At 40.8% G+C, this 141,458-nt stretch overlaps 13 protein-coding genes across 19 annotated transcripts in view; 6 read left to right on the plus strand and 7 right to left on the minus strand.

Moving 5' to 3' along the window:
• LOC140573562 (heat shock 70 kDa protein-like) overlaps positions 1-1,559 on the plus strand; it is a 2,727-nt gene extending 1,168 nt beyond the window's left edge. Inside the window, exon 2 of the mRNA XM_072693003.1 lies at positions 1-1,559. This exon is cut by the window's left edge and continues 472 nt beyond it. Coding sequence (XP_072549104.1) covers positions 1-1,486 — 1,486 coding nt within the window. The 3' untranslated portion in view covers positions 1,487-1,559.
• A 2,336-nt stretch (positions 1,560-3,895) lies between these two features.
• On the plus strand, positions 3,896-6,608 carry LOC140573620 (heat shock 70 kDa protein-like). The gene is made up of 2 exons (XM_072693061.1): positions 3,896-3,969; positions 4,558-6,608. Exon 2 carries the CDS (start codon positions 4,584-4,586, stop codon positions 6,513-6,515), a length of 1,932 nt encoding a protein of 643 aa, XP_072549162.1. The 5' UTR covers positions 3,896-3,969; positions 4,558-4,583; the 3' UTR covers positions 6,516-6,608.
• A 2,006-nt stretch (positions 6,609-8,614) lies between these two features.
• LOC140573617 (heat shock 70 kDa protein-like) lies at positions 8,615-11,421 on the plus strand. Its single transcript, XM_072693059.1, has 2 exons — positions 8,615-8,688; positions 9,269-11,421. Exon 2 carries the CDS (start codon positions 9,295-9,297, stop codon positions 11,224-11,226), a length of 1,932 nt encoding a protein of 643 aa, XP_072549160.1. The 5' UTR covers positions 8,615-8,688; positions 9,269-9,294; the 3' UTR covers positions 11,227-11,421.
• A 2,035-nt stretch (positions 11,422-13,456) lies between these two features.
• LOC140573639 (heat shock 70 kDa protein-like) lies at positions 13,457-16,275 on the plus strand. Its single transcript, XM_072693097.1, has 2 exons — positions 13,457-13,547; positions 14,153-16,275. The coding sequence occupies exon 2, from the start codon at positions 14,179-14,181 to the stop codon at positions 16,108-16,110; it is 1,932 nt and encodes a 643-aa protein (XP_072549198.1). The 5' UTR covers positions 13,457-13,547; positions 14,153-14,178; the 3' UTR covers positions 16,111-16,275.
• A 3,829-nt stretch (positions 16,276-20,104) lies between these two features.
• LOC140573586 (uncharacterized) lies at positions 20,105-21,262 on the minus strand. Its single transcript, XM_072693025.1, has 2 exons — positions 21,197-21,262; positions 20,105-20,983 (listed from the first exon to the last, which is right to left on the minus strand). The coding sequence occupies exons 1-2, from the start codon at positions 21,260-21,262 to the stop codon at positions 20,105-20,107; spliced, it is 945 nt and encodes a 314-aa protein (XP_072549126.1).
• A 12,590-nt stretch (positions 21,263-33,852) lies between these two features.
• Positions 33,853-52,266, plus strand: atp2a1 (ATPase sarcoplasmic/endoplasmic reticulum Ca2+ transporting 1). Of its 2 annotated transcripts, none has more exons than XM_072692914.1 (23): positions 33,853-33,970; positions 34,741-34,758; positions 35,514-35,596; positions 38,729-38,833; positions 40,115-40,253; positions 42,321-42,401; positions 43,071-43,156; positions 43,314-43,611; positions 44,099-44,265; positions 44,401-44,489; positions 44,586-44,688; positions 45,272-45,403; positions 46,258-46,383; positions 46,497-46,715; positions 46,922-47,033; positions 47,130-47,353; positions 47,571-47,791; positions 47,926-48,128; positions 48,483-48,568; positions 48,805-48,938; positions 49,216-49,333; positions 50,178-50,299; positions 52,233-52,266. In XM_072692914.1, the coding sequence occupies exons 1-23, from the start codon at positions 33,853-33,855 to the stop codon at positions 52,264-52,266; spliced, it is 3,018 nt and encodes a 1,005-aa protein (XP_072549015.1). The 2 variants fall into 2 exon arrangements, with proteins under 2 accessions (XP_072549015.1, XP_072549014.1); XM_072692913.1 differs by having other exon boundaries at positions 50,178-50,295; positions 52,229-52,266.
• Positions 52,267-57,131: 4,865 nt separating this feature from the next.
• On the minus strand, positions 57,132-69,746 carry rabep2 (rabaptin, RAB GTPase binding effector protein 2). 2 transcript variants are annotated; one of them, XM_072694238.1, is made up of 13 exons: positions 69,291-69,746; positions 67,606-67,776; positions 67,355-67,443; positions 64,636-65,007; positions 64,146-64,241; positions 62,824-62,922; positions 62,176-62,289; positions 62,013-62,091; positions 60,999-61,010; positions 60,507-60,562; positions 59,587-59,685; positions 59,373-59,489; positions 57,132-59,092 (listed from the first exon to the last, which is right to left on the minus strand). In XM_072694238.1, exons 1-13 carry the CDS (start codon positions 69,340-69,342, stop codon positions 58,988-58,990), a joined length of 1,461 nt encoding a protein of 486 aa, XP_072550339.1. In that variant the 5' UTR covers positions 69,343-69,746; the 3' UTR covers positions 57,132-58,987. The 2 variants fall into 2 exon arrangements, with proteins under 2 accessions (XP_072550339.1, XP_072550340.1); XM_072694239.1 differs by lacking the exon at positions 69,291-69,746 and having other exon boundaries at positions 64,636-65,002; positions 67,606-67,695.
• Positions 69,747-71,163: 1,417 nt separating this feature from the next.
• LOC140573545 (uncharacterized) lies at positions 71,164-78,479 on the minus strand. Its single transcript, XM_072692972.1, has 12 exons — positions 78,202-78,479; positions 77,465-77,576; positions 75,932-76,025; positions 75,772-75,826; positions 75,534-75,674; positions 74,743-74,903; positions 74,511-74,609; positions 74,259-74,404; positions 72,789-72,960; positions 72,147-72,259; positions 71,968-72,049; positions 71,164-71,885 (listed from the first exon to the last, which is right to left on the minus strand). Exons 1-12 carry the CDS (start codon positions 78,317-78,319, stop codon positions 71,829-71,831), a joined length of 1,350 nt encoding a protein of 449 aa, XP_072549073.1. The 5' UTR covers positions 78,320-78,479; the 3' UTR covers positions 71,164-71,828.
• A 1,417-nt stretch (positions 78,480-79,896) lies between these two features.
• On the minus strand, positions 79,897-85,000 carry ypel3 (yippee-like 3). Of its 2 annotated transcripts, none has more exons than XM_072693843.1 (5): positions 84,631-85,000; positions 83,202-83,320; positions 83,045-83,088; positions 82,835-82,943; positions 79,897-80,932 (listed from the first exon to the last, which is right to left on the minus strand). In XM_072693843.1, the coding sequence occupies exons 2-5, from the start codon at positions 83,316-83,318 to the stop codon at positions 80,843-80,845; spliced, it is 360 nt and encodes a 119-aa protein (XP_072549944.1). In that variant the 5' UTR covers positions 83,319-83,320; positions 84,631-85,000; the 3' UTR covers positions 79,897-80,842. The 2 variants fall into 2 exon arrangements, with proteins under 2 accessions (XP_072549944.1, XP_072549945.1); XM_072693844.1 differs by having other exon boundaries at positions 84,621-85,000.
• A 5,124-nt stretch (positions 85,001-90,124) lies between these two features.
• gdpd3a (glycerophosphodiester phosphodiesterase domain containing 3a) lies at positions 90,125-100,577 on the minus strand. The gene is made up of 11 exons (XM_072693842.1): positions 100,486-100,577; positions 100,144-100,393; positions 97,719-97,761; positions 97,319-97,454; positions 95,954-95,999; positions 95,744-95,862; positions 94,355-94,444; positions 94,089-94,222; positions 93,197-93,256; positions 91,650-91,701; positions 90,125-91,510 (listed from the first exon to the last, which is right to left on the minus strand). The coding sequence occupies exons 2-11, from the start codon at positions 100,280-100,282 to the stop codon at positions 91,382-91,384; spliced, it is 948 nt and encodes a 315-aa protein (XP_072549943.1). The 5' UTR covers positions 100,283-100,393; positions 100,486-100,577; the 3' UTR covers positions 90,125-91,381.
• A 5,622-nt stretch (positions 100,578-106,199) lies between these two features.
• On the minus strand, positions 106,200-119,348 carry mapk3 (mitogen-activated protein kinase 3). 3 transcript variants are annotated; one of them, XR_011980673.1, is made up of 10 exons: positions 118,909-119,347; positions 116,430-116,612; positions 115,441-115,630; positions 114,605-114,721; positions 114,199-114,313; positions 113,564-113,695; positions 111,555-111,664; positions 110,275-110,404; positions 109,222-109,305; positions 106,200-107,056 (listed from the first exon to the last, which is right to left on the minus strand). XR_011980673.1 is itself a non-coding variant. In XM_072692981.1 (9 exons), the coding sequence occupies exons 1-8, from the start codon at positions 119,130-119,132 to the stop codon at positions 110,285-110,287; spliced, it is 1,191 nt and encodes a 396-aa protein (XP_072549082.1). In that variant the 5' UTR covers positions 119,133-119,348; the 3' UTR covers positions 106,200-107,056; positions 110,275-110,284. The 3 variants fall into 3 exon arrangements, 2 of the variants coding, with proteins under 2 accessions (XP_072549082.1, XP_072549081.1); XM_072692981.1 differs by lacking the exon at positions 109,222-109,305 and having other exon boundaries at positions 118,909-119,348; XM_072692980.1 differs by having other exon boundaries at positions 106,200-109,305.
• Positions 119,349-133,553: 14,205 nt separating this feature from the next.
• On the plus strand, positions 133,554-138,388 carry nudt9 (nudix (nucleoside diphosphate linked moiety X)-type motif 9). Of its 2 annotated transcripts, none has more exons than XM_072693150.1 (8): positions 133,554-133,682; positions 134,101-134,334; positions 135,406-135,495; positions 135,589-135,675; positions 136,621-136,732; positions 136,874-137,020; positions 137,104-137,188; positions 137,673-138,388. In XM_072693150.1, the coding sequence occupies exons 1-8, from the start codon at positions 133,591-133,593 to the stop codon at positions 137,816-137,818; spliced, it is 993 nt and encodes a 330-aa protein (XP_072549251.1). In that variant the 5' UTR covers positions 133,554-133,590; the 3' UTR covers positions 137,819-138,388. The 2 variants fall into 2 exon arrangements, with proteins under 2 accessions (XP_072549251.1, XP_072549252.1); XM_072693151.1 differs by having other exon boundaries at positions 133,612-133,682; positions 134,106-134,334.
• Positions 138,137-141,458, minus strand: part of cln3 (CLN3 lysosomal/endosomal transmembrane protein, battenin) — an 11,832-nt gene continuing 8,510 nt past the window's right edge. The window contains exon 14 of the mRNA XM_072693148.1: positions 138,137-141,458. This exon is cut by the window's right edge and continues 893 nt beyond it. The gene's annotated coding sequence lies outside the window, so the exon portion shown is untranslated.

Consider the following 141,458-nt stretch of genomic DNA (forward strand, 5'->3'; position numbering starts at 1 on the left):
TGCTTACTTCAACGACTCTCAGAGGCAGGCCACCAAAGATGCCGGAGTGATTGCTGGACTCAACGTCCTGAGAATCATCAATGAGCCCACAGCTGCAGCGATCGCTTACGGCCTGGACAAGGGCAAGAAGGGAGAGCGCAACGTCCTGATCTTTGATCTGGGAGGTGGCACCTTCGATGTGTCCATCCTGACCATTGAAGACGGGATCTTTGAGGTGAAAGCCACAGCAGGAGACACTCACCTGGGTGGGGAGGACTTTGACAACCGCATGGTCAATCACTTTGTGGAGGAATTCAAGAGGAAGCACAAGAAGGACATCAGCCAGAACAAGCGGGCTCTGAGGAGGCTTCGCACCGCCTGTGAGAGAGCCAAGAGAACCCTGTCCTCCAGCTCTCAGGCCAGCATTGAGATCGACTCCCTGTATGAGGGTGTAGACTTTTACACCTCCATCACCAGAGCAAGATTTGAGGAGATGTGCTCAGACCTGTTCAGGGGAACCCTGGAGCCAGTGGAGAAAGCCCTGAGAGATGCCAAGATGGACAAATCCCAGGTCCATGAAATTGTCCTGGTTGGCGGGTCTACAAGAATCCCCAAGATCCAGAAACTTCTGCAGGATTTCTTCAACGGCCGAGACCTGAACAAAAGCATCAACCCAGACGAGGCAGTAGCTTACGGTGCCGCGGTCCAGGCTGCCATCCTGATGGGGGACACCTCTGGAAATGTCCAAGACCTGCTGCTGCTGGATGTGGCCCCACTGTCCCTGGGCATCGAGACTGCAGGAGGAGTGATGACCGCTCTCATCAAACGCAACACCACCATCCCCACCAAGCAGACCCAGATCTTCAGCACGTACGCAGACAACCAGCCTGGTGTTCTCATCCAAGTGTTTGAAGGTGAGAGAGCCATGACAAAAGACAACAACCTGCTGGGGAAGTTTGACCTGACGGGCATCCCGCCTGCACCGCGTGGAGTCCCTCAGATCGAGGTGACCTTTGACATCGACGCCAACGGCATTCTGAACGTGTCCGCGGCGGACAAAAGCACCGGCAAACAGAACAAGATCACCATCACCAACGACAAGGGCAGACTGAGCAAGGAGGAGATCGAGAGGATGGTGCAGGAAGCAGACAAGTACAAAGCAGAGGACGACCTCCAGAGAGAGAAGATCGCTGCCAAGAACTCCCTGGAGTCGTACGCCTTCAACATGAAGAACAGTGTGGAAGACGAGAACATGAAAGGCAAGATCAGTGAAGAGGACAAGAAGAAGGTGATTGAGAAGTGCAACCAGGCCGTTTCCTGGCTGGAGAACAACCAGCTGGCTGATAAGGAGGAGTTTGAGCATCAGCTGAAGGAGCTGGAGAAAGTGTGCAACCCCATCATCTCTAAGCTGTACCAGGGAGGGATGCCTGCTGGAGGATGTGGAGCTCAGGCACGGTCCAGCTCGGGGTCCAGTGCTCAGGGGCCAACTATTGAAGAGGTGGATTAGTAAAGTGAACTCATCCTGTGAGCTCAGTCTTCTTTGTGTCGCCTCAGGAACTGTATTTGTGCCAAAACCTGATAAAATTGACCTTTTTTATGTTAATAAGAGTTAGAACATTCCACAGCATGGGGAACTTTTAGTAGTGTATATATGAGACATTTACATAACTTAAGCTCAGCACACTGTTTAATGACTGTTTAAAATGTGTAAATCTTGTGAATATAGTTTATGTTTGTAAGTGTTTATGATGAATAAATATTTAATGAACAAAAGCAGCAGGTGTTTCTCTTCTTTTAAATCTGCATGAACTAATGATAGATATTCTAATGGAAGAATCTCCAAGATAGTAGATCTACAGTAGTTTCATTTACCCTGAAAAATCCAGAATACAGAGAATAAACCATAAAGGAATGAAGATAAAGATATGATGGAAAAATATGAGACAAGTGAGAAGAACAAACTGAAAGCATTGGCCAGCAGGGGTCAGTGTTTATCAACTGCAGAACTGAGGGATCTGAAAAGGAGGTGTATTAAAGGGAACAGTAATGATGTATAACAGTGTCTCAAGCTATAGAGTACCTGTCCAATACTACTCAGATATGATGTATTACTTTATACAACATAGTTCAACAGTATTGATCATGTGCACCGTAGAGAGGCTTAGATATCTTTCCTTTAATGAATCAACTGATAATAATTATTGATAATGTATTAATAATCTACATGTAACATGTATACTCTACAATAGACTACATATCCCAAAGTAAGCAGACCCCACTTCTAATTGGTGAATACAGGTGTTTTAAGGTGCACTCACCACTGAACACATACGGTTTGTATAGTTTAAAATCTGTGCCCTACACCATTAAGCCCTTCATCTGATGAGCTGTCCTTGATTTACACAATCTCAAAACTTAAGTGTCTCTATCCTACCAGAAAACATTGCCCTGTCATTGCCCGAAAGCAGTACTTAAACTAAAGTGAGCACCTAAGTTTGTTATATGTGATTGAAAAGGTGCCAGAATCAATCCACCCTAGCTCTCATGCTAACACATAGGCCAGTATTTCTCAACCCTGGGCCTGAAGTCACACAGCCCTGAACTTTTTAGTGCTTTCCCTGCTCCCAACTCCCCTGATCCAACTGATCACCACACACACATCCATCCAATAAATGATTTATTATTATAGATAGATAGATAGATAGATAGACAGATAGACAGATAGACAGATGGATGGATGGATGGATGGATGGATAGATAGATAGATAGATAGATAGATAGATAGATAGATAGATAGACAGACAGACAGACAGACAGACAGACAGATAGACAGATAGATAAATAGATAGATAGATAGATAGATAGATAGATAGACAGACAGACAGACAGACAGACAGACAGATAGACAGACAGACAGATAGACAGATAGATAAATAGATAGATAGATAGATAGATAGATAGATAGATAGACAGACAGACAGACAGACAGATAGATAGGTAGGTAGGTAGATAGATAGACAGACAGACAGATAGACAGATAGAAAGACAGACAGACAGACAGACAGACAGATAGACAGACAGATAGATAGATAGATAGATAGATAGATAGATAGATAGATAGATAGATAGATAGACAGACAGACAGACAGACAGACAGATAGGTAGGTAGATAGATAGACAGACAGACAGACAGATAGACAGATAGAAAGACAGACAGACAGACAGACAGACAGACATATAGATAGATAGATAGATAGATAGATAGATAGATAGATAGATAGATAGATAGATAGATAGATAGATAAAATAATTAGTATAGAAATACATAATATAAACAAAAGCATCCTAAATGATCATGGCTTTATAAGTCTGGGGGATACACGTGCTATTTAAACTGTAAATATTTTTAAAACTATGAATCTATTAAAATAACGATAGTTTTAACTGTGTTTATTAGAAGATTAAATGAATTAAGTACAAATTAACACAATTCAGAGAGTGAAATAAACCGAGGTTCTTCTGATCACGTGTTGGTTGCTGTATGATTATGGATTAGGATTATGTATTGATTAATGGAGTAGAAAGTTCAGGCTCCTCTTTCCTGCATCCAGTAAAAGCCAAGAATCACATTTCCACTCTTTAATAAAAGCTTTGGGTGAAAGAAAAACACGAGGTCTGTGATCAGTTTCCAGAAACTTACAACCACAACAAAAGCGGAGTCGCGGGAAATCTCCAGAACCTTCTCTCATTGGCTCTTCAGTTGGCGGTGGGCGGGACTTCACCGACACGCAGGCCTCTGATTGGGCGAATCCTCCAGAGCGTTCGAGAAGCGTCGAGACAGCCCGAGCAGTGACTGGCTGCGACCGCCGCTGCATATAAACACTGAAGGAGCGGCCGGACCCAGAAGAGCTGCAGCAGAGAAGTCATGAGCGAAAGCCAAAGCTGTGCTTAGAAAACCTCCCCATCAGCTACTCCAGCCTCTCATCCAGGGTAAGTACACACTTCACACTGATTTCACTGTCATGTACAGAGTTTAGCTTGTAACGGTAGTTAGTGTCTTATCGATATGATCAGTATTAGATATGATTTCTGCTTTTAGATCGTTTTGGGGAATCAGATCAATGAGAATAGAAATATTTCATATATATGAGCTACATTAACATATATGAACTGTTATTATAGCCAGCATATTTCAGACATATTGAAATCTGTGGCATATAGATTAAGATATAAGGTTTTTTGTCAGATGATGACAATATGTATTATAAAATATAATATATGTATATATTTAAAATAATTAATATTTTCTATTTATAAGCACATGTATGAGTCATATATTATATGTATATGTGTAAATAATATATGTACATATACTTTAAAGTGTATACCCAGTCTTCTGTGATATAGATGCAGAAATGAGAGTTCGGTATGGGCTCAGTGTGTGTTTAGTGTTTTGTGTAAAACACTGTGTCCTGTGTTTGTTAGGACTTTCTCTGGGGTTGGAGTATAATTAGAATTCATTAAAGTGTTTATTAGTGAAGTGTCTGAAAGAGTTCCCTACATCACTGTGTTTTACAGACATACTCAGACAGCATACACTCAAGATGTCATCTGCTAAAGGAGTGGCTATCGGCATTGACCTGGGCACGACCTACTCCTGTGTAGGAGTGTTCCAGCATGGAAAGGTGGAGATCATTGCTAACGACCAGGGAAACAGGACCACCCCCAGCTATGTGGCCTTCACAGACACAGAGAGGCTCATTGGAGATGCTGCAAAAAACCAAGTGGCCATGAACCCCAACAATACCGTGTTCGATGCCAAGAGGCTGATCGGCCGCAAGTTTGACGATCCCGTGGTTCAGTCCGACATGAAGCACTGGCCCTTCCAGGTGGTCAGTGACGGAGGCAAGCCAAAGGTCCAGGTTGAGTACAAAGGAGAACAGAAGTCCTTTTACCCTGAAGAGATCTCCTCCATGGTTCTGGTAAAGATGAAGGAAATTGCAGAAGCCTACCTGGGCCAGAAGGTGACAAATGCTGTTATTACTGTACCTGCTTACTTCAACGACTCTCAGAGGCAGGCCACCAAAGATGCCGGAGTGATTGCTGGACTCAACGTCCTGAGAATCATCAATGAGCCCACAGCTGCAGTGATCGCTTACGGCCTGGACAAGGGCAAGAAGGAAGAGCGCAACGTCCTGATCTTTGATCTGGGAGGTGGGACCTTCGATGTGTCCATCCTGACCATTGAAGACGGGATCTTTGAGGTGAAAGCCACAGCAGGAGACACTCACCTGGGTGGGGAGGACTTTGACAACCGCATGGTCAATCACTTTGTGGAGGAATTCAAGAGGAAGCACAAGAAGGACATCAGCCAGAACAAGCGGGCTCTGAGGAGGCTTCGCACCGCCTGTGAGAGAGCCAAGAGAACCCTGTCCTCCAGCTCTCAGGCCAGCATTGAGATCGACTCCCTGTATGAGGGTGTAGACTTTTACACCTCCATCACCAGAGCAAGATTTGAGGAGATGTGCTCAGACCTGTTCAGGGGAACCCTGGAGCCAGTGGAGAAAGCCCTGAGAGATGCCAAGATGGACAAATCCCAGGTCCATGAAATTGTCCTGGTTGGCGGGTCTACAAGAATCCCCAAGATCCAGAAACTTCTGCAGGATTTCTTCAACGGCCGAGACCTGAACAAAAGCATCAACCCAGACGAGGCAGTAGCTTACGGTGCCGCGGTCCAGGCTGCCATCCTGATGGGGGACACCTCTGGAAATGTCCAAGACCTGCTGCTGCTGGATGTGGCCCCACTGTCCCTGGGCATCGAGACTGCAGGAGGAGTGATGACTGCTCTCATCAAACGCAACACCACCATCCCCACCAAGCAGACCCAGATCTTCAGCACGTACGCAGACAACCAGCCTGGTGTTCTCATCCAAGTGTTTGAAGGTGAGAGAGCCATGACAAAAGACAACAACCTGCTGGGGAAGTTTGACCTGACGGGCATCCCGCCTGCACCGCGCGGAGTCCCTCAGATCGAGGTGACCTTTGACATAGACGCCAACGGCATTCTGAACGTGTCCGCGGCGGACAAAAGCACCGGCAAACAGAACAAGATCACCATCACCAACGACAAGGGCAGACTGAGCAAGGAGGAGATCGAGAGGATGGTGCAGGAAGCAGACAAGTACAAAGCAGAGGACGACCTCCAGAGAGAGAAGATCGCTGCCAAGAACTCCCTGGAGTCGTACGCCTTCAACATGAAGAACAGTGTGGAAGATGAGAACATGAAAGGCAAGATCAGTGAAGAGGACAAGAAGAAGGTGATTGAGAAGTGCAACCAGGCCGTTTCCTGGCTGGAGAACAACCAGCTGGCTGATAAGGAGGAGTTTGAGCATCAGCTGAAGGAGCTGGAGAAAGTGTGCAACCCCATCATCACTAAGCTGTACCAGGGAGGGATGCCTGCTGGAGGATGTGGAGCTCAGGCACGGTCCAGCTCGGGGTCCAGTGCTCAGGGGCCAACTATTGAAGAGGTGGATTAGTAAAGTGAACTCATCCTGTGAGCTCAGTCTTCTTTGTGTCGCCTCAGGAACTGTATTTGTGCCAAAACCTGATAAAATTGACCTTTTTTATGTTAATAAGAGGTAGAACATTCCACAGCATGGGGAACTTTTAGTAGTGTATATATGAGACATTTACATAACTTAAGCTCAGCACACTGTTTAATGACTGTTTAAAATGTGTAAATCTTGTGAATATAGTTTATGTTTGTAAGTGTTTATGATGAATAAATATTTAATGAACAAAAGCAGCAGGTGTTTCTCTTCTTTTAAATCTGCATGAACTAATGATAGATATTCTAATGGGAGAATCTCCAAGATAGTAGATCTACAGTAGTTTCATTTACCCTGAAAAATCCAGAATACAGAGAATAAACCATAAAGGAATGAAGATAAAGATATGATGGAAAAATATGAGACAAGTGAGAAGGACAAACTGAAAGCATTGGCCAGCAGGGGTCAGTGTTTATCAACTGCAGAACTGAGGGATCTGAAAAGGAGGTGTATTAAAGGGAACAGTAATGATGTATAACAGTGTCTCAAGCTATAGAGTACCTGTCCAATACTACTCAGATATGATGTATTACTTTATACAACATAGTTCAACAATATTCATCATGTGCACCGTAGAGAGGCTTAGATATCTTTCCTTTAATGAATCAACTGATAATAATTATTGATAATGTATTAATAATCTACATGTAACATGTATAATCTACAATAGACTACATATCCCAAAGTAAGCAGACCCCACTTCTAATTGGTGAATACAGGTGTTTTAAGGTGCACTCACCACTGAACACATACGGTTTGTATAGTTTAAAATCTGTGCCCTACACCATTAAGCCCATCTGATGAGCTGTCCTTGATTTACACAATCTCAAAACTTAAGTGTCTCTATCCTACCAGAAAACATTGCCCTGTCATCACATAGTAAGGAGACCTTTGAGAAAGCAGAACTTAAACTAAAGTGAGCACCTAAGTTTGTCATATGTGATTGAAAAGGTGCCAGAATCAATCCACCCTAGCTCTCATGCTAACACATAGGCCAGTATTTCTCAACCCTGGGCCTGAAGTCACACAGCCCTGAACTTTTTAGTGCTTTCCCTGCTCCCAACTCCCCTGATCCAACTGATCACCACACACACATCCATCCAATAAATGATTTATTATTATAGATAGATAGATAGATAGATAGACAGACAGACAGACAGACAGACAGATAGATAGATAGAGATAGATAGATAGATAGATAGACAGACAGACAGATAGATAGATAGATAGATAGATAGACAGATAGATATAGATAGATAGATAGATAGATAGATAGACAGACTGACAGACAGACAGACAGATAGATAGATAGATAGATAGATAGATAGATAGATAGACAGACAGACAGACAGACAGACAGATAGATAGATAGATAGATAGATAGATAGATAGATAGATAGATAGATAGATAGATAAAATAATTAATATAGAAATACATAATATAAACAAAAGCATCCTAAATGATCATGGCTTTATAAGTCTGGGGGATACACGTGCTATTTAAACTGTATATATTTTTAAAACTATGAATCTATTAAAATAATGATAGTTTTAACTGTGTTTATTAGAAGATTAAATGAATTAAGTACAAATTAACACAATTCAGAGAGTGAAATAAACCGAGGTTCTTCTGATCACGTGTTGGTTGCTGTATGATTATGGATTAGGATTATGTAAAGATTAATGGAGTAGAAAGTTCAGGCTCCTCTTTCCTGCATCCAGTAAAAGCCAAGAATCACATTTCCACTCTTTAATAAAAGCTTTGGGTGAAAGAAAAACACGAGGTCTGTGATCAGTTTCCAGAAACTTACAACCACAACAAAAGCGGAGTCGCGGGAAATCTCCAGAACCTTCTCTCATTGGCTCGTCAGTTGGCGGTGGGCGGGACTTCATCGACACGCAGGCCTCTGATTGGGCGAATCCTCCAGAGCGTTCGAGAAGCGTCGAGACAGCCCGAGCAGTGACTGGCTGCGACCGCCGCTGCATATAAACACTGAAGGAGCGGCCGGACCCAGAAGAGCTGCAGCAGAGAAGTCATGAGCGAAAGCCAAAGCTGTGCTTAGAAAACCTCCCCATCAGCTACTCCAGCCTCTCATCCAGGGTAAGTACACACTTCACACTGATTTCACTGTCATGTACAGAGTTTAGCTTGTAACGGTAGTTAGTGTCTTATCGATATGATCAGTATTAGATATGATTTCTGCTTTTAGATCGTTTTGGGGAATCAGATCAATGAGAATAGAAATATTTCATATATATGAGCTACATTAACATATATGAACTGTTATTATAGCCAGCATATTTCAGACATCTGTGGCATATAGATTAAGATATAAGGTTTTTTGTCAGATGATGACAATATGTATTATAAAATATAATATATGTATATATTTAAAATAATTAATATTTTCTATTTATAAGCACATGTATGAGTCATATATTATATGTATATGTGTAAATAATATATGTACATATACTTTAAAGTGTATACCCAGTCTTCTGTGATATAGATGCAGAAATGAGAGTTCGGTATGGGCTCAGTGTGTGTTTAGTGTTTTGTGTAAAACACTGTATCCTGTGTTTGTTAGGACTTTCTCTGGGGTTGGAGTATAATTAGAATTCATTAAAGTGTTTATTAGTGAAGTGTCTGAAAGAGTTCCCTACATCACTGTGTTTTACAGACATACTCAGACAGCATACACTCAAGATGTCATCTGCTAAAGGAGTGGCTATCGGCATTGACCTGGGCACGACCTACTCCTGTGTAGGAGTGTTCCAGCATGGAAAGGTGGAGATCATTGCTAACGACCAGGGAAACAGGACCACCCCCAGCTATGTGGCCTTCACAGACACAGAGAGGCTCATTGGAGATGCTGCAAAAAACCAAGTGGCCATGAACCCCAACAACACCGTGTTCGATGCCAAGAGGCTGATCGGCCGCAAGTTTGACGATCCCGTGGTTCAGTCCGACATGAAGCACTGGCCCTTCCAGGTGGTCAGTGACGGAGGCAAGCCAAAGGTCCAGGTTGAGTACAAAGGAGAACAGAAGTCCTTTTACCCTGAAGAGATCTCCTCCATGGTTCTGGTGAAGATGAAGGAAATTGCAGAAGCCTACCTGGGCCAGAAGGTGACAAATGCTGTTATTACTGTACCTGCTTACTTCAACGACTCTCAGAGGCAGGCCACCAAAGATGCCGGAGTGATTGCTGGACTCAACGTCCTGAGAATCATCAATGAGCCCACAGCTGCAGCGATCGCTTACGGCCTGGACAAGGGCAAGAAGGAAGAGCGCAACGTCCTGATCTTTGATCTGGGAGGTGGGACCTTCGATGTGTCCATCCTGACCATTGAAGACGGGATCTTTGAGGTGAAAGCCACAGCAGGAGACACTCACCTGGGTGGGGAGGACTTTGACAACTGCATGGTCAATCACTTTGTGGAGGAATTCAAGAGGAAGCACAAGAAGGACATCAGCCAGAACAAGCGGGCTCTGAGGAGGCTTCGCACCGCCTGTGAGAGAGCCAAGAGAACCCTGTCCTCCAGCTCTCAGGCCAGCATTGAGATCGACTCCCTGTATGAGGGTGTAGACTTTTACACCTCCATCACCAGAGCAAGATTTGAGGAGATGTGCTCAGACCTGTTCAGGGGAACCCTGGAGCCAGTGGAGAAAGCCCTGAGAGATGCCAAGATGGACAAATCCCAGGTCCATGAAATTGTCCTGGTTGGCGGGTCTACAAGAATCCCCAAGATCCAGAAACTTCTGCAGGATTTCTTCAACGGCCGAGACCTGAACAAAAGCATCAACCCAGACGAGGCAGTAGCTTACGGTGCCGCGGTCCAGGCTGCCATCCTGATGGGGGACACCTCTGGAAATGTCCAAGACCTGCTGCTGCTGGATGTGGCCCCACTGTCCCTGGGCATCGAGACTGCAGGAGGAGTGATGACTGCTCTCATCAAACGCAACACCACCATCCCCACCAAGCAGACCCAGATCTTCAGCACGTACGCAGACAACCAGCCTGGTGTTCTCATCCAAGTGTTTGAAGGTGAGAGAGCCATGACAAAAGACAACAACCTGCTGGGGAAGTTTGACCTGACGGGCATCCCGCCTGCACCGCGCGGAGTCCCTCAGATCGAGGTGACCTTTGACATCGACGCCAACGGCATTCTGAACGTGTCCGCGGCGGACAAAAGCACCGGCAAACAGAACAAGATCACCATCACCAACGACAAGGGCAGACTGAGCAAGGAGGAGATCGAGAGGATGGTGCAGGAAGCAGACAAGTACAAAGCAGAGGACGACCTCCAGAGAGAGAAGATCGCTGCCAAGAACTCCCTGGAGTCGTACGCCTTCAACATGAAGAACAGTGTGGAAGATGAGAACATGAAAGGCAAGATCAGTGAAGAGGACAAGAAGAAGGTGATTGAGAAGTGCAACCAGGCCGTTTCCTGGCTGGAGAACAACCAGCTGGCTGATAAGGAGGAGTTTGAGCATCAGCTGAAGGAGCTGGAGAAAGTGTGCAACCCCATCATCACTAAGCTGTACCAGGGAGGGATGCCTGCTGGAGGATGTGGAGCTCAGGCACGGTCCAGCTCGGGGTCCAGTGCTCAGGGGCCAACTATTGAAGAGGTGGATTAGTAAAGTGAACTCATCCTGTGAGCTCAGTCTTCTTTGTGTCGCCTCAGGAACTGTATTTGTGCCAAAACCTGATAAAATTGACCTTTTTTATGTTAATAAGAGTTAGAACATTCCACAGCATGGGGAACTTTTAGTAGTGTATATATGAGACATTTACATAACTTAAGCTCAGCACACTGTTTAATGACTGTTTAAAATGTGTAAATCTTGTGAATATAGTTTATGTTTGTAAGTGTTTATGATGAATAAATATTTAATGAACAAAAGCAGCAGGTGTTTCTCTTCTTTTAAATCTGCATGAACTAATGATAGATATTCTAATGGGAGAATCTCCAAGATAGTAGATCTACAGTAGTTTCATTTACCCTGAAAAATCCAGAATACAGAGAATAAACCATAAAGGAATGAAGATAAAGATATGATGGAAAAATATGAGACAAGTGAGAAGGACAAACTGAAAGCATTGGCCAGCAGGGGTCAGTGTTTATCAACTGCAGAACTGAGGGATCTGAAAAGGAGGTGTATTAAAGGGAACAGTAATGATGTATAACAGTGTCTCAAGCTATAGAGTACCTGTCCAATACTACTCAGATATGATGTATTACTTTATACAACATAGTTCAACAATATTGATCATGTGCACCGTAGAGAGGCTTAGATATCTTTGTAGTCAAGTTTCCTTTAATGAATCAACTGCTAATAATTATTGATAATGTATTAATAATCTACATGTAACATGTATAATCTACAATAGACTACATATCCCAAAGTAAGCAGACCCCACTTCTAATTGGTGAATACAGGTGTTTTAAGGTGCACTCACCACTGAACACATACGGTTTGTATAGTTTAAAATCTGTGCCCTACACCATTAAGCCCTTCATCTGATGAGCTGTCCTTGATTTACACAATCTCAAAACTTAAGTGTCTCTATCCTACCAGAAAACATTGCCCTGTCATCACATAGTAAGGAGACCTTTGAGAAAGCAGTACTTAAACTAACGTAAGCACCTAAGTTTGTTATATGTGATTGAAAAGGTGCCAGAATCAATCCACCCTAGCTCTCATGCTAACACATAGGCCAGTATTTCTCAACCCTGGGCCTGAAGTCACACAGCCCTGAACTTTTTAGTGCTTTCCCTGCTCCCAACTCCCCTGATCCAACTGATCACCACACACACATCCATCCAATAAATGATTTATTATTATAGATAGATAGATAGATAGATAGACAGACAGACAGACACGCAGATAGATAGATAGATAGATAGATAGATAGATAGATAGACAGACAGACAGACAGACAGACAGATAGATAGACAGATAGATAAATAGATAGATAGATAGATAGATAGATAGATAGATAGATAGATAGATAGATAGACAGACAGACAGACAGATAGATAGGTAGGTAGATAGATAGATAGACAGACAGACAGATAGACAGACAGAAAGACAGACAGACAGACAGACAGACAGACAGACAGATAGACAGACAGATAGATAGATAGATAGATAGATAGATAGACAGACAGACAGAAAGACAGACAGACAGACAGATAGATAGATAGATAGATAGATAGATAGATAGATAGATAGATAGATAGATAGATAAAATAATTAATATAGAAATACATAATATAAACAAAAGCATCCTAAATGATCATGGCTTTATAAGTCTGGGGGATACACGTGCTATTTAAACTGTTTAATATATATTAATATATTAAAATATTTTTAAAACTATGAATCTATTAAAATAATGATAGTTTTAACTGTGTTTATTAGAAGATTAAATGAATTAAGTTCAAATTAACACAATTCAGAGAGTGAAATAAACCGAGGTTCTTCTGATCACGTGTTGGTTGCTGTATGATTATGGATTAGGATTATGTAAAGATTAATGGAGTAGAAAGTTCAGGCTCCTCTTTCCTGCATCCAGTAAAAGCCAAGAATCACATTTCCACTCTTTAATAAAAGCTTTGGGTGAAAGAAAAACACGAGGTCCGTGATCAGTTTCCAGAAACTTACAACCACAACAAAAGCGGAGTCGCGGGAAATCTCCAGAACCTTCTCTCATTGGCTCGTCAGTTGGCGGTGGGCGGGACCTCACCGACACGCAGGCCTCTGATTGGGCGAATCCTCCAGAGCGTTCGAGAAGCGTCGAGACAGCCCGAGCAGTGACTGGCTGCGACCGCCGCTGCATATAAACACTGAAGGAGCGGCCGGACCCAGAAGAGCTGCAGCAGAGAAGTCATGAGCGAAAGCCAAAGCTGTGCTTAGAAAACCTCCCCATCAGCTACTTCAGCCTCTCATCCAGGGTAAGTACACACTTCACACTGATTTCACTGTCATGTACAGAGTTTAGCTTGTAACGGTAGTTAGTGTCTTATCGATATGATCAGTATTAGATATGATTTCTGCTTTTAGATCGTTTTGGGGAATCAGATCAATGAGAATAGAAATATTTCATATATATGAGCTACATTAACATATATGAACTGTTATTATAGCCAGCATATTTCAGACATATTGAAATCTGTGGCATATAGATTAAGATATAAGGTTTTTGTCAGATGATGACAATATGTATTATAAAATATAATATATGTATATATTTAAAATAATTAATATTTTCTATTTATAAGGACATGTATGAGTCATATATTATGCATAAGTCCAATATATTATATGTATATGTGTAAATAATATATGTACATATACTTTAAAGTGTATACCCAGTCTTCTGTGATATAGATGCAGACATGAGAGTTCTGTATGGGCTCAGTGTGTTTAGTGTTTTGTGTAAAACACTGTATCATGTGTTTGTTAGGACTTTCTTTGGGGTTGGAGTATAATTAGAATTCATTAAAGTGTTTATTAGTGAAGTGTCTGAAAGAGTTCCCTACATCACTGTGTTTTACAGACATACTCAGACAGCATACACTCAAGATGTCATCTGCTAAAGGAGTGGCTATCGGCATTGACCTGGGCACGACCTACTCCTGTGTAGGAGTGTTCCAGCATGGAAAGGTGGAGATCATTGCTAACGACCAGGGAAACAGGACCACCCCCAGCTATGTGGCCTTCACAGACACAGAGAGGCTCATTGGAGATGCTGCAAAAAACCAAGTGGCCATGAACCCCAACAACACCGTGTTCGATGCCAAGAGGCTGATCGGCCGCAAGTTTGACGATCCCGTGGTTCAGTCCGACATGAAGCACTGGCCCTTCCAGGTGGTCAGTGACGGAGGCAAGCCAAAGGTCCAGGTTGAGTACAAAGGAGAGCAGAAGTCCTTTTACCCTGAAGAGATCTCCTCCATGGTTCTGGTGAAGATGAAGGAAATTGCAGAAGCCTACCTGGGCCAGAAGGTGACAAATGCTGTTATTACTGTACCTGCTTACTTCAACGACTCTCAGAGGCAGGCCACCAAAGATGCCGGAGTGATTGCTGGACTCAACGTCCTGAGAATCATCAATGAGCCCACAGCTGCAGCGATCGCTTACGGCCTGGACAAGGGCAAGAAGGGAGAGCGCAACGTCCTGATCTTTGATCTGGGAGGTGGCACCTTCGATGTGTCCATCCTGACCATTGAAGACGGGATCTTTGAGGTGAAAGCCACAGCAGGAGACACTCACCTGGGTGGGGAGGACTTTGACAACCGCCTGGTCAATCACTTTGTGGAGGAATTCAAGAGGAAGCACAAGAAGGACATCAGCCAGAACAAGCGGGCGCTGAGGAGGCTTCGCACCGCCTGTGAGAGAGCCAAGAGGACCCTGTCCTCCAGCTCTCAGGCCAGCATTGAGATCGACTCCCTGTATGAGGGTGTAGACTTTTACACCTCCATCACCAGAGCAAGATTTGAGGAGATGTGCTCAGACCTGTTCAGGGGAACCCTGGAGCCAGTGGAGAAAGCCCTGAGAGATGCCAAGATGGACAAATCCCAGGTCCATGAAATTGTCCTGGTTGGCGGGTCTACAAGAATCCCCAAGATCCAGAAACTTCTGCAGGATTTCTTCAACGGCCGAGACCTGAACAAAAGCATCAACCCAGACGAGGCAGTAGCTTACGGTGCCGCGGTCCAGGCTGCCATCCTGATGGGGGACACCTCTGGAAATGTCCAAGACCTGCTGCTGCTGAATGTGGCCCCACTGTCCCTGGGCATCGAGACTGCAGGAGGAGTGATGACCGCTCTCATCAAACGCAACACCACCATCCCCACCAAGCAGACCCAGATCTTCAGCACGTACGCAGACAACCAGCCTGGTGTTCTCATCCAAGTGTTTGAAGGTGAGAGAGCCATGACAAAAGACAACAACCTGCTGGGGAAGTTTGACCTGACGGGCATCCCGCCTGCACCGCGCGGAGTCCCTCAGATCGAGGTGACCTTTGACATCGACGCCAACGGCATTCTGAACGTGTCCGCGGCGGACAAAAGCACCGGCAAACAGAACAAGATCACCATCACCAACGACAAGGGCAGACTGAGCAAGGAGGAGATCGAGAGGATGGTGCAGGAAGCAGACAAGTACAAAGCAGAGGACGACCTCCAGAGAGAGAAGATCGCTGCCAAGAACTCCCTGGAGTCGTACGCCTTCAACATGAAGAACAGTGTGGAAGATGAGAACATGAAAGGCAAGATCAGTGAAGAGGACAAGAAGAAGGTGATTGAGAAGTGCAACCAGGCCGTTTCCTGGCTGGAGATCAACCAGCTGGCTGATAAGGAGGAGTTTGAGCATCAGCTGAAGGAGCTGGAGAAAGTGTGCAACCCCATCATCGCTAAGCTGTACCAGGGAGGGATGCCTGCTGGAGGATGTGGAGCTCAGGCACGGTCCAGCTCGGGGTCCAGTGCTCAGGGGCCAACTATTGAAGAGGTGGATTAGTAAAGTGAACTCATCCTGTGAGCTCAGTCTTCTTTGTGTCGCCTCAGGAACTGTATTTGTGCCAAAACCTGATAAAATGGACCTTTTTTATGTTAATAAGAGGTAGAACATTCCACAGCATGGGGAACTTTTAGTAGTGTATATATGTGACGTTTACATAACTTAAGCTCAGCACACTGTTTAATGACTGTTTAAAATGTGTAAATCTTGTGAATATAGTTTATGTTTGTAAGTATTTTTGATGAATAAATATTTAATGAACAAAAGCAGCAGGTGTTTCTCTTCTTTTAAATCTGCATTGACTAATGATAGATATTCTAATGGGAGAATCTCCAAGATAGTAGATCTACAGTAGTTTCATTTACCCTGAAAAATCCAGAATACAGAGAATAAACCATAAAGGAATGAAGATAAAGATATGATGGAAAAATATGAGACAAGTGAGAAGGACAAACTGAAAGCATTGGCCAGCAGGGGTCAGTGTTTATCAACTTTGCAGAACAGTGCAGACCTGTTCAATATTACTCAAATATGATGTATTACTTTACACAACATAGTTCAACAATATTGATCATGTGCACCATAGAGAGGCTTAGATGCCTCTGTAGTCAAGTTTCCTTTATTAACCCATTGATTATAATTATTAATCATTTATTAGTAATCTTAGCCTTATTTTTCTGTTTTACTAATGCCTGTTGTTTTGTCACTAAAAACTATTCAGTAAGTACTTGCCAAGTAACTGCCATGAAACTAAGATATAGACATTGACAAATCGCAGTATGAGCCTAAGTACCAGCCTTTACACTAGAAGCAGTGTTGTATAGAGAACTGACCAAAAGGGTCCTGTAACTTTAACTAATGTATGCACTATATGTCCCAATGTTTGTGGACACCCCTTTTAATGAATGCTTTCGGCTGCTTAAAGCTGCACCCATGTAAATGTGGATGCACATTCACAGCATGCTTTTCTAGTCCCTGTAGAGAAGTATTGCTTATAGAATAGAACTTCTCTGGAGCAGCGAAGCATTGAGTCTTCTCTGGAATGATGGCACTCCATCCAAAGCTTTTTAAAAGATGAGGTGGGGTGATGATCACTCTGGTTGCTAAATGCTATCAAATCCTCACAGCAATGCTCCAAAATCTAGAAGAAAGACTTCACAGGACTGTAGAGACAGGTATTCCAGCAAAAGCAGCATAATATCCTTTTAATACCCTTGATATTGGAAGAAGTCAATGAATGAGCAGGTGTCCTAATACTTTTGTCCATTTACAAAAAGGCTATCCTTGTATGTTATGAAACCATTTAACACAAAAACTGTGAAAAATATACACGACAGTACTCACGACAGTACGCTACGTTGCCGTAATTTTTAGGCCTCCCCTGTCAAAATTATATCACCACTATCAAAAATGCTTAACCGTGTACTGAATCTCCCCACCACCTGTTTTGAGCGTGTGCTTCAGTATGCCAGCGTGCCAGCGCTTGTATATTAACAACCGCAGTGGTATGGGTCGCTGACTAACTGCCAAGGTCCTTTTGCTCAGCCCTGGCATTTGTGTTTCACTGGCACATCCCCAGTGTGCCCTGAAAGAGAGAGACATGATATCATCCTGCCCAGATTTAGATAAGCATAGTGAGAGCGCACTGATACTAATTAGTTGGCTTCTTTGTGGAGAATGCATACACACAGGAGGGACATTTATTAATAGCTATATTATGCAAATTATCTGAAGTACCAAAGACATGCTGGTCCCAAATGTCGTATTACGCTGTCAAGACTATGGCACTAAAGTGCAACATCTTATTTTGTGTGTTCATGAGCACTTCAAGCACCGAAGGTGAGAGTGTAGTGATGGATCAAGTGTCGGATTATGAGGAGGAAGTCATTTTAAAGCATGATCCACCAGCTGTAAGTTGATTTGGCTCTACAGTTGCCTGGAAACAATATAGTCAGGGTGAAGTCAGGGCCTAGAAACTCTATATGGACAAAAGTATTGGGACACATCATTCATTGTTTCTTCAGAAATCAAGGGTATTAAAAAGAGGTTTTTGCTGCTTTTATGGGAGCATCTGTCTCTACTGTCCAGGGAAGGTATTCTACTAGATTTTGGAGCATTGCATTTAGTGACCAGAGCGCTAGTGAGGTCAGGATGTTGGATGATCACCACCCGACCTCATCCCCAACTCCCCAACACATCCCAAAAGTATTGGGTGGAGCACCATCACCATCATTGCAGAGAACACAGTTCTTCCACTGCTCCACAGCTCAAAGCTGGGGGGCTTTATACCCCTCTAGCCCATGTCTGGCATTAGGCATGGAGCCAATAGGTTCATATTTATCGTCTCCAATGAATCCTATTCTATCGGCAGTACTTCTCTACAGGGACAAGACAAGAATTTTCACGTCTGTCTAGCAGAATGCAAACAACTCCTCACAGCAATGTGTCAACATCTAGTAGAAAGTGTCCACTGGACAGGAGAAACAGTTACTCCAATAAACTATTTTTAATACCCTTGATTTTGGAAAAATATATAAATGAACAGGTGTCCCAATACTTTTGTCCATATGGTGCATTGCAGACCCCTGTCTGGACCTCTTGCCATCTGCATACAGAGCCAGCAGGTCCGACGATGATGTTGTAACTTAGCAAGAGCTCCTGAGGTTCAAACTATCTGGGCCATCGGTGCCAGATCCTATTTGCTGGTGGATCATGGATGTCCTGAGCTACAGGTGGCAGCAGGTGTGGTTAGGAAAACACGTGCCAGACACCCAGATGCTCAGTACTATAATATATATAATAACCCATCTGTGAAGATCCCGAAGTTTGTGGTGAGTGATGAGTCTGCCTACAGAGGGGAAATTGAGCAGCTGGTGTCCTGGTGCAGCAGCAACCACCTGTTGCTGAACGTATTAACGACTGTTGTGGAAGTGGGAAGGGAATACAGTCTCCATAGCTACAAGAGCACAGCAGAAGATGTTCTTCCTGATGCAGTTAAAGAAATTCATCTCATCACCTATAACCACTTGGTTGGGTTTGTCCACCTTCACTAGAACGAGCCAAGCACCAGCAGATAATCAGGATAGGACAGGATGGAGGATCATCGGTCTACTTTGCCAAAGTTTCGTATATAACAGTACGGTCAGGAAGTGTGCTGGTAAGATTATAGCTGACCCCTCTCACCCTGGACATCACCTCTTCCAACCTGCCTATTGCCAGACATGGGCTAGAGGGGTATAAAGCCCCCCAGCTTTGAGCTGTGGAGCAGTGGAAGAACTGTGTTCCTTGGAAAGATGGATGGTGCTCTATCCAATTCTTTTGAGATTAGTTTGGGAGTTGGGGTTAAGGTGGGGTGGTGATCCTGACCAACATCCTGACCTCACTAATGCTCTTTTCATGGAATACAGTCAAATTCTATGAGCAATGCTTCAAAATCTAGTAGAAAGCCTTCTTGCCTGGACAGTAGAGAAAGTACCTCCAACAAAAGCAGGAACACTCTTTTTAATACAATTGATTTCAGAAGAAAATAAATAAGCAGATGTCCCAAAACTTTTGCCTGTATAGTGTATATGACACAGGTATTCTGTTGAACACACAGTCTGTTTAATCTCCACAGAAAAGCACTGACAATAGCATAGGATGGTCTGGAGAAGCTGCACATGAACCTAAGGTGACCAAGGTTGATGCCAAGCATCAACACTGGTTGTAAGGCCCCTACAACCGGGCTGAGGAGCAGTGGTACTGCACTCTCTGAGTAGGATTTTGATAAATCATCCATATCTTCACTTAAAACTGGTTTGTTTGTATTTTTAGCTGCAAAAGGGGTTTTCCTGGTCTTTAACCCAGAACATCACTAATAAAACTGTAAAACTAGATGCTTAATTATTAATGTTGTTGCATTTATGACGTGTACTGATGGTTAATGCAGAGAAAAACACGAGAGAAAAGGAATTTAAATGCAAGGAATTTATTGAAGTGAACTATTTACAGTGTATTACAGCGTCTGCTCCTCACTAGCCATGTCCTCCGCCTCCCAAACCAAGTGACAAGGCTGCCATTTTCGCCACCAAGGCCTCCATCTCTCCATCAGCCTCCCTGGCCTCTCTCTGTCTCTGCAGGCTCTCTCTCTTAATCTGTCTCTCAGCCTGGATCTGTAGTCTCCAGACTTTCTCCACCCTCTCTTTGCTTTCTTTCTGGAGCTGGACATTGAGCCTGCAGTCCTCAGTGCGCTCCACCCTATCCAGTTTCTTCTCTCCATCTTTGATTTCCACCAGGCTGTGCTGTTCTTCCTTGTCTGCTTAAGTCTTTCTAGTGTCTTTATCTCCTTCTCAAGCTCTTGAACCTTTCTGGCCATTTCCTCTTTCTCATGCCTCATTATTTTCATGGCCTTTCTGTTCTTCTTTCTCTTCTTCTCCAGCTGCTGGAGCTCCTCCATCAGCTCAGCTCGCTCCTTCTCTGCTTCCATTCTTATCTGCTCCTTCCCTCTCTCAGACTCTTTCAGCATTTCCTCCAGCAGGTCACGTCTGTACCTCTCTACCTCCATCCTTATCTTCTCCTTTTCTTTCTCAAACTCTTTCTGAGTCTCCTGCAGGAGCTGGAGTTTTACTTCCTCCACCACCTTCTCCATCTGTTGCTTCTCTCTCTGAAGCTCCATCGCCAGCTTGGCAGTTTCCTGCAGAAGGTGGGTCTGGAAGGAACGTCTTTCAGCCTGGTGAAGCTGCACCAAGGTTTCTCTCTCCTTCATCCATTCGTTTCTTTCCTTCATCCACTCTTCCTGCATTCTTCCTCTCGTTTCTCTCTCTCTCCTCAGTTCCTCCTCTAGCTCCTTCAGCCACAACCTCTTGGACAGCCTCTTCCTACCCACTGAGAGTTCCTGCATAGAAGAAACCGTACAGAATAATCACCAATGACTAGGTCATATAGATTCACTTTCACTTGGCTGTTGTCATATATGTACAGCAGATTTAGCACTTTTAGAAAAATAATACATAAAAATAACGATAGACTAATAACTCAGATCTCTGATGTTAATTTATTTTACTAGCTAGCTTCCATCTTTCACTGTCTGTCAAACATCATGACTTACAGGAAGAGCGTCCACCCTCCAAGGCAGTGGCAGCTGGAGACCATTAAGCTCCTCAGATGGCTTCATCTCTTAGCCAGAACCTAAATTCAAATAAAAATACATCCTTCCTAATCAAGAAACTTCTTAAACAAGATCTTTTCTAACAGTAACAAGATCAAATGGTCTTTAAATTAGTGCTCTCTTGAATCCTACAGCTTATTTACAGGTGATTTACTCACCTGAACGTCCTTTTGCTGGATTTGTAAGCTCTCTGTCAGACGATAGAAAAGCGCGTGTGTTTCGTTGCTGTTCAAACCAAACAACTGTACCCCAAACTTCCACGTGCAGCTTCTTTTTCACCTCAAAATGACATCATCACACGATGTCATAATCACACTGCCATACACCAGAGGTGCTACTGCCATGGCAAAGATTCACTTAAAAGTAAACGGCATTAGTTTGAAGTTAAAACTTAAATTAATACAGTCGTTGATTTTTGACCACAACATTGACCCCAACACCCTACTTCTGACCTAATGATGAATAAAGCCTTTCCCAAAGCCATAAAACTGCTATTTTTTGTAAATATATATATTTTTTGCCATAACATTAATCCATAATACCATGGTGATATGGATTGTTTATCTGGTACCAAAGACAACAGTCGAGGGGTGGATAAGATAAGATAAGATAAGAAACAATAAGATAAGAAAAGATCAAATAAGATAAGAGAGTCTTTATTGTTATTATACACAAGTTTAACAAAATTTCATTAGCAATCTTCCAGGCAGCAGGACATATATATTAGGCAGTAAGTGAATGGTCAGTTCTTAAAGGTGATGATCTGTTGAAAGCAGGAAAAATGGGCCAGCATCACAATCTGAACCATGTTAATATGGCCCAAATTGTAATGGCTTGATGACTGGGTCAGAACATCTTGTGGGTATGCAGTGGTCAGTACCTTTCCAAATGCTCCAAGGAAGGACAACCAGTGAACCAGAGACAAGGTCATGGGTGCCCAAGGCTCACTGATGTGTTCCTGGAGGCCCCACCTCACATCTTACAGGATTTGATGGTCAGCAGGCCAGCTTCTCTAGCCTTTAGTCCTTAAGTTAACCTACATGCATGGATGTGTTGCATCCAGTGGTGTGAGAAGCATCTCATGTTTAGAGGAAAGAATGGATTCAATTAAATGCCAGCAAATCTTTCTCATATTGTCTGAAAGAAATGGCTGAAGATGAAAAAGGATGGTTTCTACAGCAGCATAATGATCTACAGTAAACTAATCCATATGGACAGAAGTATTTGGACATGCTCATTCATCATTTCTTCCAAAATCAAGGCTATTAAAAAATAGTTTATTCTGCGTTTCTTGGAGTGACTGTCATTACAGAGGGAAGACTTTCTATTAGATTTTGGAGCATTGCTGTGAGGATTTGATTGCCGTTAAGAGCGTTAGCAAGGTCAATATGTTGGATGATCACAGCCCCACTTCATCCCAAACCCATCCCAAAAGTATTGGATGGTGCACCATCACCATCATTCCAGAGAACACAGTTCCACTGCTCCACAGCTCAGTGCTGAGGGCATTATACAATTCTGACTCACAAGCTGTGTATGTGTGTGTGTGCATTTGCACATCTGTGTCAGCAAAAGTGGCAAGTAGCTCATTACATTCATTAAAAGGGGTATCCACAAACATTTGAATATTTGTGTGAAGAAATGCTGAATAAGCAGGTGTCCCAATACTTTTGTCCATACAGTGTTTTTGGGCAGATGTTGAAATCAGAAGGCTATGGCTGTGTGTCTGCGTGTGTGTGTGTAAACATGTGATCTCTCCATGTGTGAAATACAACCTCACTGTTGTCTCATCATTCTCTCACCTCAAACCATCTCTCTGTGTCTAAAGTGGTTTTATAGTAGGCCCTCTGGCATGGCGGGGGGTTGCTCCCTCTGCTTGGCAGTGTCAGGAATGGCAGCCCTGAAATGCAACCCTGAAAACAGTGCCCATGAAAACAAAACATGAGCTAAGGTACAGAACAGCAATAAACATGTCCAGCCCTCTCCTCCACTTCCAGAAAATCTGAGAAGTGGCATAAATTGTATCCATACACTTCTTTATAGCATGGACACATCACCACTCTTAACACTTAAAACAAATGGTCATCCCCCTGTCAGTCCACGTCTGAACACACACATACATATACTCACGCAAGCACATACTTACACAGCAAAAGGTCACTACTGGACTGTTATGGCCTCTAATTATTATTAGAAAAATAGTTAGGATGTCCATATGTGTCCTGTAATGCTATACACACACATGCACACACACACACAATGTTCCTTCCAGGCTCTGGATGTCCCCTGTCATTTGAACATGGTGCGTCACAGGTACACGGTTAGCCTTACTGAGTGATGAATGTATTTGATTCAGTTGTGTACAACATGTCCACGTGCATGCTTTGCATTCCCCAGGAGATTCACTAGATGTCCAAATGTTTGTGGACACCCCTTCAAATCAATGCATTCAGCTCCTTTAAATTGCACCCATTGCTGACACAGCTTGTCTAGTCCTTGTAGAGAAGTATTGCCAGTAAAATTGTACTCTGTTGTGAAGCACATAAACATGAACCTTTTGGCACTGTGCCTAATGCCAGGCAAGACTAGACTAGAGGGGCATAAAGCCCCCCAGCATTGAGCTGTGGAGCAGTGCAACAGTGTTCTCTAGAATAATGGTGCTCTATCCAATACTTTTGGGATGAAGTAGGGTGGTGATCATCCAACATGCTGTCCTCGTTAACGCTCTTATTGCTAAATTTATCAAATCCCCACTGCAATGCTCCTCCAAAATTTAGTAGAAAGCCTTCCTCCCTGGAAAGTAGAGACAGTTACTCCAACCAAAGCAGCATAAATTCTTTTTTAATACCTTATTTTTGAAAGAAACAATAAATGAGGTGTCCCAAATGTTTGTCCATTTAGTGTATTTCTGAGTAGATTAGATATCCCCGATGAGACTATGTAAAGTCCCTAACAAGCATGCAAAACCTAAAAACTGCCCCCATTAGATAAACAGCACTCCCATAGCTTCCATCTAAATAGCTTCCATCTTTGAGCAATAAATGAAAATCAAGCTTCACTCGCACTTCAGATCTGGAAACATCCCCAGGTGTGAGAAGACAACTCCAGGATATGGAGCTGATAAAGAAGCTTTATAGTTGACAAAAAGGACATCTGATTAACTTAAAAAAAAAAAGGAGCTGTTGGACTTTGGTCACAAACCAAAAGTCCAGACCTCAACATTATTGAATGTGTTTGGAATGCTGAGAAGGCTGAACTTTGAAGGTAAAGATTCTGCAGAAACACTGACAATGAGTCTCCTGAACAGTACTAAACTCATTAAACACTCAAACATCTGATATACATCTGATATACATCTGATATACATAGACATCTACTGAAAACTCTGGAACTTAATGGCTGTTTTGACTGGAAAAGTGCTGCACTGTAGTTCACTGTGTAATGGTGCACAGATCTGAGTTAACTTAGTTAACTTCAGGCTTCTGCTGAATACAACAAAAGTGACTAATCATCCTCATGCAGAGGAGTAGAGGTCTTGTTATGCTTAGACTTGTGTCCTTAAGCTCAAACTGTCTCAAACTGAGGAGTAGGTTCCAACTATTGTATCTACTGTATCTTGTCTGACCTGCTTTTAAGCTTTATAAAGCTCTGGAAAAAATAAGTGTTCTGAAAAAATCCCCACTCAATTAGACCAGATTAGAAGGCTGACCAGTTTAAGATACATGTTTTTGAGTGTGATGGTTTAGCTGCAAAGAAGTCCAGCTAGAAAACACCTTGACCATCCTCAACCAGAATCTCGGGCCATCATAGACCATTTTAGGCCATCTACCCACATAAGACTAGCTATCAACATATGAGGTTTTAAAATTAAATAAAAGCTGTCTATATATAACCATCCAGAGAAAGGTTTCCACCCATGCCAAGAACCTTTAACCAGGCAAAGAATCATTTAAGCATCCAAATGTTTTTTGAGCTGCCGTGGTTCTATATACTGTAGAACGTTTACTTAAAAAGGCCCTTGACAAACGTATTATTTCACAGTAATTACTGGGTAACTCATAATAAACATTACAGTGTAATTCATAGTAGTTACCAAATAATTCATACTGGTCACTCAAAAATTCATTGTAGCAAATGAATGATTCATAGTAGTAGCTTAATAGTTAATGTTTGTAATTCATAGTGATTACTAAATAATTCATAGTAGTTACTGTGTAATTCATAACGGTTACTACATCAATTATTATAGTTAGAGAGTAATTAATAGTGGTTAGTGAATCATTAATATTGCTCACTGGAATGACAGTAATTAAATACTTTGTAGTGGATACTGTATAATTTAAAGTTATTAGTCAATCAATCATAATAGTTACAAAGTAATATATAGTAGTTCCAGTGTAATTCACAGCGGTTACTAAATAAATCATAATAGTAACAGATTAATTCACAGTGTTTACAAAATAATTCATAGTACTTACTGTGTCATTTAAAGCAGTTACTGCATTAATTATAATGGGTACAGAGTAAGTCATAGTGGTTAGTGAATAATTAATATTGTTCACTGGAATGATTCAGAGTAACTTAGTCATTTAAAGTAGATACTACATAATTCAAAGTAATTACTCTAAAAAACATAATAGTTACAGAGTAATTCCTAGTGGTTACTAATGATTCATTGTATTTACTGCATAATTCATAGTAGTTATTAAATAATTGTGATAGTTTCAGAGCAATGCACGGTTCTTAGTGAATCATTCACATTAGTCACACAAATGAGTCACAGTAATTGAATCATTTATAGCAGATACAGTGTAACACATAGTGGTTTCTATGCTTATTAATAAACAATTCTTACATAATCCTTTGTAGATGTTGCTTAATAATTCATAGTGGTTACAGAATAATTCAAACAGTTTCTAAATACATCATAGAAGTTACTCCCTGTTATTTATTAATATTAATAACTAATTAATGAGCATAGTTGAAGTGTTTAAACCTTACGTCTCCTAACTCAGATACTTTAAACTCTGACCTAAATTTATTAGAATGCACACACTTTTAGGCAGTGCTCTGTATAGCTAGTCCTGTCTTGCAACAGTCAGTTTGAAAAAGCGTATTTGTGGGCAGGGCTTGAATTGGAGAATTTGCATAAACCCAACAAGTCAAAAAAAAAAAAAAAAAGAAGGAGAAAGATGTCATTACCCTGTCATTGAAATTAATAGTGCAACCACTCAGCTGGTTACTGCAGCACTGGTGACACAACTGAGCACCTTCCTGACACTGAGTGTACAACATCGGAGGTGAATATGAGGTTTTGACGGTGATGGGATGTTAATTATCGCAGTGGGAGAGGTCAGTGGAGGTCGATTGCTGAACCCTCTCTGCTTGGGTCAAAACATGTAGGGTTGCTGGGCAACAGAGTTTCTGGGCCTTGTAAGGCTCGGGACTGTAGCAAAGCAAGGGGCCGAAAACCAGCAGGCCTAAAAATAACACACAAAGGGTGAGAGAGAGAGGGGGGGGGGAGAGAGAGGGAGAGAGAGGGAGAGAGAGAGAGAGAGGAGGATAGAGAGAGAGAGAGAGAGAGAGAGACGGGTGTTGGGGGCTCTTTCTTTGGGATATCCTCTACCCGCTCCTCTTTCAAGAATACCCAAGGACATCCCTCACTATAATTAGGTAGTGTTAGCAACTGTCCTGTCCCAAATGCTCTTACTGTAAGAGCTCCTAACAGTTTTTCTCTCACTCCTCCAACACCTGATCAGTTCACTCACACAACCCTTTAAACCCCCACATTCCACAGGACTGTCTAGTCTTCCTGTCTTTTGACATCAATGGAATTATCAGACTGATACCATTAGTCTTATCAGACTCATCCGTGTCTACTCCGTCCAGTTAAATTACAGTACTGCTAAGTGTTTGTGTAGAGTATATTGTAAGGTGGCCTTGCAATGTTCCTGCAATAACAAATGCACAGCAGATGCACAGTGCACAGTAGCAAGGTTTTAGAGCTCAAAGGTCAAAGTGTTCAAGGTCATGAAGGCAAACATTCATCAAAATTGTTGTTATGAACGATTCACGGGCTCTCATTTAAGAGACATACTGCTTTCATCAGAATATAATTGCTCCTGGATGCCTTTCTGGATGTCATCAGACAGCTCAACATGCTTGGAGGAGAACGCAAATGCTTGCTTTGGCTTGTATCACACTGTGTGAGTGATGAGGGTAGAGAGTGGGCCATCTTACCTATGCAAGAGAGTGAGGCCTATCTTGCCCTTTTGGACTCCAGCTAGGGATTGAACTCAAGATCTGAGCACACAGGCTCCCAGGCACAGCATTTGAGCCCAAAAACCCAACTTAACTGTAAAGGGTGGAGGTGGAAATGTCATGGTTTAGGGCTGCTTTATCTGCAGTAGGGCCTGGCGAGCTCTCCAACATAGGGTCCAGTAGGAATTTGTTATTGTATCAGAGGGCGCTTGAGGAAAATGTGAGACCATCTGTCTAAAAACTAAAGCTAAAACATCACACAGCTGAAAGATTTCTGCATGGAGGAGTGGGAAAACCTTTCTCCCAGTTAATGTGTGAGACTGGTAGATCATTGTAGGTAACATCTACCTTATGTTATTTCAGCCAAAGGGGGGAAATACAAGCTATTAGGGGTGTGTCCTATTGTGTCCTAACCTTTATACAAATGACTTGTCAACATTGTTTAATGTCCAGAAAAACACAAACAAATTATTGGGATTTCTACCTTTGTGACATGACTGCATGTCCAAATGTTTGTGGACACCCCTTCTAACAAATGGGTTCAGGTAGTTGAAGTTGCTGACACAGATATGCAAATGCACACACACAGCTTGTCTAGTCCCTATAGAGTTGCCAATTGCCAATAAAATAAGACTCTCTGGAGCAGATATACATGAACCTATTGGTACCATGTCTAATACCAGGTGTGGGCTACAGGGGGTATGTATGTGTTTCTCTGGAATGATGGTTGTGCTCCATCTAATACTTTTGGGATGAGTTGGGGATGAGGTGGGGTGGTGATCATCCAACATCCTGACCTCTCTAATGCTGTTGTCACTGAACGCAATCAAATCCTCACAGCAGTGCTCCAGCCTTCCCTGGACTGTAGAGAAAGTTACTCTGATTTCAGAATAAACAATGGAAGAGCGGAATACTTTAGAGGACCATGAGAATAAAGCGCTACCGGTATTTTTATATCCCTCATGCATCCTGGACGGACGTTAGAAAAGCTCCAGTACAATGGCCTTATTCCACAGGCAGATCTTCTGTGAGAGGTAATAGTAGTAGTCCATACTCATATATGCGAACACATGCACGCATGGGAGTGGATTAAGGATTGTACTAGGAATACTATAATTAAAAGTAATGTGTGCATTCCAGGCTCTCTATATGTGGATGTGTGTGTGTGTGTAGGTGTTGTTCACTACTCGTGAGGTTAGAAGGTCCCGCACTGGAGCCTCCAACTCAAAGAACCAAGAATAGGGACAAGGTTGAGACAGTGTTGAAAGTTTAACACCATTCTTGTCCAACAACTGCACAGGCACACACACGCACGCACACACACACACACACACACACACACACACACACACACACACACACACACATACAGACCCTCTCACTCATGTAAATGCATACTCTGAACAGTCTCCTCCCAATGTGACTCACAAGGTCTTTAACCTGAGAGCAGAAACATGGAAGCCCAATTTGGAACATGTTCTTCAGAAAGAGACCCAGCAGCTCCCGTCTCCCTGAAAATCACACCATTGTTGTCATCTCAGAATCAGAGAAGGTCAATGGAGTCACATCTGACTTGGTTAACTTTACACTTTTCTTTAGTTCTCAACTGGCTTCAACTTCAACTGGCCACTCTGGTCTCCACACTAAGGATGAGAAACTGGTGTCAGAGCAGAGGCACCTGGCGCTGTCTATGGGGCAAGGGTCAGCTTGAGTGCAAACGGTCAAACATGAAAGGTGAAAGGTGAAACATCATAAGGAGACAAGAATGAAAAACATTAAATAGCTTAGGCATTGCGGCAAAAAACAAACAAACAAACAAACAAACAAGTAGGTTTTTACTGTAGAAAAGAGGATTGGGAAACATGATGGTTGGTTAGAGGGAAAACCTGATAGAGCCGAGCCATTGACCACAAATTTGATTCCTGATAATTAAACACATAAATAAAAACACATTTGTATGTATTTATAATAAAAGGCACAAGCCAAAGCAACAAACTGAAATAAAGCAACATCAGCACTGAAATTACACTGAATTATGAAAATGGTTTTGAATGTGCTTTAAGTTTTAAGGAGGATCTGTCAATGCTGCAGCTGAAACTTAAACATTTATGTTTCAGATTTCAGATGTTTTCAGATGTCCAAAACAAAACAGTGATTATTTAATAATATAGCAATAAAATCTGCACTGCTTTTCTGCTTTCTTTAGTTCAACATTAAGCTGAATTTATGAGTTATACATAAAAACAAGCAGTGAAATAAATCTAAAAGTAGAAAATCTAAAACATACATGGATACATTTCAGTCATTTAAATTAAATGAACTACTCAATTAATGAAAGTAAAGAAAAGCAATGCAGGCTATACGTTTATCTAAGATCTAAGTAATAATTTACCTAATTTTTTTACTGCTTTAGTTTTAAATGAAAATCTTTGCTTTATATTGTTCTTAGCTGAAAATTTACATTTCACATTTTAACATTTCAGTGTTCCCAGACTGATTGTTTTTATGTAATACTGCAGGTTAATGTGATCATATTCAAATAGTGAAATAAAATAAAAACCACTGGCTCAGCTCCGATGTTTGTGGATTACTGTAATTCCAGCAAGTCTCTTGAGCACCCCTGAGCTTAAAAAAAAGTAAAAAAAAAAAGTAAATCACTCTGTTGTTAAATTTAACCAGTTTTCTCACATTTATGTTTCTCAACAAATGCACCTAACTGAGTAAAACGAAGTCATTTGTGTTGTTTCAATGAAAAACACCATATTAAAATGTTAAAAGTGTTTGCTGCGCCACTGCAGCCTTGCTGAGAACTCAAGGTCTTTCCTGGCAACAGGCAGTTTGCAACACGCTTTGTTTGTTTTACTCACCTTGTTTTTTTAATCTCTTTTAATCTCCCTGCCTTCAAATGACTTTAGAGTGTCTGCATCTTTTATACTCCTTGATTAAAGGCCAAGGCCAAATAATAAATTATTATAATAATTATTATACATAATACTAATATTTGAACTTCGAAAGCATTAAAAAGGCACTATGGTAAATTAATCTTGACTGACCATCACAGCTTTCATGTCTTGGCAGGCTCTCCACTAGTGTTTCACATTGCTGTTGGGTGACTTTATGCCATTCACAGGTTTCTCAAATCAGGTAACTCAACTTTGTTTGATGAAATGCCTGGAATAAAATGTAAGATGCAAATTCAAGAAAACAAATTAAGTGGTCTCTTAATTTAAGAGCTATATGTACAAGCAAGTTACCATGTACTCTGGTTTACTCTGATCTATGTAAATTAGACTGAAGAGCTGCTGATCTAGGCAGTAAGTGTTTATTTCCTCAGTAAAACACTGATATTAGAATAAACACTAATAACATTCATACAGAAAGTCATGATATTACATCACTGTGTTCATTAAAACATCTCCAAAGCTCTCCTTATGAAGTGCTCATGGAGAGGGGTGTGAGCTGCTTGGATCTTTCTCAGGGAAAGAAGCTGTTCCTCAGTCTATTAGTGCGGGATCTTACTGTCCTCAACGGTTTGCCCAAAGGGAAAGAGTTTAAACATGGAGTGATGGTCGAGTGGGGTCTTTGATAATGCTACTAGGCTTCATCACCAGTCAGATAGCCTTAATAGTGTCCAGCCTGTTCCAACAATGCACTGTGCTGCTTTTCCTGTACATTCCTGTGAGAGCTTTGCCTGCAGAGTCTTCCTGAGGAAGACAGAAAAGTCTTGTGGGACTTTTTTGACCAGGTGTGAGGTGTTGGAAGTCCACATCAGCTGTTTCAACACAACACTCTTGACAAGGAACTCCAACACCTCACACCTGGTCAAAAAAGCCCAACAAGGAGTTCTCTTGTTTTGTTTTTAGTGTAAATGAAGTTGTATAAGGAGCAAACCTGGTTTCCATGCATTGCTGCATCCCTATTTGAAAATCCACATATGTCAAAAATGCACACTTCATGTGTGTAGGGTGTGTGTGTGTGTGTGCGCACAGAGTAGGTTGTCTGTGTGGTGAAAACATGTTTAATACCACAACACGTGTGTAGTGTGGGATTGAGATATGTGGCTTGCAGTGTCACACCATAGTGTGTGTGTGTGTGTGTGTGTGTGTGTGTGTGTTGACAATGGCATGTATGGAGTGTGTAGGTGGGTACGTTAACACTGGTCATTGTGTGTACGTATGTGTGACGGGGGGCTGTAAGCCGATCTGGGGGGATAAATGAATTAAATGTCATTGAGGTACATGCTGACAGACCAAGCCATGCTAAGGTCAGAGGTCAAAGTACAGAACAGCTGCTGAAGCAGCGTCAAAAGCAGGGAGAAGAGAAGAGGGGGGAAGAAAGAAAAAGAAAAGAAATGAAGAAAGATAGATAGAAAGAAGGAATAGCAGAAAGCAAAATTAAAAAAGAAAACAGAAATAGTGGATAAAGAAAGGGAGTAAGGATAAAAGAAAGAAAGTAAATAGAAAGAAAAGAAAGAAACATTTAAGAAAAAGCAAAAGAAAGAAAGAAAAAGGAAGGAAAGAGGAAAGTCTGAATGAAAGAAATAGAGAAAGAAAGTCTATAAAATAAAGAAAGAGAAAAAAGAAAGAAAGTGGAAGTGAAATTAAAAAATTGAATAAACAAACTACCACAAAGAAACTGAAAAAAAGAAAGAATGAAATAAAGAAAGAACAAAAAAACAACGAAAATAAAAGAACAGAACAAAATAACAGAAGAAAGCTAAATGATAATAGGATAAAGAAAAAAGAAAGGAAGGAAGAAGGAAAAAAAAACACCTCACACCTGGAGACAGTGAGAGACTTTGAGAAAGACTGAGAGAGAGAGAGAGAGAGAGAGAGAGAGAGAGAGAGAGAGAGAGAGAGAGAAATAAAGGCATTACACTTAAGTATAGTGTCAGAATGAAGATGCAGTGGAAAGAGTTCCTCCCTCTCTCTCTCTCTCTCTCTCTGCCCTTTAAGACACATGGCCTATACACAGCGCTAAATGGCACCTTCTCCTTTGATGCCCTCTGGCACGTGTGTGTGTGTGAGTGTGAGAGTGTGTGAGTGTGTTTTGTTTTAAAGAGAGCTGTGAAAATCCTCTTGGGACACTCATGGTGTCTTCTGTCCACTCACAGGAAAATAAGGGCCCACTTTGCATTAGTCTGTAATGATAGAGACTCAGCCAGCCTTTACTCAGTTACTCCATTCAAACACAATTGTGGCCTGAAAGGCCTTCAGGATGAGATGGGCCTGCAGGAGGAAGCCTGAATTTTAGGTTCCCCTCTTTTAGGTTATTCTTTTTCTCACAGTGCATGACACAAGGGTTTGAGTCTCCAACTTTGACCCTGGAAGCCAATAGGAAGCTGCTTCAGCATGGTGCAGATGTAGCAGACAGGGAGTAAGAAGAACTTTAATGGTGTTCACACCTCTTCCTCTCCTCGGCCCACATTCTACAGACTAATATTACAGACCTGCTGTTGTGTAGACTCATGGCTTCTCTCTCTCTCTTTGACACACACACTTTTTTTCCATGTCTGTCATTTGGAGGGTCAATCCCCTGAACAGAATGTCCTTACTTATTGTGATACCCATTGCTATCTCTATGTCTCTCTCTCTCTCTCTCTAGCTATAATCTCTATTATTACATCCTAGTGTCCTCCTATCGAGCCCTGGTGATCCTTCCCTGCCCCTGTAGGACCAATAAGACACTTGACCCATCACTCATAATCCCCTCCACCGCTCACTCTCAACACCACAACCTGTCACTCCCTGCCATCCATCCTACACTGACCACGCATGTTCCAAAAACAGACACCATTTTCGGTTCAAGGCTGACCCCCTTCCCCCCCAAACCCACATGCTCTCACACACTCACAATGCCACTCACACTGACAGTTGTTGCCCAACTACCCCGTCCAACCACCCGCTCTTCACCCCAGGCCCGGCCCATTCACTCCTTATACGTCCCACCTCAGCCAATAGGGGTTCTTGCAGGGGGTGTGCCTGCAGGCGTGGGGGCTTCGGTGGGTCTTTATAAAATTGTATGGAGATGAGCAACAGTTAGCACTTTCTGTCAGTCCAGGGAGGAGAAGGGCAGGAGAGAGAGAGAGCAGAGAGAGAGGGGGGAGAGAGGAAGATCGTTGGGGCCAGTGGTTTTGTCCCAAATCCCACACTTTCAGAAAGTGTTGGTGGGTAATCTTTTTTGGTTTTGGGTTTTTTTCATTTACGGAGTCAGTGCTAAGGCCTGGGTCTGGGATTTTCCGAGTTCCTGAGCTGAAACCTGGCTTTCCCGTTCTTTACCACTCATCCTGTGCTGTTGTACGTGTTTTTTCTGAAGTCTCCCCTTGAGCAGAGAGGATGGAGAACGCCCACATTCAGGAGCCGGACGCATGCCTGGCCCACTTCAGCGTGAACGAGGACACGGGCCTCTCACCTGAGCAGTTCAAGAAGAACCTGGCCAAGTATGGCTATAACGGTGAGGAAAGGATGACCTGATGGATGAATGGATGGATGAGTAGATTAATGGGTACATCTTAAATAAGGAGAGAGAGGCTGTGCTGCTAGATGGAGCCAATGAGTCTGGTTTGAGGCAGTGAACTCTCAGGCTGGTAGGATTAGCAAAGTCCTTATAGGAAAAAAGCCTGAAAATGGGAACTGAGGAAAAACAGCAACACTACAGTGCTGGACAGAGGTAGAGCTGATCTTATTTCAGCCAGAGGTGGCAAATTCAGGTCCAGAAAGTAAAAATCTGCCCAGGACTTTGTTGCAACTGCGTGAGCTGTTCGGATTTTTACTTTCTGGTCCAGAATTTTCTAGCTCTAATTCCAGCTAAATAATTAGCCAGGATTCATATTATATTGCATTATTATATTTATGCAAATTATTCCAAGCTCACTATTCGTCACTACTTTTGTACATGTATCTACACTAATCTAAATCTAGAGGTTTGATAGCTGTTCCTTTGTGGGGGAAATTGTGGGAAAGATAGAGGGAGATATGTAGAGAAGAAGGGACCTAAACTAAGGCCTTGTCAGATGCAAGGTCACACTGAAGGGCAAACAGTCACTATTGCACCGATCAGTGCTGATGCTTGCATTGCACTATCCGAGGCTATGACATTTACCAAGTTCAGGCAACAGAAAGTACTCCAGACAATGATTTTGCTGAAAATAATGTAAAGATAATAATCTTCAGTTTCTGTTTCTTTTTTGATCCCGCCTCCTTGACTGCCCTGACCAATCACAGAGCTGCCTGCTGAAGAAGGTGAGTTTCCTTTTGTCTCTGTAAGTTTCTATTGGATACTGGAGTTAGGCTAATATCCGATAATATTCATATACTACTAACACTGTATTGACAAAAGTATTGGGACACCTGCTCATTCACTCTGTCTCCCAAAATCAAAGGTATTATAAAATAGTTTATCCTGCTTTTGTTGGAGTCACTCTCTCTATTGTCCAGGGAAGGCTTTCTACTAGATTTTAGAGCATTTGATTGTATCCTCCACCTTAAATTCCCAACTCATTCCAAAAGAATTGGATGGAGCACCACCATTATTCCCGAGAACACAGCATAAGGCATGGTGCCAATAGGTTAATGGTTATGTGCTCCAAAGAGTCCTATTATTTTGGCAATACTTTTCTACGGGTACTAGACAAGCTGTAGGTGTGCATTTGCACATCTGTGTCAACAATTGGTGCAACCTAAAGTCACTGAATGCATTCATTAGAAGGGGTGTCCACAAACATTTGGACATGTAGTGAATGTCAATAAACTATATAAAATGTAGAAATTGGGACATCAGTCTTTTTCCCATGCAGGCATTTTTTAAAGCAGTTATCTTCCCGTACTGATATTATCCCAATAACATTGTGCATCCCAGAAGATGATGGAAGAAGATCCTCCTATTTTTTACTCAACTCAGTAATAGTGTTACTGCCTAACTTAATGGATCTCAGTGTTCTCATCCTGTACTGATCACCTCATAAGAGCACAAACCATTCTTTTTATCTCTCTTTCAGGTAAAACAATCTGGGAGCTGGTGGTGGAGCAGTTTGAAGACCTGTTGGTCAGGATCCTGCTGCTGGCAGCCTGCATCTCTTTTGTAAGTGAATCTGAATCTCACATTGTCAATGCATTCAAACCTTCTATGAATTTTCTTCAATTTGTGAGAACTTGCTTGCATTCAGCAACAAGAGCGCTAGCGTGAGGTCAGGATGTTGGATGATCCCCATCCCAGCTCCTCCTCAACTCCACAGCTCATCCTAAAAGTGTTGGATGGAGCTCCATCCATCATACCAGAGAATACAGTTCTTCCACTGCTCCACAGCTCAATGCTGGGGGGCTGTAGACCCCTCTAGCCCACGCCTGGCTTTGGCAGCATGGTGCCAAAAGGTTCATGATTATCTGCTTCAGAGAGTCCTATTCTATTGGCAGTAGTTCTCTACAGGGACTAGACAAGCTAAGTGTGTGTGTACTTGCATCTGTATCAGCAATGGGTGCAAATTAAAGTAGCTGAATGGATTCAATATAGTGTCCACAAATATTTGGACATGTAGATTAAATGGGCAGTAAAGAGGTCATGTGGTTTCAGGTGATGTGCCAAATGTGGGAGTGAGGTGTTCGCGAAAAGAAACAAGGCTTCATTCCGAGACACAGTTGGGGGTCACTAATGCTGGTGTGAAGGACAGGGGACAAATTCTCACGTTCCCAACCACTCCTGTCAATCATAGAGTGACCCCTTCACCTTTTAGCCCTGGGCATTGCACTGTGGGTGAACTGTAAATTCATTTGTCAGCAGAAGGTAGTCAACAGCAGGGCTTTAAAAGAAGTCATGCTTTAAATGTATCAGAAGCAAACTTTCCTAATGAGTATAATACACTATATGGACAAAAGTATTGGGACACCAGCTTATTCATTGTGTCTTCCAAAATTAAGCGCATCAAAAAAAAACAAAAACAAAAAAACATTTGTTAGAGTAACTGCTGTCTACTGTCCAGGGGAAGCTTACTACTAGATTTTGGCACATTGCTGTGAGGATTGGATTGCATTCGGCGACAAAAACGTTAGTGAGGTCAGGATGCTAGATGATCACCACCCCACCTCGATTGACGTTGTACAGATGTTGCATTCTGGTTGGAAGTCATGCATCCGTCAAAATCAACATTGGGTTGACGCCAAGCCCCGATGTTAGACAGACGTTAAATTCTGGTTATTCAACCATGACTTAAAACCAACCCCATTTCAACATCGGCCAATGTCAGAATTTCAATGAGCAATTAGGTCCCCCAACATCACAGCCTACTTTCAACCAGATAACAGCGTCTATCGAGGTTGGTGGCCAGCTGGGCACAAACAATTTGACAGTTTCAGAAGCTATTAGTGCTGGTAAGGCTTTGTCACATGTACGGCACACTCGATTAGTCCAGGGCATCTAATTTAACGCTGTGAATTTCTTTCATCCCATGGTCTCCTGAGTCTACTGTACTGAGATTTATTTTGGGGCAGTTGTACAGTACATCATCTCATGCAGCAGTTATTTCTATCACAGCCTCTCCTTTAATGATCATTTGAGGCTCCTCTCAATGGCATAAATCTATTCAAAGCAAACTCAGTTCAGTACAGAACTACTTTACCCACAAGTCCCACATGAGGTGTTGATACACACATGCAGGACTGTTCGCCCACTTATAATTTTGTTTTGGAGTGGGACAGCAGAGGAAGAGAACATGCAGTATTAATTCTGCTGCTCTGCCGTATTACTTCGTTATAGCCTTAGAAAGCTAGGCCTGGGGGTGGAGGGAGAAAGCGAGAGAAAGAGAGAAAAATCCATTTACACTTTTAGCCAAAGAAAATAGTGCTTTCTGTAAAATAGTCTCAAGCAAGGCTAAGACACAGAGACATTTACGAAAGGTCAGAGATGGATGGGACAAGAGATTGCCTGCTAGTGAAGGAGAGAAAGAGGTATAGGAAAAAGAGAGAGAAGAGAGAAAGGAGGGAACAGTGAAAGAGAGCGAACGTTATTTTAAGATAATCTCAAGCAGGCCTGAGAGCCATTTACAGAAGGTCAGAGATGGATGAAATGAAAGATTGCTTGGTCGTGAAAGAGAGAGAGTGAGAGAGAGAGGGAGATGGTGTTAAGGTGTGATAAGTGAGCGATGTGTGTGAGAGCATGTCAGAACTAAGAAAGAGCACAGAATGAGCGGCCTGAACCCAGTCAGCTGTTCTCATAACATCCCTCCATCAAAAAGAGAGAGAGAGAGAGAGAGAGAGAGAGAGAGATCTGCTCACTTAAAAGAGATTTTTTCTCTTTACCTTAATTTTCTTATTTTGGTTCTAATCTGCTACTCATACTGTATTTCTTGCTACATTTTATTTTATTTAAATAATAATAATAACAATAATAATAATATTAATAATAATAATAATTTTTAATTTTATTATTATACATTTTTAAATGATTGCTTAATACATTTCTGCTGTTTTAAATGCTTGGCATAGCTTATTGAATTCATTGGATTGAGAGAGAGACATAAAGACAAACAGCGAGAGAGAGAGAGAGAGCTCTGAAAAAAGGGAAATATTTACAATGTAGGAAGTGTATGTATGTATTGTGCAGATTATATATTTAATATTCCACTATTATGTAAACAAATGTTTCTACTACTTACTTATTACTACTGTAATGTTTTTTTTTTTTTATTTAAACTTTTTTTCTCCCCAAATTTAGTTAAATACCCAACCCACATGTTAGTACTCTCCCGTATCACATGTAATGCTTCCAAACAACACTCTTGGGGAAAAGCGCTGGATATCCAGCTCTGATTCATCGGCTCTGATGCTGGCCAGCATCACACTGAAGTGATGTGGAAAAAGAAAGAGAGACACCTACCCACCCGGGGAGAAAGCAAGGCCAACTATGCTCTCTCAGGCTCCAGCTGCTGATGGCAAGCTGCATGACCCTGGATTTTAACAAGCAATCCTTGGGTCATAGCGGGTAGTCCACTGGAGCCTCTGCTGTTTTGTTGTTGTTGTTTTTTTTTATCTGAATGCAAAAAATGAAAACACTTTAAAAAAAATACTTAGAGAAAACATTAGAGATTAGAGAAAAGTCATAATTCCTTCCTAAAGAACTGAAATGAATCTAATGGAATCTAACCAAATTAATGTGAGATTTACAGATTTACACTCTTGCTTTACACCGTTGCTTTAATGAGGTCATCTTTCTGCCCCTCAGGTCCTGGCCTTGTTTGAGGAGGGAGAGGAGACGGTCACTGCCTTCGTTGAGCCATTTGTCATCCTGCTCATTCTCATCGCCAATGCTGTGGTCGGAGTTTGGCAGGTGAGAACACACAGACCCATGTGAAACACTGAAAAGTAGCCAATTAACTGGACAGTGTTTCTGCTTATCGTCGCCGTCACACACAAAAAAATCAGTTTTTAATATTTCTGACATAATGTGAATCTGGCGGTTGTTCTTTACATTGTGTCAAAATGTCAGGGAGCTTTAGAAATGATCCAAAATGACTTGGAATAAAATATTTATACATTGACTTCCACTGAAAGTTAAGAAGGTTGATTCCTTCTCCTGTAAAGTTGACATTTTAAGATTGTTCCATGACAGTAATTAGATGTTGTTGGTCAGTGAGGTTATTGATATGTTGATTCTGGCAGTTGGCCTCATTCACCAATATTCTGAATTGGCCTCATTCTCCAATCTCTTCCTAAGCATTTACTTTAATTTTTTAAGAAAAGTCCAAACAAAACATTTAGGTCAGATTCATGATGTGTTTTTACATCACAGAATTGTTCTAAGCTCTGCTCCTATAAGGATCTCATTATCCTCATAAATTGAAATCCTTTGTGAAAACTGTAGGTAGAAGAAGGGCTGGTAAATAAGTCCCTTTGAGTAGCTAGCTCAAGTATCATAGGATGTCAGACAGACAGACACAGACAGACAGTCTAGGCACAGCAACTACAGATGATACCATCAACTATAGATAAACATATATCTCCGCTTTTACAAATAATCACTGTAGATGACACATAAAATATGTAAAAATATGCATTTGAACCTAACCAGAGATGAAAAGCAGTGCAGTAACAAAGAATAACAAATGAATAATGAGCTAGAGGTAGGTATCAGCAGATAAAGGTATCCGCAGGTAAAAGGCAATACTGAATATATTGGTATTAAAGTGTCTAGGAGTGCAGTTGCACAGTAAAGGGTTAAAGAGTACAACTGAAAAGGTTACATCTTTGATGGCATCTTGCCATCTTTGACTTTCGCACATGTATAATACTGTACATGGGCAGGGAGATGCTCGGAAAGGGGCTCTCTCTTTGGTGCGCAGCAGAACAGAGCAGTTGGCATTACATCAGGGGTCAAAGGCTAATCCCAGCAGATCTTTGAGCCCCCGGACGGCCTGCAGCAGTGCTTTGCGGAGTGGCCGTATCGTCACGTTGCTGAGGGCTGGTCAGGTTTCAGTAGGGTCCACATTGATACAACAATGCTCACTAGGAAACTATGCGTACCAGTGGAAGGAGAAGGCCTCTGGGCCGCAAAAAGACAGGAGGAGAAAATAGGAACTGATTGGGGCCTGGCATTTCCTTCCTTCTACAGGAGCGCAATGCAGAGAGCGCCATTGAGGCACTGAAGGAGTACGAGCCAGAGATGGGCAAAGTGTACCGCGCCGACCGGAAGAGTGTGCAGAGGATCAAGGCCAGAGAAATCGTTCCTGGAGACATTGTAGAAGTGTCAGGTATATGCATAATCAGCACTCACTTCAGCTAAATAAGTAAAGCCAGTTTGACTGAGAATGACTGACCCAGGCTCCGCCCACATAGGTTCTTTCATGGTTTCATCAAATTATCCAGATTAGCCAGATTGGACCTGTAGAGTGCTACAACTGCTGCACTGCAAACAATGATGTATTAGCCAATGAAATCTAGTCAAAAAATCTCTAATTTTTACATTGTTGTAGGAATATTATAGGATCATTTCACTTAATGCAAAAATATTTGTACTTGTTTAAAACTGTATTTTATCCCATGAAATCTGTGGCAGGTCATTTTTATAGCTTTAAGCATTATTTCTTGGCAAAAGCTAAATTATCTGTTATTTCTTGAACTACATAAAATATCAACCAATATAATAAGACACCCTTAGTACATAAATATACGTATCTTTATTAATCTTATATTGCTACAGTAATCTCAAAATTAAAAATATTAGGTATTTAAACTACATTTAAGACATAATTGCTTGCACTGTAATGTTGTACTGGCACTGCTAACATAAGTTTACTACAAAACAAAAAAAAAAAATCACATATAACTGAATATCAGATTTTTGTATATTGACTATAAAATAACATAAAATGTATGTTAAATGTAGGCATTTTAACAGGGCTGCAGCTTCCCATTAGGTTGGGAAAGGGGTTTTGTCCAATAACGTTGGTCCAACCTACTAAGAACTAAGCACTAAGGCTACCAAAGAATGTGGCTATTGTGGACAGAGCATAGATAGACCAGTTTTTGATAACCTGACTCATCATTTGATTGATTACTGCTTGATTAATTTTGTACAATGTGTATTTATTACAACAAATACCCAATACATCACTCTCACTGCCACTCAAAAACCTCTCCAGTTGAGTCTGACAGTTTTTCTTTACATTGTGCCTGAATTTCATGGACCAATAGAATCATCAATGCCATTAAAAGTTGAGAAGGTTATTTCTTTCTCCTGTAAAGTTATGACTTTTTGGAGACATAAGGTTTTTGCGTGACAGTGACAATATCTAAATGTGACTGGAGGAACTAATTATAAGCCTTCATAATTTATAGATATAATTAGCCACCTTCACAGTGATGCATCACGATTCCCCCATCACATCAAACCTGAATGCCAAGCATCAACACCTGCTACCAATATGTCTGAAGTATTGCAAGACACAAGAGTAGAACAAAGCATGTTGGCCAACTGTCATACTGCCACAGGGAGGGGGGGGGGGGGAGAATAGTGTGTGTGTGTGTGTATGTGCGTGTGTGTGGTGGGGGGGGGCTACATTTGAAACGTATGTCCTTGAGAAAGAGTGCGAATGAGGATCCTTTTATGGCAATCCCGGTGTGTGTATGTGTGTGTGAGTATGTGTGTGTGTGAGAGAGAGAGTGAGAGAGAGAGAGAGAGAGAGAGAGAGAGAGGGAGAGAGAGAGAGAATAAAAAGAACAGGGATCAGAGAAGGTTGAGAGAACTCATCAAGAGTGCAGGCAAAGGAGTGCTGGTGTATAAATACAGCCCAGCACCTGTCTTCCACTTGCCCCCTGTCTCAACCCCCCCACCCCTCTCTCTCTCCCTCTATCTCTCTCTCTCCCTCTCTCTTTATCCCTCTCTCCTTCTCTTTCATTCCCCACCTGTTCCCTCCTCATCACTCCTTCTCCGCTCCAGTCAGCTTGTTTACGGCGTGTAGAGGGTCGCTGTGTCCTTTCTCTCTGAACCAGATCATCACTTTAAACTGCCTCGAGTTCAGATGTGTGTTAAGCAGGACAACGATGCTTCTTTATCTAACTACTGATGAGTCTATGCAGGCAAAATTCAGATTAATTAATAATTTATTAATCAACGAATCAATAAATAAATGTATTCATTGAAATGAATTGAAAGCCAGTAACATGGACTCTTGGTGGACAAAAAAACATTCAACTGTAACACTGATGTGAAACCTATTCATTTGTTAACACAGATTTTTTTTGTGTTGCTGGTGTGTGTATATGTGTGTGTGTGTGTGTGTGTGTGTGTGTGTGTGTTCACATTCTTATTCCTACAGTTGGTGATAAAGTGCCCGCTGATATCAGAATCACTTCCATCAAGTCCACAACTCTGAGGGTTGATCAGTCCATCCTTACTGGTAAATAAATAAATGAATAATATGAATATGAAAATCTGTGCAATCTCTTCCTGATGGTTTTACTTTTATATTAGCTGTGACGGGAGCGACCTGTAGGTCCGGTGATGACATTTTTAGGATTGTTGGAGACTTCTTTAAGTATCTTAAGAGCTCTGCTAAGGCCTCAGAGAGCTCTCTGGATCTGGCCATGGTGATCCTACCACTTCAACAACCGAAAGCAGACCAGACTAAATGTCTGAGGTTCATAAAAAAAAAGACAGGCTCCTCCAGAATCCTCTCGAACCATGTACTGATCATCTGCAGCTGATGTTCTGCACCTGTTTCTAATTTTAGACATTTTAAGTAGTAATAAATGAGGGGGGTGTTCTAACCTTTATTCCATTAGAAAATGTAACTTCTATTAATTTTATTTTACACATGATTTTTAAAGCCATTTCTTTAGTTGTATGTGTTTAGTGGTATTACCCCCATTTCTCAATATGGTTAAAATATAGATGTCCAATTGTTTATATATGTTAAAAAAAGACTATGGTTTTCATGGGGTGTCTTCATTTTTTCACATGACTGTATATTATATTTTACTATATTCAGATTTTTAATAACATGTAGTATAACAAAAAATAATCAGAATCATAAATCTCTCGTTCTCTTTCTCTCTCTGTCTTTTAGGAGAGTCTGTGAGTGTGATTAAGCACACAGAGTCTGTTCCCGACCCCAGAGCCGTCAACCAGGACAAAAAGAACATGCTGTTCTCTGTGAGTCTTAATTTCACTACTCCTCTGTCCCTCCATCACAATTTCTAACTACACTTCATTCACTCATTAAAACAGTATGCCATTTTGGTCTTTCTAAACTACATCCACTCTTTTCAGCCATGTTTTGTCTTACCTTCCTCTCTCCACTCCCCACCAGGGCACCAACATTGCTGCAGGAAAAGCCATCGGTGTGGCCGTGGCCACCGGCGTCTCCACTGAGATCGGCAAAATCCGTGACCAGATGGCAGCCACAGAGCAGGAGAAGACTCCCCTGCAGCAGAAGCTCGATGAGTTTGGTGAACAGCTCTCCAAGGTCATCTCGCTCATCTGCGTGGCCGTGTGGCTCATCAACATCGGCCACTTCAATGACCCCGTGCACGGTGGCTCCTGGATCCGTGGTGCAGTGTACTACTTCAAGATCGCTGTGGCTCTGGCTGTGGCTGCCATCCCTGAGGGTGAGAGAAGAAAAGATGTAGAGATAGGTCTACGTAGAGATAGGCCTTGAAGGCCCAACCTTAGCATCTAGCATCACAAACCTAGCATCACAAACCCATCCATGGCAGTAAACACACATACTACTGAATTGGGACAGTGGGAACATGCACAGAAAGCGGTGGGCAGCCACCTCACCTGTTCACCTGTTGAGCAATTAGGGGTTAGGTGGTTAGGCCTTGCTCACGCTGAAGGAGAAGAAAGCACTGTTTCTTCACTCCCCCTGCTTCCAGTTCTTGCTGGTCTAGGGGACTGATTTGACAGTCAGATCCCAAGCCTGCCTCTCTAACCTTTAGGCCATGACTGCCCCAGGAAATTAATATTTGCATTTAGGTGGTGGGAGGGTATTCTTATGGCATACTGGATACTGATGTGGATTCTTATGTGTGTGCTGTATATATGCGTGTATTACATGAATACACTAACACGGCTCTGGCTGTGTGTTGGTAGGTCTTCCCGCTGTGATCACCACCTGCCTGGCTCTTGGCACACGGCGCATGGCCAAGAAGAATGCCATTGTCCGCTCCTTGCCATCCGTGGAGACCCTGGGCTGCACCTCGGTCATCTGCTCCGACAAAACCGGCACACTCACCACCAACCAGATGTGTGTCACCAAGGTGGGTCAAAGACAGTAGTGTATAGTCATCTGCAAACACACACAAACACACACATACAGAAAAAACAGACTTTGTAGACTTGCTGGAGGCTAATCCTGTACAACAGCATCAAAATCTGTTTCCTCGTCTTTCCAGATGTTCATCATTGATAAAGTAGAAGGCGACTCTGTATCTCTTGACCAGTATGAAATCTCCGGCTCTAAGTACACTCCTGAGGGTGAAGTGTGAGTATACACCAAACAAACAAGCTATCATCAATGGAAAGATGGGGGAAAAAAAGAATCACACATACACACACTCACTTTTCACCTTGCCTGCAGAACAAAGGGTGGCCTTCCAGTCAAATGTGGTCATCATGATGGACTGATCGAGCTCGCCACTATCTGTGCCCTGTGCAATGACTCCTCTCTGGACTACAATGAAGTAAGTCTTGTCCTCTTAAACTCCTTAAACTGCAGCTTTATTAATTATAAGGTCAGTTAATGATGTTATTTCCTGCCATGTCTTATATATGTCTTCATCAGAGGTTTATTGATGCTGTGCATTTAAGGACAGCAAAGTTACTTATTCACAAAAAATGAGAAAAATACAGTTTTCTACTATTTAAGGATCTGATATTTAGTAAATTCCAGTCACATTATGGGAGTGATATATAGGATTTGCAGAAGGGAACTGCTGGCCTGCATACAAGTACCTGAGAGTTCATTAGTGGTTGATAATTCCATATCTGTAATATAGTGCCTCAGTCATGCAGTCTCCATGTTTGCTGTTTTTTACCTTTTTAGCGTAATTTGAGAAATCATCCAAAATTACTTGGAATAAAATATTTTTCTATTGAAAGTTAAAAAGGTTTTTTCCATCTCCGTGAAAAAGTTGCCATTTTGGAGATACAAGGTTTTTGCATGACAGCGATGTAGCTCTTGTTAGCTTAAAGTTAGCTGTTTTTACATTGCCTCCGCTAATAGTTATTAGACCACTATTGTAAGTCATTCTTTCTGTGATACAGTCTAAAGGAATTTATGAGAAGGTGGGTGAAGCCACCGAGACTGCACTGTGCTGCCTGGTTGAGAAGATGAATGTGTTCAACACTGAGGTCCGAGGCCTGTCCAAGGTGGAGAGAGCCAATGCCTGCTGCTCTGTAAGTATACCTTCTGTACTTATGATACTGTACTGTACTTATAATACAAATAATACTGCTTTACCTCTACAGTCAGGATGGGCAATATGACAACAGGTCAAAATGAGTATGATGATAATTTATGTTACCATTCACTTTTTCTGGGTGCATGATGGGTAACATCAGTAGATATTTAGACCCATGACAGAGAGCCTGTAAACAATAAGAAGAACAAGCAATGAACAGTAACTGCAGCTCAGTATTCAAACATTGACCATTTGTACACTATATGTGCAAATGTTTGTGGACACCCCTTCTAATAAATGCATTCAGCTACTTTTAAGTTGCACCCATTGCACAGATGTGCAAATGCACAAACACACAGCTTGTCGAGTCCCTGTAGACATGTATTACCAATAGAATAGGACTCTGTGGAGCAGATAAATAAGAATCTTTTAGCACCATGTCTAGTGCTAGGTGTGGACTAGGGGAGTATAGTTTCACAGCACTGAGCCAACCAATACTTTTGTGACGAGTTGGGGATGAGGTGGGCTGGTGATCCTTCAACACCCTGACCTCACTAACACTCTTGTTGCTGAATGTAATCAAATCCTCATAGCGATGCTCAAGCATCTATTAGAATGCCTTCTTCACTGGACAGTAGAGACAGTTACTCCAATAAAAGCAGGATAAACTCTTGTTTCATACCCTTAATTGAAAGAAACAATGAATGAGCAGGTGTCCCAATACTTTTGTCCATTAAATTGTCTTCAAATATCTATTGTTGTATCAGGGCTCCTGTAACAGGGTCTGAACATCCAAAAGAGTCTGTAATGTTATCAAGAGATCCGTCATGGTGCCTTCCCTGCCCCTAGGTTATCAAGCAGCTGATGAAGAAAGAATTCACCCTGGAGTTCTCCCGTGACAGGAAGTCCATGTCTGTGTATTGCTCCCCTGGAAAGCCCTCCAAGGCCGCCATGGGCAACAAGATGTTCGTCAAGGTCAGTACTTCTTTTGGAGAACGTCTGAACCAGTTCGAACGTTCTTGAAAAAGAACCTAACTCTCAGTGGTGGCCTGACACCTTGTCTCTAATCAAATCCTGTCTTCTTGCAGGGTGCTCCTGAGGGTGTGATTGACAGGTGTGCTTATGTGCGTGTGGGCACCACTCGCGTACCCCTGACTGGCCCAGTTAAGGATAAGATCATGGCTGTAATTAAAGAGTGGGGAACTGGACGCGACACCCTGCGCTGCCTGGCTCTGGCCACACGGGATGCCCCGCTAAGGAAGGAGGAGATGAACCTGGAGGATTCCACTAAGTTTGCTGAGTATGAGGTATGAGATAGAGCTGTGTGGTCTATACTATCCATAGATGATGTATAAACTGAATTTCTATGGCCAGCTACATGAACCTTTCAAACAGGGACCTCCAAAATAATCAGTTCCCCGACCCCAAACCTGTGACTTCCCTGTGTGGTACTTAGATTCTATTGAGCTCCAAGCTTCACTAACCTCACATCATGCTTCTCTGTCCTCCCCAGACTGACCTCACCTTTGTGGGCTGTGTCGGCATGCTGGATCCCCCTCGCAAGGAAGTCATGGGCTCCATCCAGCTGTGCAAGGCTGCTGGCATCCGGGTTATTATGATCACTGGTTAGAAACCTTCTCCTCTCTTCCTATCATGACATTAAATAGCTAGTTCTCCCAGTATTGATCCTCTCAACATCTCCTCTTCTCCATTTGTCCCAGGTGATAACAAGGGCACTGCTGTGGCTATCTGCCGTCGTATTGGCATCTTTGGTGAGGATGAGGACGTGACTGGCCGTGCCTTCACAGGACGTGAGTTTGATGACCTGCCTTTGACTCAGCAGAGAGACGCTGTGCGCAAGGCCTGCTGCTACGCCCGTGTCGAGCCATCCCACAAGAGCAAGATTGTGGAGTTCCTGCAGGGCTTTGATGAGATCACTGCTATGGTGAGAAGACCACAGGCATTTTACCACAAAATAGCATACAGGAGCAAGGCACCCAATATAGATTACCTATAGCTGTTTAATATATTAAAACACTCACAGGTGAAACTCTCAAGGTGGTCGAGAATAGGTTTTGGACTGAGGTTAAGGTTAGGTTTGGGTTTAGGGCCAGGGTTAGGAAAGTTTAAGGTGAATCTTCATGCTCCCTTCCATCCAACAGACTGGAGATGGTGTGAATGATGCTCCAGCTCTGAAGAAGGCAGAGATTGGCATTGCCATGGGCTCTGGCACTGCTGTTGCCAAGTCAGCCTCTGAGATGGTCCTGGCCGACGACAACTTCTCCTCCATCGTGGCTGCTGTTGAGGAAGGCAGGGCCATCTACAACAATATGAAGCAGTTCATCCGCTACCTCATCTCCTCCAACGTTGGAGAGGTCGTCTGGTGAGCAACTATAGCATCTTTCTCTCTGATTTGCTATTAGTTTAGTCTGTGTCTCTCTCAAGCCAAATGCGTTTTTTTCTGTTATCTGTCATTCTTCACAATTTCACATACTTTCCTTTCTCTTTCCCTCCCAGTATCTTCCTGACTGCTGCTCTCGGCCTGCCTGAGGCTCTGATCCCAGTCCAGTTGTTGTGGGTCAACCTTGTCACTGACGGTCTCCCTGCCACGGCTCTTGGCTTCAACCCCCCTGACCTGGACATCATGGGCAAGGCTCCCCGCTCCCCCAAGGAGCCACTCATCTCTGGCTGGCTCTTCTTCAGATACCTGGCCATTGGAGGTATGTTCAAAAATCATCAAGACAAAAGACTGTTAGTGACATCAGGATGTTGGACGATCACCATCCCAACTTCCCAACTCTTCCCAAAAGTATTAGATGAAAATCCATCATTCCAGAGTTCTTTCACTGCTCCACAGCTCAATGCTGGGGGGCTATATACCCCTCTAGCCCACACCTGGCATTAGGCATTGTGTCCAATAGGTTCATGTTTATCTGCTCCAGAGAGTCCCATTCTATTGGAAAAGATCCATGCCAGAACGTCAATGTCTCTAGAGCCAAAACGTCTATATATTCTCCCCTTTTCAATTACAAACGAAAACATTTACATACCTTACATTTATTTCTCTCCCTCAGGATATGTTGGAGCTGCTACTGTGGCTGCCGCTGCTTGGTGGTTCATCTACTCTGATGATGGCCCTATGGTCACCTTCTACCAGCTGGTGAGAGCCCAGGACCTTCTCTTGCACACAAACTGTATATAACCACAATAGCTTGATAACAGTTTGGCTCATCAAAGAAACCTGCTATTCATGATAGTTTTGCACTCTTAGGCACATGGTTTAAAGTTATAAAGAGCTCAGATTTATCAGGGAGGAAAAGCAACAATACTCACATGATCAAGATTGAATGCTTTAAAGATGAGGGAATGCTCACTGAATGTCCTTCTGTCTTTCAGTCCCACTTCATGCAGTGCAGTGCTGAAAACGAGGCCTTCGATGGTATTATGTGCGAGGTATTTGAGTCTGCTCCCCCCATGACCATGGCCCTGTCTGTGCTGGTCACCATCGAGATGTGCAATGCCCTCAACAGGTCAGACTGCAGCATCCTGCAGCTGCTGCTGGATATTTGTTTTAAAAACATGCATAATTAAATTATTCAGCTGGTACCGATTATTATCATCACCATTACATACATGTCATACATACCTTCATTCTCTAACTACTTAACACTACTTTCAGAGTAGCTGCTATATCAGTCTATAGGTCTATAGGTATAGTTTAAGTGTTAAGATTAATAACTGAATAAATAATGATGAGTCTTATTGGTTTAATGGACTGTATGTGTATGTGTGTTTGTGTGTGTGCAGCTTGTCAGAGAATCAGTCCCTGCTGCGAATGCCACCCTGGAGCAATCCCTGGCTTGTGGCAGCCATGTCTCTGTCCATGTCTCTGCACTTCATGATCATCTATGTTGATCCTCTGCCTGTAAGTGCCATCCTTACAACTCGCCATTCTTAAGTACACATTTAGCTATTATGCTTTTTAATAAAATAATAAGAATCAGATTATTTGCTGAAAAATAATATCTTAAAGTAATATTAATATGACAGTTCATAAGATTAAAAAAGATGAATCCAGAGTGAACATCCATGATGGAAAGCTGTAGAACATCAAGAATGAAGTAAATAGAGTTAAGAAACTACTGTTCAGAATGTGATTATTTCTTTCAAAACGGATGATCAAATCTTCAGTCAAATAACTTGACATGCATTTCAAAAACAAATGATTACATTATATTATCATTATATATTGTATTTTATCATTATACAGTTTTATAAAACTTACAATACAAATGCTGTTCAGTTTCTACAGTATTACATTGTCGCTGTATCTCCAAATTTGCAATTTATTTCACTTTTTGACATAATATCAAACTTGCATAATCTTTCAGTTCATTGTCTACAATCTTTCATTATGAAAGGATCAATACAAATGTACCAAAATAACTTGTAATAAAATATTTTTAAGATTTTTTTTTCCTTCTCCTGTAAAGTTGCTGTTTTGGAGATACAAGGTTCTTGCATGACAGCAACGTATAACATATGTATTAAGTGTGTTCAGTACCAAACGTTTGAACAGTACTGTATATCAGTTTGTTTCCTTAATCAACCAAACCTTGTTCTCCATTACTGATCATCTGTACATCTGTGTCCCATCTGTCTGTCTGTCTATCTATCTATCTATCTATCTATCTATCTATCTATCTATCTATCTACCTTCTGTCTGTCTGTCTGTCTGTCTATCTATCTATCTACCTACCTACCTACAGATGATTTTCAAGTTGACTCACCTGACACTGGAGCAGTGGCTCGTGGTGCTGAAGCTTTCTTTCCCTGTCATCCTCATCGACGAGCTGCTCAAGTTTGTTGCTCGCAACTACCTGGAACGTAAGTACACACAAAAAACACACATCCAAAGTTCTCACAAAATTCTCATTTCAATAATAAACCACTTCCAGAATTAATTGAACATGATGTTAAGTTCTGATGTTATACTAAACTCTGTAGCGTTAACCACTGGATATCTTTAAACAGCTTTTTAACTGTTAATACTTCAAGAATACTTTCTCTAATTCAGACTTCATCTTCTTTTGAATGAGCCTTCTCCTTCTTCTTTCCTGAACCCTACACAGTCCACCCTTTCACATGAACTACCTCTCTCCTCTTCCTTATCCCCTCCTCTTATCTGATATCTCCTAATTTCCCTTCCTCGCTTCATCCCTCTTGATTTTATTCCAGCTTAATCCTGTTCCCTTCACAATTCCTGTAACAAAGCAAGGTATCCCCAGTCGTCACTGTCTGTGTTTGTTATTAAGAAATATGGCAGTTTGTGAGTGACAAAACGCTGCTATTTCAACATGTATGGTTATGTGCTTTGTCTTTTTTGTGGACGCTCTATTCACTGTATGTGAATAGAATGCTGAATGATTGATGAATTATTTCATGTATGCTATTGTTGCATTTATGTAGTTGTAGGAATACTAGGCGGTATTTCAAAACCTGATCTCTACATCCCAGATCTTCAAAGCTGGCCGTTAAATCCCATTTTCAGTCCAGGATTTCATTCTCGCTGAAAATGAAAACAACAGCTAATGTCAATTGGCCACCTGGTGCCACATCCACCAAGAATCAAGACTGGAAACTGGATTTCAGATCCAGAGCTGAATGATGTGTCCGTAGCACGTGATCGATTACCATGGACAATATTTTCAATATTTGGCTGAACTGAGATGAACACCATTTGATTTGAAACATTATAGAAACCAGTGAGCAGATGCAGAAGCTGTTAACTAATGACTTCTATTATAACTGGTACACGTCAATGGATTTTCAATCCTTTTACAGAGTATTTAAAAAATAAAGGTGTTTCAAATGTTTCTTTGAGCGAGGCCATAGAAGAACCACTTCTCTAAAAAATCATATTTGTAATGTAAGATGCGTGAGTGTGAAGGTTAAGGTCAACTTAAAGGTCCATGGATCTCTTATATCTATTTTACAAGTATGTTTTTTATGAAGCCAAAGGTGGTTCTTCTATGTACCATTTTAAAAACCATACTTTTACTCTTTTACTAGGAATTGAAATTATATAAATTCAAATTATTATTATTTATTATTATTAATAATAATTATTATTATTATTAAATTACACAAATTATAATAAATTAGATACATTATATAAATATCTGGTACTCAGCCTTTAAAGCAACACTATGGAAATTGACATTTCTTGCTCCTGGGCTCCCCCTACAGTCGGAAAATGTAATTTGCACTTTGAGCCACCACTAAAGGACGTGTATTTGTGGACGACCAAAGAGATACAGAAACGTCACTGAACATGAAAGAAGCATGTGGACTGAGTTGGTGGAGTAATATCACAGGGTTTTACACTAATATGACTCGGGTTATGCAGCGCTATGCTGCTCTATTCTCCTTATTATAGTCAGTGGAGTATCACAGTGATTTTGAAGCTGTTATTTTAAGGCAAAAATGCTACACAATGCTGCACTGCATATCGTTGCTTTAAGCTATTAAGCTATGTATCAGATAGAGATTGGTTTGATCATTTTAGGTCAATAATTTTAGATGTTGGTTCCAGCTAGAGCTTGCATGGAGAATTCTTAAGCAAAAATCAGTTTTAGCTGTTATGAATGATTTATGAAATGCATAAGATGTTAACTGCATTGTACTCAACCTGTACATGTACAGTAACTGCTGTATACTGAGCTTTTACTAAACATGGCTGACTAAACTGAAGATGGCAGCTTACCAAGTTTAGCCTCCTTCCTAAGCCCCCTTCTGACTTCTGTCTTCTCTCCCACAGAGAGAGATGAAAACCTGGTGTCTAAGAAATGGGACTGAGAAGAAAACATCAGCTGAAAAAAAGGAATCTGTGAAAAAGGGGCTTGAAAGACCAACCACCTGAATGAAGTTAGACAACCAGCCCGTTAATCAACAGTGAACATCAAGCCCACTCAAACAACAAAGTGCAACATAAATTAACTTAAAAATATTTAAAAGAATGAAATAAGTGCTGTGAATGTGTTGCAAAGTTAATATATAAAGAGAGAGATAACACTGTAAACAGTTATCTAATATTGTAATGGTTCTATTCTTAAAAAAAAACAATAAAGATGTATTAAAAATGGGAGAGGACTCCATTCTGTGTGTATTAAAAGTGGACATCAACTATTAGGTGGGTGCAGAAACACAGTGGGTGCAGAACATCCTCAGTGTTGAATTTACACTCAAAAAGTTTAAAATCAATGAAATCAATAAAAGAAATCTCTTTTGGTTGCAGATCGGATTATATTGTATACAAAAGAAACATGAATAACATAATATTTTATATATATTTAAATTGTATACTTTTTAAATGGTAATGTGTAGATGACCACTAACGAAGCTCATTCAGTTCAACCATTCCGGTAGAGCTACTCTATACGTAGGCAAGAAAAGTATTGGGACACCTGTCCATTCATCATTTCATCAAGGGCATTAAAAGAGTTTATCCTGCCTTTGTTGGAGTAACTGTCTACTAGGCTTTACAAGGCTTTATTACTAGATTTTAGAGCATTGCTGTGAGGATTTGATTGAAGTAAGCCACAAGAGACTTAAAGAGGATAGGATGTTGGATGGTCACCACCTTCTATTACCAACAACTCCACAACTCATTTCCAAAATACCCCTTTACACCCCTCTAGCCCACATCTGGCATTAGGCATGGCGCCAATAAGTTCATGTTTATCTGCTCTAGAGACTCCTGTTCCATTGACAATATTTCTCTACAGGGACTAAACAAGCTGTGTGTAAGTGTTTGTGTCTGCATTTGCATATCTGCGTCAGAAATGGGTGCTACTTAAAGTAGCTGAATGGGTGTCCACAAACATTTGGACATATTGTGTACATTTCCAATATGTGAGGCTTTGGGAAAGGCTTTATTCAGATCATTAGGTCAGAAGTAGGGTGTTGGGGTCAGTGTTGTGGTCAAAACAACGACTAAATTAATTTAAACAAGTTTTAACTTCAAACTAATGCAGTTTACTTTTAAGTGAGTCGTTGCCATGGAAGCACCTCTGGTGTATGGCAGTGTGATTATGACATCGTGTGATGATGTCATTTTGAGGTGAAAAAGAAGCTGCACGTGGAAGTTTGGGGTACAGTTGTTTGGTTTGAACAGCAACGAAACACAGCGTGCTTTTCTATCGTCTGACAGAGAGCTTACAAATCCAGCAAAAGGACGTTCAGGTGAGTAAATCACCTGTAAATAAGCTGTAGGATTGAAGAGAGCACTAATTTAAAGAACATTTGATCTTGTTACTGTTAGAAAAGATCTTGTTTAAGAAGTTTCTTGTTTAGGAAGGATGTATTTTTATTTGAATTTAGGTTCTGGCTAAGAGATGAAGCCATCTGAGGAGCTTAATGGTCTCCAGCTGCCACTGCCTTGGACAAGGAGGGTGGACGCTCTTCCTGTAAGTCATGATGTTTGACAGACAGTGAAAGATGGAAGCTAGCTAGTATATTAAATTAACATCAGAGATCTGAGTTATTAGTCTATCGTTATTTTTATGTATTACTTTTCCAAAAGTGCTAAATCTGCTGTACATATATGACAACAGCCAAGTGAAAGTGAATCTATATGACCTAGTCATTGGTGATTATTCTGTACGGTTTCTTCTATGCAGGAACTCTCAGTGGGTAGGAAGAGGCTGTCCAAGAGGTTGTGGCTGAAGGAGCTAGAGGAGGAACTGAGGAGAGAGAGAGAAACGAGAGGAAGAATGCAGGAAGAGTGGATGAAGGAAAGAAACGAATGGATGAAGGAGAGAGAAACCTTGGTGCAGCTTCACCAGGCTGAAAGACGTTCCTTCCAGACCCACCTTCTGCAGGAAACTGCCAAGCTGGCGATGGAGCTTCAGAGAGAGAAGCAACAGATGGAGAAGGTGGTGGAGGAAGTAAAACTCCAGCTGCTGCAGGAGACTCAGAAAGAGTTTGAGAAAGAGAAGGAGAAGATAAGGATGGAGGTAGAGAGGTACAGACGTGACCTGCTGGAGGAAATGCTGAAAGAGTCTGAGAGAGAGAAGGAGCAGATAAGAATGGATGCAGAGAAGGAGCGAGCTGAGCTGATGGAGGAGCTCCAGCAGCTGGAGAAGAAGAGAAAGAAGAACAGAAAGGCCATGAAAATAATGAGGCATGAGAAAGAGGAAATGGCCAGAAAGGTTCAAGAGCTTGAGAAGGAGATAAAGAGACTAGAAAGACTCAAGCAGACAGAGGAAGAACAGCACAGCCTGGTGGAAATCAAAGATGGAGAGAAGAAGCTGGATAGGGTGGAGAGCACTGAGGACTGCAGGCTTGATGTCCAGCTCCAGAAAGAAAGCAAAGAGAGGGTGGAGAAAGTCTGGGCTTGGATAAAAAAGAGGAGACTGCAGATCCAGGCTGAGAGACAGATTAAGAAAGAGAGCCTGCAGAGACAGAGAGAGGCCAGGGAGGCTGATGGAGAGATGGAGGCCTTGGTGGCGAAAATGACAGCCTTGTCACTTGGTTTGGGAGGCGGAGGACGTGGCCAGTGAGGAGAAGCAGACGCTGTAATACGCTGTAAATAGTTCACTTCAATAAATTCCTTGCATTTAAATTCCTTTTCTCTCGTGTTTTTCTCTGCATTAACCATCAGTACACGTCATAAATGCAACAACATTAATAATTAAGCATCTAGTTTTACAGTTGTAATAGTGATGTTCTGGGTTAAAGACCAGGAAAACCCCTTTTGCAGCTAAAAATACAAACAAACCAGTTTTAAGTGAAGATATGGATGATTTATCAAAATCCTACTCCGTTATAACTGAATGTATGGGACCTACAATATACTGGGGTTAAAGCAAAAGGCATAGACTTTTAATGACCATTAATTGACCCTTAAATAGCATGAAATGAAGGGAAAAGTAAATGTCGCAACAAAGACTCTCCAATTCTAATCAAGTGAAGTGGTCTTTCATATCGTTCCTAATATAGCTCGTGTACATTTGTAGAAATGGCCCTTTTCAGGCCTATGGTTCATCCCTTAACAGTAGCACATTACACAGTGCTACACGAGACGACAGGTACATGTACAGGACAATAAACACACACAAGAATGAATAAACTGGACTGGGTCAAGTATATGGATGTGTCTGGAGGCAGCACATGAACAGAACAGCTATGCTAATTTCTCTGGACAGAGCTCAATCAAAACCTAAGTATTAATAGCTAAACAAGCATAGTTGTAATGACTTCGCTTCTCCAGATACTGGATACTGGAGCTCTGTCCCACCAGAGAACGCAGTTTTACTGCCCCACAGCCCGAGTCTGGGGTGCTTTATACCAAAGTCCTTAAATAAGTAAGCCTGTTAACTTGAAAGTCCTCTTTGCAACGCCGCCGGGCAGTTATTTCCAGTCACCCAAGAACAGGCTCCCATCTCTATGATTATATGAGAGATCAAAATACTCCAAACTGAAGGTTAAATTACCATTTCAAACACAGATTCTAACTAATTAAATCTGAGAAAACCTGGTAAATAGTTCATAGTGTTCGGGTCTGGTTTGTTCTAGCTACTGAGCTTGCGCAGGTCTCCACATCAGGATGGTGGGTCCCTCGGCTCACAGCGTAACCAGCAAGACTCTTTTTGTTGAAAGGTGTGACTTTATAGACGCCATGTTGAGCATTATGAGAACTTCCATTCATAATTCAACCAGTGGCTCAGTTCCTCATTTATGATGTCTCTATACCCAACACTGATGCTTAGCATAATGCAGTGACTTTAGGTTAATGTGCAGAGGCTCCAGAGCATCCCAATCTATTGCCAGTGCATTTCTTTTGGGATTATTCGAGATGGATGTCCAGTTGAATACCGGCATTGATTTAAAAGTACTGGAAAGGGAGAAAGCTGTCTGGATACTTTTGGGTTGTGAATGTTGGGTTGGGGTTGGGGTTACTTTTGGGTTGGGTTGGTGTGGCAAAACAGATAACACCACTACCTGCAAGTGAACTACTACACCACGTGGGAAACTGGGGGTTTGATTCCCCGTCTGGGTGACTATGTTGCACTACACTCCTAACACTAAGTTGGCCCTTCTCTGTAATAAGAGTAACCTTGTAAGTCGCTCTGGATAAAAGTCTCAGCTAAATGCCATAAATGTAAATGAATGTGTCTACTGCATGAAACTCAGGACATCTTAATGCTGGTTGATGCTGCTGGCTCTCATTTTTAAGGCAGATAAAAAAACAACAAAAAAAAAAACAGTCCACCCAAGGACACACTTGCTGCCATATCAACGCTTGATAAACAGGGCTAACTCAGAGCTAGCATTAGCCTGCAAAGCAGCCGGGAGTAGGGAGGTCGAGTTTGCAGGAGCAGCAACACTACCACCGCAGACTTTGCACCGATGCTGACAGATCCACAATGTTTATGCGTCGGGCAGGGGACGCAAATTAGGGAGAGAGAAGTACATTCTTACAACCTCCTCCAACATCACCATTTTTTTTGTTGTCCGAAACTTTTGACGCTGAAATGTCTAGTGGATGGTGTTGCTTAACATCCATGCCAACGTACAGGATGCATAGAAGTATTTGGGCAGTGGCGGTTACACAGTTTGAAACGTATGTCTTTATTTTTGTCCATAAACAGAGTATAAATGAGCCTTAAGAAGGGTTAAGGCTTTGGGTTTCAATTGTATCAAAAAAAGCAAAACAACAATTTGATCAATTGTAATAGATTTTTAATAATTATTACTATTAGTAGTAGTAGGAGTTTCAAAATTAGGGCATTTGGGACCTTTAGCATAACAAGGTTTAAAAATTAAATTGATTTCTTTGTATCAAATTTTCACTAGATGGATTCATAGTTCACAGTCCAGGACAGTTCATTTGTTACAGTATGTTTATTTGGGCAAACAAAGCACTCTGTAGATTACAGCAAGTAAAAACATTTGTCTGTTTTATTCCCTGCAGTAAAACATGTCTTTGCCAGTGTCCTATTTTGGGCAGTCTTAGCCACTGAAGAGCTCTTATATAATTCCTTTATGTAGGCTTGACCTGATAGACTGACCCACCATTTTTAACAATCCTCAGAAATGTGCATTTTCACAAAGAAAAGGTAGAATAAGGAGAATGTGTACATTCAATATATAACACGTTTTCCTCTCAAAAAATAGGGCGCTTTACAAGGTCCGAGTGATGCCACAGAAGAGAAGTTGTTGGTTCCATAAGGAACCATGTTTGTAATACAGAAGGTCTCAAAAACCCAGCTGTAAGTGTTCTTTACACACATCTCCTTTACAGACATGGATCTTAAGGTATACGAGTATAACACCTTTTATCTGTGCATTAAAATACTGTAATACAGATCATGTACTGTGAAAATGTCTGATATGTACTGTAATATGACATTTATGCCATTTCCTCCATGTCTATTCAGTAGCTCATTTGTGAGCAAAGACCGTCAAACATCCTGTTCCTCCATCGTGTTAGTTGTTCAGTTGTTCAACACAAAAGTGGAACTATGCACACAATTCTGAAAACCTGAAGCTTGTGCATCAACATGACGCCAAACTGCTAAACTCTAAGCACATTTCCATGTGATCAAACTCAGGTATCATTCAAGTCAGTTTTGCAAATCTCTAAATACAAACTGGTCTCTAAACTTTGACCTTTAAAATGCAAGACCCTGATTACATTCTGCACCTTCTTCAATCACCTGTCAGAGTATAAAAGAGGCCTCAAGTGAGTCCTACAGCTGTGAGACTGGTTCACCAACAACCAACAACCAATTACCTTCCACCATATCCCTATTTCTAAAAAAATGGACTGTGTATGAATGCAGTTTTGAGAAACTGAGCAAAGTTTCTGGAAATGTTTGGGAAAAACTTGTAAAGGAAGTGAAGGTCATTTTCACTATTATTATTATTAATAATATTATTATTAATTATTTTTGTGGTAGGGGGAAAATACTTCAAATTTGATTTTTTAGCAAAAAAAGTATCCAGTACTTTTAGTAAAGTAAAAGAACGATCAATCAATTCAAATGCAGCTTGTGGAATGGCAGTGATTTCTTTTTGGAAGCATCAAACAGTATCAAAGGAAATATGGCACTTTCTCACAGTTATGAAAGTTTAGCTGGTGACAGAAATAATAAAAACAAGGAATGTACATGTGAGTGTCTGTGTTAACAAGTACAGAAGAAATGATAGGAGACACTTTCCAAGACTTGTTGACTTCCATAGAGTACAGTATATCTTACTAACACACAGTATAATCAAATAAAGAGCTGTTAGGGTTTTTAAACGGTTAGGAATGCTTAAAAATTCAAGTAAAACCAGTTGTCCAGTTTTGGAAAGTATTAAGCTTAGTTATATGTTATAAAATGTTTGTCATGTTGCAGTAAATCGGCTGTGTGTGAGAACAGTGTCCATTGAAACGGTCAGTGTAAGTCGGTTTATCGTCATTTTACCAGTTCATTAGAGTAGGTAGTATATGCTTGGTCCTTGGTCATTGCCTGTAACAGAGACCGTCTTTTCACTTTGGTCCAAAAAAGGGCGAGCTTCTCCAGCCGGCTTACGTGGCGCTGGTGGTCTGGTCACTTTCTACATCAAGTGCTTCCCCGAGAATCTGCCTAACTTGATCCAAAGATTCTGCTTGACGGATCTGCTCCAACTTCACCTTAAAAACGGAAAGTAGTCCAGATGAACACCCGTATTTCTTATTCACAGAAGAATTCGATCTTACATCACAAAGCAGCTTTCAGAAAATATGATCAGTTTGATGTCCCGTTCAGGTTATTTTGCCCCACCAATCCGATCAGAGTTTAATGCTGAGTATATAACGGTCACTTCGTCAGGCATCTCAAAGCATCAGTCAACTGGCTAAATACCATCACTGATTATGAGCTGAAATAATGAGCTGAGTCTAGTCCTGAATGCTTAGTTAGAGCTGTGTGTACCTGCAGTGACTGTGACAGCTGCACAAAGTCCCTCTGCACAGCCTGACTGGTGTCCAGCTGAGAGCGCAGACTGATCACCTGACTGCGCAGCTCTAAACACTGCTGCTGAAGAACCGTCTGACAGAGAGAGAGAGAGAGAGAGAGAAGGAGGTAATGATTAGATCATGAGAGATGGTGGGGTGCATGCAGTGAGCAGAACAGATGTTCTCTCTACCTTGTCATGGCTTTGTGCCTTGCCGTCTCTCTGTAAGTGCGAGAGCACCACCCGCAGGCCCTGCAGCTCAGTACGGCACTCCTGCAGCTCACTCTCCAACTGCACTCACACATACAAAGAAAAAACATCATTGACATTACATAGAAATGTACACACTATATATACACTGGACAAGTTATACAGTGACGTTTAATATTTTCTGCACTTCATCATCACTATTCCCTATTAGATACTATTCTGTTTGCCTCTATTTTTAAGGAGCAATTGCCAATGCCAAAGGACTTTAGTCCTTTGTAGTCAGAAACGTAGTCAACTAAAGGACTAATTCAGTCAGAAACACCAGTATTATTCAGAAATAACCACCAACTTATTATTCTTATGCAAATGACAATAGTTACACTACATGTCTAAATGTTTGTGGACACCCCTTCTACAGAATGAATTCAGACACTTTAAGTTGCCAATAGAACAGGGCTCTCTGTAGCAGATAAACATGAACCTATTGGAAACATCCCTAATGCCAGGCGTGGGCTAGAAGGTTATGAAGCATTGAGCTGTGGAGCAGTGGAACTGTGTTCTCTGGAATGATGGCTGATACTCCATCCTCCAAAAATCCTGACCTCAATAACACTGTTGCTGCTGAACTCAATCAAATCCTCAAAGCTATGCTTCAAAATCTAGTAGAACACCTGCCCATGACAGTGGAGACAGTTACTCCAACAAAAGCCAGATAAACTCTTTCCTCCAATACCCATGAATGTGCTGGTGTTAAAATACTTGTGTCCCTATAGTGTACATTGTCAGCCATGTTACAATATCTGCATGAGCTAACTGTTAAGTACCCAGCAACCAGTTTCATTACAACACTGTTAAAACCAACCAGAAACAACTGTGGCGTACTTATACAAATAATCACACACCTTGTCTTTTTCGCTTTGGATTCGGTCTGTCTCTACTTTCAGGCTGGAGAGCTGGGCTGAGAAATACACACAGACCGGTGTAAAAATCCATTGACACATTATAATATCATAATGCAAAAAACAATACAGTGATTAAAAAGCTATTTACAAGGTAAAGTCCATAATGTTGAAAACTGTGTTGTGGAGAACAGGCATTCTATTAATCATGGTCTAATGCAGGGGTTCACATCCCTGGTTCTGGAGGACCCTCTGCCTTGCACATTTTAGGTTTTAGTGTAACCTTCCCCCAACACATCTGATTAACATATCCTGCCTGACTTAAAGTTGGTAAAGGTGGTGTGTTAGAGTAGGAAAAGAGGGGGGTCCAGGGGGTCCCCCAAGACCAGGGTTGGGACCGGCACATCTAATGCAACTGAAAACTAAGGGAATTGTTAACTAAGGCACTGTTTAAAATATTTTTGAGTTGAGTTATTAAAAATGAGTTCAACTCACCTTCTAAGACCTCTGAGGATCAGAGTGGTGAAGAAAAAGGAGAGAATGCACCGGTTATTACAAGCACCAGTTTCAAAACACCAGAAAAAAATGGGTCTCATCCACCAAATTCACCAACGTCTTCCTCCAACATTCTTATTCTAATGAATGCATTGAGCTACTTTAAGCTGCACCCATTTCTGACACAGGTGTGCGAATGTTTGTAAACATTACAAGTCCCTGTAGAGAAGTACTGTTAAAAGAATAGGACTCTACGGAGAACATTAACACAAACCTATTGGCACCATGCCAAATGTTAAGTGTGGGCTAGAGGAGTATAAAGCCCCGCTCCAGCATTGAGCTGTGGAGCAGAGGAAGAACCGTGTTCTCTGGAATGATGGTTGGTGCTCCATCCAATACTTTGGGGGAGTTGGAGATGAGGTGGGATGGTGATCATCCAACATCCTGACCTCACTAATGCTCTAGTCACTGCATGCAGTCAAATCCTCACAGCAGTGCTCTGAAATCTAGTAGAAAGCCTTCTTTTCAGGACAGTAGAGATGGTTGCTCCAACAACAGCAGAATAGACTCTTTTTTTAATACCCTTGATTTCAGAAGAAACACTGAATAAGCAAGTGTCCAAATACGATGTATGGACAAAAGTATTGGGACACCTGCTTATGTCAATGTTTCTTCTGAAATCAAGGGTATTCAAAAAAGTCTATTCTGCCTTTGATGGAGTAACTGTTACTACTGTCCAGGGAAGAAGGCTTTCTACTAGATTTCAGAGCACTGCTGTGAGGATTTGATTGCATTCAGTGACTAGAGCATTAGTGAGGTCAGGATGTTGGATGATGTGTTAAAGGGCAGAACTGTTATAAGAGTAGACCTGTGAACAATTCTGCCCTTTAACAACACATCATCAATCTGACCTAGACTTTTTGATTGGACTTTTCTCAAGTCTTAGGAAGGTTTTGGTGCATGAGGCCCATCGTCTCAAATACTGAAGTCGAACAAACAGATGAAGGAACTCACCGCTTTCTTCTGTGCGCATCTCCAGCTGTTCCTTCAAATTCACTATTTCAATCCGCAGCCTCTCCTCGGAGTGTGCTCCCTACACAGATACACACTGACTTAATCCATCTCCTCTTCCCTGTGCCTCACACCCACCAACATTTCCAGACAGTATGGCCCTTACCTGTAGAAAGAGAGGTTGGTGTTCATCTCCTGCTGTGCTGTTCTCCTCAGTCTCCTCTCCTTTCAGCCGGGACAGCTCACTACAAACTCTCCTCTGGGAGCGAGACAGCTCTGTCTGTGCAATGAAGGGGCAGAAAGAACCCACAGATTAGGACTGAACAATGCATCATCTGTTGACTGTCAGTACTGGCCTTTGCAAAAGTGGCACAGCAGAAAAGTTCTTCAGCAGCCCCAAAAGCCTCAAATCAGCCACTACATGTTTTACAGCGAGTTGAGGAGCATCCCGATCAACTGTCACTCATCACAGATGAGTTTCAGAAAGCACATATAGAGGCTATAACTACAACAAGACATGCCAGTATTTGCAGCAGTACTGCTTATCCTACAGGTGGGGAGGGTAATTTACTTTTATATCATTGACAGAAATACAGGTAGCGCTTTGAGTGCTCCCTCATGGACAGCTGTAGGCGTGCATTTCTGGACAAGCTGAGAGACATGTAGACTGAGGCAGCTATATTGCAAGATTTATGACTCGGGTTATGCAGCGCTGTGCAGTTCTGCAGCTCCACCAAAGTTCCACAGTGCAGACGCACACATTTTGTCACTTCAGATTGAAGCAATCTGATTGGACTAATCAACAGTTACTCACCAGTCTGCTCTGCACAGCGCTCTGTGATTGGCTAAAGGAGTTCTGAAGCTCCTGAAGGAGGCCCTCAGATGTTTTCACTTGAGACTGCAGCACTGCCACCTGAGTGAACACACAAACATTTTTATGGCAGCTCAAGATGCACAGTCATGTACATACTCAACACACGTTTTATGCAAGTAACTATCTGCAATAATAATAATAATAATAATAATAATAATAATAATAATAATAGTAATAATAATAATATAATTAGAAGTTATCCAATAATTATCTTAGCTGCTCCTTCCTGGTCAAGGTTGTGGTATGTCCAAGCTAACCCAGAATCATTGAACACAAGACAGGATGATAATTTATTTATTTTACTTTTTTAACAACAACAATAATATTTATTGTTGTTGTTGTTGTTAATAATAATAAATAATAATAAAAATAATAATACTCTTTCATTTTGTTCTTGCAAAATCAATGGAATTAAAACATAGTCTCTCCTGCTATTGTTGAAGTAACTGTCTCTACTGTCCAGGGAAGGCTTTCTACTAGATTTTGGAGCATTGCTGTGAGGATTTTATTGCATTCCGCGAAAAGGGCAGTAGTGAGGTCAGGATGTTGGATAACCATCCCCCCCTCCTCATCCCCAACTCCCCAACTCATCCCAAAAGTACTGGATGGAGCTCCACCATCATTCCAGAGAACACAGTAGTTCCACTGCTCCACAGCTCAATGCTGGGGGGCTTTATACCCCTGTAGCCCACACCTGGCAATGGAAGTCAATGTAAAAAGACTGTATTGTCATTTTGGAGCATTTCTGATGGCCCATTCATCATAAAATGTTCACACTGGCACGTTTGAGAACTGTATTGTTAAAAGGAATTTTTCAACTCTATTCCTCATCTAAGCCTCAGTAAACAAAACTAAATGGCTTTAAACCAAAATAAACAAAAGACTTTACACAGTCAGAGACTGCCGTTTGTCCTGATATTATAGTCAGCCTTTCCTTTCTCTGGGTTACTATAAAGTCAAGACACACACAAACACGCAAACACAATGCACAGCTGGAACCACATATTGTCCAGCAGCCCTGGGAGACGTGCCACAAAGTGCAGTGCAGTAACACTACAGACAATAACACTGTAAAGCCATTTTTTCCAAACTAATGTTATTTTGAGAAATCTGAGAAATTTGGTCTGGAGTTCTGGGGGTTTTGAGCTGATGGAAATCCCGAAGCCAGAACCCGCCCCACACACACCCCACCCCCTGCCAGGCAGAGGTTAAGCATAATTGGACTTACAGGAGGAGCAGAACCCAAGACAAGGGTTCTTTACCTGTTTCTGGGTTTCTGTGGTCTGTGTGTCCAGCTCTTTTTCAAGCTGTGCCTTCTGCTCCCTCAACTGGTTCAGCTCTCCCTGTAGTTCAGTCACCTGACAACACAACACAACCTCAGTTAAACATGTGTACTAGAACACCACAGTCCCACAAATACAATAGGTCTACAGTGAGTGTATATGAGATTGCATATAGGGTTCATTTCAGAGTGGACTGCTAATTATAGTAACAAGCGACACAATCTGCAATAACAGTTACCATAAGGTTTCATTCATAAGCAAAGTTTAGGGAAGCAAGTGTGATACCATTACGTTCCTGTCCTCAATGTTAACTAACCAGAGACTTCATTACAGACTACTTCTGTGACACCAAAAGTGTCCTACACTTGTGTGTGTTGAGTCAACAATAGCTGCCTCTCCCTGAAGGACACTTATACGCAGTTTTTAGACCACAAACAAACTACTGTTCCAAACGGGACCCAAGGCTGACCTGTGCTTGGAGTGCATCCCAGTCCGCATGTGTCACCAGCCTGTGCCCTGGCGGAGGCAGGTAGATGGCTTCCGGCACTAGCGTTCCTGTGGAAACTAGTGAGGCTGTGTCTTCCTGAGGGGGCGGGCGTCTGGGCAGAGAGGGCGTGTCCAGGGAGAAGGACGAGAGGGAGGCGGAGTCATAAGGCTGGGTGTAGAATCCCTCCATATGGAGCCCTGTGTTCTCAGCATCTGACAGCTCGGCCTGAAGCTCCCGTGGTTCACTGTCTCCCACCACACGTTCAGAATAAGCACCTCTGGGGGGCGGAGACTCAGCCTGGTGTTTCTCACCAGGTGGGGAGGCTCCCTCCATCCTTCCCTTCTTTATGCTGTCCTGCAGTGAGAGAGATTTATGGTGAAAAAAGAAGAATGGAGGTGAGGGAAAGAAAGCCTACTCCAAAGCTGTGTCTCAACCATGTACTGAACACCGTAGAAAAGTTAATCACAGCAAGACAAGGAGAACCGGTCAAAAGTTTTAGAACAGCCCCAATGCGTCCAGTTTTTATTGACAGTTAAGCACTATTTATTAAGGCCAGCGAATAATCGGAAATGGTACAAAGGTAAGCAGTGAACTGCCAGAGCTATTAAGGGACAGAAACAACTAAAAACTAGAGGAGAAATAGGGGCAACAACAGCTGGTCTGTAGTAATAGCAGCAAATTAAGCTTAAATTAATTAGAAGTAAATGAATGCAAACATTTTACAATTACAAACCCTTTGCTTGTATAACAGCAGTGTTGGATCAGACTGTTAGTTCATGCTCTACTGCAGTGTTTACACAACATTGCATGTTCAGATTATGATCCTAACATCCAGAAAAAGACCACTAACAAAGAAACACAGAGACATTATAACTGTTAAACTGTTAAAATTTGAGTTTTTTCTTTTAGAGAAATTCCAAATAAAGCCAAAGAGTCTTTCCAACACCATCAACGAAGAGAAAACTGAAGAGGAAGAGGTCTGACAGGCTCAAATCCTAGACAGCACCTCACAGCTCACACGACAACAGCATGAACACTGGCAGTGGACTACTGAAAAAATAAGGGGGTTCGAAAACTTTTGACCTGTAGTGTAGGAAGAAACAACCATTCATAACGCCTGGCACGGGACTTAGCCAAAAGAGAAAAACACCACAATCTGGAATGTAGATGGAACAATAGCAACTGCCAACTGTACATTAGACAAACTCTGCATGCACTTGCTGACTCACCATAGCAGAACTATTATAACTGAGACTTGGAGGAGTTCCCAAATATGAAGAAGCTGTCATTAATAAGTTCAGTGAACGATGGCCATGTCTGTCATGTGCAGTCTAATCATGTCTGTTGCAATCATCCTCAGTCAGGCCTAAGGCCCTGAAAGTTCCTGAATGATCTCCACAGTCAGCTTTCACAGACTTCCACAATAATGAAAGGGACCAGTTTCAGTACCACAGGCTGCGCCAGCATGTCTGGCAGGATGGTTTGGAGACTGGCATAAGCAAGTTCTTATCTCAATCTCAACGACCTTCTCAAGGAACAATCACTCTCCGAGCACCATTATGCCCATGAACTTAATAGGCAAAGAAAAGCCAAATAAACACACTGTATGGACACATTTATTTAGACACCTGCCCGTTCACTGGTATTAAAAAAAAAGTAAGTATATCCTGCTTTTGTTGAAGAAACTCTCTAACTCTCTCTCCGGTCCAGGAAAGGCTTTCTACTAGAGTCTGGAGCATGGCTGCATGCATTTGATGGCATTCAGTGACAAGACTGTGATCACCTTCCCATCTTATCCCCAACTCCTTAACTCATCCCGTAAATACTGGATAGAGCACCATCGTTCCAGAGAACACAGTTCCACGGCTTAACGCTGGGGGGCTTTAGACCCCTCCAGCCCACACCTGGCATTAGGCATGGTGCCAATAGGTTTGCATTTATCTCCAGAGCTTAGCTCCAGAGTCCTATTATATTGGCAATATTTCTCTACAGGCAATAGACAATCGGTGTGTGTGTGTACACATTTGCACATCTGTCTCAGCAATGGATGCAACCTGAAGTAGCTATTTATAAGAAGGGGTGTCCACTAACATTTAGACATTTTCTTAAGAAATACATTTTATATTAAATACAGAACTTCTACTGTTTTCTGCCATTTAAAGTGGGAACTGAATAGCAGACGGACAACTGCAGATGAAAACCTTGCAGTTGGTGAGTGTTGTGGATATGGTCTGTTATGAACTGTTATGGTTCCAATGTTAACCATGCCATAACATTACAACCACCTGTCTTATACTGCCATTGAGGCATGGACTCCACAAGACCTCTTAAGGTGTCCTGTGCTATCTAGCACCAAGACTATAGCAGCTGATCTTTTAAGTCCTGTTATTAGCAAGGCAAGGCCTCCATTAGACCTGTTTGTGCAGCACATACCACAGATGCTCGACTGGATTGAGATCTGGGGAGTTTGGAGGCCAGATCAACACTTGGACCATTCCTGAAGAATTGCGTGCACTGTGGCAAGGTGCATTATCCTGCTGAACGAGGCCAATGCACAAGGGAACAGCCTTGCAATAAAAGGGGCTTACTTGGTCTGCACCTGTTTAGGTAGTTTAGGTAGGTGCCACTTGTCACAGGAACATCCAGGACCCATGCTTTTCCCCTTCACATTAAGCCCTGCTAACACGAACAAGAAACACACCTTGTTATCTGGAGTGAACCCTGCCCTTCTCCACTGAGCACGTTCTGACTGCAGCATGGATATTCTGGCCTCATACTGCGCAGCAGTCTCTGAGAAAATGAAAGATGGAAAAACATTCAGATACTAATTCAATGATCACAAACTCTACTCTGTCTTTAGTGCCTCTTTACTGTAGAAATGCACTGTAGAGGTATTCCGTCAGCAGTCTGGCCACAGCGGAACATGTTCCCTTTCACTTTCTGTTCCCTCACCTCTGAGGGCCTCTTGGAGGGACTGGATCTCCTGGTCACACTGTCTCTGCAGTTCCTGCAGCTCCTCCTGTTTGCTCAGCTCGCAGATCGTCGCCACACCCTGCCAGTGCTCCAGCTGGGCTCGGCACTCGACTAGCTCGGTGTGCAGACTCACTTCAGCTTCGGGTGAACCTGACAGATTAGAGAAAATGAAAGAGAAACTGTCCCAAAACTTCCTTGTTATCTAAGATTATCTAGATTAGCATAACGGAGGAGACACATGGGATGAAACGCTACCTTATGGCATATGTACTGAAGGACCAACCTACTGACTATGAGTAGGCCAGGGCTTACCTGCCTTAGTCTATGAGACTGACCTTTCTCCAAAATTTGGGACTTCCTAATGCAAGACTTAGATGCATCAATTCAAGCTGATATTAGGGCTGAATAAGGTCAGAGGGAAGATCTGCTGGGGCAGGGTTGGTGAGTGTTTGGCTTTTTTGTGCCACCAAGCATTGTGTTATCAATACTGCCCAATCCTAGTCTTAACAGGGTGAAATCCAGAGATTAAGGTTGATGATTATGGTGTGCAAAACCATGGAAGTCTGCTTCCAGTTACTTAAAAAAGCAAACAAACAAACAAACAAACAAACATCAGTCTCATCCAGATGTACCAATGCCTGGACATATGACAGGACTGATTTAGCATAACTGCTCTCATTATTACTTCTGTTCAGTGAAGCATATCAGTGATTATATCAGTGCACCTATGGATAACAGTGGACTCAATTATAATTACAATATACAATCACAATTATATAAAGTGACTTTATATAAGTGATTTTGAGTGAGGTTAAGGTTTCTTCATCCAGCTCTGAGGGACTATTTTTTGCCACAGTTGCCTTTGGCTTGCTCACTTGGAATGACAAGTTTAATTTGTTTAGTTTCTTTGTCTTATTTTATAAAAATGCAAAAGTTTTTTTTAAATAAAAGCCATGACAGTAGCCCACATCCAAGGCTGACCCACCTGTAGAAGGCTGTAAAACAAGTGTTCTTGACTGCATGTATTTCTAATATCAAACTAAACTATAACAGCTGCCAACAGCTGCCAACTCAAAGGAAAAGCGGAGGCAGCTGTTACTAAATGGTAGCTCTCCAGAACTGACCAACTGGCAAACATCCATTGGCCAGTACTCCTTCTGCAGCACTGAAAGATGAGGGACAGACCCTTGAAAGGCAAGTATATCATATTTGAGACTATTGAGTTTGCGAGATCTCTACAATGTCAGTGTGATAATTCTTTAAATAATAACTTTAAATAATAATTATAACATTTACTTCAATTAATTCTAATAGTTTTCTGCCCCCTGGAGGATTCTCCGTGTACTGCACGCACCAGAAAAATACAAACAGATTTCTACGCTGTAAACTTACATACTTTACTTGAGCACAATTTTACAAGCAATGTCAAAGTTAAATTTTAAGCACTAAATTTACGATATTTCTAATACAAAATAAAAGTCATTTACGCAGAGTGTCATTTAATTTTTATTTTTTTTAATAATTTGTCAGAAGCTCAAATAAATTAATATATAAGTAAACAAATAACTTTTGGTGGTTATTAAACGAGTTAAAGACATAATCTATGATGTTTTACTACTAGTATACCAGCCAGACACTGATAGCTAGCTACTTAAGACACGTACCAGCAGTTTCGCCGTCCTCCTGGCCACTTGCTGGCTTCTCCGTCTCCTCCATGCTCTAAAACTCTCCCAACTGGACTCGTCTCATCCGTTTCGGCTGTGCATCAGCTAGCTAGCTTGCATGTCAAATCTACGTATGTTTCCCGTCAACGTTTAACCTCGGCTGAAGCTCCATAAATGAAGAGATCAGCTCTCAGCCCGAAAGTCGAGAGGAAACAACTTTCCCCGGTTTAACCCTGCGGATGTTACGCAATCATCCTTCCTTCTGAACCTCGCAGGGAAAACAGAAAGCCCAGAATCAGCCCTGAAATCCCCGCTGAGTGTTTATTTCTCAGCTAACAGAAAAAAAAAACAGCTCCAGACTAGAGTTAAGTTGTCAGAGGCACCGGTGAACTTAGACAGCCCTGTCTAAAGCAGCGCTGACAGCCTGTTGTCTTGACAGCTGACGTTGCAGGGCAGGGTTAGTGTGATCGCGCTCTGCTGCGCATGCGCGAAGAAACAACGCACGCATGTATTGTATTCCCGTCTTGGCGAGGTCTCTCCACGGGTGGGCAAAGGTGGACCAAATAATACCAAATAATACCACTCAAAACTGTCTGATCCTTAGTGTTAGCTTAGGATATAAATGATACAGTACTAAAAGTCTTGAACTAAAATATCTGCCACGTTTACAGACTGTTTAGAGGAGGAAATAACTCATAACATATGATCATATGATCATTATATATTATATTTATACTGGTACTGATCATGTGTAGGTTCATTATATTTATACTGGTTTTATATTTATACTGGTACTGATCATGTTTAGGTTAATTATATTTATACTGGTACTGATCATGTGTAAGTGCATTATATTTATACTGGTTTTATATTTATACTGGTACTGATCATGTTTAGGTTAATTATATTTATACTGGTACTGATCATGTTTAGGTTAATTATATTTATACTGGTACTGATCATGTTTAGGTTAATTATATTTATACTGGTTTTATATTTATACTGGTACTGCTCTTGTACTGATCATGTTTAGGTTAATTATATTTATACTGGTACTGATCATGTGTAGGTGCATTATATTTATACTGGTTTTATATTTATACTGGTACTGATCATGTTTAGGTTAATTATATTTATACTGGTACTGATCATGTTTAGGTTAATTATATTTATACTGGTTTTATATTTATACTGGTACTGCTCTTGTACTGATCATGTTTAGGTTAATTACATTTATACTGGTACTGATCATTTGTAGGTGCATTATATTTATACTGGTTTTACATTTATACTGGTACTGATCATGTTTAGGTTAATTGACAATGTCTTTTTTCCTCAATTCACATCTGTGTGTTTTCGTTACTTTGTTAAACACCGCAACAAGCTAAACATTAGGGGTTCCCAGGTGGGACAGCTTGTCTGAAGCATTGGTCCCATCATCAGGAGATCGCTAGTTTGTTTTTCAGTTCTTTTCCTTTACTGGGTGAGATGGTCAACACGCTCCTGATCACTCAGCTCAGTGCTAGTCAATGCAGACATTTGTTAGCTAGAGCTCTCCTCCCTGCACGTACAGCTGTTCTTTAATGTGAGTAGCTAATGTCCCCCATGTTCACAGCATTGCTGTGAAGATCTGATTGCATTCACTGCCCACATTAGTGAGGCCAGGATGTTGGATGATCACCACCCCACCTCCTTCACTACTCCCCTGGGGTGCACATTTCACATTTGCACATCTGTCAGCAATAGGTTCAACATATAGTTGCTGAATGCGTTCATTATAAGTAGTGTCCACAAAATTTGTCAAATAGTGCATTTCAGATGACCTACTTACCAAACTACAGAAAAGATGCAAAGAGCTTGATTAAACCGTGCTTTTATTATTATAACAACTCATGATCACTATAATAAGAAGAGAAAAAAAAAAAAATGAAGCATACAAAGTAGATCTATGCTTAGTAAAACTTGGCAAAGCTCAGGGCATTGGAGGGAATCTGGAAATTCTATCATTAAAAAAAACACTGACCTTCAATTTATTGCAGTCATTGTGTTAAAAACAGTGAGGTATAAGTTTAAAGCAGTGTATTTGAATGAGTAACCATAAAACAAGCACTACTGATGCACAAATCAAGGCCTGCAGCAAAGCTTTCAGTCTCAACACATGATGTGGTTTGTCATGTAAACTTTACAGCACATTTAGAAGACAGTCTGATAGATTAGACATTTAAAAAGTACAGATACAAACTATACAAGATATTTAACAGTGCATGCCTTGGCCGGAATGTGTTCTAAGTGCATACAGTAACAGCAAACTTAACCAACACCTTTTTGCTGGCTTTTAGGAGGAGTGGTTTCAAAACATTGTCCCCCATAGCAGATGAAGAGTGCTGGTAAGGTGCGCTGTATTACTATTGGTGCTCTACAACAGTGGAATGCTAAGTGGTTTTCTAACTGGGTTTTCTTCTTACTAGTCCATCACAGTTCTTTCCTTTCACATCCATCCGTGCACCCCGGCATCAGATCTTCCACTCCAATTGCATGTTAGTGCATATCCTGATCTCCCACACTCTGCCGGAGGTACTGTTCATAGAGCTCTTTCTGCGGACACAGATATATGGTTCATAAGAGGAACTTTTATTTTCATATTTCACCACCAAATCCTTCTCTTTTTACACATTACCTTTTTATTCTTCACCTCCTGCATATACTCCAGTTTTTCCTGCATCTGCCTCTTCTGCTTTCCTGAAAGAGTGGGCTTAGTGCTGCACAAGGACAAGAAACAGACATGAGCAGGAAAATGTAAAGGATGTGCACATGCACCCACCTACACACAGGCTTATCCACCCACACTATACTGACCGGGAGGAGAAACGAGAAAGGATGAGGAGGATAAAGGAGAGGAACACAAGGCCACCACAAATATAGAGCTGCATTTCCACAGACACGGACTCGAACGCCTTCACTACTGGAGCCTACAAAGCAGAGAACACATACACGATAAATAAGCACTCCTACAATAACTAGGTCTCCAATCCTTGTCTAAACTTCACTAAAGTTCAGAGAGAAGAACAACATGTGCACAAACTACTTAAAGAGCTAAAGCACTCCTTTACACACTGACAAATCTGTATGTAGGAACAGTGTGTAGTATCATTAAAGAACATGCACCCATGTTATGTGTTAATGCTCCACTGAATACAACAGGAAGAATGGCGTTCATCATCCTGGCACTCTGGGCCTGAACACTGCTACTTCCTGTAACATTATGATACCGCCTTCATCCACTCGCGTCCTTCACTTCAGATGTGGTTTTGTATGCTTTCAGCTCGTCAACAAATGCATGTGTGCAGCGGCCCATGAGGGGGCACTCGATTTGCATTCGCTGCAGTGGTGTAAAAAAATGATACTCCCAACTGTAGGGGGAAGCTGGGAGCCAATACACCCCACAAGTCTCACATAACACTGCAGTAACACAGCTTCTATACAAGGACACAAACTTACCAGATAAACTGTGAGTGCCTCAGTGCCATCAGCACCTAGTACCAGGTCCAGCACCTCCTTGGACAGGCTGCCCAGTACCAAAGCACACAGCATCAGTAAAGGGATAGAAAAACCCAGCAGCCCTAGGAAACAGCCCTTACAGCGGGCCCGCCGGTTCTCAACGCTGCACTGCCTGCATGAATGAGAGCACAAAAGGACTGTGAGAGGAGTACCGGCATCTTATCACCTTTACAAGGCACTGTTGTTGGGGGTCTATAGATGGATCTTCCACTTGAGATTAGGGAGGTCCTGATCTGAAACTTGCAGCTGTAAGGCACATTTTCAGAAGCCTTTTAAAAGTGTCGTCAGTGCAGGACTACTTTAAGGCGAAACACAGCCCAACCAACATTTGTAAATATCCACAATGCCGACACATTGGGTCAAGTTTGCCACATTTTTAACACCCGCAACGGTTAATGCACACAAAGCAGAAACATTGACAATACCCTCAAAGCTGAGAAAGTACCATTTTCCCCAATGTTAGAGGAACCTAAAATGCAGAAGTAGTGAACTCCTGCGAAGAATGTATTCTACAAAAGTGACACACTGCAGTTTTGATGAACAGGGACGTGAACAATCTGGTAGTCTATTATCAGTCTACTATTATTTAGAGAACAAGCTTATAGATCATGTACAAAACAAGGGTCCACATTTTTTTTGGACACTCCTTCTAACTAATGCATTCCATTACTTTAAGCTGCACCCATTGCCAACACAGATGTGCAAATGCATGTGCACACACAGCCCGTCAAGTCCCGGTAGAGAAGTACTGCCAATAGAATAGGACTCTGGAGCAGATAAACAGGACCCTATTGACACCATGCCTAATGCCAGGTGTGGGCTAGAGGGGTATAAAGCCTTGTCAGCACTAAGCTGTGGAGCAGTGGAACTCTAATGACTGTTCTGCATCCAATTTGATGAGTTGGGGCCCTGATCCGACAAACACTCGTAATGCTGAATGCAATAAAATCCTCAGAGCATTGCTCTAAAACCTAGTAGCAAAGCCTTCCCTGGACAGTCTCCAGTTGCTGCCTCACTGAAGACTGGAATTACTTTATCTAAATCACTTTAGCCAAAGGTTTGAAGTTGGGGATAATTTTTCCCAGGCAATCAGAGTCAGTAAGACTCTGGGATTTCCTAATCCCTGCAAACACTCACTTTGCCAGGAGGAAATCCTGTTGAATATGCTCAGTCAATAACATAATATTCGGTTAAGGTGCCCACTGGTGCAAAGGTAAGCATTGTAAAAAGTATTTGGTAGCTTGGCTTATCTTAAATATCTTATAACCTTAACATGCACTTTGTGCATTGTGGGGCTGTTGCACAAAAATACTAATACAGCAAGTACTCAACAGTAAAGGGATTTAAAGAAAAGGATCAGGACATCCCTAACTGAGAAAGAGGTGCATGTTAAAGCTGTTGGTGTGTTACCGGTCATTGCGGAGTGTGTCTGTAATAGCCTCAGAGATGAGCTCGCAGTCCTTCTCCAAGGAGTTCAGCGTGTTCTGCACAGTCTGGTTGATAGTCTTTTCCACAGTGCGGCACACCTCCTCTATCTGATTGACACATCGACTGGGCTGTGGGCACAACCAGAGAGAGTACAATGTAAATTCAATGTAAAAACATACAACACTGTACTTCAAGGTTTGATCCACTAGAACAGATAAAGGTGAGTCATAGTACCTTGTTGGGATTAGGGACATAAATTGTAGGCATGTCAAAACCACACTTGTTGAGTCCTGGGCGTTTGCAGAGCTCCTGTACAATCTGCATCATCACTCTCTGAAATAAACACATTAGCTGACATTAGAGCACAAATAACCAGGGGATATTTATATTTAATCAATATATATATATATATATATTTTTTTTTTTTTAAAAAGCAAGCAATATTAAAGGATAGAAAGAAACAGACCTGTCTGTCAGACTCTCCTCCAGCTTCATCAGCTTTGCTGAGGTAAAAACGGAGGCGATCTCCATGCTTTTCGTTCAGCATCTCCACAATGTTGAGTGTGCGTTTGCAGAGAGCCTGACCCATCGGGTCAAAGAAGACCAGGATCAAATCGCACAAGTCACCTACAGAGAATAAACAAGGCCATAAACACATTAAAAGAGCATGCCATTAAAGACATTAAGGGGGGAATGAAAGCTCATCTGGGAAATAAGTGGTATTGCCCAGATGGTATTAGAATAAATACCAATACCAACACAACATATTCCAGGCATATTGCAACAGACAGGGTATTGCCTATTTTAACCTCAGTCTGCTGCTGATGGCTGGACAATGTCTGTAATGGTACCTTGACTCTGAACCAAAGACTCTCAGGAGGTAAATAAAGTTGGATAGTAATATCTGAACCTTTAGAACCATAACTTATAGAAACACTGTTTTTAAACCAACACCGAACAGCATGTTTAGAAAAGGGGTGATATCAGCTCAGTGTGTAGTGGTAGACACTCTAGACTGATTGGTCAGGTAAATAAACCTAGAACCAAGCTTTGTTTTTCAGACCAGCTTAGAACTTCCTTTTAACCATATTTATGTTTACCTGCTTCTGCTCTAATGAGTTCTGCCGTTTTTACAAGCAGAAACACTCGTACTGCACAGATAAATGGCTTGAAATAATGTGTCTAAAACCTACAAACAGCATGCAAATATCTTTGGCAGTGTTTGAAACCATTACTCAAATACACAGAAAAACGCACCAAGCCAAAGGATGGCCTGGTCCACATCAAAGGGGTACTTCATATCACCGTCCACCAGTCCAGGAGTGTCCACAAATGTCACCAAGCTGAAACGCTTCTGCCGAGAAGTGCAGATCTCAGTGCCAAGATACTCAGACACACCTGAATAAGACCGAGACAAAGACATTTTGACCACAAAGACCTTTAATAGGGGTTCACTGAATGACTAGTTTGATAAAATAGATTTTTGATAACCAACCTTTAAACTCCTGAAGCGGCTTAAAGTGGGGATATAGGTGGAGGGTCGCATTACCCTAAAGGAACAAAGATAAAAGGTCAATCCAAAGACCACGTCCCACAAATCAGTCAAATTTCCGCACTGGAAATCTTTATAAGCATAATCACGCTACAGTATTTACCGTGAGTGACTCCCTTTTACGCCCACTAGTAACAAAAGTGAAGCCCTGGGTCTCAATTGCAACTCCAGTCCTTTGGATGTGCTCCTCTATGTACCTTAAACAAAACATATGAATGAGAAACAAACACAGGTACGTCCAGAACTACAAGCCAACAGTTACTCAAACACATCGACTGAAGACTGGACAAGTTAATTAGACCCCTCTATCCTCTAGCTCCACTGGATTAGAGGTTTTGGACTACAGCTCAAAATGTTGCCATTTGTAATTTGTATTAGCCATCCACTAGTCCTTCATCAGTGGTCAGTGCATGACCACATATATGGTTATTTTGGGACAGCAGACAACCCAACTTACCAGTGGCATTAGAGCAGGGGAACAGAACAGAGGGTACACCAGAACCACAATTAGAAACAACTGGGTTGGAGAAGGGTCATCATTTCCAGGCCTGGAGTGCAGGGCAAGGCTTGGAGACTGAAGCCATGAATAATTACCAAGTTTAGGTGGAATGTCAGGCTTTGCTCAAGCAGGCAGCTCAAAGCCAAATCTTTAGTATAAGCTATTTACAGCAGTTTTACACTAGGATTGGCATGTCTTGCTCCTGGGTTCCCCCTACAGTCAGGACACTGAATGAGCTTTGAAGCAAATGGGACTAAGGGAGTAACATAATATTACAGGATTTTACACAAATATGACTGACTATGCAGCTCTCGCAAGCATATTTCTTGCCTGCTTTAAGAGTTACATAGTGCAGATAACAGCATGCCAAGCTTGGCGTAGCAATAATAATGGCACTACCTTTTTCATTACAGGGCAAAGGAGCATCAATAGGATTTTGAAGCAGGTATTGTAAAGTAAAACTCTTACATAACACAGCTTTAATAAAACAAGCAAAAAAAAAAAGTAATTCATGGACCTACTGGTCAGTTTGTCAAGCACCTGAAATCTAAAAACACCCCACTCCAAGACCCTGTTTATGCCTGGTCACTTCATGTAACCAGTATCTGGACTGTCTCCTGATCAGATTTTAATGCAGCTGGGAATTCAACCTTGATATAGATGAATCAGACCGTCCTGCACTTTGGACCTCCAGGACTAGACCCATGACCCCTCCCAAACAGTGCATGACAGCCGAACGTACAAGCACCCAAACTTATTCCCAAAGAGCCACCATGGCTTGAGGTTTGTGTTGGAACCAAGCAGGAGCAAACCAGACCAACTGTATGAAGCCTGGGGCTTCTTGACTAAACTTCTTGACTAAGTGGAGTCAGGTGTGCTAGAATGAACATCTGAAGACACACAGGCCTTTTACAGGGTGCTGTAGCATGGATCCCAAGCACCAGTCCTGGCAGGCCTAACCAGCATAGTTTGGGGTCTTCCCTGCTCAAGTCATCTGTTCGAGCCAATCACCAAAATGTGCTAGATCCCAGCCCAGAGGACCAAGACTCCTGTGCTACAGGAGAAAAAAGGAGGGGGGGGGGATATGTATGTATGTGTGTGTGTGTGTGTAATATATATGTGTACACATATACATACCAGTTGATAAAGGAGCTCTTCCCAGCTGAGTGGTTCCCCATCAACATGACCGTAATCTTTTTACGAGGTGGCAGCAGGGTCACTCCAACAGACTGTGCTATCGTCATTAGTCCTAAAGTGCCAAAAATAATAATAAATAAAATGCAAGAGGTTAGGGACTGGGACTCAAGGGGACTCAAGGGACTGGGACTGGGACTCAAGGGGACTGGGACTCAAGGGGACTGGGACTCAAGGGGACTGGGACTCAAGGGGACTGGGACTGGGACTCAAGGGGACTGGGACTGGGACTCAAGGGGACTGGGACTGGGACTCAAGGGGACTGGGACTGGGACTCAAGGGGACTGGGACTGGGACTCAAGGGACTGGGACTGTTAAGTTGTGTCTACAAGCTACATCTCCTACGACTTCACTTTTTAAGGGTCAGCATGTCTTCCCAAAACCAGCCATGTAAACAAACCCTTTTAAGGAATAAGTAAGGCAGAAAGCTTACAGATTATTGTGGGTCAGCAAAGCTAAGACCAACAATGGACTTCATTCACCTCCACTCAGTATGTGTGTGAGCAGTCTGTGAACCTGGCTAGCATTTAGCTATAGCTAGCTAGGATACGTTAGCCAGCTTGTAGCAACAGTTAGCTAGCTTGCTAGCTAGCTAGCCAGCATCACAGATGCAGTCCGAGACAGGTCTCAGAAGTTAAAAAAGCTACTTCTTCGCGGTAGTTTTGAGAAGTGGAGCTCACCGCTGTCCGGCTGGGTGTACAGGTTATGGCAGTCCCGAAGTATGCGCTCGTCACAGGACACGCTACCCGGTACCGAGTCCGCATTCGCCCCGCTTCGACTCTTCACTTTCCCAGACATTATGCTCACTAAAACAGTCGGCAACTACGAGAATATCAGCTTTACAGTCTAAAAGAGCCTGGAATTCAACTCCCAGCCCGGTTTTACAACTAGTTTCGCTGTAATTTTCTGATGGAAGTTTGAATTGACCCGGTCTGCTGAAGAACGCCAGCCACGTCAACCGGTACCCGCAAAGGCTTTCGGGAAATGTAGTTTTAAAAACAGCAGTTCTCTGATCTGATTGGATAACGACAGACTCCGCCTCCTTCCTACAAATCACTTATAAACAGGGCGCGTTTAAAGAGCCCGTGCCCCGCATGCCCTCTCTTTATCCCCTAGACTCAGCAGGCTGTTTTGGTGACTGTGCTGCTGGCAGATATGTACAGTACCAGTCAAAAGTTTGGACACTTTTGGTAGAAATATGTGCTGATCATCAAAACATCTTAAAACATCTGAGCCAAATGCCTGGCTGACCATATTTTTGAGGGCACTGGTAGTAGGATGTAGTAGTGAGAGCACCGGCTATGACAGGGATGTGGGTTCAGTACCTGGGCTCGGCCAGCTGCCAAGCTATCTCTGCTCCCTGGGCGCTGCAGCGATGGCTGCTCACTGTAAGTGTGTGTGGTCACTACACGGATGGGTTAAAGGCGGAGGCCAAATTTGTCCTAGTGGTGAATATCTTGTCTTGTGGCTGGGGTCAAGTAGGACCAAGTTGTAGTGTTGTAGGCTGTGTGGGTGGAAATACCTCTCAAACCATGCAACTGCAGTATGTTAATGTACATTCATTCATAAACATATACTCATTCATCAAGAATAATAAAGTTTTTCAGTTTTTAATAAATTAGGAGCACAATGTTTGAGGCTGTGATATTTGGAGGGAAATATATCAGATTTGAAATGTTGTTTACCACAGGGTGGGACAACAGCACTTTTAGACTGCTTAGATCCAGAGTTCCTGATTTGGGCATGAATGAATAGGCAGATATACACTGATGAAGCAGATCATTAAAATCACACATGAAGTAAAAACTGATTATCTGGTTTTAATGGCACCGGTCAAGCAGTGGGATACACATATCTGAGCCACTTTATCAAAGGCCAAGATGTGATGGCTAGACATCTTAGTCAGAGCATCTCCAAAACAACAGGCAGGTCTTCTGGGGCGCCTGCGCTGTACAGCAACAAGTTCCTACCAAAAGGGGTCCTGGAAAAACCAGTGAATTGGCCATAGAAGAACCACATTTAGAACAGGGCTTCCCACCCCCATCTATTACAAATATAGTTCTTCATTTAACCAAAAGGGCTTCTTCCATGGCAAGGGCACACAACCTGGTCTCCAGTTACATTTATTAGTTCATCCTACTCAAGCACTCCCACTTTTGCTGGAAAGTACCTAAGGAGTTGAGGTGTGTTTGATTAGACCCACTACCAAACTTTGCTTGGGCCTGGCTCACACCCCTGTTCTATGGTTTCCTCATAGAAGCATTTGAAGCCCACCCCCCTCCCCAAGGGTGTAGTTGCCTGAACCTGATTAGCCTGAAGAACTGTGTATATGTGTGTAGTACTTGTTTTTGAGCCTGTAAACACACTGAGACAAGTAAACTGAATCAGAGTTTATTCATCACATAATTTAACATAGACATGATTAATATAACAAACTTGATTTAGCATTTGAAGACGTGCTACTCAATCACAGAAGCATTTACCATAGTGTTTCCTCTAACCTGATCATAAATGAGTCTCTGTACATGCTGTTCAAAAGTTAGACTATATTTACACACATCAACAAGAAAGACGAACACCGAAAAAAAGAGACAAACAAGAGTGAAAGTCCCAATTACATTCTACAATCAATCATTTTCAGAGCTGTAACTGCTGCATCTCAAGACCAGCTGAATGTTCACCTTCTCCTCTAGAAGCTACAACTGATTGGCGCTGATCTCTTAAAAACGCAGATGTTTTGTTGGGTTTTGTAACCTATGAAACGAAAAAGGACTGAATTTGAAGAGGAATGCAGATTAACCTTTTCACCCCCCAAACAAACACACAAACACACATATTGCACTTAGTCTCTCAATCCACTCCTCACACAAATAAAACAGATACCTCCAGTGGTAAATACCACAAAACGTAAAGATACTTGAGTAAAATACATTTAATCTGATACAATCAAGCTCTTCCTACCTCGTTCTTTTAAACCCAAGTAAATCTCTTTTTCCAGCCTTGTGATCTGAACTTAATGGGCTGGAAAAAAGGAGAACTTGTGGATTAAATCCCACCTAAAGTTTTGGAGATTAAGTGACTGCAAGTAATCACAATTTCTCATATCCATGTATGTGCATCTCCAGCTCTCCTGGAGTTTCCAAGAGTTTCCTCCTCAAATGTGAAATTAATGCAATACAATATCAAAATGGGGAAAGAAGGTGCTCAATAGTAATGTAGAGAATAATATATATATATATATAGACGTATAAAAGGCGCATCATGCTGTTCTTGGCAAAGCTGTACGCTGTGGACAGAGTAGGATGGCAGGTGGTGAGGGCCTCAGTCCCAGCCATTGTCCTTAATCATGTGGGACAGTTCGATAATGTACTTTCCCTCCTTATACTTCTGACTCAACTCAAACGCCTGCTCCTGCAGAGAGATAGAAACATAGAAAGTGTTAAATGAAATACTTTACAACTGTCCTTGCGACAGGGGTGGAGATTTGTTGGATGAAGCACATACAGTATTTTTACTATAAGTGTTGGAGACAGATGGAATCTAACCTCACCTTTAAGCCAGCCAAACAGTGAAGACACACACATACACACTAGTGATAAACACATACAGTGGACAGTAAGCACACATGCCAAGGGCACTGAGCAGCTATTGCTGCCTCACCTAGGGAGCAGAGAGGGTGATGGGCCTTGCTCAAGGGCCCCACAGTGGCAGCTTGCAGAGGCCAGGCATCAAACCCACAACCTTGTAACCAATAACCCAGCGCTCTAACCGCTGCCCCTACTGTTTGTTATGGTAATTACACTGTTTGTAATGGTCATTGACGATATCCATGATATTGTGCATCGATATAAAATTAATCACAATAGTCATTTCTTGCATCTTTACAGTGTAATAGCACCAGTTTGGGAAAAAGGCACAGAGGCACTTGCGCTGGAGAGAGAGTTGGCTAGTAGGTGAGACTGCATATTAATAAAATTAGGGAGAAAAAGCAATAAATAAATAAATATTTAAATATAAACAACAACAACAACAACAACAGACAAAAGGCTATTTTGAGCTCCATATGTAAAACTACAGAGGTCATTTTCAGACACCAAATAGGTCGAAGTGGAAAAGCGAAGACTTACATTTTTCAGTCATCAATTCTTTTACATAGTAAAGCAGCTGCGTGTGAAAACTTGGTACCCTTGGTCTAAATCTAAAATCAATGTGGTCTGTGCAAAAGCGTAAGCACCCTACAGACTCTGTCTACTTTTTGCAGATGACCACTAGTTCTGAGATGGTCTTTGGTCGTCTTGCTGCTTGTCTAAGATCTATCCACAAACCTTCTATGAAATTTAGGTCTGGTGATTGTGAGGGCCATTCCTAAAACTTCCATTTGTGGTTTCGGGTTATGTTTTGGCTAATCCGGTCATAAAAGCTTGTAGAAGTCCTCTTATCAGCTTCAGCATTTTAACAGATGGTTTGATGGCACATGATTTGATGATATTTTATGGAATACTGCCAATACCACTGGCAGCAACGCAACCCCAAAACATGATATATCTATTCCCGTGCTTCACAGCTGGCAAGGTGTTCTTTTCATGAAATGCTCTCCTCCTCTCCCAAACATACCTTTTCTGATTGTGGCCAGCAGTATATAGTTTTGATTTCCTCAGGCCACTGCCTTCCAAAACCCATGGATCTCACATAAGATGTTCTGTAGTATGTTAAGACCTTAGGTAAGTTTTATGATAGTGACAGGTAAAGTTTCCTTATGTTTGTCCAAGAAACGCTGCACAGCAGAGCAGCGCACCACCAACTGATTTTTCGAAACCTCTTCCATCTAATCCTGCAGGTTCAAGGCAGTTATATAAGTGTAGAATGTGATTCACACTAGCTTATGAGCAGATCTCCTACAGAGCTCTTCTTGACTTCCAGTTTTATTTAACTTCCATTTCTTAACATTGTGCACTGTCTTACAGCCATTCTCATGCCTTGGGAACATCAGTTACTGAGTGTTAGCAGAAGGTTTGAAGATTGGAAGTTGGGATGAGAATTCCCAATCACAATTTGTGATATGCTTCAGTCCTGGTTTGCTAATCCAGGTCTGAGATCTTGTCACTTCTACACAGGCCACATTGGCACATTTGTTTATGATGTGACAGATAAAGCAACTGTGCTTTAAGACTTAATTTAATAACATAATACAAAATATCTTTCCTGGCCAAAAGTGGCCAACTTTCACACAACTGTGTATACAGTCCATGTGTGTACTGCTTCTTATGAGAAAGGGGGAGAAGGAATGCGTTTGGTGCTGTGTTGTGTGCTTACATATTTCCAGCCCAACGTTGTATGGCAGTTCTCACAGTAAATGTCAGCCACAGCATGAAGGCCAGTCAGTAGCAGTCTCTCCTCAGCAGGACCACAGCCAACATTTACCCTGAAGTGAGAAAGAGGCATAGTTCAAAAATACATTCAAACACCTCAGCCTACACAGCAAATCATCATGTTTCTGAAGTCTGTGGACAGTCAGATACTCACACAGAGTTGAACAGGTAGGCACGTCCCTGGCTACCCTGAAAGGACTGCAGAGCACAAGGGAAACCAAACATGAAATACAGTGCAAATATTTTTAACCACCCTCAGCCTCCCCTAACCAAAACAAACAATTTCTCACGTATTCATTCATGAACTTTACCTTGGAGATGAGGTCATCGTGGTTGGCCAAGTGTGCACGGCAGTGGACACAGCTGTAGCGGCGGTGGCAGGAGTCCAGGTACGCCTGGAACGTTTTGGCCTTAGTCAGTTTCACCATGGCTGTTTAAAAAAAAAAAAAAAAAAAGAAAAAAGAAAGAAAAAAAAGATAATCAGTCAACCGCAAGCAAATATTAACAAGCTTAAGAGTCACATTAACATGCAAATTTTCTTAGTTACATTGTGAAGTGATTTATGTAACCATCTAAATTTTAATTTGTTAAGACTGGAGAGTTTAAAAGTAGCACCTTAAATATTTAAATGGATAAATCTAAATTGTATTTTACTTTTAACTTTTAACTAAAACACAGAAAAGTGGGGGGGGGGGGGGGGTATTAACCCCTTATAGTCAGAGTTGCCTTCAAGTAATTTCAAACAAAATCTGTACGTATTTTTGTGGTGCATGCAGTGCACTTCTGGTCCACCAGATGGCAACAGAAACATGTATCTGATTGCTTAATATATGCAGCTAATTATTATTTCTTTAATTTTACATATTGTTGCTAATATTTATATATTATTTCATAATTATTTAACATAAATAACTACACTGATCTTACAGAAGTTAGATAGCACACACCTAAGGACTTCAGTAAAACTACTGCTGGCTGGTACAGCATGTGAGGACCTTTACAATGATCTAAAACCTCACATAAGGTTTAAAGTGTCACATTTGGGCCTGTTTGTGCACTCGATGTAACAGTAGACAGCCTGCTTTCAGATACATTTCCCGGTTCGATGATATACCAGGAAAAGGGGAAAACATCCAGCTGACCTAGTTATCTAGCTATAGCTACTTCGCTTGGCTGCCTTCGCTGCAGCTAGCTAGTGGCTCCATATATGGCACACAGGCAACGTGGGGGGAAATTGGGAATTTTTGAGATATGCCGAGGAGATTGTGCAACCAAACAAGGAATAATAACCTCGACAGAGACAGATAAATATGTAGCTAACTGTTAGACAGATGCGTGGTGGGGTTTGCCCTGTGTTTTGGGCCCTAGCGGCAGCGGCAACTACAGCCAACCAGCGGTGGCGAATCCGGATCCAGAACGTTAGAAATCCGTTCCAGGGTTTTGCTCCAACTGCCTGGATGGCAGCGCTGCAGCGCTGCCATCCAGGCAGTTGGAGCAAAACCCTGGAACGGATTTCTAACGTTCTGGACCCGGATTCGCCATCTCCGATTAGACACCCAACCAACAACATACGCTTAACGTAGGCTGGCAAATCAAACTGACAATCAAACATTTGACTCATACACTGCTAATTTAAAACATGAACGTACAAAAACGTAAGAAAAATATCTTCTAATGACACTTTTACCATAAACCACCCATAAGGTTTGATCTCCAATAATGCAACCCACCTCAACTCACCTAATAGATACCTAAATCTAACTGAAACGATCCCCAAGCGCAGTTAGAGGCTTGTCTCCAGCGGAAAGCTAAAAAGCATCCGAAGTTGAGAAGGAAGAGCTCAGTTACTCTGGAAAGAGCCAGCGAGGCCAGCGGGGCCAGCCAGCGTGGAGACGAGCAGAGCACTCAACCAAACAAAACAAACCCCGCTCCTGCTGCCGTCGACTTCCCTCCTTTTTTTTTTTTTTTTTTTAATTTAAAGCGATAAAAATGTTATTTAAGCGAGATTTTAAACCCCAAAAGAGGAAAAAACGGCGTCAAATTCACCCCCAAAAAAAGTCTTCGTCGTAATCAAAAATAGCTAGTTTGTTTACCGCGTCCCACTGAAGTACTTTCGCTTACGTCACCGTGCCAAAAAAAAAAAAAACAAAACAAACAAACCACCGCCGACCAATCAGAGCTCAAAGCGGGATTACAGGGATATGGGTCAACCAATCAAATGCGTCCTTTTTTGTTATTCCTTTTTAACGCTCGGTAAATATGGAGGAGCTGCAGCAGAAAAAGACCACGAATATAGAAATTTAGTGTCGATATTACGAGTTAATTGCAATAACATATTAGTTTTGAAGTTCAGATGTATTATTTTGCTTAATGCCCCATTTTAAATTGATAATTATAAATATATACTATGAATAAAGGTAAAGGTAAAAAAGGTAAAGGTGCACGTATTTGTCACTGTACAGTGAAATGTGTCCTCCGCATTTAACCCATCTGTGGTAGTGAACACACACACACACACACACTCACACACACACATGCACACTCTCTCTCACACTTACATGCACACTCTCTCTCTCTCTCTCTCTCTCTCTCCAACCATTTACCCAGATAAAATGGGAAGCATTTGTTTGCACAAAGCATTTTGCACTAATAACTTTACTACCTCACTGGACTCAATATTTATTGCACACTGCAGAATTTGCACACTACCGGCAATTATTTATTATTCTCTGTCTGTACTGTGTTGTATTGTCTGTCTGCACTTGTACTGTATTGCACTTGTGTTCTGTATGCACTGTGTCTATGTTGCACCAGGGTCCTGGAGGAACGTTGTTTCGTTTCACTGTGTACTCTGTATGTAGTTGAAATGACAATAAAACCCACTTGACTTGACTTGACTTGACTTGACACTAGTGAACTAGGGGCAGTGAGTACACACACACCCAGAGCGGTGGGCAGCCAACTCCAGCGCCCTGGGAGCAGAGAGGGTAAAGGACCTTGCTCAAGGCCCAACAGTGGCAGCTTGCCAAGCCCGGGAATCGAACCCACAACCCTGTGATCGCTGAGCCACCACTGCCCCCAATATTAAATACTACAGCTGTCTCTGGATGATACTCTTATAGTTAATATTATCAAGACTAACCTTACCTAATAGCTTAACATGTCTTTAGCACTTTATAAAAAAATATTTTCAAATAAAATAAACTTGTATTAAACAAAATTATTATTTAAAGCTTGTGTTTCCAGACAAACATCAGCATTCTGGTATTCAGGTCCCCCTTCACTGACATGTCATTTGTGTACCAATAATTGCTGAACAAAATGTTGCAATTTGAAGTTTATTAACATTGTAATATGTTTTTTATACTAAAATTATGTATATTAAAAAATATATATGTTGTGGAAAACACTTTGTGACTGGAAAGCAACATGCAGGTCGTTCAGCACCTGTGTGTCATTTGCACTGGCCATAGTTAAAAGCCCAACAGTTTGAGCTAAGCTTAGGATGGCTTATTGCTTACTTTGCTAACTAAGATTTCCGACTTGGTTCTGTATGATGTGCATCAATCTTTACTCATTGGCTACAGAGTATTCGTCTGCGATAATATGTCTATATAGGTTATATAGTAATTTTATTTTCATGTAATATGTCAGATTATTTGTCAATGTTATGATAAATCTGTCAGATTTCATATACAGTTGGTTCAAGCATGTTTGTGCTCAGCAAAATCTTTGTAAAAAAGTAGATGTATACAGTGGGGAGAACAAGTATTTGATACACTGCTGATTTTTCAGGTTTTCCCACTTGCAAAGCATGTAGAAGACTGTAATTTTTATCATAGGAACTCTTCAACTGTGAGTGATGGAATCTAAAACAAAAATCCAGAAAAATACATTGTATGATTTTTAAATAATTAATTTCCATTTTATTGTGGGAAATAAGTATTTGATACACCAGAAAAAGAAACTTAATATTTGGTACAGAAACCTTTGTTTGCAATTACAGAGATGAGACGTTTCCTGTAGTTCTTGACAAGGTTTGCACACACTGCAGCAGGGATTTTGGCCCACTCCTCCATACAGATCTCCTCCAGAGCCTTCAGGTTTCGTGGCTGTCGCTGGGCCACACGGACTTTAAGCTCCCTCCAAAGATTTTCTATTGGATTCAGGTCTGGAGACTGGCTATGCCACTCCAGGACCTTAAGATGTTTCCTACGGAGCCACTCTTTAGTTGCCCTGGCTGTGTGTTTTGGGTCGTTATCATGCTGGAAGACCCAGCCACGACCCATCTTCAGTGCTCTTACTGAGGGAAGGAGGTTGTTGGCCAAAATCTCACGATACATGGCCCCATCCATCCTTCCCACAATACGGTGCAGTCGTCCTGTCCCCTTTGCAGAAAAGCATCCCCAAAGAATGATGTTTCCACCGCCATGCTTCACGGTTGGGATGGTGTTCTTGGGGTTGTACTCATCATTCTTCTTCCTCCAAACATGACGAGTGGAGTTTAAACCAAAAAGTTCTATTTTTGTCTCATCAGACCACATGACCTTCTCCCATTCCTCCTCTGGATCATTCAGATGGTCATTTGCAAACTTCAGACGGGCTTTGACATGCGTTGGCTTGAGGAAGGGCACCTTGCGTGCACTGCAGGATTTTAATCCTTGACGGCGTAGAGTGTTACTGATTGTTTTCTTTGAGACTGTGGTCCCAGCTCTATTCAGGTCATTGACCAGGTCCTGCCGTGTAATTCTGGGCTCATTCCTCACCTTCCTCAAGATCATTGATGCTCCACGAGGTGAGATCTTGCATGGCGCCCCAGACCGAGGGAGATTATCCGTTATTTTGCATTTCTTCCATTTTCTAATAATTGCACCAACAGTTGTTGCCTTCTCACCAAGCTGCTTGCCTATTGTCCTGTAGCCCATCCCAGCCTTGTGCAGGTCTACAATTTTATCCCTGATGTCCTTACAAAGCTTTCTGGTCTTGGGCATTGTGGAGATGCTGGAGTCTGACTGATTGAGTGTGTGGACAGGTGTCTTTTATACAGGTAACGAGTTCAAACAGGTGCAGTTAATACAGGTAATGAGTGGAGAACAGGAGGGCTTCTTAAAGAAGATGTAACATGTCTGTGAGAGCCAAAATTCTTACTGGTTGATAGATGATCAAATACTTATTTCCCACAATAAAATGGAAATTAATTATTTAAAAATCATACAATGTATTTTTCTGGATTTTTGTTTTAGATTCCATCACTCACAGTTGAAGAGTACCTATGATAAAAATTACAGTCTTCTACATGCTTTGCAAGTGGGAAAACCTGAAAAATCAGCAGTGTATCAAATACTTGTTCTCCCCACTAAGTAGTTAGTTGTGTATATACAATATATATATATATACAGTCATGCCCGAAAGTATTCATACCCCTGGCAAAGTTTGACTTAAATTTACTTTTATTTAACCAGAAGTTATATTTTTGCCTTGAAACGACACAGGCATCTCCCAGGAGATAACACGATGATGTACAAGAGGCATCATTGTGGGAAAAAGTATTTCTCAGCTTTTATACACATTTGAACAAAAAGTGGCATGTCCAAAATTATTCATACCCTTTGAAAACTGTCACAGTATATGGGAAAATCCAAAGTTCTATACCATTCCAAATAGTCCAAGCTGTTTTAAAGCATCCTAATTACCCTGATTCATTGGGAACAGCTGTTTTAATCAACTCAACAGGAGAAAAACAGCAGCTCTCTGCAGTTGGTTTGTGGACAGTCATGGCTAAGACAAAGGAGCTCACTAAGGACCTGCGGCTGTGCATTGTGGCCGCTCACAAGTCAGGAAAGGGCTATAAAGCCATATCAAAATGTTTTCAAGTTCCAGTGGCTACAGTGCAAAGTATTATTAAAAAATACAAGAAGTTCCGCACTGTGGAAAATCTCAGAAGATGTGGTCGGAAGCCAAAAGTGACACCTGTGCTGGCCAGGAGAATAGTGAGAGAGGTGAAGAAAAATCCAAGGATCACCACCAAGGCCATCCTGGTGAATCTGGACTCTGCTGGTGGCGACATCTCAAGGCAGACAGTTCAACGGACACTGCACACTGCTGGGCCAAGGAGGACACCACTTCTCCAGAAAAGGCACACAAAAGCCCGCTTGACCTTTGCAAATGCTCATCTGGACAAAGAAGAAGACTTCTGGTGTTCTGTTTTATGGTCAGATGAAACAAAAATTGAATTGTTTGGCCACAATGATGTGTGCACCATTTGGCGTAAAAAAGGAGAAGCCTTCAACCCTAAGAACACCATCCCCACTGTCAAACATGGTGGTGGGAACCTAATGTTTTGGGGGTGTTTTTCAGCCAATGGACCAGGGAACTTGATCGCAGTAAATGGCACCATGAAAAAAGAGCAATACATCAAGATTCTCAACAACAACATCAGGCAGTCTGCAGAGAAACTTGGCCTTGGGAACCGGTGGACATTTCAGCACGACAACGACCCAAAACACACAGCCAAAGTGGTGAAGAAATGGTTAGCAGACAAAAACATTAATGTTCTGCAGTGGCCCAGCCAGAGTCCTGACTTGAATCCAATTGAGAATCTGTGGAGGGAGCTAAAGATCAGGGTGATGGCAAGGAGACCCTCGAACCTCAAAGAGTTGGAGCTCATCACTAAAGATGAATGGGCAAAAATACCAGTGGAGACATGCAAAAAGCTGGTCAGCAATTACAGGAAGCGTTTGATTGCTGTAATAGCCAATAAAGGCTTTTCTATTAATTATTGAGAAGGGTATGAATAATTTTGGACATGCCACTTTTTGTTCAAATGTGTATAAAAGCTGAGAAATATTTTTTCCCACAATGATGCCTCTTGTACATCATCGTGTTATCTCCTGGGAGATGCCTGTGTCATTTCCAGGCAAAAATATAATTTCTGGTTAAATAAAAGTAAATTTAAGTCAAACTTTGACAGGGGTATGAATACTTTCAGGCATGACTGTATATATAATTATTATTATTATTTTGGCACATGCTCACCTCTGTAGCAGGATTATCTGTGATCTGTGTTGCTTATTTAACATCTTGCCATTTTTAACAATAACACCAGACTGGTGGTTCAGGATTAAAAGAGTTTGTAGTTTGGCCTGGCAGTGGGTCTGGGAACAGAGCCCACTCACATTTTCTGTTACAGCACAAAATTAGACCGGGTCGTAAAAGAATTGGAACATCCTGAACGTTTCAACTTTATTTGCTTCTTTGTTTGTGTTTGATTGGACAGATCATACAGGAATGTTTACGGATGTTGACTTTGTTTTAAAGGCAGGGCCACGCTGGACTATGTACCCCATGTACTATGAGAGTTAGGTAATAAAGGAATGACATTTGCTATCATGGCTGGAGGGTTGGCAGAAGAGCCTGTTATTTCATCCTGGCTCCAGTCCTAGATGCACACCAGTGTTTTCCCTGCACCTGATCAGCTGATAATCCGGTCCTTCGTGAGCTGAAGAAGGCATGTTATAAGAGTGCAGGTGCAGAATTTGAAAACACTGGGATTAGACGCCTGTTTCAACATTTCTTCTGAAAACAAGACTATTCATAAAAATGAGTACCACTTTCTTGCAGTAATAGTCTCCTCTCTAGATGTTGGATTATTGCAGACTGCAGTGAGCTCAGGTTCCGATGTTTGATGATTGGTTCTGGATCAGACGCCACTTCAAATCATCCTAGTGGAATTTGATGGAGCTCAGCACTCCAAACAACACAGGTCCGCTGCTCCACAGCTCAGTGCTGGTAGGCACGAAGCCCAGTCTTGCCGACACTTGGTGTTGGGCTTGGTGGCCGTATGCCCAGGAGTTCACTGATTACAATGGGTGTCTGGATACATATAGACATATAGGGCCAATTTCTCAAACCCAGATTAGGTTTAAGCCTAGAATAAAAGGAATTGCCAATGGTAATTCTCCATAGATACACAAATCTACCCCATGATTACGAAACATCCAGCAAAAAGGTGTTTCTCACAAAGGTTTTAAAATGCTCAATCTGTCGCAAAGCTAAACTATTCAAACTAAGCAAGACATTACATATAATCCTTAAAATGGATATCCTCTCAAATCCATAGAATGTCCAGGGTAATAAATGTCAATGAAACATGAAGGAAAGATTACATTTCTTCAGCGTTTTGCAGAGTGTATGTCCAGTCCTGGACACCCACCATGAGCTGAAGAAGATATGTTACAACAGAAAAACAGATGCAAAAGTGTGTAGATATCTTCTATATATATGAAATCAAAGCTATTAATATTGTCCCTCATTTTCTGTAACAACAGCCCCTACTCTTCTGGGAAGGTCTTACACTAGATGCTGGAAAGTCCGAGGCAATCTAGTCCATGGGTACCGATTTTGATCATTTTACAGAGGGTACATGTACATAATACGTCTTAAATGAAGCAGTCATTGGTCATGTGTGTTCATGTGCATTGCATCACATCATTTATGTGCTCTGTTTATGCCTTCGAAGGTATTCTGACAACAGAGTAGGGTAATCAGTCATGACTCCAGTGGCTCCTGCTGCAAAAGCAGCCTCAATATCCTGTTCTTCATTACAAACAAACAGGTGAATCTAAGAGATCCAGGAAAAAGAGAGAGAGACAGAGAGAGGTTATACAGTACAGTAAGTAGACTGTAGAAAGTTGTACAGTAGACCGTTATCTACATTTAATCTATTTTTAATGCAGGTTTGAAATAATATCCCATTCTACCTGAATCCCTCTGTCTTTAAGGTGCTGAAACAAGCCTTTCCTCAACGTCAGTCTGTAAGAAAAGTGACAAGTAGTTACTTGAAATGGTTCGGCAGTGCAACTTAAAAACAACTTGCTGTGGTAACAAGCAATTGAACAGGTTTTCTCCAGTACTCTGAATGAAACAATGCAAAGCATAGCAACTTGGGGTAGACAGAGCACTGGGTTATTGACAGGGTTGTGGTTTAATAACCGGGCTCGGGAAGCTGCCGCTATTGGGCCCTTGAGCAAGGCCCTTCAACCTCCCCGCTCCATGGGTGCTGCAGCAATGGCTGCCTAACGTCATTTTTACTGAATGTGCTTGATCAATAGTGTGTTCACTGCACGGATGGGTCAAAGGTAGAGGCCAAATTCCATCTGTGTCCAACACAAATGGTGAATATGGTTGTCTTGTCTTGGTCTTTAAGTAGTGCAGATTTCTTGGTTACAAACATTACAGGGTGTGTGCGCAGCCAGGGGGCAAAATACTTTTGGTAGCAAAGTCGATGGTAGCATGGTCGTAACATTAGTCAGCTGCTGTATTCAGCGTCTGTAAATTGTTGATTTAATAAGAAAATACAGTATCAGAGCTGGATCTGTCTGTTTGTTCTTCATTGTTTTCTGTGTGTTTAGTTTTTTATCTTCTACATATATATGTATATGTTATAAATAATTATTATACTAATGTCATTTTGTTTGTTCGGACCATGTCATCAGCAAGATGATGATTCAGGAGGAGACTGAAGAGAGAGGAGAGAACTGGAGAAATCTGGGCTGCTCAAGCAGCTTCTGCTTGTGGTGGGAAGCCAGTCCCACCCCTTGCTAGTGAATGGACCCAGGACTGAGAGATGATAGAGTTAAACGGGGCGGTATTTGTAAGCTTAAAGAACCTTTAAACTGGTACAGAACCTTTAAATTAATAGTTTTACAGTGTGCATATGGTAATAAAGCAGTTTAAGGCATATTATCTAGGCCATGTGGAACTGCAATTGTGGTGTCTTTAGTCAAAACCGCAAAAGAACTTTCCATTGATATGATCTATAAATGAGATGTGAGTGTGAAGAACCATTTTCAAGTTGAAAGAGACCATAAATTGGTCTAAAAACTTCATGCGTAGGTGATGAACAACTGTGTGTAATATGAAAAACTAAAGTGAAGAAATAGTAACACTTCTACTGGATGGTTCAATGTAGATGCCTTGTAGTTGCTCACCTGACTTTTAACTAACATACAACTGAGTGAGGGTTATTTTTACTGTGTGCAGGACTAAAGAATATTGTATTAAAGCACTGTAAGGCATATTATATAATGTAAATATAGAAACAGTTTAAATAAGGCATAATAAGACATGTACTTTAAACCTTTAAAAGATTCTTCACACTCACAAATCTCGTTCTCAACTGTGGACCTGTGGGCAACCATATGTGGTTCTTTTATGGGTGGTTCTGCTAAAAGATCCCTTTGTACCATCACTTTTTATGTGCATTTGAAATATCAACTATCAACTATCAACTATAGTATATACATACTTTTGAAGTAGTAAAATCACCATTCTGTTCCTCAGAATAGCAGAATCTGGTATGTAAGTCCTGGGAGAAAATCAGATAGATAGTGAGATACACTGTAAAAATGGGTTGTCAGTTCAAGCATAGCAAAGGATGGGTCCAGATGAACCAAATAATTATCATATATTTCTTTTATTGCATTCCCAACTCACCTGAGTTAACATTATTAAGCACTGATTTACCAAACCAGGTGTTTGATGATTGTAATACAAGTAATACTGAGTCACAATGAACACAGAGATATACATGTAATCATTCATTATTATACTCGTCATTTTGCTTGTTGGTTAACAGAGCCAGGACTGAGAGATGATAGAGTTAAAAGGGGGAGACAGGGTGTTGGGGGGTTGCAGGAGGGTGGAAGACTTGTGAAAGACGCATGAACAAGATAAAGATGATATTTATAGGATGTCAAATTAGGAGAAGGAGCTTCCGGCGTGTCCTAAATGTATATAATTTCAGAACATCACTTGTAGTTATTCTAATATTAGTGCTTTACTGCTCAGATAAGGTGCCCTTAAGTTATTAGTACATATGTACTAATATGTACATATATTTCATCACTGTCATGCAAAAAATGTGTATCTTCAAAAAGACCACTTTACAGGAGACAGAAAAACACTTTATAAATATTTGATTCCAAGCCATTTTGGAGCATTTCTATTGGTCCATTCATCATGAAATTGTGATACAATGTAAAACGTATCCTCAGCCAAAACGTGTTCAAAGATTATATTAAAAAGGTAATTCAGTCTTCTGAACAGTAACAATGTACACCATATAACTATATACTGTATAATTATTGATTAAATGGAGGGAACATAGGTTTGTACTGAACAACATCACACACACATACCTGTTGATGACCTGAGGCAGGTAGTACTGTAGAAAACTCTCCCCCAGTGGAATGAATGGCAGAAGACCTGTGTAGTAGAGCAGCAGCACCTGTAGCCCACGCATTTCAGTGAACGAGTATGGCATGGAGGAGTTCTAGCACAGAGAGAGAGAGAGAAGCAAAAATAAAAATAATTAAGAAACTAGATCTCAATTACTAGTTCTACATAAATTGATGTATGTGTTGTGAGGCAGGGGGAAAGGAGTGTTCCTCTCTCGCACACACACCACTTTGCGACATTCTTTCATGATAGCGGAATCCACAGACGCCCAAACTGTGATGTCCTCTCGGTTATATTTCTTCACCAGATCAGAAACCTGAGAGAGAACAAGAAAGAAAGGAAGATATGATTTGCTTTGATATGCTAAACATTTTAAACATGTTCATAATATAGGCTATATGTACTATATGTCCAAAGATATCTGGACACCTCTTCTATAGTGAATTCAGCTACCGCACCCCCCGCTTTCCCCATAGAAAAGCATTGCTGACAGAACAAGACACTCAGGAACAGCCATGCCCATTGCCAGGTTGGCTAGAGGGCCACAGAATTAGACTGTGGAGCAGTTGTACTTTGCTCTCTGGAGTGATAGATCTCCATCCAGTACCTCTGGAATGAGTTGGAGTGGCATTTGTGTTCCACAACTGATCATTCAACATCAGAACCTAACCTCACTGATGCTCTGGTGGCTGACTGCAATCAGGTCCCTACAGCAATGTTCCAATCATTTAGTGTAAAGCCTTTCCAGAGACTGGACATGTAGATGTTGCTACTGCAGCAAAGAGTGACAAACTCCCTGCTAATTCTCTAGCTTTCAGAAGGAACGTCGGATGTGTCAGTGTCTACTGTCTTTTGAACATTTAGGGCCAGTCTTATGGATCCAGATTTGGATTAGACTAAGGCACATTTTCATCGATGGTGAATCAGCATTGATGTTTTAGATTAGCCCATGACATGGCTTAGTCAATGACTGTGAAACTGGCCTAAGGAAAGACAGTACTAAAGATGCTTGTAGCTTTGTCTAGGCCATGTGGAACTGTGACTGTGTTGTCTTCTGTTGAAACTGTGAAAGAACTTTCCATTAATGAATAAATGAGAGGTTTACTTGGACGGTCCATTGTAACCTTAACCTTACTATTTTATGGTTAGAATTAAGGTTAAGGGTAGGGTTAGGGTTAAGGTTAAGGTTACAATGGACCGTCCAAGTAAACCTCTCATTTATTCATCAATGGAAACTTATGGTTACGGTTGACTCAAGGTTAAGTTTAAGATTAAGATTAGGCTTAAGTGCACGGTAACATTCAACAGACAGTCATCTGCATTATTCCAGTCCAGTACAGTTATTATCAGTAGCATTATTAGATATTCAATTGAATGTTAGTCGAATGTCAGTAGAGCATCTACTGCATGAGGCATCTACAATGGACCATCCATGCAAAATGATACTGAAAAAACTTTCCATGGTTCCTTAGAGAATCATAGTCGTAAGCAGAAATGGGATGTCAAGTAATGGATTGGGCCCTCAATTCTAAAACCAGACCCTTAATAATAATTACATTCCAATTTATCTGTGAAAGTTTTTTCACCATCAATATTATATTGAGCAGAATCTTACCTTCTCTACCAGCTCTCTGTTCTTCTCTTTCACCTCAATGTTGATAGGAATCTTAGGAAACCTGTGGAAAACGTCCTCTAACAGGGCAAATTTTCTGTCTGAGCCTGTGCCGTAGTGACCTGTGAAGAGACAGTGCATTAGAAATGTGTCACTATTATGAACTACTGTGTGTGAAGGTATGTACTGTACATCTGGGTTCAGAAAAAACACCTGCATGGAAGGTGACCTCCAGGTTTTCTTTATAAAGTGGCAGCTCCTGCAGAAACATAATCGAGGTGGGCAAAAAGAGCATGAATAATTCAACATAACAGTATCTATGTTTCTGTTTTCACAATGGGTGGAAATGATGTGGACATACAGAGTGAGCTTAAAATACAGGCCCTTTGTGCTTGGCTATTATATAATTCACACAATGCTTTGCTGCTCTTATGGTTTACACAGTTACACAGTCTACTTATGACTGCAATCTTTGCACAATTCAGATTCTCATACAGTTAAGTGTAGTCTATACTGGTCTAAGTGTAGTCTCTATTGGTCCACGTATTGTCTAGGCTCATATATCTGGAGTATATGTTAGTCTATGTGTAGCCCATGCTAATTTATGTGTAGTCTATGCTTGTCTATGTGTAGCCTATGCTGGCCTTTGCTTGGTCTATGTTGGTCTATGTGATGTCTACACTGGCCTTTGTGTAGTCTGTGCAGGTATATGTGAAGTCTATGTCTAGTCTGTTAGTCTTTGAGTGTTCTACAGTGATCTATGTGTAGTCTATGCTGGTCTTTGTGTAGTCTGTGATGGTCTATGTATAGTCTATGTGTAGTCTATGTTAGACTATGTATAGTTTATGTTTACGTGGTTGGTGTGGCGCAATAGATAAAACCACTAGCTGCCAGTGAGCTATTACACCATGTGGGAGACTGGGGCTCAATTCCCAGTCTAGGTGACCGTATGCTGCGCTACACCAATAAGAGTCCTTGGGCAAGACTCCTAACTCTACATTGCCCTACCTCTGCAATACGATTAACCTTGTAAGTCACTCTGGATAAGAGCATCAGCTAAATGCTGTAAATGTAAATGTAATGTTGGACTATGTACAGTCTATGTTAGACTATGTATAGTTCATGTTGGACTATGTACAGTCTATGTGTAGTCTGTGTTGGTCTATATGATGTTTGTACTGGTCTATGTATAGTTTATGTTGGACTAGGTGTAGTCTATGCAGGGCTATGTACAGTCTATGTGTAGTCTGTGTTGGTCTATATGATGTTTGTACTGGTCTATGTATAGTTTATGTTGGACTAGGTGTAGTCTATGCAGGGCTATATGTAGTTAATGTTAGACTATGTGTAGTCTACATTGGTCAATGTGTAGTATATGTATATCTTAATGTTAGTCTATGCTGCCTGAGTTATATTTGTATATGGTTGGGATGACCAAAGTTCTTATTAATCTCAATGTAAATAATTCTATATCTCAGCCATTATCAACCACCAGCCACTTCGCCATGTCTTATCAGAGCAACGGTGTGAAACAGCAGTAAGAGTGTGTTTGTTTGCACACTGAATGAACAATCTGACCTCGAAATTTAGAGAGGAGATGCTGACGTCATGCCCAGTCTGGCGCATGAGGTTCTCGTCATGTGATACAATCAATTGACCATCTCGGGTCATGTGACAGTCCAACTCCAGCATCTCTGTACCAGCCTCCACCGCACTGCAAGAGAAGGAGTGGAAAGAAGGTGCAACTGGAGGTGGGCAATGACTATTTTTAGTATTAGGCAATCTATACATCATTATAGCTAATCTATTATTATTTAATATCTCATTTGGACAGTCAAATAAAATAACCAGAACCAACACCCCACTCCAGCCCAGTCATGCCATGCCTCACACTATGTAACTTTGGTGAACAGGAAATACCAGTTCTTGCATAATTATGCTAAGTAAGATAAGTAAGAAACAGAAAGAGTTTACTCACTGTGTGAACGCCTCCATCGTGCTCTCAATCCTCTCACCAGAGCCTGGCAAAAAAAAGAGCACACAAAGTCAGACATACATGCAAATACACACAGTTAGACAAGCAGAGACCAACTGTTTACCTCCAGTCTTCACTGAGGAGTGCTTCTCAACCCCAGCAGTGTGGAACCACAATGTATAGCATGTTCTTTCTATCACAGTCTTGGATAGCTCACAGTCCTGACTCTGTGGTAATGATCTTACTACAATGGTTTGTACTGTGAGAGCATGCAATGTAAGGGGCCCCCAGGACTCACAGTGCCGGGACTGACACACACAACCATCTCAAACTCTACAATATTCAGTAGGGGGTGTTCTACACATTTCTAAGCCTTCTGCAAGTGCAGTCTTTGTGGGTCCTGATCTCATTAAGCATAAGGACATGGATGGAAATTAATTTAGAAGCAGGGTCATCCTACCCACCCAGAGAGAGTGAGCCCGATTATGCTCTCTGGGACTCTCAGGCCAAGGATGCCTGGGGCATCATCAGAGCTCAAACCTGCGATCTTTCAATGATTCCCAGTAATTTTTTATGGATGTGAAATTAATTTTATTAAAGATGGCACACTACTGTTTTTTCTTTTCCAATAATGATATTAAAAAATGTTGATATAAATAACAATATAAAGCCTTGAGTATCTGTCTGATGTGGATCAAAATATTTAATTAATATTAAATTGAACTTGAATTTTACTGTCAATGTAAAAAAAATTAATGGCAAGTAATTTTGGAGCATTTCTATTGGTCCAATCATCATAAACGTTTGAAACAATCTAAAGAACAACTGTGAGATTTAGATTAGGTAAAAAATGGCAACAATGGAGCTATAACAGTGAGGACAGTGACAATATATACCTGCTATGTTAGATACCCCTATAAAAATAACATTGAAACATAATAGACCTATATTGCACTTCAGGGCCCCTCCACATCGGTTTCACTTACTCCTGACCTCCCCAAGGCAAACTATGATACCTCTGTTATTCATTGGGAAAAATTCAGTACATGTGTCCTCTAGCTGGGAAACCCTCCAGCCTCCAGTGTACCTTTATTAGCTAATCTGTGATCTTAAAGGCTTTGTTCAGGTGTGTTGGGAGCTGTAACAGCAAAAATGTGGATCAACTGGTGTGCCCCAAGGACTGGATTGAGACACATGGGTATTACAAGACATTCCACTAGACCAGTGTTTCTTAATCCTACTCTCACTGACTGGCAGCACTGCAGAGTTTCAGCTAATCCTTCCCTTATGATCAACCATCATACCTGGTCCAACTAATATAGTGTAATAATAAAAAGTTGATGAGCTGGACTGGGTGTGTTTGGGAACTGCTGGGCACTGCTGTGGGTCGCAGAATTAAGAAATCCTGTTCTATTTAAATCCAGTTTCAGGGTCTGAATCACTGATAGGTGAGGCTGTCAACCTGAAAACAGGTGGGGCTCCACCCATCACCATGTAGGACCTGAATGTATAGTCACTGCTCAAAAGAGCTGAGCTTCTTTTCTAGTGCTGGTCTATTCTGTTCCTCAAACCCTACTTTGCATTTCTCAGAGCTCTCCTTGGTCCTACACAACTCATCCATCCATTCAGCAAATTTAACAGGAAGTTATATGAAGTGACAGAGTGTCAGAGCAGTGAAACCCCCAACAATGTGCCAAATTCACCTAGACCACAGCTGGGAACCACTGATATAACAGTCTATTTTAAAGGGCCCAGGTCATGGGAAACACGAAATGACCACACATTCCCTATACGACCTCTAATCTGCAAAAACGGCCAGGCTGGAATTCACTGTTTTTATGACAAATTTCAATGTATCCATCAATTCAGCTTACAGTGGTTTAGCCCTGCCCCTTCACACTAAAGCTATAAGGGGGTTTTAGTCCAGACTGTATTTTGAATAAGGCAAAATACAGAGCAGCCAATCAGAACAGAGGCATATCGTCACTGTCATGCCCTGTATCTCCATTTTTCTGTATCTCCCTGTTGTATCACATTTTTTTTTTTTATTTGTGATGCGTGGACCAGCAGAAATGCCCCAAAATGACCTGGAAAAACATATTTTTACATTGACTTTCATTGAAAGTTAAGAAGGTTTATTTCTTCTCCTTTAAAGTTTTGCATGACAGCAATGGTGTATTGGTCAGGGTAAAGATTTGGTCACAAATGCTATAAATACAGAAGGAACTTGATCAGAAATCAGCTTTACAACCCCGTTACAGCTCTGCAAATACTAGTAACTCATTTCTTGGCCTCTCTTAACTAATATATATGACCCCTCTTGCGTCTCAGTGCTTGCTTTGCTAAACTTTAGAAGGTTTGACCAGGCATGGTGTACACTTATAAAAAGCAGAGTGGGTCAGGGAATGTGGCCGAGCCAAACCCCTACCTCCCCTGTGTGAGATGTGGGTGCAGCGGAAGGCTGGATGCTTCTTCTTGTGCAGAATGTGGGGATTCTTCAGCAGGTAGAGGGATGTGATGGTGTAGCCCCCTACTGCAGGGAGGAGGTAGTACATGAAGCTGGCCATAATTCCCACAGTAAATCAATGAAGAGAAGTCCAAGAAAGTTTCAGGCCAGAGACACTGTCAGCAGCACATCACTGCAGCAGAAGAAGCTGACTGCGGTCAACCAGAGCCGACTGCAACATTAAGAAGATATTTAGAAGATAAAATCACTTAATAAAGTAAATCCATGGCAGTACAAGTTTTATGAAGCACATTCCTTGCTTACCTGGTTATTGGCAGCCTTCCTCAGTGTGGTCCTTGGTTTTTGCTATCCTCAGTGGATGAGAAGACAGAGAGATCACCCTTTCTCTGCTGGTTTGGACAGAATCTTTGACTGCTATGCTGTTCAGTGTCTTTTTCTTTTTTTCTGCCACTCCCTCTCCCCTCCACGGCCCTCCCTCTACCAATACCGCTCATAAGGGTGGATAGTGTTTAAAAAGGTGAAAACCAGAAGAACAGGAGAGCAAGGGAGGGAAAACACACTCACGCCTCCCGCTCCTCTAGATAACTACACACAGTAAAATCTGACCTCAGTGCTACAGCAGTTCTCGCTCACTCCCCAAAGGAGAGTATGGTTAATAAAAGACTGGTTCTAGTTAGGTATTGGCAGCAGCTCTCGCTCTGTTGTTCTCTGCCGTGAGCACGTCAGTGTTCATTATGAACTGGCCGTGCCCTTGTTTCCCTGTTTTTTTGCCCAGGTTTAAATCAAAACAGTGTGGGGTGTGAGAGTAAGAGTAAGGTGTTTTAAGCACGGTACGGCTTGTTCCCTCATGCGATAACATGATTAATAGAGGGCACGGCCCAGCGAGCTGTCAGAACGGTTGATGGTGCTGCTCACCCTGCCATGCCCTGATACTGGGTCCCATAAACAGCAGCATGGAAGTTTGAAGACCGAAAGAGAAGAAAGGAGCCAATGGCACGGGTCGGATCAGCGGAACAGAAGAGGGCAGATTTGGATTTGCGATGATGCAGGGCATTTCTCTATGCTGCTACAGTTGTGGGTATTGGACAAAGGTTGGGCCCAGGAGGAATGTAAACTCCACACACACACACACACACACACACACACACACACACACACACAAACGTGCACACGCCAGGCATAAAAGCACTGAGTGAAAGTCCAGTCCATCAGCAGATTGCTGAGGTTTTGCGTTGTTTAGGTTTGTATAGAACTGCTGAGAGACGACCAGCTTTCCAACAGTTACAGAGAAAGAGAGAGAGAGAGAGAGAGAGAGAGAGAATCCAGGTGTGAATGGGAAACCATCCTCATTCTGCCCTAATTCATCAGTGAAACCTCTTGTTGTAGTTTATTAAACAACATTTTTTGTCTTGTCGGTTGAGCAAGAATGAAGCCACCCAAATGACTTCCTCCAATCACTACATTTAAAAGGGTAGTCCACCCATTTTTCAAAATTCAATGGTTCAAATAAATTCAGAGTGGTTCATAATGACCACAGCTGACCACCACAAGTCCTCAAAGTGGTGAAGATAGGAACCAAAGGTCTCCAGCTGCGTCCGCATTCGGAATGACTTCTTATTAAAGAACTAGTGCACTATATAGTGTGCCAGCTTTTTGTAGTGTTGTTCGAAATCTTACCAGTACATTTCACTCCCTATATAGTTCACTATCGAACACCCATAATTAGGGCTAGGCAACATGACGATAACTTGTAATAATAAGTCGTGAAAAATGTTATCGTGGTACACATTATGATTTTAGGAGTATATCGTCTGTATGGTCAGTACATACAGAACACTGGCCAACTGCACGTTTCAGGTCAGTGTGTGTAACCAGTCCTGTTTAATTGTATGGAGCAGAAAAAAGAGGATAAAAATCACTGTATTCAGCACAACATTTTTACCAAATCTCCCACGCCTGCCCATAATGCATTGTACAACGTAGTATACAGACAATGTGCGCTAGAATTTCCACTGTCTACCATAATGCAACGCAGTGGTGTCTTACTACCGACGGCGAAGAAGTTGGTGCATTGTCTCAGACGTATACCAGAGCGGCAGGAATACACAGATGGTCCAAGACACCAGTTACGCATAACAATGCTAATATTAGTGAACTGGCAGTGCCTACGAGACTATCCACCAAAATAAATAAATAAACAAACAAAAAATTCAGTTTTAATTATTTATTTTCGACTGGGTGTGTAAACATCATATCTATTGCATGTATTTTTCAAAATCAGTAACAGTCTAACCTACTGTTCAACAGTTCATATTTCAGCAGTTGTGTTTGATTTGTTTATGTGGCAGAATATGTCGCTTTTTAATGGAGCAGTGTTTCTGAACTTAGCGTCCGAAAGGTTTTTTGGTCGTCCCCTTGTCAGTTCACCACGTAGCAAATGCTTTATAGTGAATAGTGAATGAAAAAACAGCTCATCTAAACAAAGCAAATATAGCCCCAGAATAACTATCCAGAATAACCAGTTATTATACATGGCTTATGAGTTGATCATGATAAAATAGTGGTAAATCAAGCACAAAAAGGGTCTATGTTGATACTAGGTACTAGGTACTGCTTTACAAAGCTTCTTGCCATGAATTGACTTTAATATTTTCCAATTTAGGCCAAAACAAAAACGTATTTGTAATCATTTAAAGCAAAAGCGTTACATGATGAAACTAATTTTCTAAGGCATTCAACTCTTCAGACCTCTGACTCAATTCACCACCTCCACTGTGAACAATTCTAACCTGGTTCATTTTTTGTTAGTAAACCAGGTATGCTAACATAAATGTGGCTACCAGCAGAATAAGCATTCACCAACATGTGGTTGACAACCAGAATTTAAAGACTTCATGGGTGGCGCTTCTTCATTTTGGAAACTTTAGCATTAAGCAAGATGATGACATTTCCTGACAGGTGAAATTCACAGTGGAAATCCCACTTTCTCCTTTAAAGAAGCCAAAAATGCATTTATTAGGCAGTATTTGTTTTATTATTTGCATTTATTTCATGTTTATATATATATATATATATATATATATATATATATATATATATATATATATATATATATATACACACACACACACACATATATATACACATATACACACATATATACATACACATATATATATATATATATACACATACACATATATATACATACACATATATATATACACACATATATATATACACACACATATATATATATACACATATATATACACACACATATATTATACACATATATATATATATATGTGTATATATATGTGTGTGTATATATATGTGTATATATATATATGTGTGTGTATATATATATGTGTGTATATATATATGTGTATGTATATATATGTGTATGTGTATATATATATATATATATGTGTATGTATATATGTGTGTATATGTGTATATATATGTGTGTGTGTGTGTGTATATATATATATATATATATATATATATATATATATATATATATATATATATATATATATATATATATATATACACATATATACACACACATATATACACACACACACAATTATTTTTTCTTTTTACTTTTTTTTTTTTGGACATAAATAGTAAGTATGTAACTGAAAAATGTACAACACGCTCAGATGTAGTTTACTATAGGACTCCTGAAGAAAGAAAACAAACAAACCGAAAGCTCTGCTTATACTGGCTGTTTAAAAAAACAAAACAAAACAAAAAAAAAACACTATTACTTATTACTGAGTCTTACCGGATAGTGCTGCTGTCCTCTCATTGTGTCCTCTCAGTGCAATGTGCTGTTAGCAAACTGAAGAGATTGTAGCCGGTTAGCTGTTAGCCTTGCCCTCAGTAACTTCCCTAGTTTTGTCTTTATAGAGTCTTACTCTATAAAAGAAAAATAATAAAAAACATAGGCCACTTCTTTCCATTCCATGTGTGTTTAGCTCCAGTTTGGTTGAGCTGAGGTAGTCCAGTGTGTTTTCAGGGGCCCGGTTTGCTTCCCTGGCTTTCGCTTCACTATACACAGAGTTTAAACGTCTCTTCTACGAACACTGGCACAGGAACAGCTGCGGTCGCGAGGCCTGGGTTACGTAGCAACCCGTCTTCTCATAACTAGTCTGGAGGTGATGAGCTGTTCTCCAGTATCAACAGCACCACATTCTCCTGCTGCATTTTACCCCACCACCAGCTTTGACTAGGGCTTTCACTAGGGGGCTAGTAGAGATTGGGGATTTTGGAGTTGGTGTAATGGTTCTGCTGGATTTTCTTTTGAATGAAGAGAAAACAGCGTTTGAGGTTCATGGTTTTTCACACTTTCATGTGCCGAACTCTTATTATTCAATTACGTCAAGGACAATACAGTTTAACATTCTTGGGCACCTTTAAAGCAAGCCGTATTATCTGCCAACTGAAATGACTTTAAGGAACTAAAAATATTTTTTTAGAATTATTATTAGATTTTATTGGAATCATTTTACTTGGGAGTAGCATTCCTTTTTGCACAAAATAGCACACTAATTATTGCTAAGACATTAAAGAAAAGGTGGTCACATTTTGTGCTTGTCGTCTTACATGTCCAGACATGAAGAGCTCTATAAGAAGACATCAGTAACAATGTTTGTGGAAGAAGGCTCGCAAGAAAGCAGTCTTTCTCACTGGAGGAATGTGTCTCAGACTGTAATTCCCAGCACACGTTCCTCTTCATCACTATGTACACAAAAAAAGTGTGAAATGCCATGTTCCATTGGCAGCCACAAATAGCAAAGATAGGCCAGCTAAAAGCCTTTTTGAGCTTTTTGAACACACACACACACACACACACACACACACAAGTGGCTTGTATTTTCTGATTTACATCCTTCAGCTTATTGGAGAAAGACCTCAAGCCACATTCTGAGTTCATGCTTGCACATGTCTTGAAAGCTGTTGAGTGGTTGAACAGGATGGACGACTCTGGGAGAAAACTCTGGGACAAACCAGCACATGGACATACAATCGGGTCCATAAGTATTTGGACAATGATCACATTTTCTGTACACCACCTCAACTGTTTTCATGTTTTAGATGAAGCCATTCAACTGTGATTGAAGTGCAGCTTTGAATGTAGGGGTGTAACAAAAATACTGTATTAGCCATTTAGGAATTACAACCATTTGTAGGCTGAATTAAAATCTTGTGCCCTGTTCTGACCTGATAAGGGCTTCAAACCACCCCAGAAATTCAGCTCAAGTCCCTGGACTGGATCATTATAACGTAGGCTAATGGTGTTTGCCATTAGTCTCATGTTCGAGCTTCCAGTCCTAAACACTGCGTCAAGAAACGCTAAATGTCCAGATGTTTGTGGACACCCCTGTCTAACGAATATGTTCAGCTACAATAAGTTGCACCTACTGCTGACACATGTGCAAATCCACATGCATGGCTTGTATTGTCTCTGCCAAGCACTGCCAGAGAAGCACTGCCAATACGACTAAAGCCAGGCATGGGTTAGAGGGGTATAAAGCCTCTCAACACTGAACTGTGGAGAAGTGGAACTGTATGTAATTGTACATTTCATGTAACATGGCACCTGTAACAGCTGCCCATGCCTAGGGGACAATTTGGCAGGCCCCTGAAGCAGTGTGGTACACCGTGCTGCCCACCACTTTTCCAACCAAAACAATGATATTTTCTGTATTACATTAAGTCTGACCTATATTAAAAGCTGCCCACTTTTCCAAAGTAAGGGAGCAACCCTTGTAAACAAAGGCTTACTTGTTAAACATGCTGGTCTTTTTCCATTACGGGGTGAACAGACTAAAGCAGTAAAACTTTATGGAGCACACAGACACACTTTCATCACCAACTTAATAAAAGCAATTAAATCAGCTCTGACGTCCTGCATAGCAAAAAACGGGTGGTGACTGACCCACTTATGCAACTGAAAAATGTCCATCTTGGGCCGAAGTATGAAAAAGTCAGACTGGACCAAAATACAGTATCAGGAATTTTTATTTAATATATGTATATAATTCTGTTTCTTTGTTAATTGTTTAATTCATAATACCCATAAGCATGTACATAAGACTATAACCATCCTTGGTTCATATCTCTTAAACATATCTACTCATATCTTTAAATCATCTTTTAAAATAAGTCCTTAGAAGATTAAGGGGGGGAAAAAATAGATTTCCGAAAGAGTGACGACACAGCCAATTATTTTTCACACCCAAAGACAGAAGTGAGAGAAAAAAATAAAAAGCATAAAAAAAAGAATCCCTTTTCAGCTCTTAAAAAAAAAGACTCACCAATATAACAGCAATAATTATAAGAACAGCCATTAAAAGGACATTACGAAATATGCCTTACTTTGTAGGCTTTTCAAATCATATACTGTTGGTGTGATATCTGTAAGTGTAAGTGTGTACGTGTGTGTATGTGTATATGATTGTAGACAGTCCCCATGGTCCCATTTGTAAATAAGCATTACATCAGCGACAATACAGCATAGAAAGATCATATTCCTTGGTAAATGATTAGTTTCCCTCAGGTCAGCAAGTGGTGTGGTGTCACCCCCACAAGGGCAAGCAGAGAAGAGCAGCTCGAGGCTGTTACAGACAGACATGCAGACACAGATGCAGGCGGGACGCAGCCCCACCACCTGTGCCTTCCTGTCCCACAACACACTAGCAAAGCAGAGGAACACTGGAAGGTTGGAATCGGGGTGGGTGGAGAAACAGAGAGAGAAAGAGAGGAAGGCAGAGTGCCATAGAGGAGAAACAAGGCCGAGGAAAACAAACAATGGGGCTGAAGAATGACAGGGGTTTCGTAGTCCATCCCTCAAAATGTGTCTCTGTTAAAGAGAAGACAAAAAAAAAAAAAAGAAAAAAAAGAAAAGCGTTTGGTCATGAGACACAAAGTGCAGGTGCACAGATTGAGTAACGTTACGCCGCCAACATATGAAATGTGCAGAAGGGTGCACTCGTTTTTCACTTTTTTTTTTTAGTTTTTTATTTTTAATAATATTCCATTCACCAAAAAGAGATGCTGCTTTGAAAAAAAATGTATGTGATTCAAACGTGTCAATCAGTTGCACATTTATTAAACGTTAAACGTAATGTGCGCCAACATTCGTAACCCAAAAGAGATCAGTGGAGTTGAGCAGTTGAGTTGGTGTGACGTTTATTTCCGCATGCAAAGGATGGACACGTTCCAATCAAAGAAATTCAAAGCACCATTTCTTCCAGAGCTGGCATCGCTCGCCAAGGCTTGTTCAGTGGTGGCGTCGATGAAAGCCTTGGCCTTTAGTCAAATCAAAGACATCCTGCGCTATTTCAAGATTCCTCCAGTCCTCCCCCTAGAGCAAGCTTTCCTCATCCGCGATTAGCCAAAAGCGTCGGTTTGAGCGGGTACAGACACATTTCCCCCAGTTAGTAGAAAAGGAAAATACTAATGTATGTAATAACAGTTCATTAAAGAGGGGAGCGAATAGCAAGTCGCACCTGTGATTCGACACATGCAAAGTCAGCCAATCACAGACTACATAAACACAAGGTCCACCAATCGCAGGCAAGAGAGGCATGAGGTCAGCAAGCCCTGTGGAAAAGCCCTTTCAAGAAGTCTGACATCACATATAGAGGAGGGGGTAGATGACTGTGTGTTATGGCTCTGAAGGAGTTCAGCTTGGCTAGGTTAACCTCAGCCCACAACAGGCGAGGAGAAAGAGGAGAAGAAGAAAAGGAGAAATTAGGAAAAAAAGAAGTAGGAATCGATCCGGAAAAAGGAATAAATACATGCTGGATCACAGAAAGCATGAAAGCATCAGGGAGCAGTATTTAAAAGAGTACTCCTATAAAAAAAAAAAAAAAAAAAAAAAAAAAAAAAAAAAAACAAAGGAAGAAGAGGGGGGACCATGGCAACAGTAGCCATAGACATAGTAACCAAGGACAACCATTGTTGGGAGCAACACAAAAAAAAAAAAAAGCCACACGCAGGGATGTGTAGGAAATGAGGAAATGGAGTGGAGGGACAACAGATAGAGGGAGGGGGGTATAAGACTGAAAAAGAAAAAGAGAGATCAAGAGAGAGAGAAAGAGAGAGAGAGAGAGGGGGGGGCATGAGGAATGTGAATATGACATCTGAGTTTTGATGATACTGATGGCTTCATTTTCCAAAAGCACTGGCAAAAAAGCGTCTCAAATCCCAACAGCGGCATCAGATATTTGTACAGTAGGTAAAGCAGGAGACTACTCCGTAGCTCTTGCTTATTCTTCCCTTCACCCGGGCCTGGATATTTCTCTGTTACCATAATTCAACCCATTGGCTAGCAAGACACAGATCACAATCAGAGCAAGACCTCTTTCACAAAAGCCAAAGACGGAAAGTAAATCAAGCTCGTCACATATAATGTATATTGTCCTAAAAAAAAAAAAAAAAAAAAAAAAAAAAAGAAATGACATTTTTTCAAATGGATACTCAAATATTTAACTTCCAACATACAAAAACACATTTTTGAAACTGATCATAACTTTCAAATTACAGTGTACAAACAGATCTGACATACAATACTCCAACAGAATGCAAAAAAACAAACAAAAAAACAACCCAAACCAAAAACCCATATATATATGTACACATGCTCAGCTGGAGCTCATAATAACAATGCGCTCACACTTTCTCTCCCTCTCTACTCTTTCTTTCTCCATTCCAGGGCAGTACACAGAACTGTAGTAAGAGGAGAAATCTAAAGGGAATGGAAAGAGAGGGGGAGCAGGGTGTAAGGGTCTGTGAGAGTGAGAGAGAAAGAGAGAGATTAGAAAGCAGGGGTGAAGGAGCAGGGGCTGTGCGCAGTAAGGAGTGAGATTGTGAGATAGTGAGCAACAGCCCTGCGATCGATGGCATTAACATAGCAAGTTATACACCCAAACAAGCGCACAGCCGCCCAGCAAGAGAGATGGAGAAAGAAAAGAAACGCTCAAGTTTTCAAATGTACATTTTTTTTCTTTTTTTTTTGGATACCATATATGTATGTATAATTTTTGTAGCTTGTTTGGAGTTATCTTGTTCTTAGCCGTCACGTGGCTTGGTCATTCTGCGTGAGAGCTAACAGAAAAAAAGAAAAAAAAAAAGGGCAAAAAGATAGGAGTGAGAACAAGGGCAAGGACAGACAACCTGAAAAATTAAGACAACGTCCCAGACAAAGGCTGAGTCCCGATTGGATTTTCTGGCAAGTGAACACTGGTGGTGGTTGTGTTTATGAGCTGGCAAAGAGGATTTATTTATTTATTTTTAAATGTAGTCTGTGTAGGTGTAGCCTAGGACTAGGCTTAAGCAGGGGACATACTAACTTTCTGACAGTGATGTTTCACAGGATTACATAAAGTTATATTCATGCAAGTCCATTAATTTCAGTGGACATCTTCACAAGGATGGGTTTAGAATTACAGTGATTTTCACACAATTATTTTGCAGAGTGAACATTTATATTTGCTGAATTTTGACACATGAACCAGCTTTGGCTGAGCTAAACAGGAAGAAGCACTATTTGTATCTCTGTCTAAGCATACCGACTATAAAGTAATACAAGCAGCACAGTTCACAGTCTGGAGGCTGGATTGCACTATAAGACAGATGACCAAGTGACCAGATGACCAAGATATTTTTATAAATATAAATTCTATTTCTTAAATCAATAAAAGATTTAAAAACCCTAGACCATATTTTTAATCTTCTGTCTGATACACAATGCCTCATTCCCGTGCCTCATGATGATTGGACCACTCTAAATGCTACTTGTAGTTGCTGTTTGGCAATCAAGCTACCAAACATAGCATTTATTCTACTGTCAAGTTCGTGGTCCAGTCTTGGTCAGGGCACTCTGGGCAAACCAATGGAAACAATCATTTTGTAGTGTTTTATTCTTTATCTTACAAAAAAAAGCACATCCTTTCCTTCACCCAGTCTCACACTGGCCAGTAGAGGTCTCAGTACTCTTAGTGTGGTATTCCTGCAGGGACATATGTCCAGTTTGTGGTTTGTGTGTTTTGTGAGCGGTGCGTGTTGCAGGTTTACCTCGCGTCCCTCAGGAGCCTTGGTAGTTAGCCTGGAATCGTGCTGTCTCCTCAAAGATAAGCTCCTTCAGCTTCTCTTTAGGAAGGTCATCTAACTCCATGTTGAAGGTGAAGGGCTCCTCGGCAACCGGCTACAAACACACATTTACATACTTAGTACTGTGTCTTCCAATATGGCAACAAGCCTAGTTTACTGAAGCAAACACACATACACAATATTTTAAATCAACACACATTTTATATATAAATTATGTGGACAATCATGTAGGGGACGAATAATGACCAGTGCACCAGTGGCATAAAAGACAGCAATTACTCACAAAACTGGTACTGAAAAGATCATGCTTTAAATAAATAATTAATGGAGCATAAACACAAGGAAAGTTACATATGGTGTAAAGATGTAATGATTTTAACAGAGAATTGAAGAAAAACAAAACATTAATTAAAACTTCTTCTTAAGGGTCTTCTAAGGGTCTTGGAAGATTTCTACTTTTGTAGAAATTACTAATTGAACTAGGCACCTGCATCCTATCACAGCAATGTCCACAAAGAGTAGGAGGGGCAACACACACTCAAATGACAAGCTTGTTTTCTTGGGGTGCAATTTTCAAAAGGTGACATTTTTGAGCCCTTTTCCTTAGGTTAACCCAGTTCCCTGGGATCCTAATGTCACATGCTTGGGTCAAAATACCCCAATGATCTAGCACCAACATCACTCTGTTCCGAACGGATGGTTTGAGCACCTGTTGCTTTAAATGATAACGAGCCACTGCTCAGCTTACACTTTTATTAGAACTCCTTTCCACTGGTTATATGAATTCTTAAACTTATTCTCATTAGTCACCATTTGAACTAGCTGGTTAACGTTTATTCCACCTTATGTTCATCTCACTGTTTGTGCAGTTCGTCTTCATCTTTTTGAAGACTTTTTGAACTATGCTTTCTCAAAGGTTGTGGATGTAGCTACTCCAATGGAGGCGGTATAATTGTAATGATATGTATGAAGTCGAGGAAGATCTGAACGACGGATTAAATGCTTGGTTTTCTCCACTAGAAAGCTCACAAAAACTGTCAGGGTTGTCTTATTTCACAGTTTGTGGGCTGGTAGGCAGTAAATACACAAACACTGAACTGTGTTTCTTATCATTTGTACCATCCAAGTCTTGTTTTGTTAAGAGTTTAACCTCATTATTGAGCCTGCAAATATCTTTACACCTCTAACAAGGTGAGACACACCTTGCACAAGCAAATGGGTCACAGGGGGAGTGATGTATATACCTCATCAGTGGGGTCATAGTACTGCTCCAGGTAAGGGTGGGCCAGTGCTTCTTCCACAGTTATGCGCTTGATGGGGTTAAAGGTTAACATACGGTCCAACAAATCCAGAGCTAAACAGAGACGAGAATATACAGGAAATTAAGCTTATTACAGGAATTCTTCACATCCATCACTGCAGAAATGCATCCTCATGGTGTGACACATCAAGCACAAATGTAAACAAACCATAAGCACAAAACCACAGTGCCTTGAAACACTGTGCCAAAAAGACAATTGTACAATGCATTCACATTCCCTCCACCATTTGTTCACAGCCTCCCCCAGCTCACACTCCCACACTCTCCTACAGACACACACACACACACAAACACACACAGACAAGCACACACAAGCCAACCAGATGATGAACGAAAGACCACTCTTCAAGTGCTCTTAAAGCACTTAATTACTAGTCAAATTCTTTAAGGGTCTTTCCAAATTTCAACCCACAAGTTTAAGAGGAGAAAAAAAAAACTATACGAAGGGGTAGGTTAGCATGGATAAGGTCCTACAGATTGAAATAACTTAACTATTTCACTTTTTTGCATCAAAGTAAACCCTACTGTGCTAATTGTCGTATTGTAATAATTCACAGAAATACCACAATTTACCATGTTAGCATTTAAAATTGCTCATTTAAAGCCTAGTCATTTTTACAGAAGAAATACTGAATACTGTTTAGATTTTTAATTGCTATTATAAAAGAAAATAATGGCTTTGCACCATTTCTAGCTGGCATTACACTACCATGAAGAACAGAACTGGTGAATGTCCTTCCTTCAGAAAAGCCTATTTATGTATTTTGTACCATTTTGCTTTCTTTTCTAAAATGACAGTGACAGAAATTAGACCACACAGCGTACCACACCTCCCAGCAAAAAGCACCATTAAGAGTTTCCTAATTTTTGCCATTGGCTGAAGCAGTATAATAAACTGTATGGATGAAGGTCATGTACAACGAAACTCAAACTTAAGAACAGTAGCAGAAGAGTGTGTTTACTTTATAGGAACAACATATGATAAAAGCAGTGGCTAACACTACGAGCAGCACAGCACAGTTATTCCAGTAATCCAATCACCATGGCAACTTCTACATCACTGCATGCCGCATTTGGCAATTACTGACCAATTCTGCTACGATGTATAATATAACAGTGGTTGTGACAAAAATGGACACAGACACTGGTGTTACGTAATACAGGGGGGGACTATTACATTTATTATATATCAATAATAGTTTGTGTTTAAGCGAGACAGACATTACTTATCAGTGTAAAGTTTTTAAAAAGTGCAGGTGATGCAGAAACTCTAAAACTGACTGGGCTACTTATTTAATTCTTGGTCAATGACTCTGTTAACCTGCGGCTAGTGTGTCGGCTGTATGATAAACAGTCGTAAATGCATTAAGGTCTTTGTGTTTGACTGTACAGAGCTTCTGTTGTTTCTCCAGAGACACAAAGTCTGGTTAGTATTGTTTTTTTTTTAATGGCTGCTGTTAATGTGACTTCTGTTGCTTAGTTATGAGAGACTCGCAATGCACTCTGGTCCACATGTAGTGACCTACAAAGGTCTAAAAATGACGAGGAGACAGAGGGAGACTGTAGTTCCCCAAAAATCACTTGGGAATTCCACACATAAAAAACAAATGTCCTACGTCCTCAATAGTGCTCTAAAACCCAAACCAGTTTGGTCACACACATTGATTAATTCAGTTAATTAATTAATTCAGGGTGTAAAATAAAAACAATCATTGATCATTAACCTTCCCACTTGGTCGTGTGTGTATATATATATATATATATATATATATATATATATATATATATATATATATATATATCTTAACTCTAAGTAAGGGGACCAGAGTACTTATAATACCAGTACAATAAATCAGAGTTGGACTGAGTTGGAGTGCAAATCTCCTGAATCTGTTTCTAGTCATTTTTACTGCTTGCAGTCCAAGTGCATACCTTTACTGTCTGCTTTGGGGAAGAGCTTGTTCCAGGGAATTTTGGGCTTCTGAGGCAGAGACTGCAAGTAGTTCCTGGCCTTCATGTTGATGATACAGTTCAGATCATCCTGAGAGGGGGAGCCCAGGATACCTAACATAACACAAGCACACACATTGTATTATATTATTACACTGAGATCATGGACTTATAGGTTCTATTCTACATTTGCAATGTTAAGCTCATTGAAAGGCATAAAGAGTAAATACGACTGGAAGCGCCTTACAGCAAGCGTCCTACAGCTTGATAACCCTGCAGTGGACACCACAGTTCTTAAGAGTATTTCAGCTTTTAGTACTGGCTGAACGAGGCACAATGCAGGACATCCAATATAAAAGTAATAAAAGTCTTGAAGGCATTGTAATACACATCCTAATCCTCAAGAATAATAAATTGCACAAATGATGCATGTATACCTCAAGGTAAAATGATTAAATCCAAGTAAAAATGTAGGATATGGTCCCTTAAAACATAGCCTCTTTAAAAACAACAACAGACCAACGGCAGAATCACTCATTACACAACTGAGTGTTGGTGTTTGTCACTTGAACGTGGGCAGTGATGATTTAAAGATATGTTTAGTTGCAGCTGCTCACCTAGTATGTGGTTGAGTTGGTCCAGATAGTGCTTTCCTGGGAAAATGGGCCTGTTGGACAGCATCTCAGCCAGGATGCAACCGACTGACCAGATATCAATGGACTTTGTGTAGCCCTGTCAGAGAGATGGAGAGCGGTAGGCATGCAAACAGAAGCACATAATCAGGTTTAAAGCCCATTTATATACACAGAGAAGCATGTACCTAAACCATTGTGTGATCAGCTCTATTTACAGCATGGTATTCGTGACTGGAACTTGATTAATTGTGTTGTTGATTGCCTAAATCTTTAAAAGTTACACCATGTTGTAATTGGAACTGTAATTGAGATACAGCAGTGTTTTTAACTCAAATACAGGTAGTTACATGTTGAGAACCCGTTATGTGTGTCCATCCTTGCACCTTACCTTGGAATTGAGCATGATCTCAGGTGCACGATACCAGCGAGTGGCCACATACTCTGTGAGGAATCCAGTGTGGTCATGCTCTGGGTCAGCTATCCGTGCCAAGCCAAAGTCACAGATCTAAGAAGTAGAAACAAAGAAAGTCAGTGTCTTACACAAACACACATATTCTTTCCTTTCTAAAAAGCCTTCTCACCAAGTCTCTACTGTATAGGGAAGGCTTTCTACTACATTCTGGAGCTCTGTGGTGAGGAATTGACTGCATTCAGGCAAAAAAAAAAAAAACAAAAAAAAAAAAAGGATGGAGCACCATCATTCCAGAATACACAGCTCTTCCACTGCTCCACAGCTCAATGCTGGGGGGCTTTATACTCCTCTAGCCCATGCCTGGCATTAGGCATGGTGCCAATATGTTCATATTTATTTGCTCCAGAGAGTCCTATTCTATTGACAGTACCTCTCTACAGGGACTAGATAAGCTGTGTATTTGCATTTGCACATCTGTATCAGCAGCGTGCACATCTGTATCCAACTGGCTGAACGCATCCATTACAATGGAGTGTCCACAAACATTTGGACACAGAGTATGGTGAAACACAAGAGAACATTTAAAGCACCTCTTACTTGATCATTTGAAATTTGGCCAATAAACACAGCACACCAAATTCAAAAAGGCCTCTTTTGGCAAACAGTTCCTGCTGTGCATGCAAATGCTGGCTCTAAGCTTTCCCAAACTCTTTCCCCACTTTCCCAGTGCCTCAGCTCCAACTCTGGACTCAAGTTCCACCTTAACCACAATAAACATTAGAAAGTGCTAGTCAGAAAGGGACGGAGCTCACCTTGAGGTCACAGGTGGTGTTGATGAGTAGGTTGGAGGGCTTCAAGTCTCTGTGGAGGACGTTGGCAGAGTGAATGTACTTCAGCCCACGCAGGATCTGGTACAGGAAGTAGCAGATGTGGTCATTGCTGAGCTGCTGGGTCTTCAGCAGCTTGTACAGGTCTGTCTCCATCAGGTCCTGGACGATGTAGCTACAGGGAGTCAAGGAATGCAACAGACTAACAGCAAGGATAATCCCAGCAGTGGTCAAGGACACAACCTTTCTGTTTACTAGATTAGCATTTAAAGGTGTTGGTTTGGCAAAACAAATCTAATGGACAGCCCCCCCTCCCCATACTCCAAATGTTCTCAGCCAACCAAGACATGTTCAGTATCTCATAACTAAGATGGGACTAGAATGGACTTAAATTACTTAACAAATGTGGTTTTAAATAAGTGTAATATTTAGATGCTTCTATTGCTTGTTAGCTACACTAACCTTGTAGCTCCAGTTTGACTTTTTGCAAAAATAGAAATTGAGGCTGGAAGAAAGTTAAGTGACAATAAAGAAGTGATTTAATTAATATCTACAATCAAGCTTTAAATTTTGATTTTTAAATGACGTCTTTAAAACCTGTCTTTATCCTTTAGACCGTTTTTGTTACCCTCCTTCATAAATGCAGCTTAAATAAGGGGGGTCTAACCACTGTGAGATAAATAGGTGAACCTAGGCAAATGTTCTGGTTTTCATGAGATCACACACAAACACACACACACAATTAACTGAAAATGGGTTGTTTTCTCACGGCTTACTATCCACATACTGACCAGGGAGTCAGAAACTGGTTTCAGAAACTACTGAAGATGCTCCCATAAATCCAGCCCAAATCACCCAAGTCTATAAACCCCACCCCTGTCTGACTGCTACTGACGATAAGAGCTAGAAACATGACTCTTCATTGCAGTGCAGCCTGGCTATCCAGGCGTGGTTGGCCGCTTGCGTAAGGATACACATCCCGCATATAGTCGATGCGGCGCGCTCTCAGAATGTCATTGATACCGATGATGTTCTCATGTCGGAACCGCAGCAGGATCTTAATCTCCCTCAGGGTGCGCTGGCAGTAGGTCTGGTGCTCAAATGGGCTGATCTTCTTAATGGCCACTCGGATCTTATTCACATTGTCAAATGCGGAGCTGAAAGGAAAGGGAGAGAAGAGATGATCAGTGGAAAACACATCCAAAAACTCAACTTAATACAATTACTTAATTAAAGCAGAATTGAGAGAGAATATAGAAAGGGGCTTGGACATCCTGCCAAGAGACACCAAGCAGCCTAGCTACTAGAGAGATTAGTCCTTTAGCTGCCATTTTGGAGTTTTTTTTTTTTTGGAGGTGTTTGAGGGACGGAGATCGTATCATATAAAATATAAAAGCATAAAAATATATAACCCAAATGTTTTTGATATAATCATGAAAATGCCAGCTCACATTACAGTAAAAGCAGATGCAAGCTAAATGTTGCACGAGAGAATATTTGGTGATCCTGGCCTGTCCAATAGCCAAACTATATAAGGGTCATTACTGGAGCTACTGGATCTCTCACATTCTTGCCATCCTTCTTAAGTGATCAGCACCTAACTGAGAACACTGCTGCTACACACAGTTATTCTCACACCTTAATTTAATATCAGAAAAAAATGTTCGGTATGTAGAGATAAACCGAGTACTGTTGGTCACAAATGTCTTATCCAGAGTACACGAAATGGACCAAAGTATGGGGACTTCAGTCATTATTTTATCCAAAATCAAGGGTCTTAAAAAGCGTTTATTCTGCTTTTGTTGGAGCGACTGTCTCCTTTCTACTTGAGAGGATTTGACTACATTCAGCAACAAGAGTGTTAGTGAGGTCAGGATGTTGGATGATCACCACCCCTCCTCATCATCATAATCATCCCCAACTCATCCCAAACATACTGGATGGAGCACCATCATCATTCCAGGGAACACAGTAGTTCCCCTGCTCCCCAGCTCAATGCTGGGGGGGCTTTATACCCCCTCTAGCCCACGCCTGGCATTAGGCAGCATGGTGCCGATAGGTTCCTGTACATCTGCTCCAGAGAGTCTCTCTTCATCAGCAATGCATGCAACTTAAAGTAGCTTAATGCTTTTGTTAAAAGGGGTGTCCACAAATATGTGGACATATGTAGTGTAATTCTGACAAGGCTGTGGCGATGCTGTGTTGCTGTGTTTGTTGGGGCCCTGGCTAAACAACTAGACATCTCCACAACTTCTAAGGCGTTTTAAGGTTTGACAGCATTCAGAGCCATTTCTACACGTCTAAAAGTCCTAAAAGAGCAGCTCTGCCATCTCACTCTTCGGCTAAACACTAAATTAGCATTATGGTAACCACGCCTTTCCTACAGGCAGCACATAATGAAATGTCAAGCTGCTAAACGCTAATGGATTAGCATGCAGGTTTAGCACACAGCTAACTAACCAGCTACACACAAGCTCTTATTAAGAGCTTCAGCGGTTAAAAAGACATCCAAAAATGGTCTGAACCGAGACCCACACGTCCTTCGCAACCTTCACAGCGTAGTTTAGGCTTAAATGTGATCGTTAATGGCTGTGTAAACTTCAGGTTAGCCAGCCAGCTAACAGGATGAGCATCGAAATGACAGCTTGCTCGAGTCGCTTCCTTGCAAATCCCCTTACATATTTTTTTTAATTATTATTATTATTATTAATTATTTTTTAACAACTTCAAACTTAAATCTAAGCCTTTATTTGCAATTCTTATCTACTTTTACTGCATGTTAATTGGCATTTGATGTCCTAATTTGTCTTTTTAATACGCCTCTTATTTTATATACACACTTATGTGCTTTGTTTATCTCTGCATTCCTATTAACGTTATTGCATTTTATGGTTATAAATATTTTTGCGATATTATTTTACGTTTTTGTGTTTATTTTGATGCAATGTACCTTGTTTTTACCTGTTTGTTGAGCGCTTTGAGCTAGTGAATCAAGATAAATCAAAATGATCATAATTACGACTACTAGTATTATTATAATCAATATTATTAATGATTATTTTTGATATTAAATCTTTAAAACGTCGTTTTATATAGTTTACACGGTTCCAAAGAACCAACACCTACTCATATCCAGCCACAACCGCCGGAGGTGGCGAATCCAGGTCCAGGAAGTCGAAATCCACCCCGGGATTTTGCTCCAACTGCCTGGGCCGCTCTGCTGCAGCAGAGCGGCCCAGGCAGTTGGAGCAAAATCCCGGGGTGGATTTCGACTTCCCGGACCTGGATTCGCCACCATTGCCAACTGCAAAGCTAAGCTAGCGCCATAAGATAACTCGCTAGCTAGCTAGGCTGGTTAGTGTCAGCCCTGCTTCTGCAGCTGCTCTTGTGTTGATCTCGTTAAAATGTAACAATAAAATCACACATATCTCAAAAAACACGTTCCCCCCTTACCAAACCATCCCATACGCCCCCTCCCCGATGTACTGCAGGTCGGTGTAGCGAGGGCCCACGTCAAAATTTTGCCCCTTCACGGACTCCAGGCCAGGCTTGGATCCCGCGGCTCCAGTCGCTCCCCCGGGCGGCACTGCTCCTCCTGCACCGGCGGCGCTCCCATTCGAGCCTGCGGCTCCGGCTGCCGCTGCCGCTGCCGCTGCGCTGCTGCCTGAGTCCGCCATCGCTCCGTCCGCAAATCCGCTCCTTTGGATCAATACACACGGTTTCAGCTGGATATCAGCGGTTATGCGTGTATTTCTTAAAATCGCGGCCGCTGTCGTTTTCCTTGGACGATGCACTTGCCTGACAGTCAAAGAGGAGTCACAAAAAAATCGAGGCCCCCTCCTCTTCGATAAAGACTGTGCAAGTGTGGACACGGATCCCTCCCGTGCAACGACGCTGGGGCGTGTGCAGATCTGCACCGCCCACGACTATTTGTATTATTATTATTATTATTATTATTATTATTATTATTAGACGTTATTAGACGTTACAGGTCATAAATCAGATTTTACTACAGTGTATTAAATGCACCAAGTGCAAGAAAAGGAAACTTCACCCAGCCAACACACAACATTGTGTCAACGTTGTCCAATGTCTTACAACGTTGCTACAATGTTGTCAAAAGGTGGTGCTGTTTACGTTGTCTCACAAGCGTGGTCATTGTCTCAAAAACGTTGTCACAGTGTTGTCTTCTCTACAACATTGTTGAAACATAGTGTTGTTTTATGTTGTCTCAAAAACGTTGTCACAATGTTGTCTACTCTCATACAGAATTGCTATAACTGTTAAAACGTGGTGTTGTTTTATGTTGTCTCAAAAACGTTGTCACAATGTTGTCTACTCTCATACAGTATTGCTATAACTGTTAAAACGTGGTGTTGTTTTAGGTTGTCTCAAAAACGTTGTCACAATGTTGTCTACTCTCATACAGTATTGCTATAACTGTTAAAATGTGGTGTTTTAGGTTGTCTCAAAAACGTTGTCACAATGTTGTCTACTCTCATACAGAATTGCTATAACTGTTAAAACGTGGTGTTGTTTTATGTTGTCTCAAAAACGTTGTCACAATGTTGTCTACTCTCATACAGTATTGCTATAACTGTTAAAACGTGGTGTTGTTTTAGGTTGTCTCAAAAACGTTGTCACAATGTTGTCTACTCTCATACAGTATTGCTATAACTGTTAAAATGTGGTGTTTTAGGTTGTCTCAAAAACGTTGTCACAATGTTGTCTACTCTCATACAGTATTGTTATAACTGTTAAAACATGGTGTTGTTTTAGGTTGTCTCAAAAACGTTGTCACAATGTTGTCTACTCTCATACAGTATTGCTATAACTTTGTTAAAACGTGGTGCTGTTTTATGTTGTCTCAAAAACGTTGTCACAATGTTGTCTACTCTTCTACAGTATTGTTTTAACTGTTAAAACATGGTGTTGTTTTAGGTTGTCTCAAAAACGTTGTCACAATGTTGTCTACTCTCATACAGTATTGTTATAACTGTTAAAACATGGTGTTGTTTTAGGTTGTCTCAAAAACGTTGTCACAATGTTGTCTACTCTCATACAGTATTGCTATAACTTTGTTAAAACGTGGTGTTGTTTTAGGTTGTCTCAAAAACGTTGTCACAATGTTGTCTACTCTCATACAGTATTGCTATAACTGTTAAAACGTGGTGTTGTTTTAGGTTGTCTCAAAAACGTTGTCACAATGTTGTCTACTCTCATACAGTATTGCTATAACTGTTAAAACATGGTGTTGTTTTAGGTTGTCTCAAAAACGTTGTCACAATGTTGTCTACTCTCATACAGTATTGCTATAACTTTGTTAAAACGTGGTGTTGTTTTAGGTTGTCTCAAAAAGGTTGTGACAATGTTGTCACAAAGCTGTCTACCCTTTTACGATGTTGCTACGTTGCTGTTAAAAAAAGTTGGCACAACATTGGCTAATGTCCTATCTGACAAGATTTGGTTGTCACAATGTTGTCTACTCTCTTACAACGTTGCTACAACATTGTGGAAAAAGTTGCGCTGTTCACGCAGGTTGTCACAATGTTGTCTACTGTTTTTCTACATTGCTACAATATTGTCAAAAGGTAGTGCTGTTGTCTCGAAAAAAGTTGACGTTATCTAGTGTCCTAGCTGACAATGTTAGTAGAATGTTTTCTACTAATTGCTCCAATTCTTTAGTCACATTTATTAAATATCATTTATCAGTGTGAGCATGTATCAACTGTATGTTTTTCATTTTTAGGTTTGGGAATGTTACTTCCAATTTTTCCATAACAGTAATGTTTGTGTAACTAATAAACAAATTTAATAATGTTGTGATGCAAACTATTATTACGTTGCACATTTTCAGAACATTCCTGAAATGTTATTTTAATCATAAGTTGCAACTAAGTAGTAATAATACTGTTTGTCAGTGTTGGGCACGGTTAGCCCCTTACCAAACCATCCCATACGCCCCCTCCTCGATGTACGGCAGGCCGGTGTAGCGAGGGCCCACGTTTAAATTTTGACCTTTCACGGACTCCAGGCCAGGCTTGGATCCTGCGGCTCCAGTCGCTCCCCCGGGCGGCACTGCTCCTCCTGCACCGGCGGCGCTCCCATTCGAGCCTGCGGCTCCGGCTGCCGCTGCCGCTGCCGCTGCGCTGCTGCCTGAGTCCGCCATCGCTCCGTCCGCAAATCCGCTCCTTTGGATCAATACACACGGTTTCAGCTGGATATCAGCGGTTGGGCACGATTAAATGTCTAATGTCTAACAGGTTGTTACAATGTTGTCTCCTCTTATACAGTATTGCTATAACTGTTAAAACGTGGTGTTGTTTTAGGTTGTCTCAAAAACGTTGTCACAATGTTGTCTACTCTCATACAGTATTGCTATAACTGTTAAAACGTGGTGTTGTTTTAGGTTGTCTCAAAAACGTTGTGACAATGTTGTCTACTCTCATACAGTATTGCTATAACTGTTAAAACGTGGTGTTGTTTTAGGTTGTCTCAAAAACGTTGTCACAATGTTGTCTTCTCTCATACAGTATTGCTATAACTTTGTTAAAACGTGGTGTTTTAGATTGTCTCAAAAACGTTGTGACAATGTTGTCTACTCTTATACAGTATTGCTATAACTTTGTCAAAACGTGGTGTTGTTTTAGGTTGTCTCAAAAACGTTGTGACAATGTTGTCTACTCTCATACAGTATTGCTATAACTTTGTCAAAACGTGGTGTTGTTTTAGGTTGTGTTAAAAACGTTGTGACAATGTTGTCTACTCTTATACAGTATTGCTATAACTTTGTCTAAACGTGGTGTTGTTTTAGGTTGTCTCAAAAACGTTGTCACAATGTTGTCTTCTCTCATACAGTATTGCTATAACTTTGTTAAAACGTGGTGTTTTAGATTGTCTCAAAAACGTTGTGACAATGTTGTCTCCTCTTATACAGTATTGCTATAACTGTTAAAACGTGGTGTTGTTTTAGGATGTGTTAAAAACATTGTCACAATGTTGTCTTCTCTCATACAGTATTGCTATAACTTTGTTAAAACGTGGTGTTTTAGATTGTCTCAAAAACGTTGTGACAATGTTGTCTACTCTTATACAGTATTGCTATAACTTTGTCAAAACGTGGTGTTGTTTAGGTTGTCTCAAAAACGTTGTGACAATGTTGTCTACTCTCATACAGTATTGCTATAACTTTGTCAAAACGTGGTGTTGTTTTAGGTTGTCTCAAAAACGTTGTGACAATGTTGTCTACTCTCATACAGTATTGCTATAACTTTATTAAAACGTGGTGTTGTTTTAGGTTGTCTCAAAAACGTTGTCACAGTGTTGTCTACTCTCATACAGTATTGCTATAACTGTTAAAACGTGGTGTTGTTTTAGGTTGTCTCAAAAACATTGTCACAATGTTGTCTACTCTCATACAGTATTGCTATAACTGTTAAAACGTGGTGTTGTTTTAGGTTGTCTCAAAAACGTTGTCACAATGTTGTCTTCTCTCATACAGTATTGCTATAACTTTGTCAAAACGTGGTGTTGTTTTAGGTTGTGTTAAAAACGTTGTGACAATGTTGTCTACTCTTATACAGTATTGCTATAACTTTGTCTAAACGTGGTGTTGTTTTAGGTTGTCTCAAAAACGTTGTCACAATGTTGTCTTCTCTCATACAGTATTGCTATAACTTTGTTAAAACGTGGTGTTTTAGATTGTCTCAAAAACGTTGTGACAATGTTGTCTCCTCTTATACAGTATTGCTATAACTGTTAAAACGTGGTGTTGTTTTAGGATGTGTTAAAAACATTGTCACAATGTTGTCTTCTCTCATACAGTATTGCTATAACTTTGTTAAAACGTGGTGTTTTAGATTGTCTCAAAAACGTTGTGACAATGTTGTCTACTCTTATACAGTATTGCTATAACTTTGTCAAAACGTGGTGTTGTTTAGGTTGTCTCAAAAACGTTGTGACAATGTTGTCTACTCTCATACAGTATTGTTATAACTTTGTCAAAACGTGGTGTTGTTTTAGGTTGTCTCAAAAACGTTGTGACAATGTTGTCTACTCTCATACAGTATTGCTATAACTTTATTAAAACGTGGTGTTGTTTTAGGTTGTCTCAAAAACGTTGTCACAATGTTGTCTACTCTCATACAGTATTGCTATAACTGTTAAAACGTGGTGTTGTTTTAGGTTGTCTCAAAAACGTTGTCACAATGTTGTCTACTCTCATACAGTATTGCTATAACTGTTAAAACGTGGTGTTGTTTTAGGTTGTCTCAAAAAGGTTGTGACAATGTTGTCACAAAGCTGTCTACTCTTTTACGATGTTGCTACGTTGCTGTTAAAAAAAGTTGGCACAACATTGGCTAATGTCCTATCTGACAAGATTTGGTTGTCACAATGTTGTCTACTCTCTTACAACGTTGCTACAACATTGTGGAAAAAGTTGCGCTGTTCACGCAGGTTGTCACAATGTTGTCTACTGTTTTTCTACATTGCTACAATATTGTCAAAAGGTAGTGCTGTTGTCTCGAAAAAAGTTGACGTTATCTAGTGTCCTAGCTGACAATGTTAGTAGAATGTTTTCTACTAATTGCTCCAATTCTTTAGTCACATTTATTAAATATCATTTATCAGTGTGAGCATGTATCAACTGTATGTTTTTCATTTTTAGGTTTGGGAATGTTACTTCCAATTTTTCCATAACAGTAATGTTTGTGTAACTAATAAACAAATTTAATAATGTTGTGATGCAAACTATTATTACGTTGCACATTTTTTAGAACATTCCTGAAATGTTATTTTAATCATAAGTTGCCACTAAGTAGTAATAATACTGTTTGTCAGTGTTGGGCACGGTTAGCCCCTTACCAAACCATCCCATACGCCCCCTCCTCGATGTAAGGCAGGCCGGTGTAGCGAGGGCCCACGTTTAAATTTTGACCTTTCACGGACTCCAGGCCAGGCTTGGATCCTGCGGCTCCAGTCGCTCCCCCGGGCGGCACTGCTCCTCCTGCACCGGCGGCGCTCCCATTCGAGCCTGCGGCTCCGGCTGCCGCTGCCGCTGCCGCTGCGCTGCTGCCTGAGTCCGCCATCGCTCCGTCCGCAAATCCGCTCCTTTGGATCAATACACACGGTTTCAGCTGGATATCAGCGGTTGGGCACGATTAAATGTCTAATGTCTAACAGGTTGTTACAATGTTGTCTACTCTCATACAGTATTGCTATAACTTTGTCAAAACGTGGTGTTGTTTTAGGATGTGTTAAAAACGTTGTCACAATGTTGTCTCCTCTTATACAGTATTGCTATAACTGTTAAAACGTGGTGTTGTTTTAGGTTGTCTCAAAAACGTTGTCACAATGTTGTCTACTCTCATACAGTATTGCTATAACTGTTAAAACGTGGTGTTGTTTTAGGTTGTCTCAAAAACGTTGTGACAATGTTGTCTACTCTCATACAGTATTGCTATAATTGTTAAAACGTGGTGTTGTTTTAGGTTGTCTCAAAAACGTTGTCACAATGTTGTCTTCTCTCATACAGTATTGCTATAACTTTGTTAAAACGTGGTGTTTTAGATTGTCTCAAAAACGTTGTGACAATGTTGTCTACTCTTATACAGTATTGCTATAACTTTGTCAAAACGTGGTGTTGTTTTAGGTTGTCTCAAAAACGTTGTCACAATGTTGTCTACTCTCATACAGTATTGCTATAACTGTTAAAACGTGGTGTTGTTTTAGGTTGTCTCAAAAACGTTGTCACAATGTTGTCTACTCTCATACAGTATTGCTATAACTGTTAAAACATGGTGTTGTTTTAGGTTGTCTCAAAAACGTTGTCACAATGTTGTCTACTCTCATACAGTATTGCTATAACTGTTAAAACGTGGTGTTGTTTTAAATTGTCTCAAAAAGGTTGTGACAATGTTGTCACAAAGCTGTCTACTCTTTTACGATGTTGCTACGTTGCTGTTAAAAAAAGTTGGCACAACATTGGCTAATGTCCTAGCTGACAAGATTTGGTTGTCACAATGTTGTCTACTCTCTTACAACGTTGCTACAACATTGTGGAAAAAGTTGCGCTGTTCACGCAGGTTGTCACAATGTTGTCTACTGTTTTTCTACATTGCTACAATATTGTCAAAAGGTAGTGCTGTTGTCTCGAAAAAAGTTGACGTTATCTAGTGTCCTAGCTGACAATGTTAGTAGAATGTTTTCTACTAATTGCTCCAATTCTTTAGTCACATTTATTAAATATCATTTATCAGTGTGAGCATGTATCAACTGTATGTTTTTCATTTTTAGGTTTGGGAATGTTACTTCCAATTTTTCCATAACAGTAATGTTTGTGTAACTAATAAACAAATTTAATAATGTTGTGATGCAAACTATTATTACGTTGCACATTTTTTAGAACATTCCTGAAATGTTATTTTAATCATAAGTTGCCACTAAGTAGTAATAATACTGTTTGTCAGTGTTGGGCACGGTTAGCCCCTTACCAAACCATCCCATACGCCCCCTCCTCGATGTACGGCAGGCCGGTGTAGCGAGGGCCCACGTTTAAATTTTGACCTTTCACGGACTCCAGGCCAGGCTTGGATCCTGCGGCTCCAGTCGCTCCCCCGGGCGGCACTGCTCCTCCTGCACCGGCGGCGCTCCCATTCGAGCCTGCGGCTCCGGCTGCCGCTGCCGCTGCCGCTGCGCTGCTGCCTGAGTCCGCCATCGCTCCGTCCGCAAATCCGCTCCTTTGGATCAATACACACGGTTTCAGCTGGATATCAGCGGTTGGGCACGATTAAATGTCTAATGTCTAACAGGTTGTCACAATGTTGTCTCCTCTTATACAGTATTGCTATAACTGTTAAAACGTGGTGTTGTTTTAGGTTGTCTCAAAAACGTTGTCACAATGTTGTCTACTCTCATACAGTATTGCTATAACTGTTAAAACGTGGTGTTGTTTTAGGTTGTCTCAAAAACGTTGTCACAATGTTGTCTTCTCTCATACAGTATTGCTATAACTTTGTTAAAACGTGGTGTTTTAGATTGTCTCAAAAACGTTGTGACAATGTTGTCTACTCTTATACAGTATTGCTATAACTTTGTCAAAACGTGGTGTTGTTTTAGGTTGTCTCAAAAACGTTGTGACAATGTTGTCTACTCTCATACAGTATTGCTATAACTTTGTCAAAACGTGGTGTTGTTTTAGGTTGTGTTAAAAACGTTGTGACAATGTTGTCTACTCTTATACAGTATTGCTATAACTTTGTCTAAACGTGGTGTTGTTTTAGGTTGTCTCAAAAACGTTGTCACAATGTTGTCTTCTCTCATACAGTATTGCTATAACTTTGTTAAAACGTGGTGTTTTAGATTGTCTCAAAAACGTTGTGACAATGTTGCCTCCTCTTATACAGTATTGCTATAACTGTTAAAACGTGGTGTTGTTTTAGGATGTGTTAAAAACATTGTGACAATGTTGTCTACTCTTATACAGTATTGCTATAACTTTGTCTAAACGTGGTGTTGTTTTAGGTTGTCTCAAAAACGTTGTGACAATGTTGTCTACTCTCATACAGTATTGCTATAACTTTGTCAAAACGTGGTGTTGTTTTAGGTTGTGTTAAAAACGTTGTGACAATGTTGTCTACTCTTATACAGTATTGCTATAACTTTGTCTAAACGTGGTGTTGTTTTAGGTTGTCTCAAAAACGTTGTCACAATGTTGTCTTCTCTCATACAGTATTGCTATAACTTTGTTAAAACGTGGTGTTTTAGATTGTCTCAAAAACGTTGTGACAATGTTGTCTACTCTTATACAGTATTGCTATAACTTTGTCAAAATGTGGTGTTGTTTAGGTTGTCTCAAAAACGTTGTGACAATGTTGTCTACTCTCATACAGTATTGCTATAACTTTGTCAAAACGTGGTGTTGTTTTAGGATGTGTTAAAAACGTTGTCACAATGTTGTCTCCTCTTATACAGTATTGCTATAACTGTTAAAACGTGGTGTTGTTTTAGGTTGTCTCAAAAACGTTGTCACAATGTTGTCTACTCTCATACAGTATTGCTATAACTGTTAAAACGTGGTGTTGTTTTAGGTTGTCTCAAAAACGTTGTCACAATGTTGTCTACTCTCATACAGTATTGCTATAACTGTTAAAACGTGGTGTTGTTTTAGGTTGTCTCAAAAACGTTGTGACAATGTTGTCTACTCTCATACAGTATTGCTATAACTGTTAAAACGTGGTGTTGTTTTAGGTTGTCTCAAAAACGTTGTCACAATATTGTCTTCTCTCATACAGTATTGCTATAACTTTGTTAAAACGTGGTGTTTTAGATTGTCTCAAAAACGTTGTGACAATGTTGTCTACTCTTATACAGTATTGCTATAACTTTGTCAAAACGTGGTGTTGTTTTAGGTTGTCTCAAAAACGTTGTGACAATGTTGTCTACTCTCATACAGTATTGCTATAACTTTGTCAAAACGTGGTGTTGTTTTAGGTTGTGTTAAAAAGGTTGTCACAATGTTGTCTCCTCTCATACAGTATTGCTATAACTGTTAAAACGTGGTGTTGTTTTAGGTTGTCTCAAAAATGTTGTCACAATGTTGTCTACTCTCATACAGTATTGCTATAACTGTTAAAACGTGGTGTTGTTTTAGGTTGTCTCAAAAACGTTGTCACAATGTTGTCTACTCTCATACAGTATTGCTATAACTGTTAAAACGTGGTGTTGTTTTAGGTTGTCTCAAAAACGTTGTCACAATGTTGTCTTCTCTCATACAGTATTGCTATAACTTTGTTAAAACATGGTGTTTTAGATTGTCTCAAAAACGTTGTGACAATGTTGTCTACTCTCATACAGTATTGCTATAACTTTGTTAAAACGTGGTGTTGTTTTAGGTTGTCTCAAAAACGTTGTGACAATGTTGTCTTCTCTCATACAGCATTGCTACAAAATTGTTAAAACCTGGTGTTGTTTTAGGTTGTCTCAAAAAGGTTGTCACAATGTTGTCTACTGTTTTTCTACATTGCTACAACATTGTCAAAAGGTAGTGCTGTTGTCTCGAAAAAAGTTGACGTTATCTAGTGTCCTAGCTGACAATGTTAGTAGAATGTTTTCTACTAATTGCTCCAATTCTTTAGTCACATTTATTAAATATCATTTATCAGTGTGAGCATGTATCAACTGTATGTTTTTCATTTTTAGGTTTGGGAATGTTACTTCCAATTTTTCCATAACAGTAATGTTTGTGTAACTAATAAACAAATTGAATAATGTTGTGATGCAAACTATTATTACGTTGCACATTTTCAGAACATTCCTGAATGTTATTTCAATGTTAAGTTGCCAATAAGTAGTCATAATACCATATATCAGTGTTGGGCACAGTTAGATGTCTAATTCAGTTCTTACCTACAACACAAAAGGGGAGGTTTATCTGCAAACCCACAACATTGTCACAATGTTGTCTATTCTCTAACAATTTTGCTACAACATTGTTGAAACGTAGTGTTGTTTTAGGTTGTCTCAAAAAGGTTGTCACAATGTAGTCAGAACATTGTCCACTCTGGTATGACGTTGCTACAGCGCTGTCAAAAGGTGGTGCCATTTACATTGACTGGAAAAGGTTGGCACAACGTTGGCTCTTGTCCTAGCTGACAATTTTTGGTAAGTAGAAGTTTTCTGAACCTTTGGTTCCTAGTACGATCAATCTGTTCAGGTTTCTGGACGTTTCTAAAACGTTCTGGTAATGTTTATTTGTTAATTCTCACAATTTAATATGAACATTTAACATTTAGGAGGCATACTTCAAAAAGTAAATGTAGAAAATATTCTAGTCTATCTTTAAATAAACAGTTATTTAGTTTTATAATGAAAAAAATGTCACATTTATTAAATATTATGTATTAGTTTGATATCAGTGTGATCATGTATCAGTTGTATCAATATTTTAGAATTTTGAGGTTTTTGTAGTTTTGAGAATATTACTTCAAATGTTTCCATAAAGTCAGTGTTTATCTAACGGGAAAATGTAACATTGCCATGTGGTGTTTTGACATCCATTGGCAACCTAGCAAAATTCCATGGACTTCCATTAACAACATAATCCCCATTTAGACAAGATTACATTTACATGGAGTCCTGGTAATTTGGTAATTCCCAAATGAACAGGAGCCCCTTTGAATACTGTCAGATTCTAGACTTTTCTAAGATGACATTGTGACAACGTTAGGGGGGACCATGTATGCTGGCTTTCTACTTTCCAAATGATTAAGTGAATGTGAACTCACAGGGGAACAACAGTGAGAAACACTTAGACATGTCTGTACGTTTCATTATCACAAGGCGTTTGGTCATTTCTGCCCGTATATTCAGGTTTGGACCTGTTCTCATCATAGTAAACAACTCTGATTTGATAAGGTCATGAGATCCAAGAGATAGGTCCATGAGCAATCTGTTGACGTTAGTCTTAAGGTCTGCCTTGTGTTTTAATCAACATGAACGCCTTACAAGTCATGAAATTAAATGTATTTGTCATTGCAATGGGCTGTGAGTCGGTGCGTGGTTGTGTCATTGTTGATATATTATTTTTGATATTAATAAGATAATGACGTATTAATAAACACTGCTATGAAGGTTGTGTGGCCTTTTTACAGGTTGAGAACAAAGATTATAAAACAGATTGTTGAATTGTTAGAAATCTGCAAAATATTTATATTATTTCTCAGTTTTTCTTAACTTTAGTCTTAAAACAAAAATCAGAAAGGAGAAACAATCAGTAGTCTTAAAAGTATGCTCTTAAATATTTTTTTCTAAGCTTACAACAGAAGGTCAGCCTGGAAATACTAAATAGTTAAATTACTAGAATTGAACAAGATTAAAAGTGGAGTTTTCCGACATCACACAACAGTTCTGATCTTTTCAGAGAATGACATTTCCTGTTTAGTGAAATTTTTGGATGATTCGTTTGATTCTGTTTTTCCTCCATTTTACAGATTTAACTGAATAATGGATAATAAAAAAGTTCCACCAGCTTTAAAATGCAGTATGAAAGTCTACACTACAAACAGCTACACAAGAAAACCTTAAGAAAATATCTTAAAAATCATATAAAATAATCTAATATTTACTATTTTTTGAGAATTTCTTTGAAGAACGTCCTACGAACCTGTATTCATCTTAAGATTCTACCTTTTTCCTTAGGAAAGGTTTTGTAAATCCATCCTCACAGCTGCAGAATTCCCATGTTGGATAAGTGCATGTGTGACCAATCTCACAACAGAATTCTGTATTAATGCACCAAATCACTAAATCCACTGCACTGTCAATGGAATTGAATAGTAAAGGCAGATGAACCAGATTCAGCCTTTAACTAAATCGTCAAATTGACTTTCTTTACATGTAGAACTAGTCGTATTCAGCATTAGGCTTTGAATGTAGATACACTACAATGCCAAAAGCATTTACTCACCCTTCCAATTTATTGGATTTAGCTGGTCCAATCAATTCCATTGCCACATGTGTATAAAACCAATCACCTAGGCATGCAGACAACTTCTACAAACATTTGTGAAAGAATAGATCTCTCTCAGGAGCTTTGTGAATTCCAGCGTGGTTCTGTGATAGGACGTCACCTATACAACAAGTTCAGTCATGAAATTTCCTTGTTACTAAAAATTCCACAGTCAACTTTCAGTGGTATTATTACAAAGTGGAAGCGATTGGGAATGACAGCAGCTCAGCCACAGAGTGGAAGGTCACGTAAAATGACAGAGCAGGGTCAGTGGTCAGAGGTCACCAACTTTCTGCTGAGTTAATCGCTACAGATCTCCAAATTTCATGTGGCCTTCAGATTAGCTCAGTGCGTAGAGAATTTCATGGAATGGGTTTCCATGGCCGAGCAGCAGCATCTAAGCCTTACATCACCAAGCGCAATGCAAGTGTTGATTGCAGTGATGTAAAGCACGCCGCCACTGGACTCTAGAGCAGTGGAGACGTGTTCTCTGGAGTGACGAATCACACTTCTCCGCCTGACAATCCGATGGACGAGTCTGGGTTTGGCGGTTGCCATGAGAACGATACTAGTCTGACTGCATTGTGCCAAGTGTAAAGTTTGGTGGAGGGGGGATTATGGTGTGGGGTTGTTTTTCAGGGGTTGGGTTTGGCTGCTTAGTGAAAAGCTCCAGTGAAAGCAACTCTTAATGCTTCAGAAGATCAAGATATTTTGATCAATATCATGCTCCCAACTTTGCAGGAACAGTTTGTGCATGGCCTCTTCCTGTTTCAACATAACTGTGCACCAGTTAATGTCAAAGTGATTTGGGTTTATTTACATTTGCTTTAGATTATTTTATAGATTAGATTTTAGTTTGTCCAAATCATATTTAATGTTTTCTCTGTTTTATAGAAGCAAAACGCCACCTTAGGCCTCACATTATGAGGTACATTGATTATGGTAAACTTTTTAATGGTAATGAGATAGAAACTCTACAACAGCAGAACAAGGTCGTTCATATGATGATTGCTATGATGCTGTAGTGTTTTTTGTTTCTTTTCTGCCAAGTCAATTAGATATGATCTTATCACATCACAATTTAACACGCAGTCAGTTGCAGTACTGTTGGCTGGGTCAAAGAATTAAAAGTTCAGTTCTGAAGAGACTCAAATGGCCTCTTAAATGCTGAACATGAAGATGATATCTTAAGTATCTTAGCTGGCTAGCTGGCATGATCAGTTACAGTGACTGATTCGCATTGTGTAAACGCAGCCAAAGGTCAGTGTCAGGTAAAACGGTTCTGATTGTGGTCTGTACCCTTAAGTAAGTGTAAGACTGTGGCTGTGTTTGCCAACTCAGACAGTATTCTAAGGCACCCAGTCATGTCTGAATCCTCAATGCTTTTCTGGCAGTGTAATTTTACATTGAGCATTGAGGATTGTGACACAGCCGCTGTATTTTGAATATTTTAAAATGGAAAGTTATTCGATTACTTCCAAAAATATATTTTATTCAGATTTTTACACAGCTGCTGTTTTTTTTTTAGAATGACCCTGTTGAAAATAAAAATATACATAAAAAATGATCTTTCTCTTAAAACTCCAGAAAAGTCCAGACAAAATAATTGGTAAAAAGTAGCTCCCTTTTGCCTGCAAAATGTCCTGGGATTTTATTGTGCCATCTACTGGGCAGAGTGGGTAATGTTTTCCTCAATATATGTTGAGATAATTATCAAATTTTAAAAATATATTTATTCTAATGTAATTCATTTGAGAAAAAAGGCGTAGGGAGTTTTACCTACATATTTACAATGTTACATTGTTACAAATGGTTCATTAAGCGATGCCACAGAAAAAACACTTTTGTTTTAGTGAAGAACCATGTTTGTAATAGTGTGAGTGTAAAGTTTATTAATTTTGCATTGCTCAAACAAACAAAAATAATTACACCCCTTTATTTTTAAGAGTGCATAAAAAAGTATCCCTGTCATTTTTCCCTTTTTGTGTATCCTTGCTGTGTAATATTCCAGGATATGTACATTTACATTTAGCTGACGCTCTTATCCAGAGCGACTTACAAGGTTACTTGTATTACAGAGGAGGGCCAATGTAGTGTTAGGAGTCTGGCCTAAGGACTCTTATTGGTGTAGTGCAGCATAGTCTCCCAAATGATGTAGCTATCTGTTGCGCCACTCCAACCACTATGTATGTATGCAATAGTACTAAAATGTTTTTGTCCTGATTTCCTGATTATCACTGTACTTAAAACGATTAAAACACTGCTTTTCTAGAAAGCTGACTCTGTAGACTGTAGGGAGCAAGTCTGCTCGAGGGAGGGGGCGAGTGAACCAATTAGGACGCAGCACATAGATCATGTAGTTGCTAAACAAGAGACCAGAGAAATTATATAGAAATTATTATTTATTATAAAAATATTTAAATAAAACGAATCAAATTTCTATAATTCTTTAGATTAAAGAAATATATATTTTATGGATTATTAATAAGTAAAAAAAAAAAAAACGTCGCGTCGTTTGATACAACGTCATTTGTGTTACGTCACCGGGGGCGGGGGGTTGAGCTTAGCGCACTTCTGCTGTGTACTTCCTAGTTACTGCGGTGGGATTTATATGCTGGGTGTTTGTGATGAAACCAGTATTACTGAACTGGGCTGGGTCGGTGCAGATAGCTCTCGCTGTTGTGGGACTACCGTACGGCGTTTGTGCAAGTGGATACTGGTGTGTAAAATTATTTAATTCCTTTAATCTGCTTTTAAGCTGTTGGACTAGGTTTTACACACAATTCTATATTCCAAGTGCCAGCATGTGTAGAGTCACACTGTATAGAGAGGCATTCAAGCCTGTTTCTCTCTGTTTCTCAAGTCTGAAATGTTTAAAACGTCAAAGTGTCAAAAAAAACCCAAATTTTACGTCTTATTGTGAAGAATTATTAGTTAATTAATTCATTAATTCATTAACTATTAAATTAGTTTGGCAATTATGTTATCAGGGTTAATTGTACCCCTGAGTTGATATAGCATGTGTCAATTAAAAAAGTTAGCTACTGGTGAAATCCTACATCCCATAATTCATTCATTCATTCACTCATTAATAAAAGTGCTCTAATCTCAGCTCTATGAATTTGTCTTGTTGCCAGTAAAGCCATTAGCAGCAGAGTCCCGAGTCTTTGTAGATCAAGCTTTGCCTTCATGTCATCATCTGCCATGCACACCAAAGCCCGCTGCCCAGTCTACCCTGGCTCCAACATACAGCGCTTCCCTGTCCCAGACGATAAGATTAGCTGGTCAACAGACTGGCCCGAATACAACCCTGTCAACTACACAGCTCCCTCCGTGCTGAAGAAACCTGCCTGGGCTGATTCAGAGATTGGGTGAGTGAGCACTGCACAGTTTCCCTCTCAGTTACAATGTAAGGACTGAAATCATCTGAATTTTTAAAAAGGCTTATTTAAGGCTGTATTGATGATGTGGCCGACATGCCATCGTCTGTCACATTTACCATTGAATCAAGTGGAATGGTCTTGAAATTGTCTTGAAAAATGTGGCAGAATACAAAACAAACCCCTGTAACTTTATTTAGTTGATTTTTAGAGTCAGACTTAATGTAGATTTTCTAACATTTGGATTTTTATGTTGATGATTTCAGTATTTTAGGGCTAAACACCTCGTAACTCAACTCAGAGTACAGATATTTAAGGTTTTATTCCAGGTCATTTTGGAGCATTTCTATTGATCCTTTGAACAAGAGTCCTTGAAGCATAAACCAGATTTATTGAGGTAAACCAGACTATGCAAAAATGGAGATGAATAATAGAGGCTACAGGCTAAATTCTACATCCCATAATTAATGAAGTCATTCATTAATAAAACTGCTGTAATCTCAGCTCTATGAATTTGTCTTATTACCAGTACCCATAGTAAGCCTTTTTTAAAAGGTCAAAGTTTTACATCTCATTTTGAAAAATGATGAGTTAATTTATTAATTATTAAAATGGCTTTGAATTATTAAAAACGTTGAATGTGGCTATTGTGTTATCAGGGTAGATTAACCCTACGTTTATATAGCCTGTGTTGCTTTTCTCTCATTGTCTCATTGTTTCCTCTCTGTAATGAAACTTTACAACAATGTAAACTAGACACATAAAAGTGAAAAATGAGAGATGGAGATACAAGGTTTCTGTGTGATGGTAATAATAAACCTTATGAGATTTTCTATGAGGCAGATAAGGTTTCTCTATTATTTGCAGCTCAGCTGTTTTTAAGAGCGCTATTTTACATGAAATTAAAATATCACATTTTTTTTTATCAAATCTGTCAAATGAACAATTACAGCTTTGTAGAATCAAGACATAAAAAAGAGAAAATATCAAAACTTGAAACCTGCATCTTCACACCTCAGCTGTATTGTTGGTTGTTGCCTAAAGCATCACTTTCTGTTTCAGTTCATTTTCCCCCAAGTTTAACTCACTCGATGGGTCTGTGGATAGAAGGAGCCACGAGGGAAACTACACTGTACAAGATGGTCGACCACTGTAAGCCAAGCACTTACTCGTTGGCCTGTGTGTTAACACACGAGCTCAAATTTCAGCCGTCTCAGACTCCTTTCCTTGTCAATCTCTCTTCAGTAACCCAAAGGGAAGAACTGGATTGAATGGTCGGGGCCTTCTGGGTAGGTGGGGTCCGAACCATGCTGCAGACCCCATAGTGACCAGGTAATGTATTCTGCAGGTTACCTGTTCTGTCATTCTGTTAAACTCACCTCTAAACTATTCTCTTCATTAGCCAGAAAGCATTTTTATTTATGTAGGATTTTGGTAATTTTGCACCATTCTAAAACCTACAACTCACAGTCAAAGCTGGCTAGGCTCATATACAGCCTCCACACCACAGGGTTAGATTAAACACAGTGTTACTGGCTCAGGCCCTAGAAACACTGGTCTGAATCCTGGGTTGTGCTGCCTGCGATCCAGGTGGATGGATGGCCAACGCTCTCTCCCTACATCACTTTGCCATGATTCTGGCTGGCACAGGCATCTGCTAGCCGATGCATCAGAGCTTGGGACTCCTCCAAACATGTTGTTCACCCGGTGATGTTGCATCAGCAGCAGTTTAAAAAGAGCCAGTGGATGGTGGCGCATGTGTCAATCCTTACCCTCCCAGTGCTACCGGTACTCCTTGGGAGCATTACATGCGACGTAGTACTAATGAGCTGGTCGGTATTAAGTGGGTTGCGCAATTGGCTAAAATTGAGGAGGACAATTTGGTGACCAAAAAACAGTATTACTGTTCTACTTTGTGGTGTAAAGCGTTTGCCACAGCCTCTTTTCATTTATCACATTTATACTGATGCAGATACTTTTGCATTAGTATAAATGGAAAGTTTCTCTGAACTTGGATTGAATGAACTGTGCTTGTATTATTTACCAGACCTCCAAGTGAATATTACAGCAAGGCCCCTTAATTGTCCATCTTGCTCATTACCCTACTCAGTGTTGGTTATACCGCTTCACCAGACTATGTAAAGGTGACGAGGCTGTTTTATGTAGTTGGGCCCGCAATTGTCACCTTATAACCTTATCTTCTGTCTTTGAGTTGGAACAGTCCAGGTTCATCTATGTAGCCTTCTGCTAAATCCACTCTTCTGTGGTCTCTTACAGGTGGAAGAGGGACGGTTCAGGGCAGCGTGTTTCACATGCTGTCTCTAATCTTCCTGTGCTGCAGTTTGTGTCCATCAAGAGGAAGGACTGTGGGGAATGGGCCATTCCAGGGGTCAGTATATACTTGACTCAAGATCCAGTTGTTGTATTTATCTAAGTTCACCTCTGATCTCCACAAGGATAATCACTGGATATGAGGTGCTGTCTGCATACACTTTCTGTGCATGGCTGCTAACCTGTAATATATGTTTAGGGTATGGTGGACCCAGGAGAGTTAGTGTCTCTAACCCTGCAGCGAGAGTTCTCAGAGGAGGCACTGAACTCTCTCCAGGCCTCCCCACAAGAGCGGGAGAAGATCCGTGAGCGGATCGCTCAGCTTTTCAAATCTCCAGGTTTTCAGGTAAGGAATTTAGGCAGTTAATCAAAGAAAGAAATAAAGGAATAACGCTTTCTTGCAAAACATTGTGATACCTCTTTTTTCAGGTGTATAAAGGTTATGTAGATGATCCAAGAAACACGGACAATTCCTGGATGGAAACGGTTGCTGTTAACTTCCATGATGAAACAGGTGACGGTGAACTTGAAGGGATGCTTGTGCCATCAAGTATTGAATAAATGTACACTATAAGGGCAAAAGTAATGGGACACTTGCTAATTTATTGTTTCTTCAGAAATCATGGGTATTAAACAAGAGTGTATTCTGCTTTTGTTGGAGTAACTGTCTCTACAGTCCAGGGACAACTTTTAACTAGATTTTGGATCTGATTGCTGTCAGCAACAAAAGCATTAGTGAGGTCAGGAAGTTGGATGATCACCACCCCCCTCATCCTCAACCTGGCATTACGCATGGTGCCAATAGTTTCATGCAAAGGATGGCTTTATCTGCTCTAGAGAGTCCTATTCTATTTGCAGTATCTCTCCACAGGGACTAAACAAGCTGTATGTGTGCATTTGCACACCTGTGTCAGCAATGACTGTAGCTTGAAAGTAGCTGAATGCACTCATTAAGCTGTAGGTAAAGTGAGTAAAGTATTATCCTCTTTGCTTTCTAGGGGACAGTGTAAGTGAGCTGCCGCTGCAAGCTGGCGATGATGCAGGCCAAGTGAAATGGATTGATGTCGACTCTTCTCAGCCGCTGTATGCCAGTCACTCCAGTTTTCTGCAAACCGTTACCAAGAAAAGAAACGCCCATTGGTAATCGTAAGCCATGATGAAAGCCTTCAAAGACATGTTAAAAACGCATTACCTCTAAGAATTCAAATATGTGTCATAACAGACTAAGACGATCCAGTGTAATGGAGATCTGAACTAAATTTATAGCATGAGGACCAATTTTTAAGGTTATTCTGCTTGGTGCCAGAAACTGATTGATTGTGACTGGACAAGTATTGATGATTTAACACATTTAACACAACTGATTTAGAGAAAGACTATTGCTGAAGTCAAAGCAAAAGACCACAGGAGCAGTTTCAGTCTGATGTAAATAGCATCAGTAAAATTCAGGTTGACTTGTCTGGTTATAAAACATATACACATTGTGGAAAACACTGCCAGTGGATGCATAACAACTAGTAAACTACCCCTATGAGCTAATTATTTAATAGCATTGACCATCTGCAATATATTTATGTAACTAAATTAAAAGATTGAAAAATGAAGGTGAAGATTTTATCGTTTATCGTGTTATCCTTGTTTTTTTTTTTTTAAGGCTCTCTATTTCTCTATGCACTGTGATTCGTATAATAAATGTCTTTGAACAACCCTTAAAGTTGTGGACATTTGTTTCTCCTTCATTTGAATTCACTCCAAAGTGACTCTACCTGGGTCCATAACACGTTGCCCCAAAACAGAATAAAATGCACAAGGTAAATTTAAATGTTTTAACCTTTTGAATTATAGGTTTATTATTCTGTTAATAATCATTTTATTAAAACAGAAACTACTATAAATTTGTCAATAACAAGATTAGCGTATTTGTGGCGTTCCACAGGGTTCTATTTTAGGGTCTATGAAAATTGTTACAAATGAGAGTAAAGCCTACGTATTATTAGTTATCGGCCTAAGAACAGGGCTTAACCCCTTATGCTTAATTATGTCCAAAGGCTTTTTTACAAAAACAGGAACCACTGGTGGTTCTGAGAGGTCAAGAAGTTAAGGCTCTTTGTGGTTTTGTGGGCACACATTCTGAAATCAAATTTGCAATGTCACCAGTGTTTCACCATTGCAAAGTGTTTATTTCAAAACGTTCATAAGGCTTCAGTCATTTAGGTTGCAAAGTGACAAGCTGAATATTCAGATATGCCTGGATACTTGTGATGAATGTAAATTGTGAAATGATGAAAGTAACCTGGAAGGCCAATTACCCATCTATCTCTGTTCATGTGAACTCCACCCATTTACTAGCAATGCCCCCCAACACTAGGAGGGTGAAGACTAACACGTCTCCTCCAACACATGTAAAGCCAGCCCCTACCTCTTTTTGTACTACTACTACTATAATAGCATCTACTAGGTGGTCAGTCACTGATACAAACTAGCTAAGGGTATTTTCTGAGTGAACAGTAAAGATCTTTTGTTAGTCTCTCTGGATAAGAGCGTCTGCTAAATGCCTTAAATGTAAATAAAGTTAATGTTTTAAAAATGGCCAAGTCAAAGTCCTGAAATTAATCCAATAGAAATAGTGTGGAAGGCCCTAAAGCAGGCAATTCATGGGAGGAAACCCACTAGCATAAGAGAGTTGAATATGTTTTGTACGGGACAATGGGCTCCAAGTCCTCCAAGCCGATGTGCAGGGCTCATTACGTTTAAGTATGCAGTTATTGCTGGACAAAAGGGGGTCACACCAGATACTGAAACTGAACTGAAGGTTCACATACTTGCCACCTGCCACTTACAGATATATAATACCATTGGTTTAAAAAAAATTACCAAGTCTAATATTTAATTAAAAAAATTACCAAGTCTAAAATAGTCTTTTTTATTTTTGTTTGTTTGACTTGGTTCTTTTTCTCTACTTTTAGGACTTGTGAGAAAATCTGATGAAGGTGTAAGTCAAATTTATGCAGAAATGTAGGAAACTCTGAAGAGTTTACAAACGTTCAAGCACCACTGTACCACTACACACAAAAAAAATAAAATAAAATAAGGTGCAAAAGGTACTTTGGGCAATGCCACAGAAGAACCACTTTTTGTACCATAAAGAACCTCTATATCAAGAGAAAAAAATCAGGTCTTTTAAAGGTTCTTCACACTGACAAACAAAAGTGGTTCCTCTATGGCATCACTCAAAGAAATTTTTGTAGACCTTTGTTTTTAAGAGAGTATATGAGACACAGTGTAGCTATTGGGCACACTGAAACCTGCTGTCTTTAGCAAGTACTTCAATATAGCATTCATTACAGAGGACAAGCCTTTTTAAAAAGACATCGTCTTGGAAGTGTAGGCCTAAAGACGATGAGAACAGTTAAGCCAAAATTACCCATTTTTACTAACCTTGCTTCACAAGAGTCATAACTTACAAAATGTACCTGTTACTCAAGCTTACAGCAGTATTCGTTTGCATTTTCTGAAAGTCTGTGTCTGATCATTTTTTAGGAAGGAAGTACCTGCTCATCAAAAGATAACAAAATGTCGTAAATACAGATGAAGCAACGGGTCAGAAAAACACTAGCCTTGCAATCATGATTTCACACTTTTTTTTACCCTCTGCAGGGCACAGTACTTCAGGTCATAGGATGAAACAGGGCCTAATCAGAGCACCTTTACCATTTCAAATGTTCCTGATCACACCCTTGTGAGAGTAAAAGGCATGAAGTTATGCACACAAAGAATGTAGTTGTCTTATCACTGAAGAATCTGAGACTGACTCTGTGGAATGGTGGAGACCGCTAAGCAGTTTCGATATTAGGCCCTTGATGCAGGTAAGATGACATGTAAAAGGTTGCTGTAAGTAGGTTCTCCTTCACTGAAAGGTCAGAAATGGCAAGCCTTTTCTAAAGTAGCCGCACCTTGGTCCACAATAAGTCTACATGACTTTTTTTTGATGGTGCAGGAGACTTCTGTTTACAGAGAGTCAAGTGGACAAGATAGATATTCACTCTGAGGTCATCACATGTCAGGTTGAACCTACACAGTTGTCCTTCAGCAACAATAGCCATCCCATCAAGACAGCAAAAGCAATGATAACTTGGTGGTTAGAGTGCTGTTATAAAAGGACATGGGTTCAATACCCATGTCCTTTTGGATCCTTGAGCAAGGAACTCAACCCTTTCTGCCTCATTGGTACCTTAGCTTTTTAGGCTGGGATATGCAAAGGGAACAATTTCACTGTGGTCAAATCTTCTGGAATGAGTCAGGTTAGGAACCAGCAGCATTCCCTATACCTGTATTTTCACCAAAGGCTTTAGATAAGGGGTACACGGTTTGTAATGTAATGTAAAATATGTCCTCAAAACTCTTATACACAGTGGCAAACGACAACATCTTTCATTTGTCTATTAGTGTTAACAATGTCTGCAGAAAAAGTGAAGCAACCACAGGTCTAGCACCTCTGCTGGCTGGTTGCAGTATGGTATGTAGCTCTGCCCATCCCATATGTTTCAAAGCCAAAACAGCCCATTTTCCATCTCAACTGTCTTTCCATCTCCAGTCTCTAATTCCAACAATTCGTTTTCCCTGTGCTAATACAGGCCCATCTATTGGCCTTCGGCTGGAAGAGCCTGGTTGTCTGCAGGACCTGTGTGGCGCACTTTCTCTTCATTACATGGAGTAGCTGAATTGTAGTGGAACTTACATTAGCTGCACTTTTACTGTTGAGCTATTTCACTTACTGGAAAAAC

The sequence above is a fragment of the Salminus brasiliensis genome, chromosome 12, assembly GCF_030463535.1.
Source record: "Salminus brasiliensis chromosome 12, fSalBra1.hap2, whole genome shotgun sequence".
NCBI classification, from domain to species: Eukaryota; Metazoa; Chordata; class Actinopteri; order Characiformes; family Bryconidae; genus Salminus; species Salminus brasiliensis.

Excerpts from the sequence above, each read along its gene's own strand:
- LOC140573620 (XM_072693061.1), top strand. The coding sequence starts at position 4,584 with ATGTCATCTGCTAAAGGAGTGGCTATCGGCATTGACCTGGGCACGACC.
- LOC140573617 (XM_072693059.1), top strand. The coding sequence starts at position 9,295 with ATGTCATCTGCTAAAGGAGTGGCTATCGGCATTGACCTGGGCACGACC.
- LOC140573639 (XM_072693097.1), top strand. The coding sequence starts at position 14,179 with ATGTCATCTGCTAAAGGAGTGGCTATCGGCATTGACCTGGGCACGACC.
- LOC140573586 (XM_072693025.1), bottom strand. The coding sequence starts at position 21,262 with ATGAAGCCATCTGAGGAGCTTAATGGTCTCCAGCTGCCACTGCCTTGG. Across the intron at positions 20,984-21,196 it reads GGAGGGTGGACGCTCTTCCT|GAACTCTCAGTGGGTAGGAA; the intron begins GTAAGTCATGAT and ends TCTTCTATGCAG.
- atp2a1 (XM_072692914.1), top strand. The coding sequence starts at position 33,853 with ATGGAGAACGCCCACATTCAGGAGCCGGACGCATGCCTGGCCCACTTC. Across the intron at positions 44,689-45,271 it reads CCTCTCTGGACTACAATGAA|TCTAAAGGAATTTATGAGAA; the intron begins GTAAGTCTTGTC and ends TCTGTGATACAG. Across the intron at positions 48,939-49,215 it reads ATGTGCAATGCCCTCAACAG|CTTGTCAGAGAATCAGTCCC; the intron begins GTCAGACTGCAG and ends GTGTGTGTGCAG.
- rabep2 (XM_072694238.1), bottom strand. The coding sequence starts at position 69,342 with ATGGAGGAGACGGAGAAGCCAGCAAGTGGCCAGGAGGACGGCGAAACT. Across the intron at positions 64,242-64,635 it reads GGGATGCACTCCAAGCACAG|GTGACTGAACTACAGGGAGA; the intron begins GTCAGCCTTGGG and ends TTGTGTTGTCAG. Across the intron at positions 59,686-60,506 it reads TCCAAAGCGAAAAAGACAAG|TTGGAGAGTGAGCTGCAGGA; the intron begins GTGTGTGATTAT and ends GTGTGAGTGCAG.
- LOC140573545 (XM_072692972.1), bottom strand. The coding sequence starts at position 78,319 with ATGTCTGGGAAAGTGAAGAGTCGAAGCGGGGCGAATGCGGACTCGGTA. Across the intron at positions 74,610-74,742 it reads GAGGAGAGTCTGACAGACAG|AGAGTGATGATGCAGATTGT; the intron begins GTCTGTTTCTTT and ends TGTTTATTTCAG. Across the intron at positions 71,886-71,967 it reads AGGAGGTGAAGAATAAAAAG|AAAGAGCTCTATGAACAGTA; the intron begins GTAATGTGTAAA and ends CTGTGTCCGCAG.
- ypel3 (XM_072693843.1), bottom strand. The coding sequence starts at position 83,318 with ATGGTGAAACTGACTAAGGCCAAAACGTTCCAGGCGTACCTGGACTCC. Across the intron at positions 83,089-83,201 it reads ACGATGACCTCATCTCCAAG|TCCTTTCAGGGTAGCCAGGG; the intron begins GTAAAGTTCATG and ends TGTGCTCTGCAG. Across the intron at positions 80,933-82,834 it reads CAACGTTGGGCTGGAAATAT|GAGCAGGCGTTTGAGTTGAG; the intron begins GTAAGCACACAA and ends ATCTCTCTGCAG.
- gdpd3a (XM_072693842.1), bottom strand. The coding sequence starts at position 100,282 with ATGGCCAGCTTCATGTACTACCTCCTCCCTGCAGTAGGGGGCTACACC. Across the intron at positions 91,702-93,196 it reads GTGATTTTACTACTTCAAAA|ACTGACGTTGAGGAAAGGCT; the intron begins GTATGTATATAC and ends CTTTTCTTACAG. Across the intron at positions 91,511-91,649 it reads TTAAAGACAGAGGGATTCAG|ATTCACCTGTTTGTTTGTAA; the intron begins GTAGAATGGGAT and ends TGGATCTCTTAG.
- mapk3 (XM_072692981.1), bottom strand. The coding sequence starts at position 119,132 with ATGGCGGACTCAGGCAGCAGCGCAGCGGCAGCGGCAGCGGCAGCCGGA. Across the intron at positions 114,314-114,604 it reads AGATCATGCTCAATTCCAAG|GGCTACACAAAGTCCATTGA; the intron begins GTAAGGTGCAAG and ends TCTCTCTGACAG. Across the intron at positions 113,696-114,198 it reads CCAACTCAACCACATACTAG|GTATCCTGGGCTCCCCCTCT; the intron begins GTGAGCAGCTGC and ends GTGTTATGTTAG.
- nudt9 (XM_072693150.1), top strand. The coding sequence starts at position 133,591 with ATGAAACCAGTATTACTGAACTGGGCTGGGTCGGTGCAGATAGCTCTC. Across the intron at positions 136,733-136,873 it reads GGGAATGGGCCATTCCAGGG|GGTATGGTGGACCCAGGAGA; the intron begins GTCAGTATATAC and ends ATATATGTTTAG. Across the intron at positions 137,021-137,103 it reads TCAAATCTCCAGGTTTTCAG|GTGTATAAAGGTTATGTAGA; the intron begins GTAAGGAATTTA and ends CTCTTTTTTCAG.